The following is a 144,179-nucleotide window of genomic DNA, read 5'->3' as shown; positions in this document are numbered from 1 at the left end:
GCCAAAGTGAAGAAGGGTTCCATGTGAACAGCAGTTGAAAATGGGTCAGATGGCCCTGAGTGATAGGCGAGCACCATTCTGAAGGGACAGATGATGGCCTCTGTTGTCCTCAGCCAATTGAAAGGGAGTCAGTTTCAGATCCCCAAATCTGGAGCTGTGGAGACAAGCACCTCATGGAGTCCAGTGCAGTGACATAAACATTCCTGGAGAAGCTGGCGGGGGAGCCTGGGAGAGTTCTCGTTTTTTTTCTAAAGGACAGGGTGCCCTGGAATGGGTTCAACCTGAGAGAGGGGCGCACGCCTGTAAAGCATTGTGGGTCTGGTGGCGTCAGTTGAGCTCTCACCGACCCTTGAAAATCTGGTGGAGAGGGTGTACATTTCACACCAGGCCATACCCATATCTGCAGCAGGTCTCCAAGATGAACAGCCTCTGACATGTTAGAATAATGTAGGTAAGGGATAAGGATTGGCTCTAAGGGTTGGGTAGGTCAGGCTCGAGTATGAAGTGGGGCTGGGCATACACCGCAGTTGGATGAGGCATCTCCTCTCACCACAGCCCCCCTCTTGTAGGGGCTAGGGGATGGCGGTGGTGAGTCTGGATGCATGCTGGACCCTTCCTGTGGATTTCCTCAGCTCTGGTGGGCACTGATCCAGACCAGCATCCCACATCATCCTGCAGCTAGCAGCTGACTTAGAACTGGTGCAGACTGGGGAATCCAACTGTTTAATTAAAAAAAGCATTGCAAAGGCCTGAGATGGGTGTTGACATGATATGATTTCTGCCCAGGGCTTTGAATGTCAAAGTGAAGAAATTCAATGCAGCATGGGTAAACAGCAGGAGTAACTATGACTATCTTAAGTAGCCAAATGCCTCAACATCTAATTAGTTATGTACATGAATGGATGAACAAGATTCCCACATCCCTACTTACTATCTACCAAAACCACAGCCAAGGGAATGGGCTTGGCAGAATCAGCAGGGAAAGAAGACCCTGTTGAGCTAGTCTGTCCCCTTTTGTCAGTTCCCTAGTGATGTACCACCAACCCTGGAACAGAAGGCATAAGACATGCAAAAGCCAACTTTGTGCCCAGGTTTCCAATCAAGCCATCTACATGGAAAATGGTATGTGAAACCTATAGAGCTTTTCATGATGTGGGATAGCTATGTGCATGAACAAACAGACTGTGTTCTGCTTGTCATCATGGGCTTCATAGTAATATTTTTCATATTGTGACAGAAAACAGAAAGCATGGTATCCTATGTGAGAGTGGTGTCGGTGAGACCAGTAGCAGTTGTTGCCAGGCACCAGTAATTTTGTGGACTGCCATGCTTAACCCAGTCTTTACAATGTCCTTGTGTCCTTCCAGTACATACCACTTGGGTAGTGTCCAACAGCAGAATACCTGTGTAAAACCCCGACCTTATCTTCACAGGGTATTCATATTACACTTCCCTAACGTGTTTGTCTGTACTCTGTACAGACACCTTGGATGACTCTGTTCTTGGAACATGTTGCAAGAAACTGCAATACTTAGTTGCACAAAGGGCAACTAGCATGTAGTGCCAAGCAGTGTCCCCAGATCTCTGAGTCATGTGACATGAAATGCCATGAAAGGAGTTAGCATGAATATGAGCAGTAACACTGTCATACACCTAATGACACTGGATCACACACTGTTATGTTCTAGGCCAAATCATGCCTACTGACTCTAACTGGTGGACCCCATTGAATGTTACACTATACAGTCAATGACGGGAATATTACTCACTCTATTTACCATGACCTGACAAGGTGTTTGATAATATTAGGCCAGCAGGCCTTACTGGAAACTGTGCAGGTTATCTACAGAGTGTTATGACAGTGGATAGGCAAGTGTCTGACAGTCATAATCTGGGAAGATACCATTGGGAGATCAATGCTGCAATGATGCCAGTCACTAGTGGATTTCCCCTGATAACATTAATGGTGTACCCCTTCTAGCCATTAACTTTCTGCAGTCACAGCCACTGTCAGTGCCCTCTGACTGACTACATTAGCAGGTGATTGCATATCAGGAGCTGTCACTGAATCCCACACAGAGCCAACAGTTATCCGGGATGGCCTAAAACACATGTTCAGTCATTGTCTGAGCCACTGAAAAATACTAAATGCAAAGACCACAATGGCTGACAGTATTCAATGCTTGATCACACATGTCATATTTCACAGTGTGTAAACATACTACATATGTGAATACAACTACGATACTAGTGATAGTCAGCTATTCCCATGTGTGCCATGACAGATACTGCTGTATGATCATACACCCAACGCTGGAGTCTATTGTAGTGTGTCACCTAGGGGCAACCCCCTGGATAATATGTCAAAACAACAGTGCCAAACAAATAGCAGTATGCCATTACAACCACTATAAAGAGACAGTCCCATGATGTGCCACATTGACAACAAACATTCCATGATGTATTGTCCATCCTCTGTAGGTGTAACAAATCTGGAGATCAATGACATGTCATTATCACAATTCTAAGAAAGGCTTAATGCTGTAATTCTTATTCCCTGTAAGTATTTCACACATCTGCATCCTGTTTTAAACAAAAAGGTTACATACCTACTGGAATGCAAAACTCCTCTGTTCATATGTGGTGATATTTAAGTTTTTGCAAATCCATGTTCTGTGTGCAGAAAGTCTCATACAGAATGGTTACCCAGGCTGAACAAGGAGAAAATTACAGTCAGCTGCCTGTTGGGGGCCAGGATCTGCCACATAACACATGCACTCAGGTCACTCCACAACAAGTACAAATATGAATATGTCATTGTCCATGTTGGAGTGAAAGACTTGAGACATACCTCCCTGGACTTCATAAAAAGAGACATGGAAGAGCTCTCGGATCATGTGGCCCAGGCAGGGATGACCCTAGCCCTGCCTTCGCCCAGAATGATACCACAGTGTAAGCACAAAATTATTGAATTCAACAATTGGCTAAGCTTCTGGTGTCATTCAAAGGGGATCTAGTATCTGTCTGCCTGGGACGACATGGTCGACAGACCACAATGCTTTGTCAGAGATGGTCTGCACCTGTTGCCCCTGGGATTCAGATTACTGGCTAAGGCTCTTGCCACCCCTATAGTGCCTTTTTTAGGCAAAGTTCAAAGGGCAAAACTACCACCATAACAGATACAAACATGCAAAATCTGAAGGTAATGCTACTGAATGCTAGAAGCCTAAACCTCAAATTGGATTGCATTGCATAAGTGGAAATTCCTTAAGATTCCAAGAGCTGAACTGCACTTCTGAAATGCTTATAATTGTGCTATACAGTGGATCTACTATATTTTGCATTGTTATAAAGCTTTTTTATTGTTTCACTGCATTTATGTACTGTTTTATACTGTTTTAACATTACTTAACTGTAAACTGCTTTTTCATACTGAGAGTTGTATTTTCTGTTTGTGAGTGCTCTATCCGAGCTTTTCTGTGCATGTTTGTCTGTTTACAGTTAAAAGCATTCTCGAGTCTGCTCCTTGATCTGTTTAAAACTTTCATTTAGTGGCTACAGCTAGGAACTGTAATAGTGTGCATTACTATAATTGCATTTTTTATTTAAATTACTAAATTGTAAACTGCTTTTTCATACTGAGGCTTGTATTTTCTCTTTGTGGGTGTTCTTTCTATGCTTTTAAAGTGAGGTTTCTGTGTTCTGCTCAGGTGGCATAATCTTGATAGAGGCCTGTTGTCTAGGCTGGTAGTTTTGTTTGAGTTTCCTGTGTTTCTGGCAGCCATTTTCTGCCGATTGTCTTCATTATTATTGAGAGTAACAAGGCCTCCTGACCTTCTGTAGTACGAGTGATTGGGTAATAGCAGGGGCTGAGTAGTAATCTGATCTTCCAACTCTTCCATTCTTACTGCTATATAAACACTGTGTCTTATAAAGGTTCTGCTTGTATTGTCAGGCTCTGGATTGCATTGCATAAGTGGAAATTCCTTAAGATTCCAAGAGCAGGATTAGTTATTTCTTACACTTATTTCACTGAACTGCACTTCTGAAATGCTTATAATTGTGCTATACAGTTGATCTACTATATTTGCACTGTTATAAAGCTTTTTATTGTTTCACTGCATTTATGTACTGTTTTATACTGGTTTAACATTACTTAACTGTAAACTGCTTTTTCATACTGAGAGTTGTATTTTTTTCTTTGTGAGTGCTCTATCTGAGCTTTTCTGTGCATTTTTGTCTGTTTACAGTTAAAAGCATTCTCAAGTCTGCTCCTTGATCTGTTTAAAACTTTCATTTAGTGTCTACAGCTAGGAACTGTAATTTTTCTCACCCACCCTCCCTAGTGTTGTGTGTTCTTATACTTGGTGGCTTTGCAGTTGCCCGCCCATACTGTATATTTGATCTGTGACACTCCTCCCAGTCTAGTGTCATTAGTTCACTCAATCTAATAGAGAACATTTGTGAAGGCCAACCCACTCAGATTCTTAACGTTGAATTAACTTCTGTTCCAGCTTTCTCCATTTCCACTTTACTGGAAAATAAATTCTAAGCTTGCTTTCACCCTTTCCTATGGCAGGTCAGATATGGATTTGCTGTGTCCAGGACTGTTTGTGAGCTCCTAAGCTCCCCCCCCCCCACTTAACTGGAGTTAAACTATTCCTGGTGCCATAAAGTCTGTTCTTCAAAATTTCCCTTGCAACTAGCCAGCTTTTTAGTTTTAGCACTTATCTGTTCCTTTGATCTCACCACTTGTTCAGAACTCATTGTAAGCACTAAATAAGTTACAAATTACTACAGCACTCAACATTCCTCACTTGTCTAGAGGAAAACAGTTTTTAGTACTTAATAAATAAACACCTATTCAGGCATGTCTAAAGGTCATCTCCCAGTGTTTTCTCCTGTCTAGCTGATGAATCTGGGCATCTTGGGACAATGCAGCAATTGCCTCATGTACACAGACAACCCTCTCCTCCTACCACCCAACACTACGACCTGTGAAAGATGCACTTATATAGCCAAACTGGAAGCATAGCTCTCTTCACCAAAGACTGGCCTAGACAGTCAAGAAGAGAAGGTAAACACTTGCACCACACCACACTCATCACATAGTCCCTCAAAACCTACACCACCAAAACACACACACAGAAGCACAAAACACACACCTACATTTGCGGAGGCTCTCAGTACAAATCTGCCCAAACAACAGAGACCTCCAAAGCAGAAATGTAAGTAACCTCCACCCCCCAACACAACCCAAATGACACATAGCCCACATACTTAGTGTGCCACTCAACTACAGCCCATAAGGCATAACGTACCCAACACTCTAGTCATAGGTGACTCTATAGTCAGGCACACTGATGTTCCACTCACCAGGCTAAACAAGGAAAAAGTTACTGTCAGCTGCCTGTCAGGTGCAAGGATCCACCACATAATGCATGCCCTCAGGTCATGCCACAATAAGTACAAATATGACTCTGTCATTGTCCATGTTGGTGTGAATGACCTGAGACGTACCTCCCTGGACTACATGAAAAGAGACATGGAGGAGCTCTCCAATCTTGTATCCCAGGCCGGTATGATCCTAACCCTGAGTAGCAACCTGCCATCACCCAGAATGACACCACAGTACAAGGACAAAATGATTGACTTTAACAATTGGCTAAGCTTCTGGTGTAATTCTAAGGGAATCCAGTATCTGTCTGCCTGGGATGACATATTCGACAGACCACACTGCTTTGCCAGCGATGGCCTGCACCTGTCACCCTTGGGATTCCTGATACTGGCAAAGGCTCTTGTCACCCCTATAGTGACTTTTTTAGGCAAGGTTCAAATGACAAATTCACCACTGTAACAGGTACAAGCAAGCAAAATCTAAGAGTAATGCTACTCAATGCTAGAAGTCTAAACCTCAAAATGCACTTACTCGAGGCACTCCTTAAAATGGAAAACATTGACATCTGTGCAGTGACAGAGACCTGGTTCAAAGCTCCAGAGAGCACCCCTGAATTACCAGGCTATAATTCATACCAAACCTTTCAGCCACCAAACCCAGACTGAAACACTAAAGGTGGAGGCGTGTCCATATTCATTAAGGATATCCAGACCTCCAAGCTAGTTGCTCAGCATGATGCATCCGAGATTATCCAAGTTCAACTAACTCTGGGCAAAACCGCAATCCAGATTGTAGCTTGCTACAGACTCCCCACCATGCCCCAGAATTCTCACTCTTCTTTTCTTGATACACTGGAAAATATTAAGGTACAACCCAATACTCTAATAGTGGGTGATTTCAGCTACCCTACCATTAACTGGGAAAACTACTCATGTACCAACTCTTTTGCTCAACGGTTTCTGGAAATTATCAATTCCAACGCCTTAGATCAACTTATCCACACCCCCACCAAGGGCAGCAATATCCTAGACCTGGTCATCACCAACATGGGTGACAGGTGTTCCACACCAGAGGTCAGCTCCTCATTAGTCAGATCCGACCACAAGCTAATCACCCTAGACATCCACATCACGCTCCCACCCCCCACCCCCATTAGGAAAACAACTGTAAAAAATTACACTTTAATGCACTTTATAAGCACTTACACAAGTGCATGGATCGTGCTATCCCTAACAGAACCAAGATGCTATCCTCCAAAAAAAGGAAGCCAATCTGGTGGTCTTTTGCCATAAACAAACTCTACAACAGAAGAAAGAAACTGTTGCAAAAAAGAGTAAAATTCCACGATTGGAGGAACTCCCCGGTCAGCCTCAGTAAGAAGCTGAGATCCCTCATAAAATTCTCCAAAGCTAGTTATGAAAACAAAATTGCCACTGATTCTAAAGACAACCACAAAGCATTCTATAGCTATGTCAAAAATCTCAATGGCAACACTCAGATCTGCTCTGAGTTACAGCTCAATGACACTAAATATACAGAACCAACTGATATTGCCAACATCCTGGCAGATAGGTTCAGTGCTAAATTTACCCCCCTCTCACCCCCTAAAGGGCCCATCTTTATACCGGAAGAATGAAAATTTCCTATAATCACGGCTGCACAGGTAAAAACCTCACTCTCCAAAGCCAAGAACCCAGCATCCATGGTACCTGACAACATCCCAGGCTGCTTTCTACATGAACTACAGAATGAACTGGCACCCCACCTAAGTACCATGTTCAATCATAGCCTCATCTCAGGCTTTGTGCCCATTGAATGGTGCACCGTGACAGTAATCCCACTCCACAAAGGGGGGGCCACAACAGACCCCAGGAACTACCGTCCCATTAGCCTGATGAGCCTCATCTGCAAGGCCATGGAATGTATCATCATGGAACTCATAAACAAAAACATTGGAGATCTCCAAACTCTGGACCCCACACAGTTTGGGTTTGTAAAAGGTAGATCATGTCTCTTAAACCTGATAGATGTCTTTGAAGTAGTCACCAAAGCCATAGATGAGGATAAGGTGGTTCACACAGCTTATCTAGATCTCGCCAAGGCGTTCAACATCATCCCCCACTCTGGAATTATAGATAAACTCACTAAACTAAGTATAAATCCCTATGTCACAAGATAGGTTGCCAACTGGCTTACTGACAGAACCCACAATGTGAAAGTAGCAGACTCCAAATCAGACTTCAGACCAGTGACAAGTGGAGTACCACAGGGTTCAGTCCTGGGTCCTCTCCTGTTTGGTATCTACATCTCTGAAGTACAGGCTAACACAGAAGGTCTTTGGCTAACTAAATTTGCAGATGACTGCAAACTAGGAGCCATAATTAAAACTCCTAATGATGTGGACATTCTACAAAAGGGAATCACTGAGACAGATGCCCGGTGTCAAAGACATGGTCTCAAGCTCAATGCCAAAAAGTGCATTCTCATCCCCTTTGGTAAAAACTCTGTACCCATGGACTACCACATAGGCGGTAGTCTACTTAACACTGAAAGTGTGATAAGAGACCTTGGGACACAAGTGGACAGTAGTCTCTCCTTTGATAATCACATCACCACAGTGGTCAGGAAATCCTTCTACGTGGCACACCTCATGACAAAAGGTTTCTCATCCAGAGAAAAAGAGGTCATTGTTCCCCTCTACTCATCACTCATTAGACCCATTATAGGGTACAATGCCCCTTTTGGTATGTACCTCACAAGACATCTACAACAACTGGAAAGGCCGCAAAAATACCTTACAAAGAGGATTACCGGCCTCAAACAGATGCCTTACGCAGACTGTCTCAAAAAACTCCAGCTTTACTCCATCGCATATCGCCTACTCAGAGGTGATCTCTGCCTAACATACAAAGCTATGTCAAAACCAGAGCTGTTGGACATGCTCCACTTAAAGAAATCCCAATCCCTCTGAGCTACACGCTCTAGGGACCTAAATCTTGTCACCACAATAAACAGAACATGCTGGAGGGATAGATTCCTGTCCCAGAGACTTCCCATACTCTGGAACAGACTACCTATCTATGTCAAACAGAGCTCCTCAATAGCACTCTTCAAGAAAAATCTTGATAACTGGATGGGTAATAGGAACTTCACCCCGGGGATCACTTCTGTGGTTCTGCTTGACAGGGGCACAGGAAAATAATTTTCTTGGGTGGCAAAAGCCAGGGTACCTTTTTGGCTAGGCTTGTATAGTCCCTAGGGCCAATAGCCTAGTACCTACCTATGAACCTATGAACCTATGAAAATGCACTCTCTCAAGGCACTCCTAAAAATGGAGAACATCGATATCTGTGCAGTAGCTGAGACCTGGTTCAAGGCTCCAGAGAGCACCGCTGCAATACCAGGCTACAACTCTTTCCACACTTTTTGGCCACCAAACCAGGAACAAAACACTAAAGGTAGAGGGATGTCCATATTTACCAAGGATATTCACACTACCAAGCTAGTTGCCCAACACAATGCATCTGAAATTCTCCAGGAGCAACTAACACTAGGTAAGACTGCAATCCATATTGTATACAGATCCCCCACCATGCCCCAAGATTCTCACTACACCTTTCTAAACATACTGGAAAATATTAAGATACAACCAAACACCTTAATACTGGGTGATTTCAACTCTCCTGCCATTAACTTGGAAAACTACTCATGTACCAACACCTTTGCCCAACGGTTCTTGGAATTCATAAATTTCAATGCCCTGGATCAACCAATCCATAGTCCCACCAGGGGTTCCAATATCCTAGACCTGGTCATTACCAACATGTGAAATCGATTCTCCACACCTATGGTCACCCCTATGTTGGTCAGGTATGACCATAAGCTAATCACCCTTGACATCCACATCCCACCCCCACCCCCCAGTAAGGAAACCTCCATAAAAAACTTCTCCAAAGCCAACTTCAAGTCAGAAGTGATAAACTTCATGACACCCATGCAGATGGGAACTGGAATTTCAACTGATCAATCCTACACTAAGGCATGTACGAGCACATCCACTTGTGTATGAATTGTGCCATCCCAAATAGAACCAAGACACTCTCCTCCAAAATGAGGAAGCCAATCTGGTGGTCCCCTGTCATAAACAAACTTTACAACAAAAGGAAGAAACTGTTGCAGAAAAGAGGAAAATCCCAGGATGTAAAAAACTCCCTTACCAGCCTCAGTAAAAAGCTGAGATCCCTCATAAAATCCTCCAAAGCTAGTTATGAAAATAAAATTGCCAAAGATTCCAAAGACAACAACAAGACATTCTATAACTATGTCAAGGATCTAAATGGCAATGCCCAGATCTGCTCTGAACTACAACAGAATGGCATTAAATATACCAATCCCAAGGATATTGCCAATATCCTGGCAGATTGATTCAGTGCAACTTCACCCCCTCTCATCCCCTAAAGGGCCTATCTCAATACTGAAAGATTGCCAAATTTCGGTAATAACGGCCACACAGGTAAAAACCACACTCTCCAAAGCTAAGAATACAGCATCTATGGGACCAGATGACATCCCGGGCTGTGTACAACATGAACTACAAAATGACCTGGCACCACACCTAAGTGTCATGTTTAATCATAGCTTCACCTCAGGCTTTGTGCCCACTGAGTGGTGCACAGCTACAGTTATCCCACTCCACAAGGGGGGTCAACCTTGGACAAGGTTAAGGCGGTCAACACAGCCTATCTGGACCTCACCAAGGCCTTCGACACCATCCCTCACTCTGGAATCATAGATAAACTTATTAAGCTGGGCATTAATCCCTACGTCACTCGATGGGTTGCCAACTGGCTTACTGACAGAACCCACACTGTAAAAGTAGCTGACTCCAAATCCAGCTCCAGACAAGTGACAAGTGGAGTACCTCAGGGTTCAGTCCTGGGACCGCTCTTGTTTGGCATCTACTTCTCTGAAGTACAGGCCAAAACTAAGGGACTCTGGCTAACAAAGTTTGCAGATGACTGCAAACTGGGAACCATTATTGAATCCCCAAATGATGTGGATATTCTACAAAAGGGCCTTACAGAAACAGATGCTTGATGCCAGAGCCATGGGCTCAAGTTCAGTGCCAAGAAATGCATAGTTATCCCCTTTGGGAAAAAACGTAACCGTGAATTACCACATAGGTTGCAGTACACTAAACACCGAAAGTGTGATAAGAGACTTAGGGACACAGGTGGACAGTTGTCTCACCTTTGATAACCACATTGCCACAACAGTCAGGAAAACCTTCTATGTGGTACACCTCATCACTAAGGCCTTTTCATCCAGAAAAAATGAGGTAATTGTTTCACTGTACTCATCCCTCATTAGACCTGTTATAGAATACAATGCCCCGTATGGTATGGACCTCTCAAGACATCTGCAACAACTGGAAAGGCCACAGAAATACCTCACTTAAAGAATCACAGACCTAAAGTAGATGCCCTCTGCTGACCATCTAAAAAAACACCAGGTATACTCTGTCGCATATCGTCTACTCAGAGGCGATCTCTGCTTAACATACAAGGCCATGTCAAACCCAGACCTGTTGGACATGCTACACTTAAAGAAATCCCAATCCCTCAGAGCCACACACTCCAGGGATCTGAACCTTGTCATCACAATGAACAAAACATGCTGGAGGGGTAGGTTCCTGACCCAGAGACTCTCCAGACTCTGGAATTGACTGCCCATACATGTCAAGTAGAGCACCTCTTTGGCCCTCTTCAAAAGGAACCTTGACAATTGGATGGGAGATAGGAAATTCACCCCCGGCATCATGTCAGTCACCCTGTTAGACAGGGGTCCAGGGAAGTAAATATTGTAGGAATAAATAACCGGAGAATTGTTATGGATAGCCTTGTATAGGCCCTATGGATGATAGCCTAGTACCAACCTATGAACCTATAGCCAGCAAGTTTGCCTTTTAGCATGCTTCTCATTATCAGGTGATTGCTTCTTAACCAATCTGTGGTTCTGAAATGTTAATTGCAGCCAACATAGCTGAGTTGCACTATCATCAGCCAATAACATGCAACCACTGTACAAGATATAAGGCCTTCATGTAGATTAGAAGCCCTTTCTGATGTATTTTGCTAGACATTACTGGGGTAAGGAGACTATGTCATCACAGAGGGAGGTCAGTAGTACCTACTGTTACATAGAGATGTGTGTGCAACAGGTTGCAGCTGCATCTGCACTTAATAGGCCTAGGCAGAGACTGTGAACACTTTGGAGGACAACAAGCTGTAGGAGTAACTGTGGGAGCTGTGTGATCCTTGTAGTAGAAGCAGAGACAGAGTGAGGGTACCCATTCCACTCCAATTAAGACATGCAATTAAGGTTAGTATGTTAGGCAATAGCATCATTAACAGTGTACTAGGCAACATGTTTGTTGTGTTCTTGAGCAACATAAGAGATAAATATAACATTATTTCCACCATTTGGGCAACTGTCAGGCCATGTGTTACAGTCTGGCACTCATTTGGACCATGTATGCTAGTAGTCCTTTTTACAAGTGGGGACTTCATATAAGTATGTTAGTTGTGTAGCTGTGCTTATCTGCACTGTGACCTTGAAAAGATTGTGTATTAGTGGGCCTCATTTGCATTATCTGAGTTAAAATCCTCTGTGAATTCATATTAATGCATGACATGACACTTTATGCCCTCATAGTTTTGCTATAAAGATATGTGAAGTGTGTTCCTATCTGCATGCCTGTGACTTCCATCAGTGACAAACAGACATTTCATTTGAAATGCATTGTGTGATAAAGAGTACATGACTCAGTCATTAATTGCTGGCTTCACAATAATGTCATTTAAATGCTACATACCACTGGATTTGAACCCAGAACTGTGTGTGGCAAAATGTACTGTTTGCAAGGCATTTAACATAGAGAGCTACTGATTCACCACTACAGCAGGTGTATTTGCAAGATATAAGTACACACATACAGGCTGTGACATACTTTTCTTTACAGCCATCATTATGTGCATGGATTTATATGATGCATTTCTGTACCTGGGTCCCATTTGAACATGTATTTTGCCAGTAATGCCTTAGCAGGTGTATTTGTAAATGTTGCTGATAAAGGGGACATTTACCTGTTATTACATACTTCACTTACATCCATTATTCTGTGTTTGGCTTTCTAGTGGTGTAGCCTAGCAACAGACTACAAGGTGCACTCTCAATTTTTCCATTTATCTTTAAGTAATTTTGCACAATGAGGTGTGATGTGCAGCTCCGCATAAAAATGCTTAATGACTGTAACTTGCAATTACTATGCTTTGCTTCAACTACCTGTCTTAATTGACAGCTTTGTGGTGTGGTATGTTAATGCAGTGGTCTACAGGTGTGATGGTCTTGGGTTTGAAATAAGGGACAGGTATTTATTTTGTACATGTTTATTATCATTTAAAACACATATATCAATATAGCTCCTATCAGCTGAGCTAAGCAAAGCTGCATGAAGTGGCACTTCATGCAGTGTCACGCAAAAAATATATAAAGAAAAGGAAAATGGGGAGATAGGAAAGTGGTGAAATGGGGGTGCAAGCAGGGGCAAACATAGTGAAAGGCATGTAGGTGTGCGCAGGAAGGGTGTAAGAAAGAACCATAGCTATCCATTTCTTGTACAGCAACAACTGTGCACTTTGACAGAATTTGTAGATGTCTTTGGACCCTCACCCCCATTGAGAGGGGTGAGGACAATATAATTGTGTTGTTAAGCCAAATTATGTGTGACCAGTGGACACATGTGCAAAATGGAGAGTTATGTATGGGACAATATTTGTTTTTGGGACAGGTGCCCATTTTGTTTCTAAGGTGAGAGTGGAATCTTGGGGAAGGGACATAGGTACATGTGGGGAGGTAAGTTGTGTAGGTGAAGAAGCTTTTGCAGACAGACAAGATAGCAGACAGGGGTGGTGTGTGACACAAGAGGGATGTAAGCACCTTGGATGGGGAGGGTGTTGTGGAATCTCAGTCCAATGTGCCTCCACAAGGTAGCAGCATGACTCACATCCCCATGCATGGGACAGCTGGCACTGCTCCGTCACTGCCCTGAGGGTGGCAGTGGTGGAGGCTGGGCTTCAAGGTGAACCTGACCCACTAGGGTGGCCAACATGCTCTCTGTCTGAAGCAGGCATCGTCCAAGCCCACAGTAGAAGATCCTGTGCACCAAACCTGGCAGTTCATCACGGGTGACAACTCCCTCTCCACCACCACTCCCAGAAGGGTGCCTGGCCTCGTCCCATAGGGAGGTACTACCCAATGCCACAGGTAGTATGGGGCAGCAGAGGGGGCACAACCTGGCTGTGTTCCAGACAAGCTGGGACCCAGTGCCATGGCTAGAGGAGGCAAGGTACACAGATCATGAGGAACCATTCAAACTTGACATGCTGTAGAATAGTGGTTATAACAATAAGTTAAGATTAGTCATAACCAAGATCCAATGCTAGTGTTAACAGAATGGAACATAATATTTATTAAACCAAATATATATTAAGGTATATTATGTGTAACATATCATTAAGTAACATAACAGTAAGTATGTTAACAGCAAATCAGTATGAATTAAACCATAAGGCCAATAAAACAGTTTAACAAAATATGTTAATATTAAATCATAACAATAAATAACAATAATAAATTAAAGAAGATTAGGGATGGGGAGAGAGAGAAAAATATACCATTAGTTACCTCACAGATAATATTACTACATAGAGTATTAATACATACCTCCCAAGCTGTTAGCATGGGATAGTATGGGCCAAGGAATAACAAATGCAGTTACATAACTACACAGAACAATTTCACATAATATGGATTTACATAACTACCAAGGTGTTCTCTAAATGGATTTGAAAATATATTGCATTCCATGAAATTATTTATGTGGTAATCATGGAACAGACAGGTTAGGCAGTTGTAATTACATTACAAAACATTGTTTCAGTTGAGAGGTATGTTTGTGTACATTAAGTAAACCAGACAGCAATCATGCCTTAGTTGTCAGGCATGGAAGTAGAACCCAAAAGCTGTGACTGCAGGGGGCATCTGCAAATAATGTAACAAATGACTGCAGCAACTTAGAACAGGCATGCAATGAATACCGCCCTAATGCAAATATTAAGACAGATTTATTTAGGAAAATACAGTGCTGGTTAACACTTTATTGCTGCTGATGTTTATTATCTGTGAAGTCTACACACAATATCTGCCCATAATGTGGGTTACCTCACCCATATACCTTTTGTTCCTGGAGTGGGAGGAAAAGAGAGCTATGTGACTGAAATTGGCCTGGAGACAGCCTTGAACCATAGTATGAGTTGAGCAATACATTATTCAGGCCATTAGTTTTTCATTCTACAGCTATTACAGTTTTATACTTGACTGCAGTGACATTAGAACAGACATGCAATTAATGCAGCCCTAATGCAAATATTAAGACAGATTTACTAAGGAAAACACAATGCTGCTTAACACTTTATTGGTACTGCTGTTTATCTGTGAAGTCTACACACAATATCTGCCCATGAAGTGGGCTACATCTCCCATATACCTTTTATTCCTGGAATGGGAGGAAAAGACAGCATCATGTTACTGTAATTGGCCTGGAGACAACCTTTGACTGTACTATGAGTTGAGCAATACATTATTCAGGCCATACAGTTATTACAGTTTTATACTTGACTGCAGCAACCTTATCATAAACATACAAAGCAGAGAGTTCCAATGCAATTATGTTATGACACTACAATCCTGCTGTTCACCTTTTTGCTTACTGTTACTGGTATTGTTTAGTTTTTATTGCAATACAGTTGTTATTGTTCATTTATTGCACTACAATTGTAATTGGCCATTTATTGCACTACAGTTTGTATTGTTTATTCTTTACTGCAGTACATTTTTTATTTTTTTATTGTTTATTACAATACAGTTAGCATAATATATCTGTACTTACCACACTCATGGCACAACCTGGCCAGGTGGCTGGCATGGGACTGGACATTGTGAGCACTTTCAGATGCAGCTGTTGGGAGAGAAGCTTACCATTATACATACCAGTTTTGCAAAGATTCAGCTTGCATTTTAGTAAACTACTGGAAGAAATACTTACATATGTCTGGGGCATGCCTAGCCCTTGCCTCTTGGACCCAGGTGTCCAAAGTTCCCCTCTTTCTATGCTTCAAGTCATCATAGTGATGACTACACTTCTCACCAGTGTGGGGCATACCAGTAGCACTGATATGGTCCCTGGCCAGCCAATCCCAGGCCTCAACCTTGCATTCTGAGCCCTGGCAATTGCCCTGAATCAGCCTAGGTTCATAACTGCATATCAGGAGCCCAACAAAAATCCTGTACTCCTATACACCCCATCTCTGTGCCAAAAGAGTGCACCCTCTCCAACACTGCCTGGCATACTGCCAATTAGATGGACTCCAACAAATACAGAATTCCCACCTATTGCCTTTAATATAGGCTGTTTTTCCCACCCTTACACATCATTCAGCAACATTTAAAAAAACTTAGCATTGCACAAATCAGCTAAGCAGAGTTGAATATCATGAAAACTCACACAACTGAGGTTTTAGCAAAGCTTAGCAATGAGCAAACAAAAGTGGCCATTAATCATGCTTAAGCGATGCTAAGCACCACTCAGCTCTTCCAAACGTAAAACTTATGTTTTTAAATTAAACAAAAATTTAGATTACATTAAATAAATGGTAAATCTGCTAGGGACTCAAACCCAGGGCCTATGATTCATCACTCTACCCATTTAGCCACTTGGATAGTATACAAATGACTATACCTTCACATATACTACCAAGCTACCTGCTAAGTACCACTCAGCGCTGCACAAATGGGCTTAAACAGAACCACAAATAAATAATTAATTACATCCAGTTTCTATTTTTAAATGTCTAGCAGGTGTCTGCTGTCTATGTGTAAGCACAGCTTCACATTGCTGTGCTCCACGCCATGCCATACAAATAGACATAAAAAAATTTTAAAAAAAGAAAGAAAAAACAGATATCATAATTAATTACACCCAGTTTCTATTTTTAGATCTCTGGCAGGTGTCAGCTGCCTATGTGTGAGCACTGCTTGGCATTGCTGTGCTCTGTGCCATGCAAACAGACAAATAAAAAAAACAATAATAATTCAACAAAAATTAGACATTTAAAACACAAACTATTAACTCACAGCACATTTCAACTGCAGCAGGGAACATCACAGGGATCTTTACCATGTACATAACATCTGACCAGCCTCAACACTTCTGCCTACATGGATTCAATATCACTGTTACTATGCTATTCCACAGCAGCGCACCATGATTAATATGCATGGCGCACTACCAAGGGGGAACCATGGCCATGTACATGGGTACATTCTGTATTGGCTCTACACAGAGCCTACACAGATTTTATTGAATCCCAGGGAGTGTAATTTTGGCTGCATCCTGATTTGTATCCAAACTACTCATCTCCCATCTTACATTCTACTACTCCATGTATTAATTTAGTAATCACCCTCTCCAGCACTTTCATGCATGTGAAAGGAGTTTGTTACCTCTACAGTTGTGACTGTCCCATTTGTTCTTGTATACTTGCACTTGCACTACTTGCACTAGCATGCTTATTCTCTGATCATCCATTCTGGGATTCACCTTTCTCTCCATACTTCTATGCATATCCTTAGCAGCCATTTTCCCCTAACCAACCAATATCCTGATCACATCTGATGTGCCCTCATCTGAGTCTACTGAGTTCCCTGACTTCATTTTACACAGTACCGTTCTTAATTTTTATAGGATGGGCTTTTCATCCTCTTTCTTTGCGGGCTGTATATGAGATAGTACAGTTTCAGTAGGGATGTCTCCATTCTGTAGCTGCTGAAAGTACTCATACCATCTGTCTCTGATGATTCTGTGGCCTGGTGAGCAGGTTGTTATTGACATCCCAGTGTCTTTGCCTTCCAACCTGATAACAGTCTTTGTTCCACCTGCTGAGTCACTTTCCAAGTTTTAGAATGATGAACACAATGTAATGAAATCAACTCTAATGTCACTGTATGTGATCTGGTCACATTGTGTTAGAAGTGGATGTCATTCCAAAAGAGAAAGGAGCTGCAATGTTACAGAAAAACAGATTACTTGCCTGTGAGTCGAGTGTTTACAGAAGCACAAAACAGATGTGCTGATAAAGATAAAGAGTTATTAACAATAACATACAGCTGCCAGGAGTTACATGGATATATTTATAGAACAGAGGTACAATTGGTGAGAGATCATAAATCATCACAAAGTATATTTTAGTAAGCCTTTGAGATTACAGGGGACTTTGCTTTATCTGCAAAAGTATGACCTAAAAAGAAAATGTAGACCACACAGACTGGCAACAGAAACTACAGATGGAGGATATGTTGACTATAATATATTTGCAAGATCAGAATTAAAATTTACTAGAAGAATAATTAGATATTCTTTGGGTGATGCCATGGTTATCAGTAACAGATGTAAAAGTGAAAGAATTTTAGAAATGCACCAATACTGACTTGGAAAAGTTATGCTGTATATTTGTTTTTGTTATCCTCATCATGTTTTCTTTTTGTTTTGTTACTTTAAGGGGGAGGTATGTGTACTGGAGACAATATTGGTGGCTGTGAGACTGCTGAGTTATATACACAATAGCTCAGCAAGTGGCTGTGAGGCAGTTCTGCTGTGCATTTGTTATTAGCCTTGTTGCACCTTCTTTTTGTTTTGCTACTTTAAGGGGAGGATGTGTACTGTAAAAGTGGCTGTGGGACTGCTGAGCTATTTAAACAGTAGCCGAGACAGTGGCCATGCATTACTCAGGTGATGGGAAGACTTTAAGACATGACTGACAGGCACAGGAGGTGCAGCGGTGCAGAAAAGAATTTGGATTATTAAGCGTAAGTTTAACTACTTTGTTTTCAAATGGATAGGCTTACTAACTTGCGGCTGACCTTTCTGCGACAGGAAAAAGCACTTTTACAGTGCTATTGTTGTCATGTGTATAGTGTAACAGTGCAGAATGTGGTAGACTTAGAAATCAATAAAAGTGCAAAATGTATAGAGCTAAAGGACCTGGCTGTTGAGGTGGAACATTTAAGAAGAGAGATTTCAGGTTCAGATGAAGACTTTAATTTTTTTGATACTGTTAGATCCAAGTATAGAGGTTTTATTGAACTCAAAGGAAACAGCAGTGAGGTCTATTTGATCACTGTAGGCACTCAAACTGATATTAATATTTTCAGTGTGGAGGACAGCTGCGCACATTATAAACTGACTGGAAGTAATGCATGTTCATTTAATAAATTACTAACAAAAGATGCTGCAGTTCAAACTGAATTCATATCATGTTTGGATGTACTTATGATGGACCTTGTGTGCAGATGACTATAGACAGAAAAGCAATAGTAAGTGAATTTAATGAGAAGAAGAGAAGGAGAGAGGATAGCGACTGAGGTATTCTGTTAGTTTAAACCTGTTTTGAATAAACATACCAAGAGAAGAGCTTTAGGTGCAAAATTTAGAGTAATACTGGAGAATAATAGAACTGTGGCTAATCAGTCAGCTAGTGTACTAGTCTTGGTGGATTCAATGATTGGTAAAAGTAATAAACCACTTTGTAGTATCGGCAGAGAAAAAGTCACAGTTTCTAGTCTATGAGGTAGTAAACTGCAAGACATATATAATGGTCTAGCAAAATTGCTAGTTAAGAGCTCCATTTACAACTCAGTTATAATACACACAGGTGTTAATGATTTGATAAAGACTCCATTATTTCATATGTATAGTACAGTTAAGAGTATAGCAGAGATATGTTTTAAAAACAATGTCAATGTCTGCTTTTCAAAAGGCCTTCCCTCCTCAGCTCCCTCAGACTACCAACTTACTAAAGCTTTACTATTTAATAAATATTTAATTAACTTTTGCATTCAAAAGGATATTGATTTTTATTGGTTCTTGGGTACAGCTTAAGAATAATGAACATTTATTTATGGATGATAGGTTAATTTCTCATGGGGCAAGTTTATGAGTAGCAAATTAGCTGCTACAGTAAAACATTTTTGGACGTTACTAAAGTTTTAAGGTTAGTGACAACCATGGGAGGACTGATATCATCAAAAAAGGTATATTACACTAATGCAAGAAGTTTACACAAAAGAGATAAATGAATTATAATTGAAACATTCAGGATGCCATTATGATTTGCTGGTTATTAGTGAAGCATGGAATAGTGAAGGTTCACAATTACCTGGATGTCAGTCCTTTGTGTGTCTCAACAACAATAGATCTGGTGAAGGTGTGGTGATATTTGTTTTACATTGGATGAACATTAAGAAGATCAACCTTGACCACACTTTGGGACTATTATTTCTGGAGGTGCTAGATGATGGAACTGGTCCTCTACATTTGTTAGTCAGTCAGTTAGTTAGTTAGCTACAAATGTCCCTCCTTGACCAATGCAGAGCAGTTTTAGTATCTTGGTAGCTTAAGTAAGTTCATGACACTTGACAACATGATCAGTTTTGATGATTTTAATTTCCTCTTTTTCAGTTGGATTGCTCAAACAACTGCATCTGTATTAGAAGATCTATGTTTTGCATGCAGCTCAAAGATTACTTTTTCTTGTAGAGTGAACAATACTCTTGATCTTTTACTAAATAATATCTCATACAGGATACTTGAGATGCACCAGCTCTGTCCACTGGGTAATTCTGACCATGTAGCTTTTGATTTTAAAATATTAACTAAAAGTATTTGAAAGCAACAGAAAAAGATTATTTTTTAATAAGTCTAAGACTTTTGATTTGAACATAATTTTAGGTGATCTCACAAATCTTAACTCAACACTTCTGACCAAACTTGAATCTACCTACAACAAGGTAGCTAGATTTGCTGCCCAACAAACCTACAAATCCCATCACTGTCTCTCTCTAAAACACCTAAACTGGCTTCAATTACCCTACCAGCTTCTTCACTCTCAGCTCCAGATCATTCATTCTATCCTATACCAGCCTTCCTACTGCAGAGCACTATCCCCTCTCATCTCCCATTATTCTCCTTCCAGACCTCTCCGAAGCTCTAGCCAAGACCTATTACAAATCTACAAACCCAAGTCTAAATTTGGATGCAACATATGAAGCTATCACCCCACTATTGCCTGGAATAGGCTCCCACTAGAAATCAGGACCCTGACACATCCTAAACAATTTAAGACAGCCACCAAAGGTTACTTTAAATGTCACTGGTCCTGCCACTGCACTCTCCCTCCTTAAACATCACCTACTTCTCATACCTTAATCTACTTTCTGCCATTAACTCTTTCTTCTCACTAGCTCTCTCTAATCTTCCTTGACTACTCTTTCTACTGTCTTCTAAAATTTGTTAAGCAAATTGCCTCAGAGAAACATTCTATTGTAATTGTCTTGCCTTCATGCAACTATATCATGATAAAACTGGGTTTTTGTAACCACTTACCCCAAAAACTATACTCATCGTAATGACATATTTCTTTTTATACATCTTGAAATAGTTATGCTATACTCCTGATTATTGATACTGTATAACATTGTATTGCTACTTAATGCCTAATCCTGTAACATTGCTGTTTAATGCTAATTTATAATGAAAACTGTATAATATGTTGGAGCTTTTCTCCTTGGGCCTCTGCTGAAAAAGGGCTCTTCAGCTCAGTTGGACTATCCCGGTCAACAAATGTAAAATAAATAAATAAAATAAAATACGTTTTAATTTCCCTACAATCAGTTTGGATTCTCCAACAACAGAATATATATTGGAAGATGTGTTTTATGATTTACATGTTTCACAATTTAACTTAAATGATTAGATCAAACAATGCTCTTGATCTTTTACGAACTAACATCCCACATAGGATGCTTGAGGTGCACCAGCTCTGTCCACTGGGTGATTCAGACCATCTACCTTTGTTTTCTAAAATAATAACTAAAGTGCTTGTAAGCAACATAAAAAGGCTATTTTTGATAAGTCTAAGACTTTTTGATTTGAACATAATTAATAGTAGTAATTCTATAAGAATTAATTCATTTGAGGATACTAACCTTCTAAATAATTGGCAGGACTTTGAGAATATTTGTAGTGTCTAGCTAAGTAGGTGTAGGAAAGTTATAACCAATAGTTTATTGAGGTATACTCCTCCATGGTGGAATGTAAGGCAAACCAATTTTTTTAAACAAGAAGGAAAATAATTGGTCTTTGGAAGTACAAGAGCAATAGTACCAAAAGAGCTTACACATTAGTGAATAGAAGACTGAAAGCCTCATTGCATCAATTTAAATGTAAATTTGAATGAAATTTACTGAATGAATCTTCTATCAAGAAAACGTACTTATATTTTGGACACTCAGACAAAAAGGATAAAGCTTTTGGACTTATAACTATCAATGGTATAGTCATGTATACTGGAGTGGAACTGGAAAATTTGTTCAAGACAAATTTTTCAGCAGGTGAAGCTAATTTATGTGATCATTTTTTAGTAGGGACATTAGCAGACATAGACCATGAGTGTCCTCTTTTTAATTTGGATATGGTGAGAATCTCACTGGGTCATATTGATTGGGGCAGTGGTATGGGACCAGATAATATCCCTAGGTGTTTTGGAGCTTCTTGTGACAAATTTATATCGGCCAGTATTACACTTCACTTTAACAACTTGTTGCATTCTGGCATGGTTCCAAAAAGCTGGAAACTCACTGATGCTGTCCCAGTTCATAAAGCAGGGTCACAGGACAACATCAGCAACTATAGACCTATCTGTTTAACCTCATTGGTTGGGAAACATTTTGAAAAGTGTTTACTTCCTATCCTAAATCGAGACATTCAGGGATGCTTCATGGATCGTATTCAGCATGATTTCACCAAAACTACTACAAGGTCTACTTTTACCAATCTTATAGAATTTTATAATTCGGTGTCAGAAGCACTAGACAAGGACATGTCTGTTATTGTATTGTATCTGGATCTCTCAAAAACTTTTGATAGAATACCTCATTCTGCTATTCTAGATGCTATGCATATATACATGGTCAACTCCTTTATTATTCACTGGGTAACTAATTGGTTGAGTGGAAGGCAGCAAAGAGTTGAAATACTTCAGTCTGGGTAGGAATTAATAAAAGTGTTCCACAGGGTTCATTGGGTTATACGAAGTAGTTTCGTTTGGCCTTTTCATTTAGTCCAACTACACCCAAAGCCTGGAAGGCCAAATACACAAGTGACATTAAAACAGGATTTATCATTACTAACCTAGATGATGTGGTTTACTTTGATGAATATTTGTGTGATGTGTACTCATGGTTTAATCAAACTGATATGAGACTTAGCAAGGATAAGTGTGCTGTCCTTTATTTCAGTATATCTATAGCAGAATTAAATGTAAATTTTGGACCATTCAGGTTGCAAACTTGTTAGAATATCTGGACTTGCAAAACACTATTTGAAATAAACTTACAATTAGATCTAATGCGCAAAAAAAGCCAAAGCACTGAAAGTATCTGGGTTAATCCTTAAGAATTTCTCTACAGATCCAGAAGAATTTATTGTGAGGCTGATTACATCAAATGTCTGTCCCATTATGAAGTATAACATGTTGTTTTGTATTTATAATAAGGGAGATCTCCTTTTATTGAAGAGTATACACTGAACATTTTCCAGAAGAATTAATGGATATAGAGATAGTTTGCATCAAGACTAAAGCACATGGGTCTTTATGTAATTAGTTGCAGGTACCTGAGGGCAAAATTATGTTTGGCATTTCACAGGCTATGTAACGAAGAATATCACATTTTATTAAATGTTTTAGCTATTGAACCCAAGTAAAGTAACTAGATGAGTGGGTTATGCCGATAAATATATGCAGAGAATGGAGACAGGAGAAATAATTCAGGAACTATAGCAGTAAGAGTTATTGGGCAGTTCAGAAAATATCTTGTGTTGTCTGAAGAGCAAATGTTATTTGTATGAGAGAATCAGAAGACATCTTCTGAGAACAAGAATGGCTAATCAAGGTGAGCTGATGGCTTGGAAAGTATCACGGTGCAACAAATATACACAAGACGCATGGGGGAAATCAGTCTTGCAAGAAAAGTGTACTCAGCAGAAAATATCTGTTCAGAAGGAAATATATTTACAACCTCAAAAATAGCACCAATCATCATATAAAGAGACAAGAAAAGAATGTAAATTGAATACCAGTAGTCTATGTAAGCCACTACATATGGATAAGGTAAAAAATAGTTAGATATATGGGCATATAGGTTTCTAACTTGAGTCATTGACTCACAATAGCTGGATGCATGTTTGTTGATTTCTTTAAATCAAAAAAACATTCGTTGAAAGCCAGGAAGCAATATCAAAATGAATGTTTTTGCAGGGACAAACCTCCTGCACCCCCATAAGTGAAACTGGGCCCCATCCCTCCTCCTTTCATATGTAAACTAAGTCCATGGCCTCACAATTGTCAGGGTAAGGAGAAAGCCCTATTAGAGTACATAGCAGTCTCACATAAACCTCTCCTTACCTCCATTCTTATCTCTCCTCTAATTGGAAATGCAACTGCATGCTCCCCACCTAGCCTACTTTTACTTCACTCTATCTTGAATTTCTAAATACCTTAGCTCCCTCTGAATGTTTGGTAATCTAACGATACTGCTATCAATGTATATATTGTAAATAGTTTTTTCTGTTTTCTCTTTTCTCTTTGAAATGAACATATTAGTGACCTCCTCAAGATTTATATGCTATGTAACCACTGTACAATATATGTCTCCAACTTGAACTGTATTTGTATTTTGTAACTGTTTTTACTATACTTTGCTGTATCTTTAACTATACTATGTATTGTGGAGCTTTTCTCCCCGGGCCTTCACTGAAAACGTGCTCCCCGAGCCCAGTGGACCTCCCCAGTCATCAAACTGGAAATAAATAAATAAAATAAATAAATAAACAGGGACACTAATCCAGTTTAGAATAAAAACTTTAAGTGGATCCTATGCCAGTTTGTACAACACTCCTGCTGCAAACAAAAACAAAACTACACTTAAATATATATAATAAAAAACATTAAAACATCTGTCCAGGAAACCTACAGTTAAAAAAAAAAGTTTCTCAAAAGACAAAAAAAGAAAAAAACTTCACATTGACAAAAAGCAATCATAAAAACAACATGAATAAATGCACACTCCTCAACACAGTGTAGGTAACATCTAATTTATAAGTGTTCCAATCAACTAAAGACTAAAATACTTGATAAATAATTTATTTTAAAGTATTAGGGCTCATTATAATATAATATCAGACCAGTAACATGTTAGCCTAGAAATAAAGAATAAAGATGTTTTAAATATGGAGTCTTTATTCTTTTGTATAAAAGAACAGGGATGTAGCATAAAATACAATAAGTTGAAGGAATGATGAATGCTGTTATGTTGCATGCATGTGATGTCATCCTTCTAATTTGTTCAGTCATACTAAAGAGCTTATGAAAACTGGTAATGTCATCAAGTTACCCATGTCATTATATAGACACACACACACACACACACACACACACACACACACACACACACACACACACACATATATATATATATATATATATATATATATATATATATATATATATATATATATATAAATATACACATATGAACAGAGAAAATAATGAAGAGTCAGTTTAAAAACACCTGTACATCTGATCAAGAATCACTGGCTTTTTCATTGACAGATCATGCAATAGTGTGGATTATGGAGATTGTACTTTCCTCACTGTTCCTCAGTGTTGTGCAATGTCAGACTTCATGTATAAATTGCAGGAGTATACAGGGAGGCTTGTTCCTCTGCAAAAAAAAAAAAAAAACAAAACTAAATGTTTGTTATGTTTTTTCAATCATCAGTGTATTAGTATGTAGTAGTGTGGATCAGTGATGACACTCACATATATATGGAACTGTTCTGCAAGGGGAGTTTAGTGATGTAATGTGTAGGGTTAGGGTCTGAATGTATGAGTAAGATGAACAGGGGGACCCTGTCCTTAACCCTGACTCTACACATTATGTTACTAAAAACCTTTCCCTAATGCAACAAGAAATCTACCCCCCTTAACTACCCCAGCTCTTACCTTAACCTGTGAACACTCACACATGTACACTACCCTCTACAACACAATCTTGCACATTCTCACAAATCCCACATTTTCAGTCAGACATTCATTTTTCTGCACATTCCTACATTCCAACACAATAAAAAGCTTGATTTTAACCAAATGTGAAGTCAACCGTATGTCACTTAATTTTTGTCAATTGTGTGTTGATCATTTCAGCTATATATATATATATATATATATATATATATATATATATATATATATATATAAAATATGTATGTACAAGTATGAGCAGTGTTTGAGGGGTTCCCAGTTGGGAGTGGGTATTTTTCTGTGCCGCAAGATTCAGTTCTAAGACTGTTGTTCATACTGGTGATGAACTACATAAGCAATCAAGTCAGAGGGGACAGGTCAACAAAGCTGCTGTATGCAGACAATTTGACATTACAAGCAGGCTCTTAGTAAGAATTTCAGCAAATAACATGAGAATAGAATGCAAAACTGAAGGTACGTGGGATGAAACTGAGTACAGACAAGACAGTTGCCATGGTAGCAAATGGGGAAATCAGAACGCTATGAAAAGTAAGACAGAAGGGGAAATATGGAACAGATAAACAGCTTCAACTATCAGAGACAGGTGGTTGAAGTGAATGGGAGTCTAGATGAGGAGGTCAAAGCTAGAATTAGAGGAGGTGCAATAGACTGGCACAGAGAGTCAGGGATAATGTGTGACAGAAAAATGGCAAAGAAGTTGAAAATTAAGGTATAAAACACAGTGATGTGACCAGTACTTCAATATGCTACAAATAACTGGGCAATGAAGGCAGAACAACTGAGAAAGCCAGAGGTGATGAAGTGCCTTAGATGGGTGGTAGGATGCCCACTCTGGACAGATGAAGAAAGGAGGACACCACAGCAGAAAACAAAGTAGCTCCAATTGAAGAGAAGGTAGATGAAAACAGATTACAGTGTTTTGCACACGTGTAGGAAAGCAGAAGACAGTCAGATAAAAAATGATTTGGGAGAAACAGGAAGAAGGCAAGATGAAATGAGGACCTCCAGCAAAGTGATGGTTTGATTGGGGCAGACACAACTATCGAAAAAGGTAGGAGAGTGCCCTAACCCTATATCTATATCTACATATATATATATATATATATATATATATCTATCTATATATATATGTACAAAAAATAAATATATATATATATATATATATATATATATATATATATATATATATATATACACACACACACACACACACACACACACACACACACATATATATATATATATATATATATATATATATATATATAGGTCTACTTCAAATCCTCGAAGTTGCAGAACATCGAACCACACATCATGGAGGACAAGATGATCGATGTTCTACAACACTGAACATGAAAGCAGACTAAATTAAAAAAGATAAAAACTCTGCTTGTAAGTTTTTGCAGGGGGCAAGCCCCACTGCACCCCCACATATCCTGCTACTTAAATATACCAACTCTGAGATTGCACTACAGTGAAGAGAATGGTAAATTTACGATTCTGTGCCATTCTCTTCATTGTAGTGCAGTCTTGGAGTTGGCATATTTTAATAGCAGGGGGTGTGAAGGGTGCAGAGGGGGCAAGCCCTCCTACAATAATGTGAAATAAGAAGTTTTCACGTTTTAGTTTTTTTTTTTTTTTTTTGAGTTCGATATTGCCAAATTTTGATGCTCTGGTTCTCAATGATCAGAGGTTTGATGTTCTGCAATTTTGATACTGTGAAGGGGACATATATATATATATATATATATATATATATATATATATATATATATATATATACTTCATAGAGTTTGCACCTCTGCACCCCCCTGCAAATTATATATACCAATTCCAGGACTGCACTATACTGGGGGAAAGGGTAAATTCCCCTTTGAAACAGTTCTGTATAAATCATGGTACAGTGAGGATCTGGGAATTTGCCCTTTTCCCCACTGTACTGCGATCTTAGAATTAGTATATATAATTTGCTGGGGGGTGTAGAGGGTACAGTGGGCTTGCTCCCTGCAAAAACATAGATTTTTTTTTCTCTACCATATGAATTTCGTGTATCTCCCTATAGATAGATAGATAGATAGATAGATAGATAGATACAGATATAGTTATATAGTGAGATAGTTAAATGGCGAGAGAGAGAGAAAGTAGCATAACATGGCAGATCTCACTAAAGACAGTCTCTGCATGAATGAAAATATATCAAGGTCAACAGAAGAGTTTCACCAAGAACTAGAAGAAGTTCTGTATAAGCCAGAAAAGTGTTACTTTCACTTTAAATGAGAATGTTATTTTAAGACCAGAGTGAAACATTACTGCATTAGCAGGTTTTGTTTCATAAAACAATTAATGCTGTATAAATAGAGAGGTAATGTGAGCCTGCCCAGAGAGTGTTTATAGACCCTCCTTGGAGGTGGAACAATGACTGCTAAAGGTATAAAGCAAAGTGAATGAAGACCCGATTGAAGACACCAGAAGAAGGCTGTAGATTGTTTCTGTTACAGGAATCGGTAAGAGATGGATACTGAGAAGCTGAGACAGAGAGATGTACTAAAACAGACTTTATCCCAGTTACATGAGACTGTACAGAAGGTACTTGCAGGAAACATTTGTTAAGCCATAAGACTTTTGTTCTGGGAGGAGCTTGCCTCTTTATGTTTTTGTAAAATGAACTACATTGTTTTTCTAAGACTCTGATTTTTCTGCTGCCTTTAATACAGGAGGAGGAGGTAAGGTAAAGGAGAATGACAGAGGGGAACATGAGTGGCAACTCAAAAGGAGACAATTCTAAAATGGCTTAAGGCAACATTACTTCACAGAATCAGTGGCCAGAATAAAGTAAGACTCATTGGAAGGGATTCAAGGTTGCTTGTGAGAGACATTTAAAATAATGCTGGGTAAAGATAGTAGAGGTATAGGTAACTGTATTGAAGATGGATGCAGGATGCAGGTGGGCATAGATCATTAAGTTTACTTTAATTAAGATTATTATACGTTTGAATGATGGCTCCTGCAGTATATATTGTCCCTTTAACTATGAACGGTAATTAATTTCAAAATTAAAAACTGCACACAGGCATCAGAAGTAAAATGTCTTCATACACAGTTAATGAACTACACTGACATTGCTGAGTGCCACATAATTAGGCAGTATTAATGAGCTAGGCTGTAGCTTCTTTTCACTAAAGTCTAGTCTTCCATATGTCAGCTGCCAGAACTGATAGCTGCAGATGTCATTTAGATATCTGGCCAAACTCGTTGCTCTGAGCACTGCATCGCTCAAGGAATACTGTCAGAATTATGTGCAGGGCTGAAAGGTCTCCACATAGTATTTGGACCATATCACTGCACTCCATTAAATATCAGAACTAGTTATATATAAAGTGACTCATGTTCAGGGAGTTAAAATTCTCTTCTCCCTGCAGCTAAGTAGCTCAGAAAGGCTTCTGCTGTTCTCAGTCACACCAGCTGCTGCACCGTGAATGGCAACATCTTCATAAAAATGGAACAGTGAGCTTTTTAAAAGTAACAAACTATAAAGAATCCAGATAATATTCTATATGAAAGCATCTACAACTTCTGATTGTTAGTAATGCTTTTTGTAATGTGATACTACAGTAAACAAAGGCTAATGTGTGGAAACATAAATAGAAATAACAAATTGCCATTGAACAGACATCCCTGCTGGGAAAACATATATCAAACATGAATATGTTCCAGTACTTGTACAAACTGCAAAGTCTGGTGGTTAAACGCAATTGTTCCAAAACAGAAGTCGAGAGTATGAATATCAATGGCTCCAGCTGCATATGATGTCATCCTGAACAGGAAGTTTTAAAATTATTTTCCTCCTGGAGTTTTCCTACAAAAGGGATTTCTAATCTTTTAAGGTTTATGGGTAAACATATTAAAAAAATAAATAAAAATACATCTGCACTAATTTACTGTCAACAGTTATTTATCCGATGTCAGAGTTTGGGTTTTTAAAGTGCAATTAAAATGAAAGATATGGATCCATTATTAATATAGTTATAGTTGCATTTAACAAGATTAATCAAAGATGTTGAAATATTAATTAACATTACATTTTAAATTATCTTATATCTCATGGATAAAGGTAGAGCTATTGGTACAATTTGCACATAGTAGAATGCTATAGTTGTTTGACACTAAGCAATCACAAACCTATGTTAATAACACCTTAAGATGCTGCAATGGCCTTCGAAGATGTACATGCAGTTATTTGCTGCTTTCTTTTTGAACTTAGTAAGTCTCAGAACCAAACCCTGCCCTTACCCTGACACCATCTGCAATCAAGAGTAGCCCAAGGTTCATTTATTGGCCCACTTCTCTGTAATTCTGCTGACAGCACCTTCATGCTGTACAGTCCCACCTGTTTTGCCTTCCTTTATAAAGGCAACTTAAAACTAACTTGATCAGGTCACTCATTTATACTGCTTGAATCAACTCTTGGAGACAACATCACACACAGCTGGGTTCTCCATTAAAAAAAAAATTGATCATAAAATTTACAAGTTGAAATGACAATATTCAGAACTGAAGGGAGTTGTCAGGTGAAATGGGGAGTAAAGAAGAATCTGGGTGAGATGTAATGGAAGAGCATTTATCAGGAAGCGCATCTGGAGGAATATTAACAATATCCTCGTGGTATCAAAAAGGTACCATTGAAGGTAAGCTCACACAGAATTGCTGTCTACTTCTAACCTTCCTAATCAAGGACATCAGGAGGCATACTCACTTTATGCACTTCAGTACAGTGTTTGTGTGGAGAGGGTAGCACAAGGCAATCACTAGGATCCAGGGGAGAAAAACAAAGCAAGTGCACAAAAACATAGGTTGCGGGGGAGCACCCTCTCACTTTTACAGCTGCAACTTCACCAACAATTAAAAAAAGTACTTCTCCCCCTGGTGGTGATGTATTCTCCTTTAAGGAGGACCTTGCAGGCATCACGTGCATGCTAATGCAGATGTAAACCTATTTCACACTCACCTACGGAATTTAAAATAGCTGTTCTGTTGAAAGATAAGGTAAGTAGGTAAGTGGTGTGGGTTTGTGTGTGTGTGTGTGTGTGTGTGTGTGTGTGTGTGTGTGTGTGTGTGTGTGTGTGTGTGTGTGTGTTTGTGTGTGCAGTTCCATTCATTTCTGTATGAGAGAGAAAGTATGTGTGTATATGTATGTGTATATAATTTGCACTAGCCATTCTGTCTGTATGAGAGATAAAGTGTGTGTGTGTGTGTGTGTGTGTGTGTGTGTGTGTGTGTGTGTGTGTGTGTGTGTGTGTGTGTGTGTGTGTGTGTGTTTAACATACATCTCAAATGTCCAAATTTAGCCTCATAGTTTTGGTCTGTTTCTCATAAAATTTGTGGTTTTCTGGCAAATCATAGAGGTCCGAAGTCACTAAATAATGACATATATATGAGTTTTAGACTTCATATCCTTCAGAAAACACATGCCAACACAAATCCTGTTATTCTAGCAACTTTCTATGTTAAAAAGAGCAATATTTAAAATCTTTCCCTATTTTGGGCCATTGTATCTCCATTACTTTAGGCTTTGGCCAGATTTCTTGCATTAAAAGATTGAGAGATATGCATACCTGTCTACTGTCCAGATTTTTGCAGAATGTCCTTATTTTTGCCTCATATATTTGGCCTATTCCTCAATATTTGTGGTTTTCTGACAAATCACTGAGGATTGAAATAACTAAATTTTTTTATTTTATTTTATTTATTTTACATTTGTTGACCGGGCTAGTCCAACTGGATATATTTCCATTTTCAGCAGAGGCCCGGGGAGAAAAGCTCCACATTTAAACAAAAAGGAAATACATTTTAAGCACAAAAAAATAAATCATAATACACATTATTACCTATTTCTAAAACAAGAGTAGTAAGAGTAAGAGCAGGGTAAGAGAAATGAGAGAAAGTTGTCAAAAGAAAGAAGAGGAAGTTGACAATCTAGGGAAAAAGTAACATCCAGATGAACATACTAACATGTTTTAATACCAAGAAGAGAGATCAAAGATCAAGGAGAGAGAAGCAGCAAAAGGAGAGAGCAAGAATAAAGAGAAATACTAGTGTGGAAGAGATTTGTAGCCATAAGGAGGAAAGATGAAGAGGAGGAGTTTAAAGAGGTAGTGATAGAAAAAAAGAGAGGAAGCAGGATGTAGAGAAAAGTAGGGAGAGAAAGATGGATTAGATGAAGCAAATTACTTTAGTCAGGATTAGAGCAGGGACACATCCAGTGGCTTTTAAGGTAAATTCTGAGTTTTTGTTTAAACAGAACAGTAGATGCAATGGAAGTAAGTTCAGTAGGTAATTGATTCCAGTGTTTTCCAATAGTGTTAGAGAAAAGGGAATCACCTGCTAGGTTATTGGATTTGGTTAAGGTAACTAGCAGCTTACTTGATGAACGAAGGGAGTTCAGATTAGAGTAGGGGGTTATGAGGTTGGAGAGGATAGGTGTGTTTTGAGGTTGGTAGAATGCTTTATGGACAAATGTCAGTTGGGACTGAAGCAACGTGTTTGACAATTCAAGCCAGTTAAGTTGCTGCAGATTCAGACAGTGGTGAGTTCTGAAGGGTTGACCAGTGACAAATCTAGTTATATTATTGTACGTGGAAGATAATTTTGAGAGATTATTTTTCTTAAGGTTCGTATAGATTGGTGAGGCATAGAGAAGAGTCGAGATAAGATGAGAGTGGGCAAGAGTAGCTTTGGCTTGGGAGGTTAAGAAAGTTTTAATTCTATAAAGAGAGCCGAGTTTCCTGTTTACAGATTTAATGGTGTTGTTGATATGACAATCAAAGGTAAGGTTGTTGTCAATCGTGACACCTAGCAGTTTGGTATCGGGGTCAGGTGATATAATGGTTCCATTGTTAGATAGGATAGTAAAGTCTAATAGAGGGATCTGGTACTGGGCTTAAAGAGTAGGAGTTTGGTTTTAGCGTTTAGGAGTAGGCAGCGTTTTGAGAACCAAGTTTCAACTTTAGAGAAAACAGCTTGAGTAATAGTTTGAAGTTCAGAGATGGATTTAGCAGAGCAAATTAATGTGGAATCATCCGCATATTGTATACAAGTAGCTTGGGGGATAGCTGTTTGTAAGTCATTTATGAAGAGGGAGAAAAGAAGTGGTCCAAGAATGGAGCCTTGGGGGACACCAAGTGAAATTGGGAGAAGGGATGAGAGTTTATTATCCCAGAGAACAGCTTGTTTCCTGTTTGTAAGATAGGAACAAAACCATTGGACAGTCTTAGATTCTAAGGAGATAGATTCAAGAATTTTTAAGAGAATAGAGTGGTTGACCATATCGAAGGCTTTAGATAGGTCAATGAAGAGAGCTGAAGACAGGGTGCAATTATTTCGGTTCTTGTTAATAAGGTCTGTAAAGGTGAGGAGAGCGGTGGTTGTGCTATGAAAAGGCCTAAAGCCATGTTGACAGGGAGTGAGAATGTAGTTTAATATTAGGTGGTCCATTAACTGATAATGGACACATTTTTCCATGATTTTTGCTAGTGGGGACAAGAGAGCAATGGGCCTATAATTAGAGTATTCATAGGAGTTACCTCCTTTGTGTAAGGTATGATGTGAGATTTTCCAGATGTCAGGTATGGTTTCTTCATTTATGGTTCTGTTAATAAGAATAGATATGGGGTAGGCAATTTCGAGGCTGATTTTGAAGGAATTCAGATGGGAGTTGGTCTGCTGAGGGGGTGCATGGTTTGAGTTTGTGAATACATTTTTGTATAATGGCAGTGGAGATGGGTTGTAGCCTAAAGGCTGGTAGTTTGGAGGTGGCGGGATCGGGGATACTAGTGTTGTCGCTAGAGAGGTGTGAGGCCAAAGAGTTAATAGTATCAATAAAGAAAGAGTTGTAAGTGTTGGCAGTATCAAGGGTGGAATTTAAACTAGCCATTTGTTGATGTATGATAGAGAGGGTGAGTGTTGCTATGTGAGAGAAGGTGGTGGTGTGTGTGTGTGTGTGTGTGTGTGTGTGTGTGTGTGTGTGTGTGTGTGTGTGTGTGTGTGTGTGTGTGTGTGTGTAATTTAAACTACCTTTTCATTGTTGTGTGAAAGATAGAATTTAAACTAGCCATTTGTTGATGTATGATAGAGAGGGTGAGTGTGTTGCTATGTGAGAGAAGGTAGGTAATTGTGTGTGTGTGTGTGTGTGTGTGTGTGTGTGTGTGTGTGTGTGTGTGTGTGTGTGTGTGTGTGTGTGTTTAACATACATCTCAAATGTCCAAATTTAGCCTAATAGTTTTGGTCTGTTTCTCATAAAATTTGTGGTTTTCTGGCAAATCATAGAGGTCCGAAGTCACTAAATAATGACATATATATGTGTTTTAGACTTCATATCCTTCAGAAAACACATGCCAACACAAATCCTGTTATTCTAGCTACTTTATATGTTAAAAAGTGCAATATTTAAAATCTTTCCCTATTTTGGGCCATTGTATCTCCATTACTTTAGGCTTTGGCCAAATTTCTTGCATTAAAAGATTGAGAGATATGCATACCTGTCTACTGTCCAGATTTTTGCAGAATGTCCTTATTTTTGCCTCATATATTTGGTCTATTCCTCAATATTTGTGGTTTTCTGACAAATCACTGAGGATTGAAATAACTAAATAATGTCATACATTTCAGTTTCGGACTTCATTTCCTTCAGAAAATGCATACTAAGACAAATCTTATTCTAGCAACTTTCTAAGTCTGCAAGAGGAATATTTAAAATCTGTCACTATTTTGAGACCTTTGTCCTCCATTATTTTAGGCTTTGCCCAGATTTCTTATGCAAGAGGTTGGTGGGAAGGGCAGGTTAGTCAATTAACTTGATCAGACTTGACCCTGTAACTTGGTTGCAGGAGACAAAAGCCTGAATCCTCTATACCAACCACGAGACTGCTGAAGAAATTGTGAGCTCCAGTGGAGACAAGAGCCAGAATCCACCACACCAGCCACCAGACTGCAGATGGAAGTGTGAGTCTGAGTTTCAGTACATTTTCAGGGAAAAAGAAGTTATGTACTCACCATAACATTCCATCTGAGTAGTTATACTTTATTTTTCTGCAACCTATGGGTATTCAGATCCATATCGGATCTGAGCCTGCAACTTTTTTTCTAGTATCTGCTACGAGCTACGAGCTCCTCCCCCTACCCATAATACACCACCATCTCCTATCTTCCCTCAGATCAAGTTTGCTGCAATCATACACTTTAGCAACTCAAACTAAATAAACCTAGCATGTTTATTCACATGAAAACGTCAGGGGGTGGAGGGTGGGAAGGTTGCAGAAAAATGAAGTATAACTACTCAGATGGAACATTATGGTGAGTACATAACTTCTTTATCTGAAGTAGTTAACTTCATTTTATCTGCAACCTGTGGGACAGAGTCCCCAGCTACTCAAAAATCCTGGGATGCCCTCATGGAAGGATATTTCTGAGCACCGCAGAGCCAAAGGATGCTCTCCCTCTGGAAATCAGATCTAATTTGTAATGAGAGATGAAAGTATGTGAATTTTCCCAAGTTGCTGCTGCACAAATGTCATCCAAAGGAACCTTAGATCAAAAAGCAGCAGAAGTCACCATGGACCTGGTAGAGTGAGCTTTAACCAGACCAGGAGGAGATAAACCTTTGGCTTTGTAAATATGTAAAATGCAAAGAGTGATCTATCTGGCTAAATAAACCTTGGAAATGGCCTTTCCCAAACAAGGTTTAGAAAATGAGACGAATAATTGATTGGACTTACGGAAGGGTTGTGTTCTATGAAGATAGAAACAAAGTTGTCTATGAACATCTAACAAATGAAATTTCTATTCACCATTGTTCTGAAAATTTGGAAAGAAAAACAGGTAAATTAATTGTTTGGTTTATGTTTGATTGATGTGCCACTTTTGGTAGAAAAGAAGGATTTATATGGAGAGAGACCCTGTCCTTATGGAAGACCAAATAAGGAGGCATGGTAGACAAAGTCTGAAGCTCAGAAACCCTCCTAGCCGACATAATAGCCACTAGGAAGGCTGTCTTCCAAGATAAAAACTTTAAATCCACTGATGCTGCAGGTTCAAAAGGAGGAGTTACTAATGACTGGAGAACCAAAGTGAGGTCCCAAGGAGGAACTGAATCTTTGATAGGAGGACACAAAAGAAAAGTGCCTTTTAAAAAGGCTTTACAAAGCCTAGAGGAGGCCAGGGTGATCTTATTTTCACCAACATGAAAGTTAGAAATGGCTGCCAGTTGTACTTTCACCGTGGAGGAACTAGCTCCTTGCTGAAAAATACTAGTCATGAAATCCAACACTGCTGGAACAGGGGCTGTAAAAGGATCCTTGTTTCTCTGAGAGGCCCACATAGAGAAACATCTCCATTTACTGTAATAAACTTTCCTAGTGGAATCTTTAAGAGAAGACACTAGTATAAATTTAACAGGATGAAAGACTGGGAGTCCTGGCAATCAAGGGAACTGGAACAGCCAAGCTGTCAGTTTGAGACTGTCCAGATTGGGAGGGTAGGCACCCAAAGGATGTGAGATTCAAACTGAGCCAGGATCCAGAATCCACAGAGGAGCTAGAAGATGAGACCAAAGGAAGGGAAACCAAACTTGACGGGACCAGAATGGGGCAATGAGGATCACTTTGCTCCCCAGTTGGCAAGCTTTCTGAAGAAACTTCAGAATGAGTGGTAATGGTGGGTAAGCATACAGTAACCCAGGGGAGTCAAACATGGACTAGAGCACCTCTGGGGCATCCCCAGATGAGGGAATCAGAGCGAAGAACTCGCTGCACTTTGCGTTGGAAGGAGATGCGAAAAGATTGCAGCAAGGCTGTCCCCATGCAAGGAATATCTCCTCCGCTACTGACTGTTTCAGAGACCACTCGTACGGCATCAGAATAGCCCGACTCAATCTGTCCGCTAAAATGTTGGAGCATCCCAGGATATGCGTTGTGATCAGAAACCGACCAGTGGAAATCTCCCACTTCCACACTCTCATGGCCTCGCGACACAGAGGGTTAGATCTGGTTCCCCCCTGCTTGTTGATGTACCAGACCACCGACATGTTGTCTGACTTAATTGCAATCGTACCCGGAGGGAGGACATTGTGGAAGGCTTTCAACACTAAAAGCACTGCATTCATCTCCAGAACATTTATGTGCAACCAGGTCTCTACCTGGGACCACGTGCCTTGGACCGTCCTTCCTGAACAATGTCCCCCCCACCTGAGTTGGGAGGTGTCTGTGGTCACTTTGGCTTGGGCTGGAGATGGCATGAAAAGGCGTCCCACTGCAACTTCTGGTGAATGGAGCCACCAAAGAAGAGACATCCTGCAGTTGTATCTAATCCTTATTGGAAAATCCATGGGAAGGTCTAGCCAAGAGCATTGAAAAGCTAGAGTCCATTGCAGAACCCGCATGTGAAGGCATGCACAGGGGGAGGATAGAGATCATGGCAGCCATAGAGCCCAGAGCTTGGAGAACATCACTCACCTTTGGAAATCTGACGTCCATGATTAGAGCAATGTGGTACCTGAGGTTTAAGATCCTGTCTGATGTTAAGAACACTTTTAGTTGCAAAGTGTCTAGCCATGCCCTGATAAAATCTAAGACTTGTACAGGTTGCAAAAGGGATTTGGGAACATTGACTGTAATCCCCAGCTGATCTGCCAAGAGAAGGAAGTAGTCTCGGGCCAGACAAAGAAGACGTTTGGTGGACGTGGCAAAGAGCCAGTCATCCATGTAAGAAAATACCTGAATTCCGTGAAGCCTCAGGTGAGCTGCTACTACTGCCATTACCTTGGTTAACACCCTGGGGCTGTGGTGAGACTGAAGGGTAGTGCTCTGAACTGGACATGACTGGCTTCCAGCTGGAAGCAAAGAAACCCCCCGGAGCTTCTGTGGATCCTGATATGGTAGTAAGCATCCTGGAGGTCTAATGAGAACATCCAGTCACACTCTCAGAGATAAGGTAGAATGGGCTGTAGGGTGACCATCCGGAACTTTTGTTTGGCGACAGACAGGTTCAAGGTTGACAGGTCTAGAATGGGCCTGAGGTCCCCCATCTTTTTTGGTACTAAAAAGAACTTGGAGTAAATGCCTAATCCGGACTGGGCGAGGGGGACCAGTTCGATGGCTCATTTGTGAAGCAGCTTTGAAACCTCTAGAGCTGTGGCCTCCCTGTTTGAAACCTCTAGAGCTGTGGCCTCCCTTTGAGCAGGTGGGACATCTGGGAGGCATCTTGTAGCACTTAGAGGGGCAACAAATGGGATAGTGTAACCTCTGGATATTATTTGTAGCACCCAGCGACCTGCAGTTATGGACTCACATGCCACTGGGTGCAAGAACAATCTCCCCCAACTACCTCCAGAGTAGGACAGTCGGGCAACCCCTCAGGGCTGCTGCATGGGCCTGTCAGAAAAAGGTTCCCTAGACCCAAAATTCCTGGGACCACCTCTACCTCTAGGTCGGTGTTGATCCTGTCCCCCTCTGACTCTGGGGGATGAGTTGTCCTGAAACTCCTGGGAAAACTGTGATTTCTGGAACCACATCTTCTTTTGCCCTCTTTGGTTCCTAGAAAAGGACTGATGAGGGTTAGAGAAGTGGATCCCAATGGCAGACAAAGTCTTCCTATCTTTTTCGCTCTGGACAAGAGTGTCACGTACTGTCTTCCCGAAAAGGGAAGAACCATCATAGGGTGCATTGGTAAATGATGCCTTGAAAGGGTCTGCAAACTGACACAACCTGAGCCAGGCATGTCGCCTAATGGCTATTCCTGTCCCAGCTGCCCTAGCTGCTCCTTCTGTGGTGTGGGAAAGGAGGTGCATGGATGTGTTTTATACAGATTTCAGAGTCAACATCTTCGCGGAGAACAGTTGTTTGTCCTGCTGCAATAAAGACTCTGGGGGAGACTCAGCGAATTCCAAGACAAGGTCTCTCTGCAGCCATATAACATGTGCAAATAGTTTAGAGCATGGATGGAAAAGGTCGCTGATGAATAAACACACTTCCCAAACCTATCCACCAACCTGGACTCCTTGTCCGGAGTGTGGACTGAAGAACTCTCTTGCACCAGTTCCTTCTTGGTGGCTGCTGCGACCACCATAGCATCAATGGGGGCTCCTTTAGACCAAGGTTTTCTGATTGTGGGAGGAGAAAGAATCTTGTCAGGGCATTTGGGGATCGGCTCTATGGTGTCAGGCTCCTTCCATGCCCGTGTGGTGATAAGATCCACCAAGGGGTTGGCTGGCGGAGACACCCAGGAAGTAGATGGGCCCATGCCAAAAGCCTCCAGGAACATGGACTCATCTGTAGAAGGTTTTGGGTGTGACCAACCTCCCCTCTGGCAGAGGATCTCCATGATGCCTCTGAAGGAGACATCCTCTGGAGGTGACCTGGGGGGACCTTCTCCTTCATCTAAATCTGTGTCCATAGTGAGGGACTCAAGGGAGTCCAAGTGCCTCCTTTTGCACCTGTGCTTATGGGGGCCTTCTTCAGTGGGACTGTCTGAAGAGGACTTGTGAGCTGCAGGGGATTCCTCAAGGGAAATAACCTGGGACTCCTCTGGCACGGGCTGTCCCTGAGACAGGTTGAAGGGAGTCATCGCCAAATCCAGTGGAGTCTGGGTGGAATCTGAGGAGATGGGCTGAAGTCTCAATCCTTGGGAGAGAACCCTCTCCACCATTTCAAATGCCAAAGGAGAGCGCACCTCCTTAGCACCCAGCAAGGAAGAAGCTCTCCCCGGGTCTGAAGTGGGGATCAGAGCTGAAGCAAGGGTAGCCTGAACTCCAAGGGAATGGTTTGGATCCGATAAGGTTGGAGCTGAAGAAGGATCCATTCCCTTTGGCCCGACTCCATGTCCACGGCTCCGAGAGTCACTCAGATCCGAACTGGCTGGATCCGAGGAACTCAAGGTAACAGCCTGAGTCGAGATTGGGGAAATTGTCCGCGCCGAGCTACCAGCTCCAAAGAGTCTTGGATCCAAATACCCTGAAGCAGCTGCACAGATCGGGGAAGGAGAAATAGGATGGAAGAAGGGCATGGAGGTCCCCCCTCTAGAGGGAGAGGGGCCTGGCAAGACTCCCATCTGTATTTGGGTCTGAATGAATCTCCACATCATCCTGTCCATATCCAAGTCTGATAGGCTCTGAGTCAAATGCAAAGAGGCGACCGACTCAGATCTGGCTGGTCTGCGAAGCAAAGGTGAGGAAGGCCTTGGATCTGAAGGCTCCATCGTCTCCGGTGAGAAACGTGGTGAGCGGAGCTGATTAGAAGCTGGTCTCAGAGTCTTTGATGGTGGACAAGGGAAGGATTCCCTATCTGAAGACCTCTTGCGAGACCTATCCCTCTTCCTCTCTTTGTCTTCCTTGCGTCTTTCTTTATCCTTGTGTTTTTTTTCTCTGTCTTTTTCTTTGTATTTATCCTTATTCTCCCCTACACCAGCACAGGTGGGAGTTTGAGTCCCTGCCTGAGGGGGGGGGGGGTTTGGCGGGAGTACTAGAAACCGAGGCCATGGCAGAATCCAGCATAGAGGCAGGGAGAAGACCCTTGGCAACCAACTTGACCTTCCTATCCCTGAGGACCCTAGGGTTAAAACTGGCACAAATTGCACACTGAATAGACAAATGAGGCACTCCCAAACAGATTACACACAGAGTGTAACCATCGGCTGGTGAGATCTTATGGCCACACTCTGTGCATTTTTTAAAAACTGACTTAGGCTGATCAGCCATAACCCAAAAATAACTGCCACTCCGAAAAGAGAAAGCACACAACACTAGAGAACACACACTGAAGGGAAGTGGGCTTAGAGACTACTGTAATGAGAAAACCCTTTTTTTTTTGAACTAGAACCGATGAACAGCGTACAACAATGGGGAGGAAGGGAAGACTAACGACCACTTTCACCCAGAAAAGATTGAAGTAAAGACACTTACAATCCCTGAAGCTCAGAGCAATGGAGACCATGATGCTCACAACGGAGTGGCAAACGAGATCTGAGGGAAGATAGGAGATGGTGGTGTATTATGGGTAGGGGAGGAGCTCGGAGCTTGGGAGCAGATGCTAGAAAAAAAGTTGCCGGCTCAGATCCGATATGGATCCGAATACCCAATGGTTGCAGATAAAATGAAGTTAACTACTTCAGATTTATGAGTTTCAGAGCATTTTCAAGGGATTAAGTTTCATTTCATTTTCATGGAATCATGAGTTTCAGGGGAAGATAAGTTTACTGATGCTCATGTAAAGTCTTTTTTCAATATGCAACTAAGTGTTTTGTTTATCAAATGACAGTCACTGTGTTGTAGAATTTGAAAGCAGTGTTAGTAACTCTGAACAGAGTAAATGAAGTTCTCTGCCTTACATGGTGTGAAAGACTGCTCAGTAGGAATGGTATTCTCTGTGATAAATACCCATCCATATAGGTTTACTCCTAATTTCATGATTTTGTTTACAATTCCTGACTGGAGAATGGCATTGAATGATTTGATCAGGTGAACATAGGCAGTGTGTACCATTTTGCCCTCATCCATAGCTTTTGTCACTTTCTCAAAAAATAAAAAATCCATCAGGCTGATTACACACGATTTGTCTTTGATAAAACCAAATCACCCTGGATCCACAGTATGAAGATTTCCTATATGTCTTTATTTAAAATATCCATGATAATTCTTTCCATGGCTTTACATACAAGACTAGTCAGACTTATGGGTCTGTAGTTATCCAGGTCAGTACTTGTGCTGAAGATTGCATCTATATCACTTTATTGAAAGTTTACTTGATCGAATCAATAAAGGTCGAACTTTATTGATCGATTAAGTAAAACATTAAATAATGTAAAAAAAAAACTAATTAAAAAAGCTAAATGAGGCAGGGCAAGCCCCTGCACCCCGACATCCACCCTATTTAAATATACCAACTCTGAGACTGCACTACATTGAGGTAAATGGATATCTCCACTTATGGAGATTTCCGTTTACTTGCACAATGTTTTTCACTTTCGATATTGTCGTGCCGACAATATCAAACCCGATATTGACAACTTATGACAATGTGAAGTAGACCGCTGAGGATTAACTGTTGCAATCTTCCATTCACTAGGCATAAAGCCAGTTAATGTTGAACAGTGATTTTAGATGCTTAATAGCTCATGTTTCATGCTATTCAAGAGACATCCCAGTATATTATCAGAGCCCATTGATGCATTATTCTTTGCCTTGGAGAGTACACTGAAGACTTGTTCACCAGTGATAGCCAGGGGGAATTACAGTTAAGGGTATCTCTTGAAAGGTATTGGGGGAAGAAGGGGTAAAATTGGGACTAAATTTATCAGCCAGTAGGTTTGCTATATCCCCTGATTCTTTCTAGGTGGTTCGATTTACAATTAGTTCAGCACACTGTTGTGTGTTACCTTTCAGGTTGCAGACAAAGCTGATGAAGGCCTTGTGGTTATCCTTTGCCTTTGCGGGTATTTTTATCTCAAATTTGGTTTTGCTGGACTTGATAAGTTTTCTGAGTTGCTTATTTAGTTTGAGGGTTTTCTTACCTTGCTGGGTATTGCACTTTCTAGTTTTGGCCGTGATTTTCTTCCTTTTGTTATGCAACTTGTTGATATTGGGATTCCACCAGGGTGGCTAGTTGTTTGAGTTAGCTCTCTGCTTATGCCTTGTGGGTACAACTGCCTCAGTGCTGCTGTTTACGTGATGGTATATGGTTTGTGTGAACAATTCCAGATTGGTAGCAGAGTTCCCATGGTTTGGGGGATGGAAATGTTGTCATGGTATATCTCAGTAGTAGGAGGTTTGCTTTGGAATAATCCCTAAATGCTTGAGGGTTAGATGGCATCCACTTGTGACAAGTATTTGGACAGGTACATACAAAAACAGGCATTATGCTTATTGTTTTGCCTAATGAGTGCCAAGTAAAGTGGAACAATTGTGCCTGGATGTGGGTGATATATCTTTAAAGCTGTACAATGAAAAATGATTTCCTTACAATAGCGAATATGTGGTGATCAACGGACAGTCCATTGTTGACATAGGTTCCTAGATGAGACTGGTTAGGCTTGTGTGTCTTTAATTGCCTTGGCCCATTGAAGTCCCACTTCCAAGCAAGGGAATGTCTTTTGCAGTCTTTTATTCATCCAGTACAAACCTATTTTGAAAATGGTATTGAATAGGCTTTGTAGGGGGTGCGACAAAGGTAGTGACTTGAGAAATTGTTGAGAGATTTGAAAGGGTTATAGATGCAGGTATTTGATCTGAGAATAATCCACAAACAGCCACAGTAGAAAAGGTTTAATATAAAACAGCACCTGAGACACTCTAGCGCCTTGGCTCACGGCCTTCCAGGAGTAATATACACACTGCAAAAATCACACAGCTTATATAATGAATTAATTAAAACCAATAAATCAATTACATGACAATTAAATGGCAGCAGCACACCACTGTGTGAGTGAATGGGTTTCTATTCTTTTAGAGAGGGACATGCTTAAACATACTAAATTAAAAGAAGACATTAAGAGTACCTTCTCTGATTTGTTCCCTCTGCTTGTTTCCACTCAGGTAGATCAAGTTATGAGTAGATTAGATAGCAAATTGAAAGAACTTGAATCTCTCATTATTGGAGAAAGAAAAACAAAATTAAGAGAGACTCTCGCGATTATGAGCACAAACGAGCTTTCCTGTGGAAAGTCAATGATAAGGCAGAAAAGAATAGCTTCTGTACACGTCAGAATGGAAGTTTTAAACATACACATGCAGTTTCATTTGCTTCCTCAGAGGGATTCACAAGTGAGGGAGAAAGTGGTGACTCTGTGTATCCCATGCTTCCTAAAGTCCAACATCCAGAAGCCATGCAGCAGTTTCGGAGACAAGGAAATGACCAGTCATATAAACAAAATAGAAAGAGGAATGGAAACTTTCAGGGACAATATAACTATACTGAAGGAAATGCTAGACCTCATTTCAAGTGAGGTAGATGGAATTAATGTTTCCTCAGCAAGTGTTGTAAACGTACCCTTTGAATCTTTTATTGTGAATTTATCTAAATGTGACTTGAGTGATAGTGAATGTAATGTATTGAAATTAGGTTTGAAATTTGTACCAACAGTCATTCCAAGTTTGCATATTCTAAAACAAAATATTTTTTGTTTAGTAAGGAAGTTACATTTAAAGTACTTCTTTGGTTAAAGGGAAAGTTTACAATATCCTACAACTGTAGGGGATGTGAGTTTATCAGAAGATGACATTTCTGGGGATGAAAGTTTTATTTCTTGTATTTCTGACATAGACAATGTGAATGCTTACTGTTTATTGAATACACAAGCTATTACGGGCAGCATTTATTTCATTCCACCATATACTAATGAAATAATTAAACAATTTTCTTCTATGTTTAATTTTCAAGTTATGCAATTGTATCACAGTTTTGATAAACATAGTAATGTCATATATAATTTGACCAAGTCTGAATGGGAAGCTCTCATTGGTTTAAGTAAAAGAAAAGATATTGTAATTAAGCCCTCAGATAAAGGGAATAAGATAGTTATTTTACATCATACACAATACTCTGCCATGTGCTATGAACATCTTAATAATAATGACATTTATGGTAAATGTGATGTAAATATTTATGATAATGCAGGGACACAATATAAAATGTTGTTACAGAAGGGTATTAGGTTAGGTTATTTAACCAAGGGGGATGTTGACAAAAATTTGTGGTTTAATGGTTGTAAAATACCTGCCTTTTACTGTTTGCCCAAATTGCATAAAAGTTTGGAGAATCCTCCAGGTCACCCAATTGTGAGACCGTCTAAGTATTTTTTGAATAACATAGGTTTACTTATACATGAATATTTGAAACCATTTGTAATGAAGTTAAAATCTTACATTAGGGATTCTTTTGAGTTTTTTGAACAAAATACTGAGTGTAATTTGGGGTAAAGACATGTATTGGTTAACTGTAGATGTAAAAAGTCTTTATACCAGTATTCAGCATCGACATGGTATTAAAGCTCTGTGTTATTTTTTGGGAGAGTCTCCTTTATCTAATTATGTTGTAGAGCTCACAACACACTTCTGTTTATTGAACAATTATTTTACATTTGATGGGTCTCTTTATCATCAGTTGCAAGGAACGGTTCTGGGGGCTTCTTTTGCCTCCATGTATGCCAATTTATTCATGGCACTTTTTGAGTTGGAGTATTTGTATAAACATCAGTTTTTCAAGAACCATGTTATTTCATATTATAGGTACATAGATGACTTGATCTTTATATGTAGAGGGGGAAGAAATAGTATTGAAAGCTTCCATTGTGATTTGAAACAGAATATTTATGGTTTAAGTTTTGATGGTATACAATGTGGTACTAAGGTGAATTTTTTGGATTTAATGTTGGAAGGAATGGACTGTGGAGGCATTCAAACTTCTGTCCATAGGAAATTTGTAGACAATGCCCATTTTTTACATGGGGCTAGATTCCATCCCCAACATTTCCTGGAATCTCTTCCTTACGGAGAATTTCTCCATACACATTAAAGTAAGAATACAAGAACAGATTAGGGACATAAAAAGGAATAAGGTTGAAAGTAATATTGCCATGCATTGTAAAGCAAGACATAATGGTGTTTATTTTCTACTGCATGGTTGTGTTTTGGAACAAGTTTCTGTGCAGGTAGGAGAAATGTGTAATATTCAGGACAAACTGCTTTATAAAGAATCCATTTACATTTTTAAATTTAATACAATGTTACCTGTGGGTTTAAATTTGGAAATTAATTGGAAACAATTATTATGTAATTTATTTATTGGTTTTAATTAATGCATTATATAAGCTGTGTGATTTTTGTAGTGTGTATATTACTCCTGGAAAGCTGTGAGTCAAGTCACTAGAGTGTCTTAGGTGCTGGTTTATATTAAACCTTTTTTACTGTGGCCGGTTATGGATTATTTGCTTGTTTCCAAGTTGTTTCCAATTTGATCTGAGAATATTGGGTGATGGGGTGAGGGCAACATTCGAGCTGAATTAGCTGGCCAGTAGATTGGCTGTGTCCTCTGGTCTAAGTATGTTTCTAAGATTTCTAACAGTTAAAAATGCTTTGTGACTATCTTTCACCTGGGTTTATATTTTTACCTCATATCCGGCTTTGGTTGATTTAACCACAATCCAGCGTTCCTTGTTTAATTTAGCAAGACTGTTTTGGCTTTTTGAGAGTTAGATTTATTTTTGCATGTAATGAGTATTTTTTCTTTTATTATGCTGCCTATGGGGGTTATTTTTTAATTTGGAGTTGTATTTATTTATGAAAGGGGCAAATGTGTCTCTGCAACTATTTACATACACATAGAGTTTGGAAGTAAATTATTCTGTACAGTGGAAGTTTGAAACAGGTTTAGTAGAGGAAGCATGTCGTCAATTAATTCCCTGTACTCAACATAGTCAGAAACCAGCACCACTCAGATATGTGCACACAAGATCACTTATACTAGCTTACAAGGGACTGAGAAGAGTGTGGTAATTATTTTGTTAACATTTTTGACAATCAAACCTATGAGTATCTTCATTTGTTCTTTCAGCATGTAACAGCATAGCGGTATACATAAGGTGACTATGTTTTCATTTTATGGGAGAGTATGGAGGCAGGCTGAATTTTCAGATATGCTTTGTCTTTACAAGCAGTTGTCTTCTCAGTATATTGGGTAGTATTGTGTCAGCTTTGAACATTAAGCCTTGGGCAAAACTTATTTCTTCCTTGGAAAAAAGTATAAAACTGAATTTCTTTTCTTTCCTTTCCAATAATTTTGTTCAGACTATCACTGAATCATAAGACTGGAAAAAGCCCCCCAAAAAAGCACCTTAGGGCATGTACAGTCCCATTGGTTCTGAGGCTTAGTCCAGTTATCTTGCTTTAACCAATTTCCTTTCACAAAAACTTGAGATTCACAGAATGTAAGTAAGGCAGTGAAACTTTCAACAGCTTCAGTTTTTGCTTGATTGACTCCCATGGTACACTTCTTCATTTATTGTCAATAGTAGTATGACTGAGCACAGCTAAAATATATATTTTTTTGTGGGAATGTAAGCTTTACCATTCCAAAAGGCTTAGTGAGAGTGTAGGCCATAGCAGTGAGCAGACATTGCCATTTCACCCATGTGGGTGGAAGGGAGGTAGTTGTGGCTCACAGCTTGGTTGTTACCTAGGGGGCAGCACTATATGTTGTACCTACAGACCACAAGACCACAACACTGCGGAGCATGTGCTGCCTAGATCCTGCCAGTCCTTTTATTCAGTAGCACTATTGGAGCCATAATGAGCTACCATGGGGGGGGGGGGTTAGGAGCTGCAAAGGAGAAGAATAATAATCTTGGGGTGCAAATTGGTTGATCTACCCAAGTGTAAATTGAAAGGTATTTTGTTTTTTGACTCAAGGAAGATGCACTTTTGGAATGAAATGTTCATTCTGCTTCATCATGTTATTAGTTACTACCCTGGCTTATACTTGCCAGTGACCTATTCAGAGATCAGCAATATGAAGGGGCCATGGCTTGGTCAAAAGTGTTAATGTGGATGTGGCTTGTTGGGCAGCAGTCTGGGAGCTATGAGTACAAATTTGAAAATCCTGGCTACACCCCTGTTTCTAATATAGCCGAAGAAGGCATTATGGTTGTCATTTGAATTGGTTGCACCCTAAATTTCATAGTCAGCCTGCATATCAAAATGGTAAACCTGAGGGCTTCTCTTATCAATTTTAAATCCCTTTTACAATAATAAAGTGGAAGTCCTCCGTAGATTGTCTTAATTTTTATAGAGTTTGTTGATGTGGGAATTCAGCCATATGGTTTTACCTTTAAATTTACCATTATGATTGCACCACATGTATATGGATATAAATGTCTCAATTCATTTATCTATGAGGAAATAAAATTCAAAGGAGTAAGCCACAGCTGCATTGGTGCATGGTTTGCTGTAAAGATATATCATTTGTCATTCTCAATAAAAGTAGTAAATACTGAGTAATAGACTTTGGAGTATCCAGGAATGCAGAGGAGTCAGCAGGCATATTGCAGATATCCAAGGAGAAGGTCACATTGAGATTTAGTTTATTTACTTTATTTATTTAGACTTTGTTGACCAATTAATCCCACTAGGATTGTTCCCTCTTTTCAGTGTGCCTTTAATTATCCTAGGAGAAATTTGGCCTTGGTATCTGGAAACTTCCTCTACTCTTTTTGCATAGAGGGACTCCTTGGGGTGTGGCACTTCCTGTTTTCCATTCCAGGGGTGAAGGTGGCCCAGAAAAGCAGGAAGTTAGTGAAGTGCAAATAGAGACAGAGAAGGAATTCAAATATGATGCTGATGTTTCTGGTGCTGTCAGTCAAGAAGTAGATGCATTTTTTTGTGTCGAGAGTGAGGAGGTGGTCAAGAATAACAATGGAGCAATGGAGAGGACAGAAAAGGATGCTGAGTCTTTGCAGAAGCAGTTGCAAGGGATGGGTGCATCTGTCCTGGATTCAGAAGATGTGTTTCAGCAAAAACTCTTTGAGTCCAAGAGTATAACATAAGAGTGTGTTGTTACAACCCTCCATTTGGGAAGGTTGCAGGATGATATATTGCTAGGCAAGGTCAATGAAAGTGAGCCAGAAGATGGTAAGGACATGTTATGGGGAGAGATGAAGGACAGAATACAGAATGACAAAATGCAGAAGAAAGTAAGCATGGAGGTTGAAAAGAAATCTTATGCAGAAATGGTAAAAGAGGGGATGCATGGTAAAAAAGAAGAGAAAGAAATGTTTAAAGAAAAAGAGATTGTTCAAAGTATGAATCTAACAGAAGGAAGATACAGAAATGGACAGATATAATGTATGGGGCAAAGTTATTAAGATGCTTGGGTTTAAAACTAATGAGGTAAGTGCACTATTCATATCAGTAAGGAGACTTTTTGTAACATTATTTTTGAAACTGGGTAGATAATGGAAAGATTTATAAGAATATGAAAAAAAGAAAAGCTGCACACCATAAAACTCATATGTATTTAAGCCCTCTTTTAGGGAAACTAAAAATAATAATATTTAATTCAGAACTGAAGTGGAAAAAGAGACTTTTCAAAAGCATGTATTATATGTATATAATGATGTATTGAATTTATCAAAAGTGTATGACAATAGAGGCCTATGGACTGGGGCATGAGATTGCAATGTGGTATTGAAACTAGAAGATGATAATATTATGCATATTCCAAGTGTTATTAATGTCAAAAGTGAAAGAGACCTAGTTAGATATTGGGGGACAGCCAAAAATGTATCTTTTCTGTGGAAAAACAGATAATTTACTCAACAAATGTGAAAAAAGACAATGTCTTTCATGTGGGGGCATAGGACATGAAGAAAAAATATTGTAAACCAAAATGTTATAAATGTAAAAAAAGCGGGACATTTGGGGAGAGGGGAGTGTGAAGAAAAAGAAAATGAAGCAGTGCAGGACATAACAGAAGAAGAGCAACAATGATGTAAAAAGGACAAAGTTATAGAAAAGAAATTAGAAGTGGAAAAAATGGGAAAAAGATAGTAGTGTTACTGATGAAAAACAAATGATACAAAAAGATAACATAAAGGAAGATTTAAATATAGAAAATATTGAAGAAGTAGACTTAAATTTAAGTGAGAATGATGATGCTAAATGGAATATAGTTAAACAAAAGAGAAACTGAACTGGTAAAATAGTGAGAGAAAGGAAAAGGAAGAATACAGAAGATTTAAAAAAAGAAAAAAGAAAAGGATGGATACTCATTTTTTAAAGCAGAAGTACATGTAAAGTAGCGCCATTAAATGTAATTAGTTTTAAGAAGTTGAAAGGAAGGATAATGATTTTGGAGTGGTGTAAACTGTTAGATACTGATGTTATTATACTAAAAGGCACTAGATTTTTGTCAAAGTCAGAAAGAATTCAAACCAAAGTGTGGTGGGGAAGAAATGTGATATGGAATTTTGGGAAAGAGACCCGCTCATTAATACTTTTATTATATAAAGATACAATTAAAGTATTAGATATCACCTTTGTCATAGCAGGTAGGATTTCTATTATTGATATAAGATGGAGAGAATACATTATGACAATTATTACAATATATGCGTATGTAATAAAAAAGGAGAGGGAAGAGATGTTTAGAAAGATAATACAATATGTAGCAGTTAACACAGAGATAATTGTAGTAGTAGACTTTAATTGCAATCTAAGATAGCAAAACAAGAAGGCTTATGATGTAAAAATAGTAAAGGACATTATGAAATATGAACAGTTAAAAATATGGAATTTGGAGACTTAGACATATAGAAGAGGGGAAAAAGAAAAGAAATAGATTATTTTTATTGACAACAGCTTAACAATAGATAAACAAGGAGTGTTATTGACAGATTTTTCACACCATAGGGCAATTTGGATTATGGTAAAGGGAAATGATGAGTATATAAAAATAGGGAAAGTTATAAAAAGAATAAATAAAGTGAAAAGGGATGATAAAGGGAGAAAAGAGGTTATGAAATTATGTCAAGATCATGTGGAAAGCAGAGAATTTTATAAAGATTGGTCAGAATTGTGGTTAATTTTTAAACTGAAATTTAAAAAAAGAAGAAGAAATTGTACCATATTTAAGTAAAATAAAGAGAATAACAGTGTAATGAGGAAATGAAATATTCTTCTGATAAAATGCACAGTACACAAGGGAAGGCTATGAATGTAGTAAAACAAATATATTAAGACATAGAATAAAAACATGGAAAGAATGGAAGGCAAGTTCATTTTCTGACATGGAGAATAAGGATTTAGAAAATGATAAAGAAAATACAAGTAATACATTTAGATTCTGGAGAAGGTCCTGACAGAATAAAACATAAGATGTACAAAAACATGACTATAGAGCAAAAGAAATGGTTTATAAAGGTATTAAATTAATGGTTAGAAGAAGGTTTCAGGTATAAAGAGCTATGTAGATATATGATTAGATTTATATGGTAAAAAAGGGGAGAAGGAAGATACACAGAATTGGAGACTAATTGTATTAAATAATACAGACTATAAGATTTTTATGAAAATATTGGGAAAAAGGATGGAAGAAAAAGTAGATAACGTAAATGAATATGTGTTTGGCATAAAAGGAAAAAAGTTAAAGATTTATTGTTAATAATTAGGGAAATAGATGATATAGTAGTTAGAAATGTTAAGGCAAAAGTAATGGTCGGAAATTTGAATAAAACTTTTGATTTTGATTCATCACTCAGTATTATGGGATATGTTTGATGTATATAAGTAAGAGGATAAAAATGTGTGCTTGCCTACATATAAGTATAACATAGTAAAGACTGTGATAAATGGATGATTGAGTGAAGATATAAAGGTAGAGACAGGTATTAAACAAGGCTGTCCATTGACTGGTACATTATTTGTAGTAATGAATGCAATATTTGCACATATGAATAAGGAGATGGATATTATGAGCAACATTTCAAATGAAGGAATAAAAATGACCATTTTGTTAAATTATGCAGATGATATTATTATAACAAAGAATGAAGAAACTATGGATGCAGAGATAAAACAAATGTAAGCAATTATTCAGGTTATTGGTTTTGTATTAAAGACAAAAGCCAAGGTTTAGGTTTTGAGGGAAGGATTAGTGGTATAAATTTTAATAAGGATAAAAGTAAGATCATTGGGATAAACTTCAGGAAACAAGAAATTGTAAATTCTATATGGAAAGTGAAAATAGAGGAAATACAACATATGTATGTTTTCTGGAATCATTTAGGCTTTCCTTTAAAAAGAAAGTCTATTTGATAAATTCTGTACTGCAAGCAAATATTGCTTATCTAGCTAGCATTTATAGTCTTCCTTTAAACTTAGAAAAAGATGTATATAACATATTTTCTTTTATCTGGGAATTGAGGTTGAACCCTCTGAAAAGAGGGCACTGTATGTGAAAAGTGAAAAACGAGGTCTGGGGTTAATATAACCTAGAGTGCATATGTCCTCATTAAACTTATATGCAGTAATGAAATGTTTGAAGGAAAATGAAGGTTCATTTTTAATGAAGATATTATGTTTAAAATATAAAACAGAATGGTTGATTTTTCCTAGTTCAATAAAAAGGAGGGTTTGTTGTAAAAAAGAAATGGAAAATTATCAAGACAAGATTATATTGTAGAAAATAAACGTGAATGAAATTGATAATAAGAGAAAAAAATGGTATGAAAAAATGATGGAAAAATATTATAGGATATATTATTGGAAGGAATTAAACACTGAAAAAGGAATGCCATCACTGCAAGAAAGAAAAGATGTAAACGACATACAGAAAGTCAAAAGGCTGTCCATTGACTGGTACATTATTTGTAGTAATGAATGCAATATCTGCACATATGAATAAGGAGATGGATATTATGAGCTACATTTCAAATGAAGGAATAAAAATGACCATTTTGTTAAATTATGCAGATGATATTATTATTATAACAAAGAATGAAGAAACTATGGATACAGAGATAAAACAAATGTAAGAGATTATTCGGGTTATTGGTTTTGTATTAAATAAAGACAAAAGTCAAGGTTTAGGTTTTGAGGGAAGGATTAGTGGTATAAATTTTAATAAGGATAAAAGTAAGATCCTTGGGATAAACTTCAGGAAACAAGAAATTGTAAATTCCATATGGAAAGCGAAAATAGAGGAAATACAACATATGTATGTTTTCTGGAATCATTTAGGCTTTCCTTTAAAAAGAAAGTCTATTTGATAAATTCTGTGCTGCAAGCAAATATTGCTTATCTAGCTAGCATTTATAGTCTTCCTTTAAACTTAGAGAAAGATGTATATAACATATTTTCTTTTATCTGGGGATTGAGGTTGAACCCTCTGAAAAGCGGGCACTGAATGTGAAAAGTGAAAAACGAGGTTTGGGGTTAATAGAACCTGGAGTGCATATGTCCTCATTAAACTTATATGCAGTAATGAAATGTTTGAAGGAAAATGAAGGTTCATTTTTAATGAAGATATTATGTTTAAAATATAAAACAGAATGGTTGATTTTTCCTAGTTCAATAAAAAGGAGGGTTTGCTGTAAAAAAGAAATGGAAAATTATCAAGACAAGATTATATTGTGGAAAATAAATGTGAATGAAATTGATAAGAGAAAAGAATGGTATGAAAAGATTATGGAAAAATATTATAGGATATATCATTGGAAGGAATTAAACACTGAAAAAGGAATGCCATTGTTGCAAGAAAGAAAAGATGTAAACGACACACAGAAAGTCAACTTTTTTTATGGAGACTGTCTATACAAAAATTACCAGTAAAAGCAAATATGCCATATAAAGTATAAACTATAGAGTATGTTTATATTGTGGGGAATTTGAAACTTGTGAACATGTTTTTGTAATGTAATAGATAAAAAATGTTAAGGAGAAAAATTATAGAAATTAAATATGTGAATGAATTTAAAGTTGTGAATAATTTAAATATGGATATAATTGAATTGGGATATTATAGAAACAAAGAAAAGCAAGAGATCAAAGTCTTGATAAAAAAATTGTTATATTATGGCAGATATGGAATCAAAGGGTTAAGGAAAATTTGTTTAACAAAAAATGGGACTTGGCAATGATGTTGAAAAAATAAGGTATTGGTTGTGGAAATTAGAGTGGCAATTTAAAAATTAAAATGAATCCCCAGGATTTAATAAACTCTGTGTAGGCAGTGTAGAGCCTACATGGAATGTTACCATGTCTGTATACATGGTTCCCCCTCGGCATGCATATTAATCAAGGTGCATTGTCGAGGGAGAGATGCGGGACACAGTTATTGAATCAGTGTAGGGAGTATAGTGCCAACTGTGTCTGTAGATAAGTAAGACACTCTCTGCACTGTCCAATTGTATAATGTCAATTGTTTATTTTATTGTATTGTGTTTATTTGTTTTTTGTTTGTTTTATTTTTAAAAAGGAAGTTTGCGCAGAGTGTATTAATGTTAAGTGGCACCGAGACACTTGCCAGACATCTAAAAATAGAAACTGGATGCAATTAATTATTTATTTAAAGGTGATGTTTAAGCATAGCTGAGTGGGTTTGTGTGGCATGGCACGATGCTCAGCAGTGCTTATAGGCAGCTGAGAGGTATATGTAAAGGTGTAGCTACATTCCACATGTCTTTGTAGCCAAATGGGTAGAGATATGGCCTCATAAGCAGTAGGTGCAATGTTTGAATACATGCAAGTGAAAATAAGCATTTATTTCTGAAAAACAAATTATGCCAATTTTATTTAAATTCTGGCCTGCTGTGCTCTGCTAAGCTCTGTTAAGACCAACTAAGCCCTACTAAGCACTGCATAAACACAATAATAGCTAAAACTTTTTATGCACTGGTTGACTCTGCTTGGCTGGTTTATGTACCACTAAGCACTGCTAAGCATGCGGGTCTTCGGGTTTTCGCATCGCTCAGCTTAGCTGTGCTGGTTTGCATGCTGTTAAATGATGTCCTGCATTTTTAAATATTGCCCAATGGCATGTAAGGGTAGGAAAACAGGCTATATTAAGCCCAATAGGCGGGAATGCAGCATAATCTTTTGGAGTTCTGTCTCTGAGGGATACTACAGCAGACGCTGGTGAGGGTTCATGCTTTCAGGCACAGAGTTAGGGCATCCTGGAGTCCAGGGTCATGGTTGGACTCCTTGTAAAAAAAACATGAAGATTGGCTTCTGCAGGGAGGTTACCAGGGTTCAGATTACAAGGCAGAGGCCTGGGACTGGCTGGCAAGGGAACTCACCAGTGCAACTGGTATCCCCCATACAGGTGAGCAATGTCATCACCACCATGATGACCTGAAGAGACATAAGGGGGATCTCTTGAACACCTGGGCCCAAGAATTTCAGTCATGGGATGTCCCACATGTATGTAAGAACTTTTACCTCTGTACCATCAATATCTAATCTGAATGTCTGCTAATCTGGTATGTGTAATAGTTAGCTTCTCTCCCAACAGCTACAGAAGAGAGGGCTCGCAACCTCGAGACGCATGTCAGTGTGGTAGTATGGATGCATTTTGCTAACTGTAGTGAAATAAGCAAGAAAGAGTAAAGCATTACCTGCAATAAAGTATGTAAATTAAATGTGTATTGCAATAAAGTGGGCTTACAGCTGTAGTGCAATAAATGAATAATAGTCTCCAAAGAAAAAACTTGAAAACAGTATTACCACAGAGTTCCAATAAGTGCTCCAACACCACTCTAATATGCTGTCACTAGTTCCGTTGTAAAGCCAAACAATAACTTGCAGAAACAGCTCCAATATCCACTGTAAAATACTGTTGCTAATTCTGAAGTAAAGCCAAACAGCTGTTTGCAGAATAATCTTCAATATGCGTCCTAAGCAACACGCCAGCCACGAATGTTAAAATAACTGGTTTATTGACAATAACACTCAAGAAATGCTAAATAATACAACTGCATATTCGTACCTAATATAAAACAAGCAGAACGCTTGAAGCATAATACAATAAAATGCGATAAAAACTTTAACTGTTAAATACTGCGGACTTTGAACTGGTTAAGCGCTTTCACCCATAACATATGGGCTTCTTCAGAACACCATCAAATTAAACTATCCACCTTTTAAAACTTCAAAGGTGCCAAATTGAAATAGAACTGTTCAAACATTTAAAGTAACAGTACTTAATGTATCAAATTCAATACAAAATGCAATACTAAGCTGATTATTAAGTTGAACTACCCAAAACAATATTTCAAACTGCTTTGTTACCATTACGAGAAAATGAAATATATAATATACAATACTTCTATGAATTATATCATATGAGAACTATGCATAAATACTCAATTATTTCACAACATTACTAACACAAAATATAATAATAAAAAATAAAAAAATAATAAAAAATAGCCATCAACTACTGAATGTCCACATATTATACTAAAAAGCTACCCATCATATTTATTCTGTCACTAAATGTGCCTGAAATGTATATATATTAAAACAATTGTATAAAATAATGTAATATAATATAAAATATAATATAAAATAAAATAGCGGGTTGCAGTACAACAACCTAACTGTGAATAATGAACGATATAAGCTACACAAATTGGCACAAATATAACGCTGCTATAACTACCATTATGTTATATTTCAAGCAAATTATTGTGTTATCACAAAATTATGAAGCATACCTCTAACAAGAATGCTTACATATTAAAAATTATAAACCAAAAACAATATAATTACTTATAATAAACTGTGAATGCTGAAATGGTATGAACTGATAAATGGAATATACCCTTCCATACTACTGATCACAGTAGGACTAGAAAGCTAATATGTGAGATAAAAGAATCAAAATAATTTCTTCCAAAATCATAAGTGAATAAATAACTATATAGTGTGTTGTGTTTAAACTACATGTTAACCTCAAGAATAGCCTTCAAAGAAATGCTATCATTGAGACCCGGAGGTGTAGTGGTATCTGTAAATAACTGCCACCATACTTCACGATAGCTTAAAAGTTTTTTATTATCTCTATCTCTGGGATCGATCCTGACAATATCTAATATAGCAAATTTAAAATGATGTTTTGGACCTTTTTGTTCAATGTGCTTAAATAAAGCACTTTTGTGGTCCATCTTTCTTATGTTATAAATATGTTCATGGATACGTTTTTTTAGGCTTCTTTCTGTTTTTCCCACATAGTAGCTTGAACACTCTTGACAGACAGCAATATAAACAACCATCTTGGAGTTACAATTCCCCTTAATCGACCTGATTTTTGGTCTGAATATATTGTTTGAAACAATTTCCTTTTTACCAAAAATATAACAACATTGACTACACGATCCACATTTGGTAGTGTGTTGTTCGGTATCCTTCACTTTTCCTCTCTTTCTCTACTTCCTTTCTCCAAATATCTTTTGATGTTAGCTCCTATCTTATATACTATTCCTGGTTTTTCTCCTATTATATTCCTTACTGTCTCATCACTGGACAATATAAACCAATAATGTTTTATAATTTGTATCACATCCTCTGTTCTAGGACTATATAACATAATTAGAGCTCTTTGTTTATGTCCTTCCAAATTACCTTTTACCAGCAATTTCCCATTAAATCCATTGACTTGGTTGACATCATTACCTAAACCTAACAAGGGTTTGTATGTAGTACCCCATAAACCTAATATGTATGTATCCACTTCATCCAATAATTTCTGGGGATAACCCCTTTCATAAAACATAGTATGGATATATCCTATTTCTTCCAGTAATGTTTCATACTCAGAAGTCATTCTCAGAGCCCTTATACATTGGCCCTTATATATATTCTGCTTTAGCTTCTTAGGATGACAACTTCCATAAGTCAAGTAATCATTGGAAAAGGTTTCTTTTCTATAAATTTTTGACTGTAATACACCCTTTTGTGAATAAACTAAAGTATCAAGGTAAGCCATACCACCCTTGTTATATGAATACATAAATTTCAAATAATCACTGCTTGTATTTAGGAACTGGATAAACTCTAATAATCTTTCCTCACTGGAATTCCATATTATATAAATATCGTCCAAGAATCTCACATAGTGGACAATATACTGAAAAAAGTTACTGGGAAAAATAACAGTTTCTTCCCAATCTAGCATGACCAGGTTGCCAAATACAGGAGCACAAGCGGCTCCCATAGCTACCCCCCTGGTCTGCCTGAAATGTTCCCCTTCATAATATATAAAATTATTGTCCAAAACTATGTCTAACATTTCCAAGAATAAATTAACCTCATCCCATTCTATACCTGCATGCTTTCTAATGCTATTACCAAAAGCCTCAAGACCTGTTGTTTTGGGAATACAAGAAAAAAGGTCTATGACATCAATTGTTACAAACATGTATCCCTCATTCCATACTCGTATAGGGAAATTTCTCAAGAATTCCCAAGAATCTTTGACAAGGTGGAAAATATTTTTATATACATGTTTCAATTTAACATCAATGTATTTGTCCAAGGGAAATGTTTTAGACTTACTACTAGAAATAATAGGTCGAAAGGGGGGATCTAATATATTTTTATGAATTTTCGGAATACCTACCATGGCAGCCAATCTAGGACACTTCACCTTCAAAAATTTATAAGTGTCTTTATCAATCCTACCATCAATCAAGAATTCTTCTATATAACTATCTATTCTCTGATATGCAATATTGATTTCATTCAACGATGTAGGTTCATAATTCCCTGATCCATATAAGATGTTATGTATCTTATTGATGTACTCAAAATTATCATATAATACTACCCCTCCACCTTTGTCTGGTTTCATTACCCTTATACTATCACTTTCCTGCAAATTTCTGAGTAAGTCTCTTTCCTCTTTGGTCATATTACTATTGATGTGCAAATGTTTATGTTCTTTATACATCTTATAAATGTCCCTAGACACAATTTTTTCATATATCTCAATGGTAGGGTGATATACAGGTACAAATGTACTCGGAACCTTACATCCAGAATGTCTATTTGGTTCAATCTCATTTCCTCCCTTATTATCTGTATTATTAAACATAATAGCAATATTCATCTTCCTTGTGAATTTCTTTAGTTCCACTAAACAATCTACCAAATTGAAATTGGGAGTGGGAATGAACTTCATTCCTTTCTACTGGAGAGAAAAATGTTCCTGACTAATCTTTATATTGGCATGATTGTATATATTGAAACCATTCCAGGTGTGTATTAACCCAGTGACAGTGATAGCCTTACTTTCAGGTGTATAACTATATGTATCACCGTACTTTTCCTTCACCATCTGCAATTTTCCCAGTACTTCTGTTTGTATTTGTCTTTCTGATAAATGTTCTTCCCTTGATACTTGTATGGTTCACCCTGATGTGCCTGTTCCCTCCAAAAATGTGAATTATTGCTTCCTTGTTGATTGCAAACTCCATCATTACTTTGTTCTTTCCTATTGCTCACATCTGATTCCTGATAATTCTCATTCTTCCTACCCCAAAAATATAATTTCCCTTGTTTGTAATGTTCAACATCCCTATTTATCTTTTTTGCTTATTTTCACTTAAAGTGTGTATCAATTTCTCAGCTAAATAAAATTGTTGTACATTCTTTCCCACTCTATAAATAGTAGATCAGTAGTAATTTTCATATTAAGGTCTTCAGTTTCTTGTATAAGTCTACCTAATTTTTCATCGTTATGTTTAATGATCAATCGCATGAATTTCGTTCCACATTCATCAAAAAACTAATTGAATTCATTAATAATCTTATTTAACATTAAACCCATGGGTTGCTTAAAAAAACCTTAACCCTTTGGGGACAATTTTCATAGATATGCATTTTTGCAGGTAAGCATTGCCTATCTTAATACTATTGATGTTTTTCAATTTTTTCCCCAACAAAAACAACATATCCTTTAATGTCCCTAATGATTCACATCTGTTAGGGTTAGTACCAGACTGCATATCATTAATATTCAAGTTACAATCAATTTTCATTAATCTATTAAATTTATTGAAACCAGTACCATTCTTATGTCCAACATTACTGGTTAAATGTGATTGATGATTGGTTGTGGATACAGTACCTTTTGTGGTATATTCCTGTTTTCCCACTACATTAGAATATGTCTTTATAGGAATAGTACTCTTTGGTTTTGTACCCACCCGCTAGAATTCTTCTTCTACATCATAAATAGAATAATCGAATGTAAAATTGGAGCCATTGTGTTTGCTACTATGTAAAGGCTCCGTTATGTTAAAAACATGATCAATGTCTATTGGACAGTCTTTGTCCATATTTCCTTGCCCATTTGGAATAGGAAAATTGTCCAATAGTGAATCAATACTCTCTTCAGTCCTTTGTACTTTCTGGGTAGCCTTGGGTAATTTATTGGAAAAAACATAAAGTCGCTCATCTTTCTGTGTGTTAGTCACTGTTTGCTGCTGTTTCTGCAAACCAATAGCATTTGAGCTACTGGTTGACATCTTTTCGTTCATTTTAACAGTGTTGTCAATACTTGTCTGCAAAAGTTCCATAAGTTTCGCCGTATCCCCATTTAATCTCATCATCTCCTCTTTCAGGAACTGGATATCTTTCGTCTGATCCTCTACCAAATCGGGTGTTTTGTCACCATCGTCAAAAACAACTTAGTAATAGTCTCCTGTCGAAAGGAATGAAGTTCATTCTCACTCCCAATTTCAATTTGGTAGATTGTTTAGTGGAACTAAAGAAATTCACAAGGAAGATGAATATAGCTATTATGTTTAATAATACAGATAATAAGGGTGGAAATGAGATTGAACAAAATAGAGATTCTGGATGTAAGGTTCCGAGTACATTTGTGCCTGTATATCACCCTACCATTGAGATATATGAAAAAATTGTGTCTAGGGACATTTATAAGATGTATAAAGAACATAAACATTTGCACATCAATAGTAATATGACCAAAGAGGAAAGAGACTTACTCAGAAATTTGCAGAAAAGTGATAGTATAAGGGTAATGAAACCAGACAAAGGTGGAGGGGTAGTATTATATGATAATTTTGAGTACATCAATAAGATACATAACATCTTATATGGATCAGGGAATTATGAACCTACATCGTTGAATGAAATCAATATTGCATATCAGAGAATAGATAGTTATATAGAAGAATTCTTGATTGATGGTAGGATTGATAAAGACACTTATAATTTTTTGAAGGTGAAGTATCCTAGATTGGCTACCATGGTAGGTATTCCGAAAATTCATAAAAATATATTAGATCCCCCCTTTCGACCTATTATTTCTGGTAGTAAGTCTAAAACATTTCCCTTGGGCAAATACATTGATGTTAAATTGAAACATGTATATAAAAATATTTTCCACCTTGTCAAAGATTCTTGGGAATTCTTGAGAAATTTCCCTATACAAGTATAGAATGAGGGATACATGTTTGTAACAACTGATGTCATAGACCTTTTTTCTTCTATTCCCAAAACAACAGGTCTTGAGGATTTGGTAATAGCATTAGAAAGCATGCAGGTATAGAATGGGATGAGGTTAGTTTATTCTTGGAAATGTTAGACATAGTTTTGGACAATAATTTTATATATTATGAAGGGGAATATTTCAGGCAGACCAGGGGGGTAGCTATGGGAGCCGCTTGTGCTCCTATATATGCCAACCTGGTCATGCTAGATTGGGAAGAAACTGTTATTTTCCCCAGTAACTTTTTTCAGTATATTATCCACTATGTGAGATTCTTGGATGATATTTATATAATATGGAATTCCAGTGAGCAAAGATTATTAGAGTTTATCCAGTTCCTAAATGCAAGCAGTGATTATTTGAAATTTACGTATTCATATAACAAGGGTGGTATGGCTTAACTTGATACTTTAGTTTATTCACAAAAGGGTGTATTACAGTCAAAAATTTATAGAAAAGAAACATTTTCCAATGATTACTTGACTTATGGAAGTTGTCATCCTAAGAAGTTAAAGCAGAATATATATAAGGGCCAATGTATAAGGGCTCTGAGAATGACTTCTGAGTATGAAACATTACTGGAAGAAATAGGATATATCCACACTATGTTTTATGAAAGGGGTTATCCCCAGAAATTATTGGATGAAGTGGATACATACGTATTAGGTTTATGGGGTACTACATACAAACACTTGTTAGGTTTAGGTAATGATGTCAACCAAGTCAATGGATTTAATGGGAAATTGCTGGTAAAAGGTAATTTGGAAGGACATAAACAAAGAGCTCTAATTATGTTATATAGTCCTAGAACAGAGGATGTGATACAAATTATAAAACCTTATTGGTTTATATTGTCCAGTGATGAGACAGTAAGGAATATAATAGGAGAAAAAACAGGAATAGTATATAAGATGGGAGCTAACATCAAAAGATATTTGGAGAAAGGAAGTAGACAAAGAGAGGAAAAGTGAAGGATACCGAACAACGAACTACCAAACGTGGATCATGTAGCCAATGTTGTTATATTTTTGATAAAAAGGAAATTGTTTTAAACAATATATTCAGACCAAAAATCAGGTCGATTAAGGGGAATTGTAACTCCAAGATGGTTGTTTATATTGCTATCTGTCAAGAGTGTTCAAGCTACTATGTGGGAAAAACAGAAAGAAGCCTAAAAAAATGTATCTATGAACATATTTATAACATAAGAAAGATGGACCACAAAAGTGCTTTATTTAAGCACATTGAACAAAAAGGTCCAAAACATAATTTTAAATTTGCTATATTAGATATTGTCAGGATCGATCCCAGAGGTAGAGATAATAAAAAAAACTTTTAAGCTAGTGTGAAGTATGGTGGCAGTTATTTACAGACACCACTACACCTCCGGGTCTCAATTATAGCATTTCTTTGAAGGCTATTCTTGAGGTTAACGTAGTTTAAACACAACACACTATATAGTTATTTATTCACTTATGATTTTGGAAGAAATTATTCCGATTATTTTATCTCACATATTAGCTTTCCAGTCCTACTGTGATCAGTAGTATGGAAGGGTATATTCCATTTATCAGTTCATACCATTTCAGCATTCACAGTTTATTATAAATAATTATATTGTTTTTGGTTTATAACTTTTAATAAGTAAGCATTCTTGTTAGAGGTATGCTTCATAATTTTGTGATAACACAATAATTTGCTTGAAATATAAGATAATGGTAGTTATAGCAGCATTATATTTGTGCCAATTTTTGTAGCTTATATTGTTCATTATTCACAGTTAGGTTGTTGTACTGCAACCCGCTATTTTATTTTATTTTATTTTATATTATATTTTATATTATATTACATTATTTTATACAATTGTTTTAATATATATATACATTCCAGGCACATATATTGACAGAATAACTATAATGGGTAGCTTTTTAGTATAATATGTGGACATTCAGTAGTTGATGGCTATTTTTTATTTTTTTTTATTTTTTATTGTTATATTTTGTGTTAGTAATGTTGTGAAATAATTGAGTATTTATGCATAGTTCTCATATGATATAATTCATAGAAGTATTGTATATTATATGTTTCATTTTATCGTAATGGTAACAAAGCAGTTTGAAATATTGTTTCGGGTAGTTCAACTTAATAATCAGCTTAGTATTGCATTTTGTATTGAATTTGATACATAAGTACTGTTACTTTAAATGTTTGAACAGTTCTATTTCAATTTGGCGCCTTTGAAGTTTTAAAAGGCGAATAGTTTAATTTGATGGTGTTCTGAAGAAGCCCATATGTTATGGGTGAAAGCGCTTAACCAGTTCAAACAAAGTCCACAGTATTTAACAGTTAACGTCTTTATCACATTTTATTGTATTATGCTTCAAGCATTCTGCTTGTTTTATATTAGGTACGAATATGCAGTAGTAACATTTAGCGTTTCTTGAGTGTTATTGTCAATAAACCAGTTATTTTAACATTCGTGGCTGGCGTGTTGCTTAGGACGCATATTTGAAGATTATTCTGCAAACAGCTGTTTGGCTTTACTTCGGAATTAGCGACAGTTTTTTACAGTGGATATTGGAGCTGTTTCTGCAAGTTATTGTTTGGCTTTACAACGGAACTAGTGACAGCATATTACAGTGGTGTTGGAGCACTTATTGGAACTCTGTGGTAATACTGTTTTCAATAAATGAATAATGACAACTGTAGTGCAATAAAAACATGAATGTATAGCATTACCTGCAGTAAAGTATATACAATAAAGTCTGTAGTGTAATAACTGTGGAAGTAGAGCTGTATTGCAAAACCTGAATAATGACAACCGTTGTAAAATAAAAACTCGAAACAGTACCAGAAAATGCATGAAAGTATATACAATAAAGTCTGTAGTGCAATAAGTGTGGAATTACAGCTGTTTGTCAAGAAATTAATAATGCCAACTGTTCTGCAATAACACATGAACCAATACCAGTAACTTCAAGGTAAATTGTGTACATCAGGTTTGTCTTGATTTAACCATTGCAGTACAACTGTATGCATTCAGGCTGTAAGGTAAGGTGCTGTGGTCAAGTAAAACACTGTAATAGCTACAGCATGCAAATATAATGGCAGCCAAATGTCTTATTTAACACATACAGTACCATTTAAGGCTGTTTCTAGGCCAATATTGTCCAGATAATGCTTTGTCATCCACAAACAGCAGGTAAGCAAGGTAAATGTGTGAGTCAGCCCACTCCCTTCTTCTCTTTTGGCTGTCCCCATTAGGGGTCGCCACAGCAGATCATCTTTTTCCATTTCTTCCTGTCCTCTGCATATTGCTCTGCCATACCAACCGCCTGAATATCCTCTCTCACCATGTCCATAAACCTTATCTTAGGCCTTCCTCTTTTCCTCTTACCCGGCAGCTCCATCCTTAGCATCCTTTCCCAATATACCCATCATCCCTCCTCAGCACATGTCCAAACCAATGCAACCTTACCTCCCTGACTTTGTCTTCAAACCGTCCAAACTGAGCTGACCCACTAATATATTGATTCCTAATCCTGTCTATACTTGTCACACCCAGTGCAAATCTTAACATCTTTAACTCTGCCACTTCCAGCTCTGACTCCTGCCTTTTTGTCAATGCCACCGTCTCCAACTCATACAACATAGCTGGTCTCATTACCCTCTTGTAGACCTTCCCTTTCACTCTTACTGGTACCCGTCTGTCAGAAATCACTCTTGCCTGTACTATTTTCTTCACCTCTCTCTCACACTCACCATTACTCTGAATTGTTGATCCCAAGTACTTAAACTCATCCACCTTCACCAACTCTACTCCCTGTATCCTCACCATTCCTCTATCCTCCCTCTCATTCACACACACATATTCTGTCTTAGCCCCGCTGACCTTCATTCCTCTCCTCTCCTCTCTAGAGCATATCTTCACCTCTCCAGGTTCTCCTCAACCTGATCCCTACTCTCACTACAGATCACAATGTCATCTTCAAACATCATAGTCCATGGGGCCTCCTGCCTGATCTCGTCTGTCAACCTGTCCATCACCATTGCAAATAAGAATGGGCTCAAAGCTGATCCTTGATGTAGTCCCACCTCCACCTTAAATGGATCTGTCACTCCCAATGCAGACTTCACCACTGTCACACTAGCCTCGTACATATCCTATACCATTCATACATATTTCTCTGCCACTCCTGACTTCCTCATACAATACCACAACTCCTCTCTAGGTACCTTATCATATGCTTTCTCCAAGTCCACAAAGACACAATGCAACTCCTTCTGACCTTCCCTATATTTCTCCATCAACAGTCTCAGAGCAAACATCACATCTGTAGTGCTCTTTCCCAGCATGAAACCATACTGCTGATCGCTAATCATCACCTCCCTTCTTAACCTAACTTCCACTACTCTTTCCCATAACTTCAAGCTGTGACTGATCAGTTTTATCCCTCTGTAATTACTACAACTCTGCACATCACCCTTATTCTTAAAAATAGGTACCAAAACACTTTTTCTTCACTCTTCAGGCATCCTCTGACTTTTCAAAATTTGAGTAAACAATCTGGTTAAGAACTCCACTGCCATTTCTCCTAAGCACCTCCATGCTTCCACTGGTATGTCATCTGGACCAACAGCCTTTCCATTCTTCATCCTCTTCATAGCTGTCCATACTTCCTCCTTGCTAATCTGTTTCACTTCCTGATTCACTATCCCCACATCATCCAACCTTCTCTTTCTCTCATTCTCTTCATTCATCAGCCCCTCAAAGTACTCTTTCTATCTGCTCAACACACTCTCCTCGCTTGTGAGTATATTTCCCTCACTGTCCTTTATCACCCTTACCTGCTGCACATCTTTCCCAGCTCGGTCCCTCTGTCTAGCCAATCGGTACAGGTCCTTTTCTCCCTCTTTAGTGTCCAACCTTTCATACAACTCTCCATATGCCTTATCCTTAGCCTTCACCACCTCTCTCTTTGCCATGCTCCTCATCTCCTTATACTCCTGTCTACTTTCTTCATCTCTCTGACAATCCCACTTCTTCTTCACCAGCCTCTTGCTCTGTACACTCTCCTGTACTTCCTCATTCCACCACCAGGTCTCCTTGTCCTCCTTCCTCTGTCCAGATGTCACACCAAGCACCTTTCTAGCTGTCTCCCTTACCATCTCTGCTGTAGTTACCCAGCTATTCAGTAACTCTCCACTGCTCCCCAGTGCCTGTTTTAACTCTTCCCCGAACTCCACCTCACAATGCCCCTTTTTCAACTTCCACCATTTGATCCTTGGCACTGCTCTCACATTTGTCCTCCTCTTCTTTATCACCAACATTATCCTACAGACCACCATTCTATGCTGCCTAACTACACTTTCTCCTGTCACCACTTTACAGTCTCCAATCTCCTTCAGACTGGCCCTCCTGCATAGGATATAATCCACCTGTGCGCATCTTCCTCCACTCTTGTATATCACCCTGTGCTCCCCCCACTTCTTAAAATACGTATTCACCACAGTCATGTCCATCCTTTTCACAAAATCCACTACCATCTGACCTTCTGCATTCCTCTCCTTAACACCATACCTGCCCATCACTTCCTCATCCCCTGTGTTGCCTTCACCAACATGCCCATTGAAATCCGTTCCAATCACCAGTCTCTCACCCTTGGGTACGCTCACCACCACTTCATCCATCTCACTCCAAAATGTTTCTTTCCCATCCATCGCACACCCAATTTGCGGAGCGTATGCACTAACAACATTCATCATTACACCATCAATTTCCAGCTTCATAAACATCACTCTATCTGACACTTTTTTCACCTCCAAAACACTCTTGGCTTACTGTTCCTTCAGGATAATCCCTACCCCATTTCTCCTCCCATTCACACCACAATAGAACAATTTGAACCCACCTCCTATACACCTGGCCTTACTCCCCTTCTATCTGGTCTCTTGCACACACACAATATATCAACCTTCCTTCTCTCCATCATATCAGCCAGCTCTCTCCCTATACCAGTCATACTGCCAACATTGAAAGTTCCTACCCTCACTACTACACTCCTAACCTTCCTCCTCTCTTTCTGCTTTCGGGAATGCCTTCCCAATCTTCTTCTCCTTCTCCTCCTTCAGCCAACAGTAGCCCAATTTCTGCCAGCACCCTGTTGGCTAACAGTACTGGTGGAGGTCGTTGTTAACCCGGGCCTCGACCGATCTGGTATGGAAATCTGTATTGTTGTCCGTATATGTTATTTGGCAGAGGTTTTACACCGGATGCCCTTCCTGATGTAACCCTCCTCATTTATCCCAGCTTGGGACCGAAAAAATGCACTGGAAGAAATGAGTCAGCCCACTCCATGATCTGATATTGTTTGTTGACTTCACAGATATTTTAAACCAATTACAATATATTGTGTACACCTGCATTCTATGTATTAATGTATATATTACCTACTATATCTGTCATGCTTGTATTTCATGCATGTGTGTTCTACTGTCACTGCAGTCTAGTATACAACTGTAGTAGTACTACCAAGTAATATATTGGTTCCTGGTGACCTCTAGGCAAATGTCAGTCAGGTAGTAGTCAGCAGTGACTCAATAGCTCAGTTTGTTAAATGCTCTGTCTGTAGTGCATTTTGTCACACACAGACCAGGGTTTGAATCCAGTGCTGTGTAGCACTAAATATTCCAGTATCAGTCACATAATGTTTACAGATTCTTTCTTCACAGGAACTACAGGTAAATGCATTTTACCTTCTCCAGGGATGATGCCATAATACAAACAAAAGATGATTGACTTTAATAATTGGCTTAGTTTCTGGTGACATTCCAAGGGGGTACAATATTTGTCAGCATAGAAGGAGATGGTCAACAGACCACACTGCTTTGCCAGGGATGGTCTGCACCTCTCCCCTCTAGGCTTTTGAATATTAGCTAAAACATTGTCTTCCCCCATAGTGCCTTTTTTTAGGCAATGCCAAACTGAATGTAATTCTGACATAGCAAATCAAAACCAAGAAAATCTAAAGGTATTACTGCTCAATGCTAGGAGTCTAAACAAAAAAAATTCACTCCCCAGTAGCTTTCTTTATTCTAGAGAATGCTGATGTCTGTTCGGTCACTGAGACATGGTTTAAAGCCACAGACAGCACACCAACGGTGCAAGGTTATAATGCCTTCCACACATTTAGGCCAGCTACTTCACAGGCAGGGACTAAAGGTGGTGGTGTCTCTATTTACATCAAAAATAAATATACGTCAAGACTGATCAAACAAGACAATGCACTTGAGCTAATCCATGTTCAGATCACCATAGGTAAAATCCAATACCATTTCCTTGCAAGCTATAGGTCCCCCTCTATGACCCACGAAACCCATACCATGTATTTAAACTTATTAGAAACACTAACCATCCAACCCAATACCATATTCATGGGTGACTTTAATTACCCCACTCTTACCTGGGAATCCTAGATCACACCAAACACACATGCACATAGATTCCTGGATTTTGTAAGCACAAACGCCCTGGACCATATAGTCAATATACCAACCAGAGGTGCAACTATACTGGATATGGTCCTCAGCAATATGGGAGACTGCTGCACACCCCCTACTGTAATGCATTTCCTGGTAAGGTCAGACAACAAAATGGTCTCCTTTGAAGTAAAAATAAAACATTGACCCCCCAGCTAAACCTGGAATATTCAGGATCCTCCTGCTATTAAGTGAGAAACAATGTCAAGCCCCCATAAACCCTGAGAACACTTCTGCCTATGCAGAACTGTTCACATAAACCCTGTACTAGCATGTTAATAGCAGCTGTAGCCACCAGGAAGAAGTACACAACTAACTAAAAAAACAAGCCACCCAGGTAGAATCACAAAATCAATCATCTGTATAGCAGGATGAAGAAAATCATGGCAAAAAGTAGGAGTTGCAGCACCCAGCAGGATAAAAGCACTTTCCAAACTAAACAAGCAACTCAGAGGACAAATACAATCTACCAACGCCAAGTTTCAGGTAAGTTTGGCCTCCCAGCCAAGGAGAATCACAATGCATTCTTTAGCTATGTCCACAGCTTCAAAGACAATGCACAACTGTGTGCAGAGCTCATTGTAAATGGAGTCACCTATACTGAGCCAGAAGATATAGCAAACCTCCTGGTTGATAAATTCAGCTCCAACTTTACCCCTCTCTCTCCCCTCAACCTTCCCTCAGGAAATATAATCAAATATAACTCCCCCTACTATCACTAAGGAAGAGGTCCTTAATGTTCTCTAAGACCAAGAATATTGCATCAGTGGGCCCAGACAGTATCCCAGAATGCCTTCTAAATACTATAAAACATGACCCATCAGGACCTCTGGAATTACAATTTAATCCTAGCCTCCAAATAGGCTGCATGCCTCATGAATGGAGAAAGGCAACAGTCATCCCTCTGCACAAAGGTGGGCCATCTACAGAGCCTGGAAACTACAGACCCATAAGTCTCGCTAGTCTTATATGTAAAGCCATGAAAAAAATTATCATGGAGATGATTAATAGAGATGTAGTAAACCTCCAGGCACTGGACCCAACCCAGTTTGGTTTTGTCAAGGGCAGATCATGCCAACTCAACCTGGTGGACTTCTTCGAGAAGGTCATCAAAGCAATGGATGAGGGCAAAGTTGTTCACACTGCCTACCTTGACCTGGCTAAGGCATTTGACACAATACCCCACTGGGGTATTGTTGACAAACTGAAGAGATTAGGTACAAACCCATATGTCACATGGTGGATAGCCAACTAGCTCACAGACAGGACCCAGGAAGTTAGAATTGGGGAGTCCACCTCTACAAAGAGGCCAGTCACAAGTGGAGTCCCTCAGGGATCAGTCTTGGACCACTCCTTTTTGGCATTTAAATTCAGAAGTCAAGGCCAATATCAGTGGTCTATGGCTGACTAAATTTGCAGATGACTGCTGATTAGGAGCTGTCATTGAATTTCACACTAACACAAATGTTCTCCAGGAGGGGCTGACACAGACAAACAATTGGCGTCAGAGCCATGGACTAAAACTAAATCCCCAAAAATGCATAATAATATTCTTTGGGAAGTCATCCATCCCTGGTAACTATCATATTGACAACACACCCCTTAGAGTTGACCCAGTAGTCAGGAACCTAGGGGCACACATAGATATTAATCTAGCCTTTGATCATCATGTGTCTATAGTGGTGAGGAAATAATTCTATGTTGCACAACTTATAAACAAAGGTAAGGCATCTAAGTCCATTGAAGTCATTGTTGAACTGTATTTGGCATTCATCAGATCTATCATTGAGTACAATGTCCCATTTGGTATGTACCAAACTGGGCATATCCAACAACTGGAACATCCACAGACATTCCTCACTAAAAGAATATAGTGTGTAAGTAACATCTCCTATGCAGACAGCCTCAAGGCCCTATCTATGTATTCTTTCTCCTCCAGGCTTTTGAGGGGAGATCTATGCCTGGCAGACAGGGCATTGTCAGACCCCACTCTGACGGACCTCCTGCATATCCACAAAACAAACAGCACCAGAATTACCCATTATAAAGTCTTAAACCTTGCCTGTGCTATAAATAGGACCTGCTTGAGAGACAGGTATGTATCTCAGAGACTACCCCATCTATGGAACAGGCTCCCCATCCATGTGAAGCAGAGTTCCTCCCTAACCCAATTAAAGTAATACTTGGACACTTGGATGGGAAACCAGAAATGTATCCCTGGTTTGGCACCTATGTCTCTAATTGACACAGGTAACCTGTAAGTGGTTCATCTCCCAGGCCCATGCTTACACTTATCAAGGGTATCAGAACTTGTCAGAGATTTGAGATGCATGCCTAGGTTTCAAAAGGCCCTTGTGGTCATTATCCTAGTAAACACTTATGAACCTATAAACCTATGAACCTATGGGTGAGGTAGCCCATATTATGAGTAAATAATCATGTGTTTAGATGTATCAGACTGTTAAAATCATTAGCAAGAATGTGAAAGTACCATAGCATAAAGAAAATAAATATAATAATTAAAACATATAATGAAATAAATAACTTGTGTAATCTTGTTATGGCTGTATGCCTGGAGTGTCTGTTCAAAGTTGCTGCAGCCAATTCATACATTCCATACAGATGTCTTCTGCAGTCTCTGCTGTTGGGTTCTATCCCCATGACTGACAAGCAAGGCATGATAGTTGTTTAGGTTCTGTCCTTTGCACATACATATCTCTCAAGTATCACACTGTCGTGTAATGTAATTAGTAGTGCATAATCTGACTGTCACAGGATTACCATTGACATGATTACCTAAAGTACAAAGTACCACTACATCAGCCTACAGTACACCTTGGTTGTTATATACTGTAGGTCCACATGATGTGTCACTGTTCTGTGTAGTAGTGTACCTGCAGTTGCTTTGCTTGTCCCATACTGTCCCATGTGAATACTTGGGAGATATGTACATGCTACAGCAGCTATTAGGGACTTGTACACATAAATATAGGACAGACCCGTAGAGTAGATAGTAGTACGGTTGTCAAGTAAATAGCCTATAATGGTACTAATGGACTGTTTTTCTCTCTCTCTCCCCACTCCTTATCTTCATTTCATTGTTATTGTTATCCATTGGTTATGGTTTACTATTCACATATCTTGCTAAATTACCTGTATTTTGGGCATGTGTATTATTATTGTTATTTATTATAATGGTTGCATATTAATATATCTTGTTGAATTACCTATTTTGTTGGCCTTATGCTGTAACTGTTACTGGCATGCTGTTAACATACTGACTGTTCTGTCATGTATTGTTGTTTCACATAATATGCATTGACTTGTAATTGGGTTATGTCCACTGTTCTGGCATGCTGTTATTACTAACTATGTTTTATTCATGACTAACCTGTACTTATTGTTATACCTCCATCACCACAGCACATCATGGTAGGCTAGTACTGGGTGTTCTGCCTACCTTGCCTCAACTGACCATGGCACCGGGTCCTAGCACATCTGGGTCCCAGGCAGGTGGTGCCCCCTCCCTGCCCCTGCACCACCTGTGGTGTCAGGTGGAACAGCATCAGGGGATAGGGTCTGGCCTCCCCCTGGGACTGGTGGCAGAGGGGGCTGCAGTCACACAAGAAGAACTGCCAGTCATGGTGTGCAGGATCATTCATCAGACCTATGAATGTTGCCTGCACCAGATTGAGGGCACGCTGGCCTCGAGCACAGCCACCTTCAGTGCAGTGAAGGAGCAGTGTCTACTGCTCAATGGTGGGGATGTCAGTCATGCTGCTGCTTTCTGGTGGTGCAAGTGACTCCAATTCCACAACACCCTCCCCATCCAAGTTGTTGACCCCCCCATGTGTCACACACTGCCTCAGTCTGCTGTCTTGTCTGTTTTGTCTGTCTGCTATTGCATCCTTTCATACCCAACTTACCTCCCCACATGTACTTCTGTCCCTTCCCCAACATTTCACTCTCTTCTTAAAAAAATGGACACCTGTCCCACAAAAAAATATCGCTCCATACATAGCTCTCCATTGCACACACATGTCCACTAGACACAACTAATTTGCTCCAATTGGCTTAACAACACATTTGTGTTGTCCTCACCCCTCTCCATGAGGTTTGAGAGTCCAAATTCATCTACAAAACCTGCCACAATGCACAGCTGTTGCTGTACAAGAAATGGATAGCTATGGTTCTTCCCTACATCCATTCTGCACATCCCTACCTGCTTTTCACATTGTTTTTTTCCCAGCTTGACCCCATTTCACCACTTTCCTATCACCCCCTTTTTCTTTATATATTTTTTTAACGCAGGTTTGCTTGGATTTGCACTCACCAAACCGCTTAGCTTAGCTCAGCTTAAATGAGCTTTAAAGACCTTTACTGTCTATATTTGTCTAGGACAGTGTTACTCACATGTAGAAAATAAATACCTCTGCCAAGTGTCAAACCCAAGCCTCTCTCAGCTATAGTACACTGCATTACCCCACCACACTACACAGGCTTTAGATTAAATTGGTGTTTTCAGTAGCTGCTTGCTACTTACAGACATTACACATGCAACTGAAATAAAAAAAAAATAATGTGAAAACTGGGAGTGTACCATGGACTCTGGTACAATAATAAATAATAATGAAGGCATCCTAATGGATGTAAGTGAGGCCTGTCATAGTAGGTATATGTGCCCTTTTATCAGCAACTTGTGGAAATACACCTGCTAACACAGCAATGGCAAAGTACATGTACAATTGGGAGCCTGGTGCAGAAATACAATCATATAAACCCACACACAAACTCATGGATGTGGAAATGTTTTTCACAGCCTGTTTATGCTACATACTACATATAAAGCCTATATACTTTTTCACAGTCTCAGTAGCTCAGTCTGTTAATTGTTTTGTATGTAGTACATTTTGCCACACACAATCCTGGGTTCAAATCCAGTGTTGTGCCGCACTTTAATTACATTATTGTGAAGACAGCAAGTAATGACTGAGTCATGCAATCTTACACCCCACAGGTTACTGCTACTTTGTTAACTGATTCCCAGTTTTGCAAGGCACAATGCAGATATCCATATAGCCTAACTATATGTCACCTACTACTCTGTTAGTTGCACTGTTACATAACAGACATACCATAAGCACAAGCCCCGATTTCACTCTATAGAATACCCTTGCCTGGCTCTGCCATATTGACAGACCTGGAACAGCTGACACAGTTACATGTGCAGCTTGTTGTCCATCAAAATGTTCACACTCCCCTCTATGTGTTGTAGGCTGTAGCAGCAGCCACAGCCTGTAGCATACACAGCTGTATGTAAAGGTAGCTGCTACAAACCTACCATACCTCCCAACCCCTAGAACAAGGGATCCAGACACAGCCATATTTAATGGGGGGGCAAAGGCCCACAGATAGGGACACATGTAACAGTTTGCCCTTACAAAGATACTAATTTGATAGAATAACAGCTATTACTTCTTCTCCTCATATTCTCCTTCTCATCTGATCCTTCTCCTTATATTCTTTCTTTTGTTTTTTGGCACATTTTCAGGTGCTGTCTGATTTTTGTCTACTTCTGGTTTGATTTCCATTCACTCTTGACACCAGAATGATTCTGATAGATAAAACACAGCAGAGATGACATCTTAAACTTTTTCTCCTTATGTTTTAACATTTTCACCATGTTTTGATATGATGAGATCAGCAGATATGTAAGCAGTGCCACAACTGCAGATCTATACATGTAATCAATTTTGAGGATGCCCATAGCTCCTTTAGAGACAGAGAGGAAAATATAATCTTGGTACACACTGATTTTTATTTATCATTTGATAAGCATGAAACATTTTTCTTGTTTTTATCTCCAACTGGTCCAATACCTTTTATGGGCAGCCAGTCACACCAAAACTGTAAGTAAGAAAAGGAAGAGCAAATTGGTTTATAGCTTGGACTTTATTGCTAAATGTCAAGACTGTTTTCAATATTAATTTTAGTCTTTTGAAATATTCCTTACTGCATTTTATTTGTATTTGTTCATGTTTTATTGCCAGGCCCTTCATCGTTTACCAAATATTTATACACTCCCTCCTGCTCATGTTCCTTTATATCATATTCCTGTTTCAGATTGGTATTTTCTTGATACTGTAACTTTCCTGCTTTAAACGTTGCCATTGCACATTTATCAAGACCAAATTACATTCTTATATCATCCAAGAAAGTCTTATCCACTTGCAGTTGTGCTTTCAACTCCTCATCTGATGAGCTATACAGTTTAAAGTAATCCACAAAAAGGAGATGAGACTTCTGTAAGCAAGGTTGTTTTCTGGGAGCCAAATTGTAACCATGACATAATCTTTTAAATAAATATCTTAACGAGTTAAAGGCAACACAAAACAACAGTGGTGACAAAGAATCTCCCTGTAATATACACCTTTGTATTTTTATCCCTGAGATGATAATTTGCTCTTTGTTATGGCTCAACTGCAAATTGGTTTGCCAGTATTTCATGGTCACTGGAATGTAACTGATCAATGAAAGGTGTGTCTAATACATCTGTAAGCACTCCTTTATGCATGAATGTGGGATGCTGTCAAATGTTTTTGTAATTTATTTATGTCTTACTTGGATATTCTCCTCCTTACAATTCTGTGTTAAGGCTTTATTTAGCAACAAATTATCCTTTGTTCTGTATGACTTTCATTTGTTCCCCTTTTATTCTATTGCCATGATTGATTGTTTATAAATAACTATAAACTCTAAATATATCACTTTCAATATATAGTTTGTTATCATGAGAAGGCAAGTTACTGGTCCATGGTTATTAGGATGGCCTACAGGTTCACTCTTATGGAGGAGTAACTTTTTTCCTACTGTTAACCAGGTTGATGTCTGCTCGGGATGCACAAATAATTCTTACTCAGGGCTACATCTTGCTGTAAAGATGTTAATACTTTTTAGCCAGAAGGAAAGTACTGTGTCTGGACCTGAGGTTTTCAAATTTAAAGCTCTGCTTAATTTTGTTTCAATTTCTCTGGCCATTACTTTATCACATTTCATATCCTGTATATTTTAACTCTTTACTGTTTTTTTCCCATTTTTTCATCCATTCAGCATTTTTTTAGGTTCCACGTGGGCTTAATAAATATTTCTCCATGTGTTGATTTCTTCCCTTTTTTGTGCTGTTTCTATTCCTTTTTCATTGTATCACAGTTCTCTTTAAAACATTTTTTGGGGCATCAATGAATTTCTTATTTTGTACCTTTCTTTTATATTTATCTGCATATCTTCTGAGTTTTTCTGCCTGTGCTGATATCTTTGGTTTATTAATTGCAATAGTGTATGATATATCCTGGTCTGTTCTGATACTGTGTGTTGCTTTTACCACATCTGTCTTTTTAAGTATTTTTGTTGATCTGTTCTCTCTTCAATATTCTTCTAACAGTGACACACCTCTTATCATAATTGCTTTATACTGTTCTCTATTTGATGTTTCCATGATGGCATTTTATTTATTCCCTTCCTTTCCCTTATTTCTCTGGGGTTTTTTTGGTGAAACTTTATATGTTATTAATGTATCTGCACAGTACTATAGCCTATTACTTCTATCACCTGAATGTCTGTTAATAGTCTTGATTGCAGTGCTCATCTGTTTTATCAGACTTCTAACATTTTCGGTCTTATTTACTTTCTGTCTTCTATTCCTTTCATTGATCTTAATTAAATCAAGCAACTCTTCCCTTAGATCATTTTTTTCTAAACTGAGAGCACATTTTTTCATCTCTCTTTCCTGTGGGCATTCTACAGACAGTACCTGAACATCTCCCTTTGACATATCCTCTTCAGTTGCATCCTGCATCATCTGCTGCTATGTCATATGGGAACTCATTGGCCCATCATCCCACAACATTGCATGTGTCAGAGTTTTTTGTTCCTTCCCTTGTTGTACAGCTCCAACTGAACCTTGTACTGGTTTGCTATTGAAGGCTCTAGAGCATCATCATGTGGCAAGTCATCAGATGCCTCCCCTTCCACCTGTTTCTCCTTAGTTTGGTCACTCGTTCCATCATTCACTAACATTATGTGTGTTGAATTTTTTACATTAATTCATTCACTTTTCAGGAAATTCATAACTTCAGTTTCTACTTATTTAACTTCTCCATTGCTAAGCCATATTTTATAATCCCCCTTTCTTTTCTTTTTTTCTGTATTATGCAATTTTCCATATCTGGATGACTTTGCCTGTATTTCCCTTCAAATATATTTGGTGTTGCTTTTTTGTATTGATTAGTGTTGCTTTCTCCATTACATTGATATTGCACCATATCAAATCACTTTTTCTTTCCCATTTCCATATTTATTCTTCAGATGTCTCCATCTCCTCATGTTTCTTATTAATTTGGAGAATTATTGTTCCATCATGCTGTGACATTACCTGTGATGGATTTTCAACACTAAATCCTTCACTTCACATGTATTCCATAAATTCAGTTTATATTTATTTAACTTCTTCCTTACTAATCCTCTGTTCTACATTCCCCCTTTATTTTCTTATTTTTGTATCGTGAAATTTTCTATGTATGGGTGCCTTTGCCTGTATTTCTCTTCAAATGTCTTAGGAGCTGCTTTTTTGTATTGATAAGTCTGGCTTCCTCCTTTAAATATGGTACCATGTCAGATCTTTTTTTTTTCTTTCTCATGTACATGTTTCTTTTTTATAGATTCCTATGTGTTTACTAGGATAATGACCACAGGAGCCTTTTTAAGCCAAGCCATGCATCCCAAATCTCTAACAAGTTTTGGTACCCTTGATAAGTGTAAGCAGGGGCCTGGAAGATTAACCATTTCCAGAGGAGCTCTGCTTCACATGGATGGGGAGCCTGTTCCAAAGATGGGGTAGTCTCTGGGATGCATACCTGTCTCTTAAGAAGGTCCTATTTATATCACAGACAAGTTTTAAGTCTTTAAAATGGGTAATTCTTGTGCTGTTTGTTTTACTGATATGCATGAGGTCCATCACAGTGGGGTCTGACAATGCCCTGTATGCCAGGCATAGGTCTCTCCTCAACAGCCTGTAGCAGACAGCATAGAGAGATAGGCCTTGAGACGGTCTGCATAGAGCATTCTACTTATGCCCTGTATTCTTTTAGTGAAAAACATCTGTGGATGTTCCATTTGTTGGATATGCCTGGTTAGGTACATACCAAATGGGGCACTGTACTCAACAATAGGTCTGATGAATGCAGAATACAGTGGAACGATGACTTCCTTGGACCTGAATGCCATACCTATGTTTATAAGTTGCGCAACATAGAATGATTTCCTCACTGCTGTAGACATGTGATGTTCAAAGGCTAGATTACTGTCTATGTGCATCCCCAAATCCCTAACTACTGGGTCACCTCTAATGGGTGTGTTGTCAATATGATAGTTACCAGGGGTGGATGACTTTGTGAAAGATATTATTATGCATTTTTTGGCATTTAGTTTTAGTCCATGTCTCTGACACCAGTTGTTTGTCTGTGTCAGCCCTCCTGGAGAACATTTGTGTTGGTGTGGGATTCAAAGACAGCTGATTTATAGCTTTCAAAAATTTCTAGGTCTTGTTCACTATATTTTTGGAGTTCCTGTGTTGATTCCTTTTCTATGCAGCCCAAAGTTTCTTCATCTATGTAATGTTTTTCTTGGATATGTTATATTAATGAATACAAATTTGCATTGGAAGCTTTTGACAGTTTTCCTTGTGATAAGTGTTTTTCTTTCCTCTAATTTTCAAAGGTTCATAGGTTCATAGATGTGTACTAGGCTAATGGCCCTGGAGCCTTTACAAGCCAAGCCCATAGGATTACCCTGGCATCGTGCCACCCGACCATAGCTCCCAGTGCCTCTGTTGAGTAGAGCCACTGGAGTGATCCCCGGGGTGAATTTTCTATTTCCCATCCACTCATCAAGATTTCTCTTGAAGTGGGCCAGTGAGGTGCTCTGCTTGACATGTATGGGAAATCTATTCCATAGCATGGGCAGTCCCTGGGTTATGAGCCTGTCCCTCCAGCATGTTCTGTTGATTGTGGTAATGAGGTTGAGGTCTCTGGAGCATGTGGTGCAGAGGGATTGGGATTTTTTTATATGTAGCATTTCTAACAGAGCTGGGTCAGACATGGCTTTGTAAGTCAAGTAGAGATCTCTCTTAATCTTTCCGAATATTTTCTAGCTAGGAATTCTTGGTTTTGTGCATAATAGTAAAAATACATAATGTCTTCCTTATCCTAAATAGTCCATTCTGTCATCTTTTTGGCTGTTTCTGGCCTGTTAGTTTTTGTGTTTATTGTGGGCTACTACTTCTTTCTACAATGGGGAGGGCATCCTCCCCTAAGCGTGACTTAACCCCATCGTAGGAATGTTTCTGTATCTTGAGGATTCTACGCTGCCATATTTTTCCAGTCCTGGCACCAGTGTGCACACCAGGATTTGGCATGTTTTTATCCTGGGACTTGTGCATCCATCTGTCATTTTTATTTTTAACCTAGCTTTCTCTATGATATATGCTATGTAAGATACAGTCTATATAGCAATGTTGTCCTGTTGAGCTGGCATGAGCGCTTCATCAAAAGTTAAGTACATAATTTATTTTAAATTGACTAAAAAAGAAATCTTGAAAAATGCCAGTTTGGAATAAAATGCAATTCATACTACACCTCAGAGACAGATGTGTGTGTGTGTGTGTGTGTGTGTGTGTGTGTGTGTGTGTGTGTGTGTGTGTGTGTGTGTGTGTGTGTGAAAGAGTGAGAGAGATCAAAGTTTTGCATGATAATTAGAGTTAATGTTCATTTAACAGAGAAGAGAACATTCAAAAGAGACACTACTCTGACTTTTAATGTTCCAAGAAGGCCAGTATTCATAGTCTGGGGCTTTGCATTTTCAAAGTGGTAATCCACGAAGAGCGACAGTATGTGGTTATGCAAATCACAGACTTTCAAGATGACTACATAAATGTGGAGACCTTTTTTTAAACATGCCTCCCTTTTGCAAAAGCGTGATAGACAACGCATAAGTGATAGAGGGCAGCTGATATGCAAATAAGGGGCATTACACATTTGCACATCAGTAGGATTCATAGGAATTAATCCATAATGAGCTCATTTGCATACCAATGTGAAAATGGTCATTAACATATGCTGTAAGCAGCAATTTAACAGGAGAATATGGAGTTGCAAGGAGAAGGGAAACTCATTTGGAGTCAGTGAAGTGTTTGTGTATACACAGGAAGACTACTGAAGGGTTGTTGGGAAAATGTTTCATTGGTGTCAATGAAATCCTTCTGCATATATGGGCAGACTACTGAAGGAACTGTTGGAGTTAATGTTTCATTTGGTGTCAGGAAAGTGTTTATGCATACATGGATAGACTACTGAAGAGGTTGTTACACAAATGTTTCATTTGGAGTCAGTGAAGTGCTTGTACATACAAGGACATACTACTGAAGGGGTTGTTGTGGGAAATGTTTCATTTGGTGTCAGGGACATGCTTGAGCGTATATGGGAAGACTACAGAAAGAGTTGATGGGGTAAATGTTTCATTTGGTGTCAGAGATGTGCTTGTGCATACATGGACAAACTGCTGAAGGGATTGATTCTGGAAATGTTTCATTTTGGTGCTTGTGCATACCTGGACATAAGCTGAAGGGATCAGTGGGGAAATGTTTAATTTTGGTGTTTGTGCATACTTGGACAAACTGCTGAAGTGATTGCTGGGCAGGGCAAAATAGTTTATTTTTGTGATTTTTAATACTTTTGAATATTCAGACATGCTTCTGAAGGGGTTGCTAGCAGGAAGACTTAATTTGTGTGTCACTGAAGTACTTTTGCAGACATGGACAAACTACTGAAGGGATGGTTGGGGGCAAGTTTGTGGTTTGCAATTCAGGTATGAATGGTGAAGCATTACATTTAACAAGTAATGTGTGCACTATGCAGATACTAGCCTATAAATTATAAAAACACTTAATTAGCATACACATGACCTCTTGAAAGATCCTGTCCAGAAATTCCAGGGGGTACCCTCTGTTTAGAAGCATATCCTTTAATATTTCACCATCAGCAACAAAGGTTGATGCCACCAAAACTATTCTCTCTAGCCGCACCAGGTGTTGTTTGAAAAGGGCTTTTTTTGGTGAAGAGTGTGTCAGCTATCAAAATGAAGCAGAGAATTAGAATATGTAGGTTTCCTATGCAGACTGGATGTGAAACATCTATTGGTATGATCAATATTTAACTGCACATCCAAATAGTTGATAACATCACAGGATTTTGTCATGGTAAATTTCAGGAAATGGGTGGCATTATTTATATAAGAAAAAAAACTTGTCAAGTTTAGTCTCAGTGTCCTGCTAAAAAAAGTGACAATATCATCATGAATGCACCCATAGAGGCTCCAACACTTGGAGGTACATACAGACCCCATTGAATTACATTTTACCTGTTTGTAAATAGATCCTTCAAACCAAATTAAATTGTTATTAAGAACAATTTCCATAAGACTGGATAAATAATTTACTAGTCTGTTACTCAAGCTAGTATACTGGGTTAGGTACAAACTAAACCAATCAAGACCAGTGTCATGGGTTATTACAGAAAATAGGTCTTTGTGTCAATTGTGGCCAAAATTAACTTCTCATCAGCTATTTCCTTATGAATCTTTTTAAGAAAATACAATGAATCCTTATAAATATGTGTCTCATTATCCAGGATATGTTTCAGTTTTGTATCAATAAACTTGGCCATACTGTGCATTTTGGAGCCCTTAGCATCTATTATCGGGCAGATGGGGGAATTACACAAATCTTTGTATATTTTAGGGATCCAGAAAATTGAAGAGATCCATGGAAAATCATTCTTAATAAAAGTAAAATTAATATGTTGTCTCTAGTAGAACTCTGTCACAGGGGTGCCTCCCTTTATACTGACATGGCTTTTCTCTTGGTAGCTGTATTGTTCTGTCTACAGGTCTGTCAAACCCCTGGCAGAGTGACTTTGAGCAAGCATGGCATCTTTCAGCTGTGTCAACTATATGTCTCTTTCTGCCTCACTAGAACTAATGTGATGATATCAAAGTGATTGGGCTGTAAATAACTGACTTATTTTGTGGCTGAGGTAATTACAGCTTCCGTGCAGATACACCTGTCTGTCAGTTGGTTTCCTATAGACATGTCTATAATGCCTCATTTTGTATAGTAACCTTAGTATCAAGGAAGGTTACACTTCATGTTGAGTACTCCAAGGCCAGTTTAGACGTTGTAAGGATTCTGTTGAGTCCTTGGTGAAATTCCTTGAGGAAATTCATGCTATGTGTCCATAGCACAAATAAGTTATCAATAAGATGGAAATACGCAGTGGCCTATGTGTATGGTGCTGTAGAAATTCCTCTTTTAGGTTTACCGTGAATAAGTTTGCATATTGTGGAGCCATTCTCGTGCCCATTGTAGTGCCCACAGTCTAAACACAGTGTTCCCCATTAAAGGACAAACTATCTGTCCCAATAACTTCTATAAGTTGTCCCACTATATCCAGAGTAATGTTGCAATGATCTGTTTTCTCTTGTAAGTACTTGAGATGGGTAGCAATGCCATCTTCATGAGGGATGTTTGTATAGAATGATGTAACATCCAATGTGGTTAAAACAGTGTTAGGTGGTAGGTCATGATAACTTTTCAGAATGTGAAGAAAATGAGTGGTGACTTAAATATAGCTGTCTCTCTCATTGACTAGTGGTTTCAGAATTTTCTCCACAAACCCAGAAATTCCTTCTGTCTGTGTTCCTTTGCCTGATGCTATTTCTCTGTCTGGATTTCCTGACTTATGGAGCTTTGGTAGCATGTAGAAAACTCCTAGCATAGGCTGATTTGGAATGAGATCAGTTAGTTTGTCCTGGATAAAATATAGGAAGAATTTAATAAGATTATTTAGTTCTTTTGTGCATTATTAAGCTGGAACCTCAGTCAGATGTCTGTAGTAAATGTGATCAGAAAGCTGTCGATTGGCCTCAACAATATAGTCAACACAGTTCTGGACAACCACACAAAGCTGGAAAATTACTATAAATACCTTAAATGATTATAAATTATCTTACAGCCAGGAACTATTGTAATTTGATGGTTTTCTGACATTCATGCTGTACTGCAAGTTAAGTTTTATTAATTGACGCCAACTCAAAACTAAGTTAAATTTATTTCTTATGTGCTAATAAATTCTATTTTTATAAAAGAATTCAACTTGGTGCATGTTAGCTGTTTTAATTTTGGCTTATATGTAACCTAGAATAAGAGCTGAAATAGTTCCACGTTCTTTAACCACACTCTGTTTGCGTGATCCACAAAACTGATCATGATTCCTTGCACTTTTGATACTGGCTTCGCATACAGGCTGAAGTCCAATTTAGTTGCAGGGCAGGCTGGTAAAATGCCCTTGCCTGCCAGACTCCACTTTCCCTCGCAGAGAATTTGGATTTGCCAGTCCCTGAGTTGACAATGCAATATCACAGTCTCTGTTTCCTTTTCCAGAGTGTAGAAAGCTATGACAGTCCTTCAGCAGGGCCATTTTAGTGTATGTCTGTCTGCAAAAGCAGTCAAGTATGACTGGAGCAAGAAGATGAATATATGAAAGTCTGAAGTCTCTGACTTGACTAACAAAGCCTGACAACAGAATGACTGACCAAAATGATTGACTGAGTTCAGTTTCACTGCAGTATATAGCTTATCAGGACAGAGGGGGCTTGGAATTTTCTTTGTTCTGTCTCTGCAGCTGATGACGTCCAGCCTTTGCCTTGGCTATTTATGTTACCAGAGTACATTATCTCTTTAATTAACACCACATCTTGAAAGAGGAGGAAATTGCAGAGATCACTTTATATACATCCTGTGAGTTTATCACTCCTTTCTGAACTGTTGCCACCTTCATGTCCAAGAAGCAGAATGGTATACAGTTTCATGTATCATTTAATATATGTCTATGACATGTATGAGCTGCCTTTTATCCAAACTACCATTTTTCAAGATTTCATTTTTAACCAATTGGAAATAAATGATGCAATCCTGTTTATAGGCACAGGTGACTATCTAAGCACTATATTTAACATCAGAAACATAATAACTGTCATGCTAGTTTGTAAGTTCGAGTAATTGCAGCACCTATGTTTGTCCAATAAAAGGTATTACATCACACATGTGTTCCAATGTCTTTGTGCTGACTGTCCTGTAGTTTTTGCTTAAGAGAATGAAATCTCTCCTAGTTTCTCCAACATAAGTACTGGAACACTTCATGCAAATCATATAATAAGTTCTTAGGATATTAATATGCTAATGACCATTAGGATCCTTACAAGTCTAGCCACAAGCCCTAAACCATTTTGGGTAATCAGGTATCATAAGCATTTATATAAGAGGACATGTTATTAGGAAGGGAAATAAGAATTTGGGGGGGGGGGGTTAGTTAGGATAAAACGTTTCTTACTGATGGCCTCTGTCCATAAGGGACATGGGGGCCAGAATGGGGGTACATTTACAATTTCCCATCCAATTTTCAAGGTTTCATTTAAATAGGGTCAGGGATGAACTCTGTTTTACATGGATGGGGAGCCTTTTCCATAGTGTGCAGATCTTATGGGACAAATCTGTCCCTCCAGAACATTCTGTTGATATCACAAGCAAAGTTCAGATCCCTGGATCTAGTGTTTCTGGTGCTGTTTGTTTTGTGCATGTGCAACAGATCCATCATGGCTGGATTTGAGGAAGCCCTGTAAGGTAAGTAAAGATCCCTTCAGCAGCCTGTAGGAGACTGAGTACAGAGTCAGAGTCTTTAGGTGATCAGTGCGGGACAGGATATTCATACCGTGAATTCACCTGGTGAAAACCTTTGTGGGCATTCCAGCTGTTGCAAGTGTCTGGTTAGATACATGCCAAAGGGGGGGGGGTACTGTATTCAATAATAGGTTAGATAAGGGTTGAGTAGAGTGGTACTATAATTTCCTTGGACCTGGAAGCCATACTCTTACCTATAAGTTGGGTGATATAGAATGATTTTCTTATTATCTTAGCTACATGTTGATCAAAAGTTAGATTGCTGTCAACATATGTTTCCAGATCCCTTACTACTGGGTCAGCTCTTAGGGGTGTTTTATTGATGGAGTAATTAACTTGGGTTGACAATTTCCCAAAAGACATTATAATGCATTTTAGCATTGAGTTTTAGGCCATGGCTTTGGCACCAGTTATTTGTCTGTGTTAAACCCTCTTTCAAGATGTTGGTGTCTTAGGGGAAATCTATAATAGCTCACAATTTATAGTCATCTGTGAACTTGGTGACACAGAGGCCTTGAACATTAGACTTGACTTACGAGAAGTAGATGCCAAACAGGAGTAGGCCCAGCCTGGAGCCCTGGGGTATTCTGCTGGTGACAGATCTCTTAGTGGAGGTGGTTTCACAAATCCTGACTTCTTGGTTCCTGTCTATGAGCCAGCCAGCAGTCCATTGAATTAATAAGAGATTAATGGCTAGCTCAGAGAGCTTGTCAACAATGTCTGAGTGGGGTATTGTATTTCATGCCATGTCCAGGTCAAGATAAGCAGTATGCACTGTTTTACCCTCATCCATTGCCTTGGTGACCCTCTCAAAGTAGCTAACCAGGTTAAGTAGGTATGACCTGCCCTTAACAAAGCCAAACTAGGATGGGTCCAGTGTCTGCAGGATTTCAGTGTCCTTGTTTATCAATTCCATGATAATTCATTCCATGGCATTGCATATTACATTTGTTAGGCTGATGGGAGTGTAGTTCCTGGGGTCAGGTGATGGTCCAACTCTTATGGAAAGGAATGACTGTTGCAGTCCTCCATTTATTTGGAACATAGTCTTTTTCAAGGCTACAGTTCAAGAGTGCCTCAAGTGGTCCTGATAGGTCATATTTTTGACTGTCTAAGAGGCAACTGTGGATGTTGTCAGGCCCACTGAGGCAATGTTCTTACTTTAGCAAGCGCCACCAGCATCTGGTCCCTGCTAATGGTTGGGGGAAGTATGTTAGAGGGGACTTCACCTGGTGGAGTTGAGCGGAGTGGATGACGAAGTTTGAGCTAAATTTATCAGCCAGTAGATTTGCTATGTCGCCCTGATTGGTGAAGGTAGTACCATTCACCACCAGTACAGCACACCGCTGTGTGTTGCCTTTAAGGTTCTAGACATAGCTGAAGAAGGCCTTGTGATTGGTCCTTAGCCTACTAGGCTATCCTGACCTAATATCTGAACTTGCTCGACTTAATTAAACCTCTTAGTTTCTTGTTCAGTTATAAAAGAGAGCATTTGTCTTTAAAGAAGTTGCTCTTCCTGAAATTGACCATGATTTTTCTTCTCTTATCCTGTTTAAGTGAGAATTCCACCAGAGTAGTTTGCTTTTAGTGTTTTATTTAGGCTTATTTCTGGTAGGTATTCCAGCCTCTATGTAGCCTTTTATATGCTTAATTCTGCATAGGTAGCTGTGGTCTCGGGGTTAAGGGAGCCTTGAACTGTCACTTAATAAGATGTAGTTTGCCTTAGAATAGTTCCAAACTGTTACTGGTTTAGCTGGGTTTCCTGGGTTGGTTTTGACTTTGGGGGGGGGGATGCTCTCCCATGTTATTGAGTACCAGATCCAGTATGCTTGAGCCTCTTGTTAGCATGTGCACTACTTGTTCCTGGGTGTTTATGTTAATAAAGTCAATGAGGTGTTGTGTTTGCGAATTTGAGTCAGTGTACACTTCCCAGTCTATAGAGGGGTAGTTAAAGTCACCCATGATTAGGGTGTTTGGTTAGATGGTGAACTGTACCTGGCCATGATATGATGAGGGACCTTATCTATGGTGACTTACACGTGGATGAGCTCCATAGTATCATCCTGTCTAACCAAGCTGTTGGATGTCATTTGCTAACATAGAGCAAGAGATCTTCATCTTTGGCTCCAGTCTGTGCTGTTGTTAGTCTAAATGTGTGGAAGGGACTGTAGCCTTGCACTGTCAGAGTATTTTCTATGGCTTTGAACCAAGTCTCACTCATGGCACAGATGTATATATTGTCCAAAGTGAGGAGGGCTTGAAGGGCGTGGAGTTTTTTGGTTTAGGTTTATAGCATTGACTTTTTCACTATAATATATTTCATTCCTAAAAAGATATGAACATTCCTTAGCAATATGAAGAGCAGCAATAACTAGGGTGGGGTAATGTTGTTAGGGGACATGACCTGCAGGTGTCACTGGGTGTGAGTGCAGTACTGGCTTCATAAATGACTTAGGGTACCACATTCACAGTTCCAGCTAAAGCTCAGAGTGTGTGGTAGTTGTAACTGAATAATATGAGAAATAAACTTATAGTAAAGTCTCCTGTAAGTTTATTGCCACTTTGGGAGAACTTTTTGAAGATACTCTGGATGTTTATCACTAGGATATTTTTCAGACTATGTGGATGACAGCAAAATCTGGTGGGTGACAGAAAGAAGGAACATCTGATATCAGGGACTGACTGTAAAATAAGAAAGTTAGTCATGATGGATCTGTACAGTGTTAACATTATGTAGTTAAATGGTAACACAAGTGTAATGATTTTTGTTGGTTTTTGATGTGTGACATTTCCTTCATTTGGATTTCAAGGCTGTGAGGCATGTTTTTGACTCATAGGGTTGCTCAGTCCACTGTGCTTTGGGGAGACCGTCTACTGATACAAAATCTATGCATGAGTTGTACCTGTTCCCTAAAATTGTCATCTTCACTGCATAACCTACAGAGTCAAAGGAAATGTGAGCATGGCAAAATATTCTTTGCATGCTGGGGATGATAAGAGTTGCAGAGAAAATGCCTGACATGTATACCCATTAGCAGTCTTATTTAACTTTGAAGTCATTAGAAATTTCAGTGCAGCTAGTGAAAAATACTTAAGATAACACATGGTATCCAGGACAACAGGTGTAGAAAATAGAGAGCCAGGGATTCATAAACATAGTACACTGATGTGGACAAGCATCATGCACACCATGTCTACTGTATCACTGTGAACTAATGCAATTCATAGACATGAATCACTGCTGTCCACAGCAGCTTGCAACATGCAGCTTATTTTCTGTATGGTGCACTCTAGCACTTAGAACACTATTGTGTACATCATGTCAGTGCTACACAACATAGCTGTGGCAGGCAGGTTGCTACCTGGAGATAATTACTAAGGTTTAGTATACCTTAGTAAGCTACTTTTCATTGCTGCACTGTGGTTTCCCATCATGCCTAGAAATGATTCATCATAAGTGTCATTTTGTTGGCACTACAGTGGACCAGGAGTCAGTGCTATAATACTATAATGAAGGGCTCTGTTAATGTGTGGCCTCCCATTGACAGAAGCTTGCCAGCATCACTGAGTTGGGGGCAGGACCAACTTGTGTGTGGTAGCAGCTTTATATATACCACAGGGGGCTATAAAGGGAGTTTTGCACCATGCAACTCAGTGTTTGGGATTTTATATTATACAGCAGTATCATGTTTCTCAGCACTGTATGCTAGGCAGCATATTATCTGGATGGGGGGTATATGCTGACAAACATAGCTCTGTTATACACTATCAGAGACAGTCAACGTGGAAGGCCATAAGGGGAGTTTAGTGTGCTGCATTAGTTCAAGAATCTCCTTCTTTAGTATACTTATTCTGTGTTGTGAATAGTGATAATTCACTTAGGAACTAGTTCTGACAGTGGTTTGCAAAGGCAGAGATATGAGTTCAAGTCCTGGTGCTGTATGTACCAGTGAATGTGGCCATGTTTTGTTTATTTAATTTTGGGTAGACTTTTTTAGTGGCTATTGGCAAGGTGGTTAAGGTCCATGGACTCCCTCTGCCTCCTAAATGCCATTAATCTGTCAACCTAAGTGGTTGCTGTCCTATAGAGGTTACCATGTCAGAAAAGGTTAGTGCTCTCTTGGTGCCACTTTCTTGGATTACATAAAATGAGGAGGGGGTTACTTTGTGTGTCTACTCCATGCATGCTTACACACATATTACACAATGGAGCAAGACTATTGTGAACAGATTTTTATCAGACATTCAGAGTTTTGGTACTGAGGTATACTGTATACCATCCCTGCACCACTGTACATTAATGTTTAGGAATCTCAGTCAGGTACAGCAACCTGTCGAAAACAGGGAATGTAAAAAGCATGTCACAGACTGTGTATGTAAGAGAGAACAGAGTGTCAATATACAGAAATTGTGGAGATTTTTATGTATCTATATCTATCTATCTATCTGTCTATCTATCTATCTATCTATCTATCTATCTATCTATCTATTTATTTCAGTTTGGCAAATGGTTACGTGAACAGTTTAACAGACCCTTTTCAGCCACGACTTGGGCCCAGAGGACAATGAACATTATAGTAGAAAATATTGTACAGACAACATTACTTACTTAACATTGACTTTAAAGAAAGAAACATTTAACATACAGTGAATAGGTTTTTAAAGGTATTAACTTATAATATGTACAATTCCAGCACAGAGAAAAGTATATATAGCCAAGGTAGGGAAAATGGAGTATAAGAGCCATCAGGAAGACAAAATGTAAGACTGTGTTATGATCACACGGAAAACTGTGAGAATGATGATCGGACTGACTATACACAGAAGAAGGACTGATCTGCAAATTGTACAACGTGTGAATGGGAAAAGTTCTGAATATGTATGTCCCAATAATGTCTACACCAGTTACCAAATTAGGACAGACACTTCAAAGTAAAAATGATGTTAGGTAGGCAGAATACCAAAATGAGGAACTTTCAGAATAAAAGGATTTACAGTGTGACCGAGCAGTTATACTCAGGTACTGAAAGTAAAAACTCACAAACATATAATATAATGTACACTGTGTTCATTGATATGAAGAAAAGAAGCAGGTGACCAGATCAGTAGCGTAACAGGTTCATAGGTGTCTGGACTCGTATTAAGTTTGTGGCCAAGGAGACCATTGAGAAGTTCAGCCACATCTCTCAGTACTCATGGGAGGCTAACACTATCCACAATTAAGCAGATTTTCTAAATATGTCCTCCTATCCAGGTTGCTACAAAAACACTTAGCTTGATATGTAAAGGCAGTCTGCTGAACAAACAGTGATCACATTGGTTTGGGTTAGGTACCTGTCACCTCATTTGCTGATGTTAATGTGGTGGCATAGTTTAAGTCTCTAAAGTGGGTGTTTGGTTTACAGCTGGTGTTGTTTATTTGAACAAATTCAAAGAATGATGGTTCATTCATAGCACAGAAAAGTAAGCAGGGATTATCCCTCAGGAATCTATATGATACTGAGTAGATGGACATGTTTTAATCTAACAGAGTAGCTAAGGATAATGAGACTGGAAATCTTTTTGGGTGAATAAAAATTAAGGCCTGTTGAATTGGTTTACGTGCTTAGTAGGGTACATGCCAGTGGGGTATTATGCTCAATAAGGGTCCTAATAAGGGAGGAAGAAAGTAGGACTATAACTTTTTTTGGACCTTGAGAAAATAACGCAAAGTATATGTTGTGTAAAGTAGGAGAGTTTTGTAACCATTGAAGGGACATGTCGACAAAGTAATACCAAGTAGTTGTTGACAGTGTCAGAATTAAGGGGGACATTATCACTATGGTAAGTGGAAGTAACGCCAGATTTACCAAAAAAAAATAGCTACATTTCTTGATATTGAGGGTAAGATATGGTTAACACACAAAGCATTCATTTGGTCTAGTCCTTGGTGAAAAATGTGAATATCAGAATGGAATTTGATAACTTCCCCCAGTTTGCAATCAGCAAATGTGATTAGCCATAATCCACTGATATCAGCTTTCATGTCAGAGAAGTATTACCAAAGAGAAGGAAACTCAGGACAGCGCCTTTTGTGGCAACACTGGCAATTCCTTTCTGTCTAGCACAAACATCCCTAACTTTAATGATATTGGTTCTGTCAGATAGCCAGTTATCTTTCAAACTATGTACAAGTTAAAATTGAGTTGGGAGAATTTGTCAATAAACCCAGCATTACAGATAGTGCCAAAGGCCTTCATAATGTCCAGGTAAGCAGTGTAGATTGTGTGCCCCCTTATCAATGGCTTCAGAAACCTTCTCACAAAGCTCAATCAGGTTAAGTAGGCATGATCTGACTTTTATACAACCCGACTGGTATAGATCTAGGAATATAAGGTCACCTTTATCAGTATTTATTAGTTCAACTATAATACTTTCCATGACCTTGCAAATAATACTAGTGAGACAATAGGCCTTAATTACAAGGGTCAGTAGGTGTATCACCTTTATGAAAGAACACTACAACAGCAGTTCTCCACACATTCAGGATGAGGTGATATAGGTGTTTTGTCAGGATCCATGTTACCGATATATTTTTTTTAATTTTTGAAAGTGACGAAGGACTTGGTCCAAAGTGATTTCAGGATGGGAGCTATGACATGGAATTGGGTGGACAGATGGGAAGGTGGGAGAGACAAAATTTTGCCCACAAAATATTAACAATGTCTTTGGGACTACAGAAGGTGACACCATTAGAGAAAAGATCAGTACAGAATTGTTGGTTACTTCTAAGTTTTTTTAATACAGCTGAAGGAGGTCTTATTAAAATAATTGTGCTTATAAACTCAGCTATTTCAGTTAGCATGGTGGTTGAGAGTCTATATCCTATTAAAAGCAAGTCTTAAGTTAGTATGTATGACCACAAAGGCAAAATCCTAAGGTTCTATAATAGCATTACTTATGTACGGACACTTCCAAAAAGGTATTTCAAATAAAAATTCTGTCTGAAACAAATATCACTACAAGCAGAATATAGTCTGGACAAGCATCCATGTTCTGAAAGGTAAAATTTCTTGTCTAATCAGCTAGCTGGCAAATAGTAAAAGTTTGAGGACTTATATACTAAGTACAATTCAAAAGGTAACTTCAAAAAGCATCAGACCATGCAGCTTAGTGGCACAAAAAACAAGACAGTGTGATGAGCTGGCAGAAAATGCAGTCCTTAGAGTGATTTTGGTGGCAGTAATGTAGGAGGGAAAATCTTCAGCTATGAGAAATGAAGCAATTTGTTGTCATTAATGCCTCAAGCAAAACAGATATGAGTGATTAAAATGTTCCTAAGCTTAAGAGGTATGACTGTTGTAAACTTGATATCACCATTCCAATATCAGGAAATATATTGTCAAAGACACGGGGATGATAATTCCTGCTTTTTTACAAAAGACCAAATAACAGAGCTCACAGTGCTCATCTAGGTGTTGCAAAACTTAAGCACTTATAAAGGAAAACATCTGTGTACATAAGATGGACAGCAAGATAGAAGGTATGCTGAATACTTATTTAATGTACCAGGGAAAACAGTCAGCAATGTCAATGCACCAGCTCAGATATCAGAACTGCATTAGATGATTAGACAGCTATTACCACTGATTTACATGAACCCAGCTAACAATATTAAATGTCTTCTGTGACTGATTAATAGTATTGATACTTCACAATGGCACCAGTACTGCCCACTTGGCATAAAAGTAATAGAAAAAAAATTTCTCATAGACAGGCATTTGAAGGTCTATCAGATCAAGAAACATACCACATTAAATAACATCTACATCAAGCATTTCTGCTGTAGTATGCTTATTTATAAGAGAAAAAACAATTCCACTATAATCATGGGTTAATGGCATTTGATAATGGTACATGGCCAACATAGGGCAATCAGAAGTGAAAGCATTAATGACATTTCCTGGAAACAACACGCAAATGTACAGCATGCTGAGTAAATATATACATGTGATTATTTCTACAAAGGGAGGCTTACCAACATATCTTATATTTATTTACATCTACAGTCTCAGGTTGCCTTCAGTATTCCAGTCCAAATCTAGACAAGATGAACTAATGAGACAGAGACACTCATAGTTAAAAGAGAAAACAAAGTCCTATACAGATCCCATGAGAAAGACCAAGATATAATAGTAGTCTTCATATTTTAAACATATGGGAAAGGACAATCCCCCAGACAATAAATTCTGTTTAGGCATAGTGTAGAGCCTACACGGAAGTTACCATGTCCGTGTATGCAGATCCCCCTCGTTAGCGTGCCATGTATGTTAATGATGACGAGTTGCTGAAGGAGAACAGTAGAACACAGATATTGAATCAGTGTAGGGAGTGTGTTACTAAGGTGACTGCAGATGAGTAACACATACCCCTGTACTGTCCAAGTGCATGATATCAATGTATTTAATTTCCTTTTTATTATTTTTTTTAAAGTTTGTGCAGTGTGGCGCACAGCAATTGACACGTCAGACATCTAAAAATAGAAACCGGATTCATTCAATTTTTGACTCAAAGGTCAAGTTTAAGCATTACTTAGCAGGCTTGTGCGGCATGGTACAGTGCTTAGCAGTGCTTAAACATTGCTCAGAGGTATATGTAAAAGTATAGCAGCATTCCAGATATCCACGTAGCCATGTGGATAGAGTTACGGCCTTATGTGCAGTAAATGTGGAGTGTGAATACATGGATTGAAATAAAGCAATTATTTTTGAAATATAAATTATGCCAATTATTTTTAAATCATGATCTGCTGCACTCAGCTAAGCTCTGATAAGACTTGCTAAGCCATGATAAGCACTGCTTAAACTACCTCTGTTTAGGCACTGCTTGGCAGTGCTTGGCACCGCTTGGCTGTGCTTAGCTGGTTTGGCACTGCTAAGCATTGCCAATTTAAGCACTGCTCAGCTCAGTATAGGTCTATATTACATCGTTGAAGGGGCTGTTCATCAAACGCCCTTTCATTGACACATAATAATCAAAATACCAAAACCCCTGAATGGCCACATAAGTGAATTTTTTCCAGGGGAAAAAATCGCTTGGCCAACTCAAAAAAACACAAATTTGCAGACTCTACTAAGTGGGGGGGTTTCACCCCCTAACTAAATATACCAACTCCAAGATTGCACTACAGTGAAGGAAAGAGCAAATCCCTGATGACCAAGAGATTTTTTCCCCTGGAAAAAAATTCACTTATGTCGCTGTTCTGGGTTTTGGTATTTCGATTATTGTGTCGATGAAAGGACTTTCAATGAACAGCACCTTCAACAATGTAATATATTCACTGGTTTGTATGGGTCAGAAAACAGGCTATATTAAGCACAACAGGTAGGAATATAGTATAACCAGTTGGAGTTTTAACTGTGCAGGAACTATGGCAGGCATTGGTGATGGTGTGAGCTTCTGGGCACAGCGGTGGGGCATTCAGGAGTCCAGGGTCATGGTTGGCCTCCTGGTAAAAGACCACAAAGACTGCATGATGCAGGGACAGTTCCAGGGCTCAGAGTGCAAGGCAGAGACCTGGGACTGGCTGGCACATGATTTCACCAGTGCAACAGGTATTCCTCACAGGTCAGCAGGTCTGTCATCAATATGATGACCTGAAGTTTTGGAAGGTAGATCTTCTGGACACCTGGGTCCAGGAAGCTCGGGCTGAGAATACCCCACAAGTTTGTAAGTACTGTTAGCATTGTTTTACTAATACCTAATCTGCATGTTTGATAGACAGGTATGCATAATGGTGTGCTTCTCTGTCTACAGCTGCAGAGGAGAGAGTGCACAACCTACAGGCACATGCAGGGTGCTTGGCCAGGTTGCGCAGTGAGTGTAGTGAGCACAGATTAATTTGCAATATATAGTCAAATAAGCAAGAAAGAGTAAAGCATTAACAGCCAATAGGTACATACAGTAAATTTGTGTATTGCAATGAATGTGGACGAAGGTCTGTACTGCAATAAGTGACTACTGCCAACTGTAGTGCAATCAACAGTGAAGACTAAAACATTAAACCTAATAATGTAAACGAAATAAAGTGTTTACTGCAATAATTGTGGAATTACAGCTCTATTGCAACACCTGCATTATATCAACTGTTGTGCAATAAAGACTCAAAACTATACCATGAACTGCATGAAGGCACCCCAATAAAGCTGTGTTGTGCCATATGTATGGAATGAGGGCTGTGTTGCATGAAATTGATTATGACAACTGCTCTGACACAAAAACACAAAAGAATGCCACTACCTGCCTCAAGGTATAGCTAATAAAGAGTGTTATGCAATAGCTGTAAATTCAGAGCTGTAATACAAGAAATGCATTATGACACCTGTTCTGCAGTAACATCTGAAGCAATACCATTAACACCCAAGGTGTATTGTATATATCAGGATTTTCTTGCGTTAACCATTGCATTTCAGCTATATGCACTCATGCTCAGAGGTGTGGTGCTGCAAGCAAGTATGACAGTATAATAGCTGTAGACTGCAAATATACTATCTGCAACTGTATATGGGTGACCTAGCCAACCCAATAATCTGATATGGTTTGTAGACTTCACAGATATTTCCACCCACTAACAGTATATTGTGTACACCTGCATTCTGTGTAGTAATGTATAGATTACCTAGTATCTCTGTCATGCATGAATCTCATGCATGTGTGTACAACTGTCATTGCAGTCTAGTATAAAACTGTAGTACTATTATCAGGTCATATTTTGTTTCCAAGTGAGCTCTAGGCAAATATCAGTCAGTGAGTAGTCAGCATTGGCTCAGTAGCTCAGTTTGTTAAATGCTCTGTCTCAAGTACATTCTGCCACACACAGACCAGGGTTTGAAAGCAGTGTCATGTAATAAATATTACTAAATCAGTTTTGTATTGATGACAGATGTTCTCGCTGCAGAAAAACAAGTAAATGTGTGTAGTAGCCCTTATTATGAGTAAATAGTGTGTGTGTTTAGAAGTAACAGACTGTTAAGAGCATTGACCAGGAATGTGATAAGACTTCATAAAATAAAGGCAAAACATACAATAGTAATAAAATAAAATAAATAAAAAGTATAATCTTGGTATTGCTGTATGCCTGGAGTGTCTCTGAAATTTTTCTGAAGTTCTATCCCCATGGCTGCCAAGCATGGCATGATAGTTGTTTACACTCTGTACTGTACACATGCATGTCTCTCAAGTGCCACACTGTCACAGACTGTAATTAGTGTTGTGCAATCCCTCTGTTACAGATGTATCCTTAACATGATTATGTCAATAGCACAGCCACACTACATCAGTCCACAGTACACCTTGGTAGTTATATAGGTCCACCTGATGTGTAAGTGTTCTCTGTAGATGTGTACCTGCAGATGCTACTGCTTGGCCCATACTGTCCCATGCAGATAGCTTAAGAAGTATGTACATGCTACAGCAGCTATAGGATACTGTTAAGCATAAAGGAAGGACAGACCTGTAGAGTATATAGCAGTACTGTTGTAAACTATAAACCCTATACTAGTATTAATGCACTGTATTTCCTCCTCTCCCCACCCTTTATCTTCATCTAAATCTATTATTCTTATACATTGCTTATGGTTTACTATTAACATATGTTGTTCTCTAAATTTATTTTGGGACATGTGTTTTATTATTGTTATGTATTACAATGGTTGCATATTAACATATCTTGTTGAATTACTGATGTTGTTGGCCTTATGCCATAACTGTTACTGGCATGATCTTAATATACTGACTGTTATGTTATTTATTGTTGTATTCCATATAATATGCATTGATATGTTAATGGGTTATTTCCAGTATTTTCGCATGCTGTTATAACTAACAAAATATTTTGTTCCTAACTAATCTATATGTTTTTCTATACCTCTATCACCACAGTATGTTAGGGTAGGCCATTTCCTGTTGATCAACCTACCCTGCCTCAGCCGGCCATGGCACTGGGTCCTAGCACATCTGGGACCCAAGCTGGTGGTGCCCTATCCATTGACCCTGTACCATCTTTGGGTGAAACCACCTCAAGGGATGGGGCCTGTCCCCCACAGGAGCAGAGGCGGAGGGGTGGTAGTTACCCAGGATCAACTACTGGCCATGGTACACAGGATTGTGCATAGGAGTTATGAACAATTACTGCACCGGATTGAGAGAAGACTCAACAACCTGGTGTGGCCTGGTGGCCCTGGCTCCCAGCCTCCAGCACAGCCACTTTTGGGGCAGTGAAGCAGCAGTGTTGACTGACAATGGGTAGAGAGCTCAGTCATGCTGTTGCCATCTGGGGGCACATGCATCTCTGATTCCACAACACCTTCGCTGTCCAAGGTGTTTACCCCCGCATGTGTCACACACTGCCCCTGAATGCTGTCTTGCCTGTCTGCAAATGAAACCTCTGCTACCCAACTTACCTCTCCACATGTACCTACATCCCTTCTCCAGCATTCCACTCTCTCCTAAAAAAAAAAAAAAAAGTGGGCACTTGTCCCACAAAAAATATCCCCTCATACATAGCTCTCCATTTCACACGTGTTCACTGGATACAACTAATTAGCTCCAATTGGCATGACAACACATTTATGTTGTCCTCACCCCTCTCTCTGGGGTTTGATGGTCCAAATTCAGGTAAAAAGTCTATAAAAACTGCACATCTGTTGCTGTACAAGAAATGGAAAGCCATGGTCCTTTCCTATATCCTTCCTGCACAACCCTACCTGCCTTTCAGTATGTTTTTTCCCCTGCTTGCTCCCATTTCACCATTGTCCTGTCAGCCTCTTTTTCTGTTCTTTATTAATTTTTAGTGTGGGTTTGCAGGGAGCTAAGCAGTGCACTGTGATGTGGCGCATCATGCAAACCAAGCAAACCCACTTAAATGTGCTTAAACGTGCATTAATGATCTTAAGTTTTTCTCACAGTGTTAGACACATCTGCAAAATGACTACCCCTGCCATGGCTCAAACCCAGGCCCTTGTCAACTACAGCATAGGGCATTAGCCCACTAGGCCACTCAGCTGTAAAGCAGAATATGTGTTTCCAGTAAAATATACTGATTGCCAATTATGCACTGCAAGTACCTATAATAGGAAAAATGGGAGTGTACCTGGGAGTTTGATGCACACACTACACCAGTACACAGCTAAATAAATAATAATGGATGTATGTGAAGCCTGGGATAGCAGGCATACCTGTCAACTGTACAGATTGTTGCAGACTGTTCAGAGTTTTGCCCCCTATTTTTGGCCCGTTTTTTGTAAAATCATATTTGTCTGGCAAAGCAGTGGCAAGTTATTAAAAATTGAGGTTAGAAAGTCATGACAGACATTTCAGTCTCATACTTCATACCCTTCAGAAAACACATGCTAATGCAAAACATGTTAATATATCAATATTCTAAGTTTGTAAGAGCAACATTTATAGATTGTCCCTATTTATAGGCCTTTATCCCACTTTTAGTTAGGGTTTTGTCCATATTTCCTGCTCTAAAAGGTTGAGAGGTATGATAGCAGGTAATTGTTCCCTTTTATCAGCAACATCTTTAAACACACCTGCTAAGGCAGCACTGGCAAAATACAGGTGTACAACTGGGACCCTGCTGCACAACAACTGCCTTTGAAAGCCATGCACATAATGATGAATACAGAGAAGGTGTGTCACAGACTGTATGTATGTACATATATCTTGCAAATACAGTTGTGACAGCACTGACTCAGTCGCTCAGTCTATTAAATGCCTTGCATGCAGCATATTTTGCCACCCACAGTCCTGGGTTCAAATCCGGTGTGTTGCACATCAATTACATTCTTGTGAACACAGCAAGTAATGACTGAGTCAAGCAATTTTAACCCACACAGGTTGCTGCTACTAAATTAACTGCTACCCATATTTGCAAGTCAAAGGCCTGAAGGTAGGAACACACTGCAAATATTTGTATAGCCAAACTATATGCCACCTCCTACTCTGTAATTGGCACTGTTATGTAACAGATGTATCTAATGCACATGCCTCGACTGGACTGTAAAGAGTGCCCTTACCCTGACTGTGCTGTGATGACACAGCTGACACTGCTGCCTCAGTTACTCATACAGCTTCCTGTCCTGCAAAGAGGTTGCATGCCCCCATATGTTCCCTAGGCTGCAGCAGCAGCTCAGCCTGGAACATATGTAGCTGTATGTTAAGCTAGCTGTTACAGACCTACTATACCTCACAACCCCCTAGAACAAGGGATACAGACACAACCATACATAAAAGGTGGGGGGGGGCAAATGTCTAGCAACAGGGACATGTTTCACAGTTTGCCCCTGCAAAGATTGTGAGCTGATAGAATAGCAGCTATTGCATCAGCATGCATAGTCTGATGGGTATGATGTCTGAAATTCACATGCCTCCCTCTCCTTACTGACCTCAACCCACAATGGTTACCACTGAATTGCAGGATAATCACAATGTCATGGGACAATGGCCAAACATATCATCCAAAACTGTGGACATACCTCAGAAATCTCAACAGAGTACAGTATTTGTACCTACCGTCTGTGATACTGTAGTCTTCACACCTCACTAATGTCCAGCTCAAAGACTAATTAAGGGACCAAGGCCTACATGAAGGCCTTAAATATTGCACTGTGGTTCCATGTCATTGGCTAATGAAAGTTCAACCCAGCTGTTTTGGATGCAATTAACAAGTCTAAGCCACAGACTGGTGTACAAGCAATTACCTGTTAATAAGCAGTACCTACAAAAGGCAATCAACTGCCTATAGTGAACAGGTCTCTATGTGGTTTTGCTCACATAGACAATGGATTTGTAAGGTATTTTCAGAGGAAACTTCAACAAAGGAGTACTTCACTCTACCAGGTATGTAATAGATGTCCCCATATAATAGGATGCATATGGTAGGATGGTGGTGTGGGGAATAGGGATTACAACAGTATTCCTGTCATACATCTATGGTTTTGACATGTTGGTGATACTCCACTGTCCAACAGCTACAGGCATGCCTCTAAACTGTCCCTGCTTTGAGTCAAATCCCAGCTCTGCCCCTGTTAGTCCCTCCTACAATGATCGTCTGTTGTAGGAAAGCTAGTGGAAACTGTGTTAGACATAGTGGCAATATGTAAGGGTGTACACTCTTGTAACATAAAATGATGTGCTGTCATTCACAACCTCTCAGTCTGTGATTGCCACACATAAATAGAGCTGGCATTCTACAAGTGTTCCTGACTGTCCCTGATCTACCCTGGTTAGGTCACTGTTTTGTTGATATTCATCCCTCATTGGTTGAGAGTTGGCTAACATACCTGTTAACCCCCTACAGCAGAGATTCAGCCATAGCCATAAATAAAGGGGGGGGGGCACAGGCCCAAACTCAGTGACAGGGGATGCATATTGGCCATACAATGTAAAACTATGAATCTGCTAACAGATATTACTGTAGCATATGTGTTTTCCAAGGGGTCTGGTGTGTCACAGCCAGATTCCATATTATCCATCAACAACCATCAATGAATGGCCAACCATTTGTCAGACATCCACATGTTTGTGCCAAAAGGAACACATTCATGAGGCACACATTCACAGTCCACAAATATCTGTGTAGTGGGGAGGTGGGATGCCTACAGGGAGCATATATAACAGCAGGTTTACATTGCTGTCTGTCATTGTGGCACACTGCTGTTGCTGGACTGTCTCCATATAGTTGTTGTAATATCACACAGCTATTTGTCCAACAGTGGCTGTATGACATACTAGTGGGAACTTACCCATAGGGGACACACCACAGTAGACTGCAGTGATGGGTGCAGAGACACAGAGCAGAATGTGTCATGACACACAGGGATATACCCAGTATCGCCACTATCTTGGTGATAGCCACACATGTAGTGTGTTGATAGACTTGGGGTATGATGTGTGAGGGAGCAGTGGATAGTGCAGGCCGTATTAGTTATGCAGGGTCTGTACATAGTGGATGTCCATGTATCCGGTCCTGTAATGTGTCTCCCTCTTGTTGACTTTCAGGAACACTGTATCACAGTAGGCATCCCCATTCACAGCTGCTGAAAATGCTGTTATTATGGATGGCTTCAGACTGCATCATCACATTCTGCTTTCAAGGGGTCACAAAAAACATGACCAGCATGCAGCATTGTGGGGTGACCTTTTCAGGGAGGTTAACCAAAGTGGACATCAGGACAGGACCTACGAGCAGGTCCAACACAGGGCCACAGATATGCTCAATGCTGCATGTCAAAGGGCAGCTGCTGTGGCCAGGGATCATGCTATCTGTAACAGAAGGGCCTGTAACAAAACAACCACTCACAGTCATGGAGGAATTCCTGGCAAACCTAGAATCAACTACCAGCTCCCAGGCATCCATCACCCCATATATCCTGGAGGTGAGTGCCACAGCATCCACATCAGAGGAGCGTCCAGGTAAGCTTACTTTGTTCACCAGTGTAATACTGTATCAGTCACTGTGGAAGGCTCTGCATACCCGTACATGGGTGTCAGGTCTATCTGCATTGGGGGGGGGGGTTCTTTTAATGCACAGTTGTGCACACATACTTAGAATTTCAGCAAAGTAGGCAGCATCACATTATCTGCTGTACATGTGGATATATGCACATATTATCCTCTAACAGTGTAACATTTGGTATTGCTGACATTCCCTCTGCCTCACATTTTCATAGGTACATCAGGTGTGGCCAGAGTCTGTAGTCCTGTACCTGGTAAGTGTGATACCATTGTTTTATGGCTTATATATATGATATGAACATTAAGAACTGCAATTTATCCCAAGGCACAACTGTTATACTTAGCCAGAGTGGAATAGTTGTATATTACATATCGGAGCAGTTGACTACTGTGCATACAATGGATAATCACATAATCAGCTGTGCATTTGTACAAACACTTACATGTTTGCAGTTATAGTCATGAAGAAGTATGCAGCCTGCTATACAGGAGGCAATGACTCCAGGATGCCTGCTCACTCACTATAGGGAGATGGTACATACCTGTGTCAGTGATACTACAGCAGGCATATAACTCTTAGGATAGGTGTACTGGGTATTATGTGTAGTTCTATCACGTACACTGTCATATTGTGTACCCCACAGGTGTAGTGTACTGGCAACATTCACTGGATGTAGTTGAAGTGCATGTTAGAAAGGGCCTATCTTGCCTGTGTATGTTGTGTGTTTGTGTGTTGTGCATGAGATCAGTGATGGAAAGATGTGTGACTGGTAATGCAATTGGGGCTTCTCATCTGTCTGAGTCTGTGTGGATTACCATACATAATAGTGCAAGTAATAATGTACTGATTTTGTCTTCCTCCTCACAGGTGAACAGGGGAGTAGGAGTCCGTCCCCCTCACAATCTGATGTCAGTGTCCATCAGGCTCTCATGATGATGGTGGCCATAGTGAGGCCCAGGTGGGGTTGTCAGGAGCTGAAGCTGTCCCAGAGATTGACATCCCTCTTCTCCCCCATTGTCCCTGCACAAAATCAATATGCCACACATACCCAGTCCCCAGAGGCCACAGATATTGGACAGTCACATGGTGTTGACATTGAACAGGACAGTATGACAACTATGGCATCAGTGAGTGTAGACATTGGCCATAGCCAGATGGCTGTCGAGGTCCCACACAGGCAGATTGAGAGGGGTGTTTGAAGGGGGACTCTTGTTCATCCACCTCCTGTCTCAGGTGTCACATCATGGGTCACTCGCTGCATGTTTCAGGCCATCATGGAGGCACAGACACATACTGAATATAGCACCAGATGGATGGTCAGAGTCATGGATGCAGCATGGCCTGACATCCATGACTGCCTCCATCACATTGTGACACCATGGATCGTTTCACTGATGTAGTGGACAGACAGTGGGCTGAGACAGTGTCTGTCTTTGCCTGTACATTGTCTGTGTTGGAACATCTGGTTGGGGTAGGGCATTGAGCACATGGACGTAGGTCAGCAACACCATCTGCTGAGAGACCATGTGTCTGTGCACACTCACAGTCCCTTAGTGGCAGTACCTCCAGTGCTACAGAGGGAAGTGTGCTGTCTACACCACAACATGGCAGGCCATGGGCACTTGATCCTGGGTGCTCCTGTTGGGACATGGGCCTAGCAGACAGCAGTCATCATCAGGTACTAGCACCACATCTGACCTTGGACATGGTGGTGCCAGTGCCACACCTGACAGAGCAAGTTCCTGTGCTCATAGCCAGAGATGGTGAACTGTCCACTATGCCATGTATGGTGCACAGCTGTCCAACATACACACATGTAGGGCTAGCACTGGGCTTGACTGTGTACACTCACACCCGCAAACATCACTGTCACATGCAGGTCACCAACAGACACACATGACACCTCTGCATGGCACATCTGACCAGCACTCCTTCCTGACTCAGACACATGCTGCCAACTGTATGGCACAGCCTAGGCCTCTGGAACTTCCACACCACACCCTGTGCATGTGATGATACCTGTACCACATCCCTGCCATCCATGCCATTGATACAGGGACATGCAAATATGTGTCTGATGCATAGGGTGACAATATTACTTTCAATGTAGTTGTGTAGTGTAATATTGTTATGTCATTGCAGGTGTTGTGGACCATGGCAGCTACAATGTGCTGGCACGTCTCATGACTAAACAGCAAACCTTGTGTATCTTAGATACATGTTAGACTGGTGCTAGTGTGATAGAATGACAGGTGCATCATGGACCTGTGTATGTTTCTGTTCCAGGGGTTTGAGTGGTTATTCTATGGACACATGGTGGAAGTACAATTACACAGGATAGCATGGCAGCACAGCAGAAATATGATGTCAGCAAGGTATAGCAGTATTTGTGCAAGGTTCCCTAGATGCATATGTGTAGAAGCTCATGTCTGGGACAATGGTAGCAGCTGGCATAATTCTACATTCATACTTTGTGAGAAGGTCTGCTACCCTTTATACATTTCACATGGGTTTTCTGATCGTACAAACCTAGATGGTGGGAGACATTAGTGATGCCTATATAGGACCTGGAGCTTGTCACAGGGCTGTAAAATGCATAACCATTGCATAAAATAGCCCATATGTTCATGTCTGCAGTGATACTAGGGGATATATCTGTAACCACACACATGGACATACATAGAGTTGGCTGGTGGAGACTAGAACCCCTTCCTATTTACTATTACACACTCTAGCTCACAGTAGTTATCGCATACATCCTGGAGTTTATCTGATTTTGGGCTGTCAGCTACTATTCTTAAGGTGGATGACATCAGCAGGCCTTGTAGGGGAGGGTAACAGCTAGTTGTAAGCCCATAAAATGCATAACCATTGCACAGAGATTGTCCATATGGGCTTGTTCATAGTGCCACAGATGGATACATATACACACACACACACACACACACACACACACACACACACACACACACACACACACACACACACACACACACACACACACACACACACAGTTGTTTGATGTGAGATTAGAACCCCTACCTATTTAGTAGTACACACTGCAACTTACAGTACTTACCACATTCGCCATGAAGACTACTTAAATTGCACTGTCAGCCAGTGCTATTAAGGTGGATGACATCAGCAAGCTTTGTAAAGGAGGCCACTGTTGAGGAAAGCAGCTAGTCACAGGACCATAAGATGAATAATCATTGCACAGACATAGGCCAGATGGGCATGTCTTTACTGCTGCAGGGGATATATATATATATATATATATATATATATATATATATACAGACACATAGTGAATTACCTGTTGTGAGATTAAAACTCCTACCCATCTAGTTGTACACACTATAACTCACAGTACTTATTGCATGTGCTAGAGGTTATGTCTGTTATATTTGTGGATGCAGCCACAGTACTTGTGGCTTATGCAAAGTGGCCTTGTATTACACAGCATGTGTGGCCAGCAGAGTGCTCCAGGGTGCTGCTGTTATTGTCTCTAGTGTCATAGGATACTTGTTAATATCCCTGCTATGTGTGTACAGTTCCCAGAATGGCCATGTCTGCCTGGTTGCAGTTTGGTAGGTGGACAATTGGCCATAGACAATATGGCCTGTCCAAGGCCTGCATTACAGCCATTGCACATTACACTACCTGCTCACTGTTGTCTATCTACAGGGTGACATTCCACAGTCACAGGGTTCTGTGTGTGTGTAGATTCTGTCCTTTTGCAGCCTTAGTCTGTTACCATCAGACAACCGTTGTGATATGTAGGTGCAGATAACCCCAGCATTCTGTGTGTAAGTTGGGGCATTCAAACACCCCCCCCCCGCACACACAAACACACATACATATATAGATATATATATATATGTGTGTGTGTGTGTGTGTGTGTGTGTGTGTGTGTGTGTGTGTGTGTGTATATATATATATGTGTATCAAAAAATATGTATAAAGAGGATACACCATGACAATCGAAGCCAACCAAATCACCAGCAAATATATTCCAACTGCAGAAATGTTCCAAAACGAAGTTTATTGAGGCAAAAAGAAGAGAGACAGTAAGCGCTTTCACGTCTGGCCGGCTTCATCAGACTTAATTAAGTCCCTGTATCAAACATCTTATATAATAATAAAAGAACTCCTATTGGGTAGCGACTATAAAAGTTCATACAATAAAAAGCTTAATAATTGGTTCACATGAAGGGAAGGAGGGAAAATTTCAACACTTCATACTCAATAACATTTTAAAATACATAATATTATAATATAAAATTTATATATATATATATATATATATATATATATATATATATATATATATATATATTTACAGAAATATCTATAAAAGTAATAATAATCTATATAAATTATCTAAATCCATCAACGTTTAAAAGGTTTGTCTATTAAAAATGGTCTCAAAGAAACTTTGTCATTAAGGCCATGGCCCCTATCTGCTGCTAACTTAATTATCCACTTTACTTCTTTCTTTTCTGTGCTATTACGCATGCATCCTAGCCTCTCTGTCCTATAAATATGTTCTAATACTATAAATTGAAAAACATGTGTACTATCTCTTTTAAGAACATGATTAGCCAAAGCATTGAGTTCTTTTTCCTTGTTAATAGCATATACATGTTCTCTAATACGTTCTCTCAAGGTTCTAGTGGTCATACCTACAAAAACTTTGGCATTTTGTACATTGACCTAGGTAAACATTCCTACTCTTGCAATCCGCATATTTATTGAACTCATATTTCTTCCGTCTGGATGTACAAATTCATTAGAGTTTTTAATATAGCTACATTGATTGCCAAGCATGTGTGCCTTTGCTTTGGGAGTGTATAGCATCTTGTCTTATATTATCATAACATAACAGTCTCTTTAAAGACTTAGTATTCTTGTAACTAAAAGATGGTTTGTCTCCTACTATTTGCTTAATATTGTCATCAAGCTGTAGAATGTTCCAATGTTTTTAATAGTATTAACTATAGAGGTGTTTATATTAGTATAAGGTATAGCTATCCTTTTTATTACTACCAATGGCTTTACTGTATGTATTTTCCGGTAAAGACCTAGTCATATGTAAATATGGCCTATCCTTTCCTTCTCGGTCTATCTTCTGTAGATTAATGAGTTCTCTTTTATGATAACCTCTGTCTATAAATTCAGCTTCTATGTTCTCAATAGCTTCAACAAACACCGAATCTTCACTAGTAATTCTAGAAACTGGCTGCTTGATTTTTGACAATATTTCTATATATGTGAGGAGGATGCATGCTATCTCTATGGAGTATAGCATTCCTTCTACAAGGTTTGTGAAAAACCTCTGTTGTAAGTGTCCCATTTGCTTTCTTAAGTAGAACATCTAAGAACTCAATTTTTATTTGTGAGGTAGTACTGGTCAGCTCTAAAAACGTAGTGGTACCATTTACATATGTAATAAATTTGTTAAGAGTAGTTAAATCCCCTCTCCAAACCAAAAAGACATCGTCCATAAACCTTCTATAACATCTAATATGCTGAGAATAGATATATTATATTATAATATTATGTATTTTAAAATGTTATTGAGTATGAAGTTTTGAAATTTTCCCTCCTTCCCTTCATGTGAACCAATTATTAAGCTTTTTATTGTATGAACTTTTATAGTCGTTACCCAATAGGAGTTCTTTTATTATTATATAAGATGTTTGGTGCAGGGACTTAATTAAGTCTGATGAAGCGTCCTGGTGACGTGAAAGCGCTTACTGTCTCTCTTCTTTTTGCCTCAATAAACTTCGTTTTGGAACATTTCTGCAGTTGGAATATATTTGCTGGTGATTTGGTTGGCTTCGATTGTCGTGGTGTATCCTCTTTATACATATTTTTTGGACTTATCTGTTTTTTTAGAGGATACTTTATCCTGGTTAGTATTTTATACGCTTTACATATATATATGTATGTATATATGGATCTAGGACTATTGAACAAAAGTTCAATAGTCCGAATCCACAATAACCAAACACACTTTAACGAAAGTCGTTAAAGTGCGTTCGAAAAAAAAACTATGTATGTTCGGTGATTTCTGCTTCGGCAGAAAGTGCTATCAAGGATCTGTACAGATGCCATATATATATATATATATATATATATATATATATATATATATATATATATATATATATATATATATACACACACACACACATGTGTACAACCGGGATGTCATCTTAACTTACTATGTGCATACGTTATGGAAATGTGTTATATAGATATGTTATTTAGCTATCTATCTATATAAATGTGTGTGTGTGTGTGTGTGTGTGTGTGTGTGTGTGTGTGTGTGTGTGTGTGTGTGTGTATATATATATATATATATATATATATATATATATATATATATATACACATATCTTGTTAACATGTATATATATGTGCCACATACTGATAGCTAGGGTAATTGTGTGAAGGGGATAGGGGGAGACATGCAAAGCTGTCTGTATGCACATACACATTTCCACATAGCTGTTCTTTGGGCGGAAGAGGCAAAAGACATGTGCTCAAGTTAGCTAAGTGTAGGAACATGCCCAGTGTGACTGTCAGTGCTTACAAAGTGACTCCAGGCCAGACCTACCTGTACTCCAGTCCGGGATTTTGTGTGCTGCAGACCATTGGCTGCTGCACCCTGTATCCACACTCCGGTGCCTCCCTGATATTTTGTCCAAGGCATTCCCTGGCTGTTTGCTAAACATAATATGTGACTCATAGTTATTAACTGTACAGATTTGCACAGAATGTCCAGATATTTGTTATCTTTGGTCCATGTTACATAACACTGTGGTTTTCTGGCACATTAGTGGCAAATCATTAAAGAGTGATGTTAGGAAATAATGACAGACATTTGAGATTCAGACTGTAGACACTTCAGGAGATTCATGGTAATGCAAGACCTGTTATTTTATCAATTCTTTACATTTGTAAGTGCAATATTTAACACTTGCCTCTATTTTGGGGCCTTTGTCCCACTAATATTCATGGCTTTGGCCAGATTTGTTGCTGTAAGACATTGAGAGGTTTGATGTGACTGGGATACATGCTGTAACACCACATACAGGGTGACAGTTTGCATACCTCTCCCTGTACATGTTTTTGCAGAATGTCCACCCTATTGCCCCATATGTCTGCTCTGTTCCTCATACTCTTGTGGTTTTCCAGTACTATACTGTAAAATTCAGGCAATTAAGTATTGTAACTACTGAGACATTTAAGTGATGGCCCTTGCATCCTGCAACTAATCTGACCTGTTGCAACCTGATGTTATACTAGCCATCTTCTATGTTACTCAGACCATGTATAATATCTGTCTGTAAGTTTGGCCCTCTGTCCCCTCATTTTCTCTGGCTTTGTCCAGCTGTCTTGCAGTAACAGATTTCAGTGTTATGAAAGTCTGTGGGACTTCAACCATACAAATAACTCACATGCAAAAGTTGTAAATGCTGCCAGCTTTGAGCCATCAACACCATCACCCATGCTACTATCCTTAGCTCAGTGAGCCACACTAACTGCCAGAGAGAGAGGTTTAATCCCTCACACTATTAACAGCATACAGACATACACCGACCCCTGCATTTTGTGGGAAAAACATGTGGCCAGGTTGTATGTTACAGCCTTGGAAATGTGTGGTCTGCTGATATATCCTTGCAAACATACTCTGTTACTGCAGTTGTATGGGATGTGTTGGGGGTAGGGGACTCTGGCATTGATGGTCATGCATCTGTCCTATGACTCCACTGTTTGGCATTTCCCTTGCATAATGAAGTGGGGTTTACAACCATGTAGCCTAATAAATATTATAGGGCACTCAGTATTGGACAGAGTACCAGTAGGTCACTCTATTCCCTTGCATACATCCAGCAGGTCCATACATATGCTATCATAATCTAGTACCCCGTACATGTATTGTATTAGATCAGTGACTTACCTTGCAAATGCAAGGGTTGAGAGACCTGTGTTTCAGGGCTGACTTTGTCTGATACACACAATACACAGCCAATATATGGTTAGGTACAGATTGTGTGGGTTGCCTGGCATCAATTTTAATATATGTATGCAAGTCAGAGTGAGGTGTCAGTCCCTAGAGGCCAAGGTTGTCAGAGCATGTGCTATGCGTTGCCTCTTGGCCAAAGCCAGGGCATACTGGGCAAGCCTATGTCTGCCTACAGGGACAGCCTCAAAGGGTTCCTCCTCCAAGTCACCCAGTGGGTGTGGCTGTGGGGACCTAGGCACTGGTGAGGGGCTGTGTGTCCCTTCCCTGTGATGATCCTGCCACAGCTGTTTCCACAGGATCATATTGTGTAGCATGGCACATACTGTGAACATCTATGCACATGTGGCTGAAGAGTACTGCAAGGCTCCACCAGCTATATTGAGGCACCAGAACCCTGACTTGAGCATCCCAAATACATGCTCTAGGATGTTCCTAGATTGCACATGTGCCTCATTATGGCATTCTTCGGTATGTGTGTGTGTGTGCATTTGTGATAGGTGTCATCATTCATGGTACCAGTAGGGTAGCCAACATCCCCCAGTAGATGGCAGTATGGAATGTTCCTCCTGGCAAACATCTGGTACAGCTGTGATGCATGCCAGATATGGGAATAGTGATAACTGCCAAGGCTGCCAGCACACACATTCGTGATAATGCCCTGGGCATTGCACATGACCTGGCAGTTGATGGAGTGATACCCCTTGTGGTTGACGTAGACTCTACCCTCCTCACTGGGCGGTGCTTTGATGTGGACATGAGTGCAGTCTATGGCACCCAGTATCTCATGGTAGTGTGCTACATGTTAGAAGAGATGCATACTGCTGGCCCTCTCATCAGGGGTGCAGGGTAAATAAATGTGCTCACTGGCATGTGTTTGAATGGCATCTAAGAACTGGTGGAGTGCTCTGGATGCTGATTCCTGTGAGACCTCATCATGTCCCCAGTTTGTCTTTGAAAAGTACCTGTAGCTAGTATCCTAAGGGCTACACATACATTTGTCTCCACTGGGATGGGTTCCCCTCTATTGGCTCTTGGTCTGAGTTGAAGGTGGCAGAGTTCAGTGAGTTCTTGTAGTATGTCCCTGTTCACCTTGTAGTGCTCTACAATCTCCAGCTCATGTAGCTCCTGGAAGGTTACCCTGGGTCTGAGCACTCTTCTCCTTCTCAGTCTAGGCCTATTGTCAGCAGCAGCAGCAGCACTGACTTCAGCATCTAGCACATACAGATATAGCAGAGCTGCAGCAGCTCCTAGCATTCTCTCAGTTAAAATTCTCAAGTCTGTATGCCAATGGTGCAGAATATGGGGGAAATCAGATTGCAAGGTGTATGCATACTTTATTGTGCTCTGCTGCAGATGCAGCCTGTGTGATTGGCTAACTATGATGCATTGCACCTGCCAAGTACATCATTGAGGGGTTAGAATGGCCCAGTTTAGTGGAACAGGGGTCATCAGTAATTTATATATGATTGACTTTCTCAGCCAATTTATTTTCTTTTTTTTTTCTTTTTTTGACAGCCTTCCTTGCTAAGCAGTGTGGCGTGGCATGCAAACCCCCTGTGCCACAGGTATAAACAATGCTCAGCAGTCAATAGACACACCTCCATGAATGGGCACGCTCAGCACAGCGCGCACCATACAAACATGCTCAAACCAGATTAAACATGCACATTGAAGCTAAACAAAGCTTAGTAGCACTGGACACACCCCTCTCTGCTCATCTCAGTGGTGCAATGTGCAAACAGACGCCACTGTGCTCTAATGTGCTTAAAGAAATAGACACACCCCTTTTTGATGTCAGCTACCTCTTCTGTGGACACCAACATGGTTCAGGGGCTACACATGTTTAATCTGTGAGCACAGATACCCATTTATGCTATTCAGTAACCCCAGCCCATTTGAGTACAGATCTGTGCACACAGCCTGGATACTACACTATTCCAGGACCTGCCTCCTTAGCAACCACAGACATCTACCATTGTACATACTCCATGCAAGGCCCTATAATGCATTACTGTCACATATTTTATTTTATTCATTTTTAACCTTTTAAATATTTTTTATTTTTTCATAACAGCATGTTTGCGCACTGCTGCATGCCATGCAAACATAATATGGGTATTAAACAAAAATTATTTTAAATTATTTCAAATTGTTTTACATTACTTTTTAGATACACAAGGCATAGTTTTGCACATATCTGTGTCTGATTTGCTATTTCTGACCTTCTAACTGGGCTTTTACAGCAGCTGTTCACTTTTTACTTTCATGTACGTATAATTTTTCTGTATACACTTCAGATGTCAACATGGGATCTGCACAACTACCTATCTGCTTGCTGGATTGGTCTACACCCTCATTTGCATGCAATTCACCTGCTTATGAGGTGATTTGCATGCCACAGACACTTAGCATGTGTTAGCATGCTTGTGCACGCCCCTCAGCTCTGTTTACTGGATCCCACGGCTGCTTAATTCCATGTAAGCTCTGTGCCACTATGCCTACATGGAAAATTAATCTGGGTAGGCTTTGTTAAATTCCCCCCAATATCTCTTCAGCATTCAGAGCCTTATAAGGTTATAAAGGTAAAGAGTCTTTTGGTCACCTTTACAAATAACAGAATACATTTTCAAGCCATCAGTGTTATCTGTGTGTTTAAATAAATGAGGCTGAAGTAAATAGTGCTAACATATATTTTAGAATTTTACACATATTAGATATCAATGTGACATGCCTTTAGTATTTGATTCCCCCTTATTTTAAAATATTTCAGACTAGTGTTTTAGCATCATATGATTACTATTGTATGGTTTAAATAGGGTTTATTATTAAAACTTCATTGCCTAATGAATGTCCTATGTTCAGTGTATTTGGGAATGAAATTTAAAGCCTAAGACAGGCTATTCAAGAATTTGCATCTAGTCAACCCAGGATTATATACCATATTATCAAACCGGGTGTCCAAATCTTTGGTAAATAATAATGTGTTCCACAACCCTCTTGTCCTAAAGTGAAAAAAGGAATGCTGAAATATTGATTTATGTAAAGGAAGATACACTAGTAAACTTTTGTTCTTTGTGTTTAACGTGCTTTTCATAAAAGAAGAGACACTAATAAACTTTTGTTCCTTGTGTTTAACACAGACAATGTCTAGGATATACCCAATGTCATAGCAAGAACTTAATCTTTTAGACATTTATTTAATATCACCCCTTATCAGTTTATACCCAAAGGAGTAAAGAAATAAGTGCCCCAGTCCTCTTTATACAACAAATGTCTATCGTATGTAATCTGCCTCATAAAATATCTCTTTCTAACCATTTCAGATGAGAGATATTGTATATGTAAAAGGACCCACAGTACCCGTCTTATTTCGGGTTTATAAATATGAACCAAGACCCTATTTGTCTTACTGATGATATATCTAAGATCATTCCTATGTGTTCAATATGATCTTATCATGTCATTTAAATGTTTGTTAAAAGATACTCTACCAGTGTGCCCATATCTCTAGTACATCCTGCCAGTATAACGTTCATTTGTTAGTTCCCCAATATAAACACTACAGCTCATTCAAATCAAAGAGAAACTGCGTTAGCTATTTATGCCTAGCACCATCTCATGATGCTTGTTCAATATATATTGACTATGGTAAGTAAAGAAGACAAATATTATTTTTATGGTCAATTTTAGAACACCCAACGGAATACTGATACTTTAACTAACTTGTTTTGTTTCCTGCATACTTACAGCTTTACACATTAATAAATCTATTTTCAATTATTATTTTTAAATACATGCTTTTTATTTACCACAGAGAATAAAGGTCAATATACACTAATGCTACCGGTTTATCTGACTTGGTCAATTGTACATCATTATATACACTTCTTATAATTTCTTCTATGATACACATGGGGTGTACCATGGAAGTAGACAAAATATTGTGAGCACTTGTTGAAAACTATACTCTTGGTTGCATTTACATTCATTATTTGTTCCCTTAAAGTTCCACAAAATAATAGCTTGTTTTCCTTTATTCTGCCCTAGTATCAGGGCAGTTCAATTTTTGATTCACTATCACATCCGTAAAGCACAACTTGGCTAATTTTCCTTTGCTTTTCCCTTTCAAAGGAAAAATCTCCACCCTCTAAAGAAAGGTACTATATTGCCAGCAAAATTTAATTTTACACTTTCAGGGCAGTAGGATTTCCTTCTTTACCTAGGGCTGAATGCTGTGGAATAGTTTCCGACACTGTCATCCTTCCATCAAAGACCATCAGAAAAGTGCCACTAATATCAAGGATTTAACTCTATAACCTACAAGTCTCATATCTGCATCATCACTCAGATGCTCATTGCTAAAACGTACCAGTAGGTTTCAACTTTCATCTTCATCTTTGGCAATAGTTATTGCATTTCTTTCTGTTAGTTCCTTACTTTTCTGGTACTTGCAATGTTGAGCACACAGCATACTTTGTTTATGGTCATTTAATGGTTGCTGATTTGTACAGCTTAGTGACCATTCATGGTGTAGTCTATACCATCTATTTAGCTAAACTGTAAAAAATTGCTTGCCAAAGCCCGTAAGAGGCATTTTATATTTTTTCATTTAAAAATGGTGAGGCTTCTTGGACTGATGCCTTCTACTGTAAAAAAAGTTAATTAGTATATACTATAAAACTTGTTAAAGTAATTAAGTACATTATTTAAAGGCCACATGGACACTAAGGATGAAAACGGTTTTATTTAATCATGACTGTGAAATAACTGACAGTATTACTGTAAGTTGTCTGACAGCCAGACTGTTGCTCCAAGAAAGCAGCTAGATTGTATAAAGTTCCTCAAGCATATAAGTTTGTATGCACTCACCCCTGATCAGGCTCAGCAGCTATTGCTTTTGTCAAACCAGCTGCTGCTAAACACCTGGTTAACACCAAATCCTCTCCTTCTAACAAGAATGGGAAAGTTTTGATCGATTTGTGAAAAAAGTACACTCTTCTGGAACACATTTTTAGAATTCTTAACTCTCAAGCTCATATGGTAAAGCTTATGCTTGTGTCTTTTGAGAACATGTGAAATATTGTGGCATCTCTTTCCACTTTTTTGTGTAATTTGATTGCTTCTGTGTCTCAAGTGGCTACTCACTGTTTGAAATGTGCATATAATTCTGCTGCTGCCACTGCCAGGGCTGGTGTCCCTGGAATTGTTATGAGAGGTTAGCATGGTTATTTTCTCAAAGCCTTCCAGAAGATGTAAAAGCAGAAATTTTGAATTCTCCCTTAGACAGACACTTAGGTTTTGTACCATATATTGCTGTCCTTAAAATGGTAATGAGAGGTGTAAGCTGAGTCAAGGAAGTTCTCAAAGCAAAATAAACAAACCCAGCAAGTTGCTAGTAAGCAAATGTTTAAAAAGCAATGGCAGAGGGGGTTCACAAAGAAAGGTGGGACCTCCCAGAACAAAGGACAGTCTAATTTAAAGTTTAATAAGTCTGAATGACTATCTGCAAGACTCCCCTCTCCCTTCCCATTGACAATCCCTTAGTCCTTCCAGAAACTCTGATCCTCTATTTCTCTCTTAGACAGCAGATTGCAGTTGGAGAATCTGAGTACTGTTTGAGGGTTTTCCCCTCATCTGCCAGACCAAACTTCTCTTTTCCCTCCTGTCAATCAGCTCCCTCCTTCTCAGTTAGGAGAAGGATTTTATTTAAGAATGCTACTGGTGCTAAAGAAAGAAGACTCATGGAGACCAATTCTGGATTTTTACTTGCTAAGCCTGTCTGAGATATTGCCTTTGTTAAAAATGCTATTCCTTCACAATTTGTTACCTCTTATTGTCATTTTAAGTTTTCTGGTGACCTTAAATTTAAAAGATATATATAATTATATTCATATATATTCACATTTCAAAAGTTTTTTTTAAGGTTTTATGAGTCTGGGTCACATTATCAGTTTCCTGCATACCCTTTGGTCTTTCTACTGCTCCAAGGATATTCCTGTGAGAGCCAACTGCAGAGTGAAAGGTATTCACATTTTCTTTATTTTAATGACTCGCTTATCCTTGCAGAGTCTTTTTCAGAGGGTCAGGAATATCCCACCTAGGTAAGGGATCTCCTACACAGACTGGGGCTCTAGAAGAACATACAAAAGTCTTGTTTTACTCTTTTTCAAGTGATTGTTTTCCTGGGATATCTATTAGATTCCTCAGTTCAAATAGCTTTTCTTCCACGGGAAAAGGTAGACCTGTATCTAAAGCTATTCCTGAGTTTTTCTACTCAGACTACTGTCTCAGCCAGGGAATGTCTCAGGATTTTGAGTGTCATGGCTTTTATGATTCTCAAGATACCCTCTTGCAAATCTCCACATGAGAAAAATCCACTGGTAGCTATCCCATGATATTCCAGATTCCACTTTTGGGGGTAGTAAATAGGGAGATTTTTTTGGTGGAAACATTTATCAGAATCCAGGTCACCCATTCTCCCTGCCAGCTCTGCCACATTCTGTAACAACAAATGCTTCGGATATGGCTCTGAGCAATGTTTATGGGTATAAAAGTGCAGGTGAGACAAAAGACAGACCAAAACACATAAACATAAAACAGATTTTGGAACTTTTGAATGTCCTCAACTCTCTGTCCTCTATGGTCATTGGGACCTCTTCAAGTATTTACAGACAATACCACAGTGATGTAGTAGGTAAACAACCGGGGGGATCAAGATCTGAACTTTTCTGTAGACTAGCCTTGGTAGTCTGGGATATAGCTTTTCAGTACAATCTCACTCTACAGGCATCTTGCATACCATCAGAGCAAAATTGTGTGGCCGACAATCTGAGCAGGACCAGAACAGACCCTCAGAAAAGTGAAATGAATCAAGGGGTCTTCCAGGAATTGATCCAGCTGTGAGGAACTCCTTAAATAAATCTTTTTCCCTCCATTCACAAGAATCAGTTGGCAAATTTCTGCTCAAGGACTTCATGCAGAACATCCTGGAGCACAAATGCTTTTTCTTATACTTGGACAAGAATGTTTCCATAATCCTTTCCACTGATATTCAGGGTAATTCTGAAAATTCAGAAGGACTCTCCAAAGACCATTGTGGTGACTTACTTCTGGTCCAGGCAACAATGGTTCTCCCTTCTTTTAGAAATGGCCAGGAGCAATTAGCACATGCTTCCTTACAGAATGGACCTACTCACGCAAGACAAGGGTGGTTTGATACATCCTGACCCAAAACAACTGCAACTTTCTGGCTGGAAAATAACATCTTAATACCTTTAGGCATATTTTTTTTTCTGAGAACATGCAACAGGTATTAAAAGAGACAACAAAACCTGCTACTAGAAAATCATCTCTTAGTAAATGGAAAAGGTTTTTTAGCTGGTGCCAAGAAAAGATTCAGGTTTAGTGTTTCTCTGGTTCTCCATTATTTGTGTGAGTAACTATCCACTGTCCTGTCTTACTCATCCATAAACCTTTTTTTTCTCAGCCGTTTTAGCATTTCTTCCCTTGGATCCCCCTCTTTCAATGCAATCTCATGTGAAAATGTTTTGAAATGGGGAAGTTGCACAGCAAGCCTCCTAGAAAGCAGATAGCTCCTCCTTGGGATTTTAATTTTGTGTTAATAAAACTAACTCTTGCTCCATTTCAACCAGCTCATCAGGCTGACTTCAAGTTCTTAACATGGAAAGCAGTATTGCTTATTGCTGACCTCAACAAGAAGAGTATCCAAGTTGCAGGCTGTTATGGTAGGTCACCCTTTTTAAAAAGTTATGGTTTCCATAAGAATGAATCATTCATTTATTCTTAAAGTAGTGTCTGAGTTTAACTTGAGCCAAGTTATCTATCTACCTACCTTCTTTCCAGAATCTAAAAATGAGGGAGAACGGATATGCCATACCTTGGATGTCCACATACACCTCAAATGCTAACTTGAAAGAAGAGAATCTTCCAGGACCAATGATCAGTTGTTCAGTCCTTGTGAAAGTAAGAAAAAAAAAAGAAGACTATTTCCAAATGGCTGATTCTTGCAAGTACTTTCTGTTATACCAACCACTACAAAACAATTCTAGTTAGGGTCAAAACTCATTCTACCAGAACCTTGGTTTCATCTGTAGCTTTTTGTAAAGGGTTGGATTCTAGAAGTATTCTACTAACAGCAATGTTGTACACTGTACGCTCTTTTAAAAAGCATTAGAAACTAGATTCCTTCGCATATTCTGGAACAGGCTTTGCTAAGACCATTCTCCAGAGGCTCCCGGGCACCATCTTTCCTCCTCCCAGTCAGTCTAAGCTGTGGTAATCTACCCATACAGCCAAGGCTAGTGGCTACTGCAGCAGTGATCTTTAAGATGTACATAGTAAAATGTGTAAGTTAACTTACCTAACAATAGATTTCCGAATGATCACTGCTGCAGTAGCCTCTTCATCTCTTGCTCCGATGCTCCACCTCCTTGTTATTGTATTCTTTTTTTTGTTTGTTTTGTTTTTGCCAGGACAAGGACTTTTATTTTTATTTTCCTAGCATAGTCCTTCTAAGGGTTTAGCCCCCCCCCCCCTACATTAGCATGAAAACTCAGAAGGGCTTGGCTCCTAACTAACAGTTTAGGTGTGTGTTAGGTGCCCTGAAGCTTTGGAAACTGGAGAGCTATTGCATTCTTTGCGGGATGTAACCTACATAGCTAAGGCTTCTTTAGCAGCGATAATTTTATCATCTACTGTTCTGCTAACTATCCTTACATAACTGTTCTTTCCACCACATTCATGCAGCATGTAAGTTTGAAACTTCAGCTATGCAGTACATGTAAGATAAAATGTCTTTGCTGGAAAAGTATAAATCCTAGCTAAGTTTATACAAGTAGAACAAAGCTTGAAAGATCAAAAATCATAAAAATATTGCTTTTTAGAGTTCTACTAGAAACACTCATGCAATTTCCATGGTACCAACACATTTGTAATAGGTTCAGATCAATCCAGAAAAGATGATTCCACTGAATTACAGCAGGGCAGGTTGCATGTTGATAAAGGATGCATGGTCAGGGACCAATACTGCGACGACCACTTTGTCTTGAGAGAATAAACTAAATGTATCTTTTTTCATGAAATACAATGAACTTGCAGTTGGTGGGCTGGGGATAGTAGTCATTTCCTGCTTGGGAGTTCTGAAAACAAAAACACCAAAAGAAAAAAACGTCTTTATTTTTCTCATTTCAAGGAAATACTCAGAAAAAATGGTCTTCATTGGGCTGGTCTTGGAAAATAAAGCTTTATCCATTATATGTATATTAATAGTATTTTCAATGCATAAAAGAGATTGAATGTATCAGTTAAAATTAAATTGAATGGACTTTGATGAATATATACATATTAAGATTTTACACATTGCTTAAATGTAACATGATTTTCATTTTGGAAAGTGTAAGTTTCAGATTACTCACAACATTTGTGTAATCTTGAGGAAGAAAACACTTTTAATACTCGTAAGTGATAAACTATTGCTAAATGCAGTAACTTCGTAAATGCACTGCTAGGAGAACTTTGGGAAAGGGAAGTACATCTCCATGGCACTGAATCTATGTTGTTATCTGTGATTACTTTAACTATCATTATTATTATTATTGTTATTATCATCATCATTATTACTCAGCTGTTAGACCAGAAATATCCTTTGGACACTAATGCATCTCTTCAGGGATAACTGGTCTGGTTAAATGACATGCTCAGAGTCATATAGTACACATATGAATGCAGGGGGGGTGATGCTCATTAGCAGCTCACATCTTTAACCCTCTTGCTTCGACTGGCACACTTGCTGCTACTGGAAGATGATAAAGATTAAAGATGTGTAACCTGCCTAACACCCGCTTTGTTTCTTTAGTCAAAAGCTATTCTGGACAAAATGTGAGTAATCAGAGCCCATATGTGCTTTCATTAATGGACATCATAGAAACCTCGACGATAAATTAGTTCTTTAACAGCTAAAGTAATATCTTCTTTGCAAATATGTGCAATGTCATAAAGGGAAGCTAATGATAATATAATTTTATTGAAGGATTTGGAGGCAGTCTCCTCCATTTCACAATGTGATAAAATGTCAGATAATATTTACTATCACTTCCTTTTCTCTTTTTTGTTCTTAAATGTGAGGAATCCCCATGAAATTGAAGTTTGTGGGACATTTTCATTATCATTCAAGTACTCCCCAATAAACGTGAGGTTTGTGGAACTATTTTGGTATCATTTGAGTACTAATACACTTATCCAAAGCAGATGTGTGCACGCTATATTTGTTTACATGGTATTGTCCAATACAGAGCTGTATCAAAAATCCCAATGCAGGTGAAATAAATATTTGGATAATTTCTACCAACATTGACTGCCACCATAAATATTTCATTCACGCTGCAGTGCAGCGATCTCCATTTTAATACATATGGCCATGGGGAAGGGTCTTTACACATACTTTTTGTATGCAATATGATGATTTACACTAGATAGTTTCAATGGCAGTTCTCTAACACTAGGACTTTTAATGCACCCCAGTCTCAGAGAACTCCAGGAAATGTCAATAGCAAATATCTCTTTCAACTCATTGCGCTAATTGCAGCAAATTCAAAACTCAACTATTGTCTTTCTATAAACAGAAGCAGTATGGTACAGGGTGTTTGGTGGATACCCCTACCAAAAATGTTTATATCGTGACTAATTTATTTTCCTCAGATTAATAGGTTTTGCTGTATTCTTTTACTGCACTACTAAAGATGAAAAGCCTGCAATTCTGGCAAAGTTATTAGTATTTTTTACATGAAAAGTGATTTTATTATACAATTATCATAAAATAATTCCAACATCAATGATCTATAATTCAGATATCAAGTATTTGGCCATATATTATTATTTCCTGAGTAAAATATTGTTTGAAATTGAGAATGCAGTCTTACCAGTCTGGTAAAATAAAAACAGAGTATTGAAAACAAACTAAAGACAGGAGATACAAGTCAACAAGGCCAAAGTTAAACTCAAACAAAAAGACTAAGAATTTATTTAGATTAATTGGATTTCTAACTCTGACTTGAGAACTTTGTTGATATGTGGTAAAAATAGCTCTCAATTTTTACCTTCAGCATTTGGAAAATATCACAAAATAATTAGGGAAAAGATCCCATATCAGGGACCCGTCTTAAATATCAGTACTATTAACTTAGAACTTCTCAAAATAGTTTCCAGTTTTAAGAAGGACAAGCAACATTTTGAAAAAAAACATTAGAAACATTCTAACAAAATAGGGACATTTGGTTGAAGACATTAGATGCTGTTGAAGAAAATTTAAAAGTGATTTAATTAGGTTATGTCATGTTTTAAAATATCCTATATAACATAAAAACGTTTAACTCAAATGTATTATTTCTCACTTTTTCATAACATACACCATCTTATTTGAAGACAAAACTCTAATCTGTATTTGAAGTAAATGGCTCTGTATCACAATTCAGCTTGTGTTAATGTCCTTTGCATACCTCTCAATTGTCCAGATTTTTGCAGAATGTCCAAAGTTTTGCCTTATATTTTTGGTCTGTTCCTCATAAAATTTGTGATGTTTCTTGATTTTTGTGGCAAATCAGAGAGGACTTAATTCGGTAAATAAAGACAGGCATTTGAGTTTCAGACTTCATATCCTTCAGAAAATGCATGCTAACACACAAACTTTTATTCTAGAAACTTTCTAAGTTTATAAGAGCAATACTTAAAACGTGTACTTTTTTGAGGGCTTTGCACTCCCATTATTTTTGGTTTTGTCCAGATTGTTTGTTCTAAGAGGTTGAGAGTTATGGTCCTTAGCTGCATTGTAGTGCCATTTAGTGACTCATATTCCTTTACATTCCTGAAGGTGTAACTTCTGATTAACTGAGAATTTGCATGAAAATGGATCTCTCTTTTGTGCAGCTAGAACAACTTCATAGTTGATCACCTGTCACCATTTCTACTATGTAGCACTGGCTAGATAGCTTAAGAAGGCCACATACAGGCACTGACCATCACTACCCAAGGGCACACACATGCATGTGCATAGACACACACACACACACACACACACACACACACACACACACACACACACACACACACACACACGCACATGCACACGCGCACACACACACACACACACACACACACACACACACACACACACTGAATCAGCGAATGTTTAAAAAAGTGAACACTGCTTCATCGACCCTATTTAACCGAAAGTTGACAATCCCGAACACCCGGAACAGCGATGTTTTTCCCAGGGAAAAAAATCGCTGAGCCGGTTTCGGGAGTTTGCCGTTTCCTCCACTGTGGTGCAATCTCGGAGTTGGTATATTTAAGTAGGGGGGGTGTGGGGAGCACAGCCCCCCACATTGTGGAGTCGCCCCCCACATTACATACTGTTTTAATTTTTTTTTTTTTTTTTTTTTTTGTGGAACAGCGATTTTTTTCCCTGGGAAGAAAAATTGCTGTGCCAAGTGTTCGGGATTGTCAGCTTTCGGTTAAATAGGGTCGATGAATTAGTGTTCGCTGTTTTAAGCATTCACTGATTCAATATAGACCCCCCCACACACACACAAACACACACACACACACACACACACACACACACATAATATAGCCATTCAAATACTGTCACTTGGACCAAGTCACACATTCTCCCAGTGCTCTCAGCCACACACAGTCACACAGACACACACACACACACACACACACACACACACACACACACACACACACACACACACACACACACACAATATAGCCATTCAAATACTGTCACTCTTGGACCAAGTCACACATTCTCCCAGTGCTCTCAGCCACACACAGTCACACAGACACACACACACACACACACACACACACACACACACACACACACACACACACACAGAGTTACATTCACAATAAGCATTCAGATACAGTCACTCTCAGATGCAGTCACTCACTCTGTCAGTGCTCCAAAACAAACCCTCCCGCCACACACACACACACACACACACACACACACACACACACACATATACACATACACAACTTGCCTATATCCGCAGTCTATGCAGCTGGAACAGCTCCATTTCAACATGCACAGAATCCCATTATTGAAACACATATGTATGTGTGCCACTAGAATGTCACATACACTAATGCACTTGGTCCCCTGCTTTGTCCAGCACATGTGTAGTTCAGACATTTATGAATCCAATTCCACTGATGTTCTCTAATGATGCAGCATGCTGCACAGGTCATTATCACAGACTCTTTCCCATGCATTAGTATGTGCTACTCTGTATATTGTTGGAAACTTTAAAAGATAATGATGAATACTGATCTCTGTCACAAAATTTGCAGATACCATCAGGTAATAAATTAAAGTCTCACCAAAGACATTGTATATAAACATATTTAATATATGAAGGCTTTTTAGGGTGTACTGCTTTTTCATTTTTTATTAGTTTAAATGTCAGTCCATTAGTGCAGTTCATTAGCAACTGAAGCATGTACTCATTTTTGAAAGTGAAAGCTCTTGCCAATTGACCTGTTATCTGGCATTTGAAAAGCATAACAATGAAAACCAAATACATTAGAAATTGGAGATGTGAAGGATTGTTTTAACAAAATCCAGCAGTGGTTTCTTAAGAAGAATCTTATACATGATAATTCAAGCAGATAATTATATATGAAAGTAATTGCTTCATACTTATCTTCCGTCTCCAGATACCATAATAAAGATCAAATAGCTACAGCACAGAGAAGCAAAGAATAAATAGATGCAAACATTATAAAGGATATTTGAAATGCTCCTGGATTTTATGCATTCACTGACAAAGGGCTGCAAAGTAGAAAAAAATAATGTTAAAGTATTAAACAGAGTATTTTACTAGGTAAAATATATGATGCACCCGTTTTCTTTCTTGCACGAACTTATGTTATATGGAGCCTCTGCACAGAATATGTAGAAAAGGTATCACTCGAACCTATGTTATATGGAGCCTCAGCACAGAATATGCAGAAAAGGCATCACTCGAACCTATGTTATATGGAGCATCATCACAGAATATGTAGAAAAGGTATCACTCGAACCTATGTTATATGGAGCCTCAGCACAGAATATGCAGAAAAAACCTATGTTATATGGAGCCTCAGCACAGAATATGCAGAAAAGGTACTTTCGAACCTATGTTATATGGAGCCTCAGCACAGAATATGCAGAACCTATGTTATATGGAGCCTCAGCACAGAATATGCAGAAAAACCTATGTTATATGGAGCATCATCACAGAATATGTAGAAAAGGTATCACTCGAACCTATGTTATATGGAGCCTCAGCACAGAATATGTAGAAAAGGTATCACTCGAACCTATGTTATATGGAGCCTCAGCACAGAATATGTAGAAAAGGTATCACTCAAACCTATGTTATATGGAACCTCAGTCTTTTCAATTTCCTGCCACTTTTGCTTCAGGTAGCTTATTACTAAAGCCATACACAGGTATGTACAATTGCTTTAAAAGATCAGAACTTCACATCTTTGCCTGAAAAAAGCATTAAGGCCACAGTACAGGATTAATGTACATTGCATGTGCTGTGTACGGTCTGTGTGCTTAAAATGCTCGAGAAATGTCTAGTCCTGCTTTATAAACAGCATTACAGAGGAATGCAGAAGCAATGCTACTGATGTCTAGTCTGAGAGATGGTGCTCTGTACTTTTGTAAATGGGAAATTCAGCTTGAATAACAAAAGTAAAACAATTTAGAATCAAGTAAACTGTGTTTCATTACCATGCAGTTACAGAGATGAGCAAACCAGAAAGGAATGACAGGAGCAGAGTTATCGGGCTACCACTGAGGTAGCAAGCTGTGTACCATCCAGGCTTCCAACACATGCAGACGCACGAGCGTTCACACACACACACACACACACACACACACACACACACACACACACACACACACACAGCAAAAAAAGCATTCTGTTTACCTGTGAGATAGTGTGTCTTTAGATTAACTATATTTAGTAGATGAGTGTGGAAACACAGGCCATACCAGTAGAATATAGGTTGGTGGAGACCCATGCAAAATGTTTATAGCATAACTAATTTACTTTTTTCAGCTTATTAATGTTCCTGTCCCTTTTAATGCAGAATTACACTATAATGTGGATCTGCATCTTTAAAAATGTATGTTGCTTACTACTGTTTGACAATAGTCTATGAATGGCTTTAAAAAATTAGATACAGAACTGCACTCACAATTGTCAATCACTCAGAGACATTCACAAACCCACTTGTACACTGTCACTGTACTTTCACACACAAAGTGACACACAGATGTACATACATGCACACACCACACACACACACACACACACACACACACACACACACACACACACACACTCCCATCTCCACACAGCGCTGTGTGCTAATTCAGCCATTTCCCTTAACTTTCTCACACTTATAGTCAAATACCTCCCATCATCCCTATACTCTCATCCTATACACCTCCAGTTAACTTCAGTACCATTAGAATTAAAAACTTCATTCCTTCAGCAGATTCTAACTAATAGCCCCATTTGTGCTGAAAATTTATTTTCTTGGTTTATTTCTCACTTTAGAGACTACATTTCAGTTCAGCTTCAACAGATATGCAGTCTATGTTTTTCCGAAACAGTATGCCAGTTATTTGGAAGACAGCCATAGTAAACCCATTATCCAAGCATACTAAACATTCCAAAGTCTCACACTAATGTTAATTTCTATACTTCCCACTATAGGTAAACTCCTCGAAAAATTATGTAAATATATATATATATATATAGACGCACACACAGATACACACACACACACACACACACACAAAATATATATATATATATATATATATATATATATATATATATATATATATATATACATATTTTTTATTATTATAAAACTCAGCTGTCACAATACAGAAGTAAATCCCACCTATTTTTCTCAAAACATCATGCTTTTTTCAACTGCTCAAAGCACTATAATACTACTCTAGACTCTAATGGATGAGACTCTAATTATGATAGCAAGCTCAGATGCTCATAAGCCTAGTACTTATTATACAGCAGGAACTTCTCATTGTTACATTTGTTAATGCCTGTTATGTACTTCACAGATAAAGATTCTAGTTGTCTACTGATGTACTATGTTCTTCATCTGTAAATATGTTGTAAGTAATTTCTATGTTAAATGGTTAATCACTATGTAATCCAATGTAACTACTGTCTGTTTATTTTACTGTGGAGCTTTTATCCCCGGGCCTCCGCTGAAAATGGACCCACATCCAGTCGGACACTCCCGGTCAACAAATTTAAATAAATAAATAAATAAATAATGAGACTCTCCAAGACATGGATAAAATGATTACAAGATCTATATTCATTGACCTAAAAAGAGCAATTGATTCTTGTTGACCACTCCATCCCTACTGATCATCTTTTAAAAATAGGAAATAGCTCTGCAGAGATTCACTGGTATGAAGATTATCTCACTAATAGGCACATGTTTGTCAAGACTGACTCCTCAGCGTCACATATGTTCACACTTTTAAAAGGTGTCCCTCACAGCTCCATTTTATTTTCCATCTTTATTAATATTCTCACCTTCCTCTCTTACTTTAAAATTATGACATGGTTCTTTTTCAGACTAATCTGTCCTTCTCAACACTACAACAAGGACAGCAATCTGTCTTCCAACCCCTTACTCAATGGATTAACAAAAAAACTTTGAATTAACTTCTCCAAAACAAAACCTATGCCCTTTTGACTAATCACAAGCTACGTAGAAGTCCCAACTCTTTGTTTATCTTGGACTACAAGTTTCCAATACAGAATACTGACTCATTTACATAACTTGTCTTAACACCTGTCTTAACTTTCATTTTCACTTAGAAAACACTAGAAAAAAAGATTAACTCAATCTTGCTCTGGAACAAGAAAATCCTATCTCTTGTCTCAGGAGTACCTAAAGATAAAGGCATCCTACTATAAAAACTGAATAGTGAAAGCATCTATAAGAAATGCTACAACCATTCAAACCATCTCCAAAAAGTATGTTGATTCATCACCCTCTCCCCAAGATATGAATACCAATGTAAGCCACTGAGGAAGCAAAACGGGTTTCTGTTAAAAACTCTTAGCTATTTAAACTCTTTAATGATCATGCTTTCTCACCTCTAGCCTCTAAACTCACAAGAAGGCTCCTTTCTTGCAGTCTTAGTCAAGACCACTCAGGCCCACTTCATCATACTCCCCCATCCAGACATCGCTCCACAGACCTTTCCTTTTCATTTGTAGGCCCATGTTAAAAATATCCCCTTATCCCAACTTTCAGACACAACTAAAATCTTATTTGCAAAGACAAGCTAAATGCAAATCCCCTCATTCAGGACATATAACCAGCCATGTCTTCCTCTTCTATAAACCCTTTACATCTTCCATTCTTTATACTCCCAAGGTACTCCTTCAAAGAAGTGAAGCAGTTTTAAATGTCTACATACTGGTATTACATGTATTATTATACAGTGATTGCATGTTTTTCTTTTATAGTACTACTTTGCTTGACTTATGCTTAAACTACTTTTTTTTTATGTATAACTTCAGGTTGAGATTGAAAGTGGTATTTTGTAACCAGTGATCGACCAGTCTGATTCACCCTGCACAGATTCTCACCATTGAAATGCAGAGGTGTGCACCACAAAAAATAACATGCACACATACCTTTGGAGCCATGCAGTAACCCCTACAAATCTCAGACATCGGTGAGTCATGAATGATGCAAGTACTGAAACTGGGCAGCATGCCTGGAAGGTCATTTTTATAGAACCGCCCACTAAATACTATATTTGCATGTGGCACTCTGACCATCTTTACCTGAAGGCACAGTGGCATTTCTAGGCAGCAAAGGTAGTTTATGAATCCAAACAGTATACAAAGAATGCAAGACAGCTTATGATTCTTTGCAAACTCACAATGACTATTTGTCTATGTCATAACACTTACAGCTTCATGGAATGTGTACACCTTACAAATAGTTTTAATTTACAAATTATATTTGCAGCTGAATGTCAGGTATAAAGATAGTGACTATAAAATTATGAGTTGTGAATCCGCAATACAGAGTGGTAGAAGAGGAACTGGAGCTTTCTGAATAAACTTAGTTCTGTACAAACCTGTGGACACATCTACATGAAGTAAATAACATATGGTTTGAGTTGTTAGTGCTGGTTGTCTATGAGGGGAAAAAAAATGTGAAAATAGATGAATGGACTGTGTATCCTCCACAGCTAGGACAAGTTTATTAAGAAAGTATTATTTGTCAGTGGTGTAACTGTGCAACTCGTTGAAATCACACCACTGCAAGACTTCTATCATGCAACTCACAAAAGTAACTTTCCACCTGTATTCACTGTTAATTAAGTATAACTCAAAAAACTAAAATGCGCATCCCATTATGCTATGCAAGCCCTATTCTTAGTTCAGAGAAAGGGTGGTGCTATGCAAGCCCTACTCCCAGTTCACAGAAACGGTGGTGCTATGCAAACCCTACCGCCAGTTCATAGAAAGGGTGGTGCTACGCAAGCCCTACTCCCAGTTCATAGAAAGGGTGGTGCTATGCAAACCCTACTCCCAGTTCATAGAAAAGGTGGTGCTACGCAAGCCCTACTCCCATTCATAGAAAGGGTGGTACTATGTAAGCCCTATTCCCAGTTCATAGAAAGCGTAAGACCAGAGACGTTGTACATTTTCCAGTTCAGCTTACCATTCAGCAATGTGACATGTGACCACAGCAAGCTCTGCAGGCCCTTTTTCTGGTCATTATCCTGTTTGTTACTCTTTTGGTGTCAAGTGGTAGAGAAAGAGGGTCATACCAACCTTCAAGTCCATTAGTTGCAATTGACCTTCTCAGCCCTATAGTTCTACTCCCATAAATCATTGCATGCAAGTGCATTATGCCAGGTGTACAATGTTTTGCAAACCCTGCAGCATATAAATTGCATGCATAAACAATATCTCTCAATCACAACAGGAGTACACAAGGCATACCCCAGGGGCATCAGTACTATGATTCATTGAGATATGTCAGGTAATGGTCTTCTTCCCCATTGATTCTACTGTAGGGTTGTTTTCTTTTATATATGCATTTTTTTAATGTATGCTGGGCTCAATGTTACAAGTTGGCAAATTACATGGTAAGCAGGTCTATGCCCTTCACTTTGCCCAATATGAAGTGTTCCTTGTACAGCAGAGTATTCTTTGGGGGATGACTATGAAACACTGATGTAAACAATAAAGGCAGAAAAAAAGACAATGATAAAAGCATTAAAATAAACACTTTGTACTGGCCATCAACATAAACAAAGAAGCAAAGCAGGAAAGGAAAAAAAAAAGATGAATGACGAAGAGAAAAGGAAGGTACTGTGCTTGTGTGTGTTTGTGTGTGTGTGTGTGTGTGTGTGTGTGTGTGTGTGTGTGTGTGTGTGTGTGTGTGTGTGTGTGTGTGTGTGTGTGTGTGTCTGCGCATGTGTGTCTGTGTGTCTGTGTGTTTTATATATGCATAAATGTATGTGTGTATATGTCTTTTGTCTATCTTTTGTTAGATCATTCTCAACTAAACCAAGAGAAAATATCGACTGGAAATAGTTATGTAAGGGTCAAAACAAAAATATTTTGTTTATTTGCTGCATCAGACAGTGGAAAAATGCAAAAGTAAAGACATTTGTGGGACTGATTTAGGTTATTGTAAAAACAAATGCACAGGTTATTCTTCTGGCACTTAATGTTGGGAGTAGTGCAACATGGGTGGGATGTCCTGTTGGACTGTATTGTATCATTTAACTTAGTCATTAGGAGGAATTTAATAAAGCCTACACAGTCTTTTTTACCATGTAGGCATTGTGGCATGCTGCTTACACGAAAGCAGATGTGCAATTCAGTAAATACAGCTGGATGGTATGCACACACATGCCAACACGGAAGTATCCATGGCATGCAAATCACCTCATAACTAGGTGAATTTCATGGAAATAAGGGAGGTAGTGTAATCCAGAAAGCAGATAGGCAGCCCCGCAGACTCCATGTGGGGGTCCATAGTGTACATGGAAAAATTCCTTGTACAAGATTTTAAACGGGCAACAGGGGGTGTAAAAACGCAGGTAGATTAACAGAAATGGCATAGCACATACATATATGAGCAAATCTGTCCACTATGTGTCTAAAAATGTAAGGGAAATAAGTTAAAATAATTTTATTTTTCTTAATGATCTGGGTAGGTTTGCGCAGCATGCCCCAGTGTGCAGACATGCTTTTATGAAAAAAAAAAAAGGTGGAAAAAACACATTTAATAGTATGTGACAGAAATGTATTATAGTACCCTGCTTGGAGTATCTGCAATGGTAGAATGGTGCTTCTGCTAATGAGGTAGGGACTGGAACCATGTAGTTTGCAGGTTGTGTGCACGGATCCCTGTGCAAATGGGGTGGGGTTACTGAATAGCACAAATGGGTATCCATGTCTGCATTTCCCTTCCATGTAGACACAGAACCATGCTGGTGTTCATAGAAGAGGTAGCTGACATCAAGAGGGGGTGTGTTTGAGGACAAGTAAGCTCATTGAAGCTCAGTTGCACCTGATTGCATGGTGCGTTTGTGCTTGTTTCCCACATTACTTGTAACTAGTCTAGTCCAGATACAGACTTGCTGTATCCAGGACAGTTTGTAAGCTTCTGAGTAGTGCCAAAGTCTGCTCTTTAATTTTTCCCTTAGATCTGCTAGTTCTCTCCTCTCCTGCACTTTTACTAGCTTATTAGTCTAGCACTTTACCAGACTTCTTGTAGCAATTATTGTAGCACACAAAAGTGCTACCAGCACTAAATGTTCTAAAAGGAAACAACTCCATTACTTATTATTGATGCCCACCCCTCCAGGCATGTCTAAAGGTCAGTTTCTTGTGCTTTCTCCTATTAACCTGGTGAACTTGGGCATCCTGAGGTAATGTAGCAACTGCCTCATGTGCACCGACAACCCTTTCTTCTTACCTCCCAACACTCAGACTTGCGAGAGATGCACTTATATATCCAAATTGGAAGCCTCGCACTCTCCAGCCTGCTATGGAATAGACTTCCCATACATGTCAAGCAGAGCACCTCGCTGTCCCTCTTCAAGAGAAATCTTGATGAGTGGATGGGAAATAGAAAATCCACCCAAGGGATAATTCCAGTGGCTCTACTCAACAGAGGCACTGGGAACAAAGGTTTGGTGGCATGATGCCAGGGTAATCCTATGGGCTAGGCTTGTAAAGGCCCCAGGACCATTAGCCTAGTACACATCTATGAACCAATGATGACATCCATCAGAAAGGCACACAAACCCACCAAAGAGCATCATAATGAGGCACATTCACAAACTAAGAACATCACAGAGAGTGTGTTTTGGCTGCTGAAGCCACGGTTCCAGTGCCTCAATATATCTGGTGGAGTCCTGTAATACTCTCTAGCCACATGTGCACATATGTTCACAGTATGTGCCATGCTACACAATATGATCCTGTGGAAACAGCTGCAGCAGGATCAGCAAAGGGAAGGAATACACAGCCCCCCACCAGTGCCTAGGTCACCATAGCCACACTCACAAGAGGACTTGGAGGAGAAGCCCCTTGATGATGTCCCTGTAAGCAGACATAGGCATCCCAGTATGCCCCGGCATTGGCTAAGAGACAATACATAGCACATTCACTTACAACCTAGGGACCTAGGGACTGACACCTTACTCCCACTCATATACATATAGTAAATGTGTTGGTACCAGGCAGCCCCCACAACCTGTACCTATCCATGTATTGGTTGTATACTGCTTGCACCATACAGAGTCAGCCCTGAACTACAGGTCTCTCAACTGCTGCATTCACGAGGTAAGTCTCTAAGCTACACATTAATTGTAAGGATTACTATAATATATCACATGCATGGATCTGCTGCTGTTATTCAAGGAAATATATTGGACTAATTGGGCAGATGTAACATCCACATGGGACTACAGATACCCAGTCCAATAGTATGTGTTCCTTAATAGTCACTAGACCTCATGGTTGACATATTCACTACATCAGTCAAGGGAGATGTTAAACAGTGGGCTCTCATGATATTTGGACTACTGTATATTCCAGCAGATCATGTGGTATTGTTCTCCCACCCCCAACACAGCAGTGTACTCATACAACTACTTTAACAGGAAAAATCACCTATGGTATATCAGTGGACCAGGCAATCTCAGGGCTGTAACGTAGATATTACTCACACCATTGTATGTCTCACCTCACCCAGAATAATAATGTGCATATTTATGCTGTTGATTGTGTGATAAATGACTCCTCTCTGTCTGGTGACCTGAGTGGCTTGGTGAACTAGGGAAGCTAGCATAGGTGATGGTGTTGATGGTTCTAATCTGGAATTACTCACATCTTTCCATGTGCGGTAGTACTATGTTGGTGTTTTCACAGACTGTCATACCTCTTAGTGCAAGAAATCTGGACAAAGCCAGTAAGACTAGGGGGACAAAGGCCCAAACATAGGGACAGATTTCAAATATTGTCGCCATAAACCTAGACTGTCACTGGAAGTAAAGGTGTTGCATTATTACATATGTTCTGAAGGATATAACATCTGAAACACAAATATGCAACAATTCACCAGAAGACCAAAAATGTATGAGGAACAGACCAAGCATATGAGGCAAAACTCTGGACAATCTGCGGAAGTCAGGACAGTTGAGAGGTATGCAGACTGTCAGTCTGTAGGTGGTGTAACATTACCAACCGCAGTCACAGATTAAGTGCAGCACACAGCTGGGGAATGCTGTGGACAGTTTGAGTGAAGTGCAGTACTGCAGAAACAGGAGCAGATGTTAATGTCTGTAAGATACAAAATCCCAGACTGGAGTGCAGATAGGTGTGGATTGGAGTCACCTTAGTACTGACAGTCCTACTGGGCATGCCGATACACTTAGTTAAAATGAGTGCAGTGCTGTTGCCACTTCATCAAAATGACCTGTTATGTATAAATGTCTATACATACAGATATACATACACATATCTCTCGCTCACATGCATAGTATATCCATCACTATGTAGTGTCAAATAGATATGTACAGATATATACAGCTCTCTCTCTCTCTCTCTCTCTATATATATATATATATATATATATATATTAAAATGATACATACACCCCCCCCAATATATCTACATAACACATATACATATAATACACACATGCAGCTACAGTTATATATACATCCCTGTTATATACAGGAATATGTGTGTGGATGTCTGTATTGTCTGACATACCCTAATATTATTGGTGAGTAAATCTCCACTATCACACAGCCATACTGTTGCTTAAAGGATCCAAGTTAAGGCTGCAACAGTAGAAATTCGACATACCCACAGACCCCTGTGCCTGCTGGATGTCACCATGTAGACAGACACAGGTGAGCAGATGCTGTAATGCATAATGTTGTCAACACATGTATGGACAGGGCAACTTGTTCCTGCCCACAGGTATGTCAATGTAACTGCAAGCAGCCACATATGACCATACTGGTAACTGTAGACAAATAGCTAGGATTCCCACTGCTAGGATACAAGATACAGATAACAGTATGAATCAATATCACACTGCAGGCCACAGATGCTGGTCAAGTGCTGTGCCTGTAATCACATATGCAACATACTTAATGAGTGGTGTGTTTGATGAGTACTGTGATCTGTAATGTATAAGGCTAGATAGATATGGGTTCTAATCTCACTCCAGACCATTTTCTCTGTGTGTGTGTGTGTGTGTGTGTGTGTGTGTGTGTGTGTGTGTGTGTGTGTGTGTATGTGTGTGCATGTGTATATATATATATATATATATATATATATATATATATATATATATATATATATTTTTTTTTTTTTTCCTACAAGTGAACAGACATGCCCTCATGGACTATCCCCCTGCAATGGTTATGCACTTTTTTGTCCTTTAACTTGCTGCTGGCTTCCACACTGCCCTCTTCTACAAGGCCTGATCATGTCAGCCACATTAAGACTACCAGCTGACAGTGCAATTTCAGATGTAAGCTGTGTCGCATGCGGTAAGTACCATGCTCTATAGTGTATAAAATTAGATAGGTAGGGGTTGTAATCTCACTCCAACCCACTTGGTGGGTATATGTGTATATATCCATATGGCATAACCTAGGCACAATTAGGATTTTGCAGTATTTTATTTGTAGCAGGTGATGTGCACCCCCCCAAAGACTGACCACAACAAGGTCTGTGTATGTCATCAAGCATACTATGTCCTAAAATGATAGTACCAGCAGACATGAGGTGTGTTGCATGCATCATGTACTGTGATCTGTAGCATGTACCATTACACTGGTAAGTACACACACCTGCATACAGCCAACCTGCACTACATGTGTGCCTTGGCATGTCCTGTGCGCACTGATTGGAAGTGGTGCTAGCCTCAATGTAGCCATGTGTTTGTGTGAGCCTGTTAGAGCATTTTACAATATGTTAGGGAACCATGGCATATATGAATTGAACACAGAGAGTACTGTAGCCTTTGACTGTCACTGTTCAGAAAGATGTGGATGTAGTCACTGTTGTACAATCTATACTGACAGGTTTGCGACATACATTCCAAACTGGCACTGGTATACTGAATGTGGCAGTCATTACAGCTATCATTGTGTGCAATGTTACCCTTGCCATGTCACTACACAGGCATATTGTACAAATGTAGCAGCCACACAGGTTCCAAGGTACACCAATACACAGTGTAGATAACATGTCCTATGGAGTCTGTGTTACAACTGTACATGTGTAGTCTGTCTACAAAATGCTTTGGAGGGGATGCTTATGGCTCCTTACAGAGAGGTGGCAGTTCCCACTGTGTACCTCCCATGTATCCATGACAGGACTAATACATGTGTCACCTTTGCTACACATTAACATCAATGTGGGATGCAGAACACAACAATTATAACTGTTGCTGGGCAACTGTTGGTACTGGACACAGGATATATGCATATGTTTCATCTCCATAAAAACACTGGTGGCACTTATGAAGGGTAGCACACCTTCTCACAGATTAGGGATGCATGAGTATGCTGAAGGCCAACATTGTCCTTGTTAACCTGTTATACACACATGAACCTATGGGGCCATGCAGTTATAGTGCTTACCTTGCTGATGACATACATCTGCTGTGCTGACATGCTATCCTGTATTGCTATATTTCCACTGTGTATCCATAGGTTACCCCAACAGACTCCTGTAACAGAAACAGGCCACGACACACCTGTCATTGTGTAAATATACAGCCAATTCAACAACATACAACATAAGGATCACATAAGGTGCACAAATGTATGTGGCATACACTTCACAAATGCCAACATACAGTATCTCTCATTAATCATTACCAGTGGCATGGTGAACCAACACTGCATTACACAAGTACATGTTAAGTAATATAGTCACCCTGTGCATCAGACCCATAGCTTCATTTCCCTGCATTGATGTCAAAGATGACAGGGATGTGGCACAGGTATCATCACTTGCACAGGGTATTGGGTGAGGCTGCAGGAGGCTTAGGCTGGCACAAACAGTAGGCAGCATGTGTGTGAGTTAGGGGGTAACACGTAAGATGGATGATGGGGAGGTGCTGTGTGTGTCTTTAGGTGACCTATATGTGACAGTGGTTTGTGACTGTCTGCATGTACACAGTCAAGCTTAGTGCTAGCTCTACATGTCTGTATGTTGGACAGCTTTGGACCATACATGGTAGAGTTGACAGTTAACCATTTCTGGCCCCAAACACAAGAACTGGCTCTGCCAGGAGGTGCACTGGCACCTCCATGCCCAAGGTCAGAAGCGGTGCTAGTACCTGACAAATGACTGCTGTCGACTGGGACCGTGTCCCCCACAGGGTCACCCAGGACCACTGGGACCATGTCCCCTCACAGGGCCACCCAGGACCATGAGCCCATGGCCTGCCATGTTGTGGAGTGAACAACACATTCCCCTCTGTAACACTGGATGTACTGCCACTACAGGAGCATGAGTGTGCATGGCCATGTGGACTCTCAGCAGATGGTGTTGCTGACCTATGTCCATGGGTCCAATATTCAACTCCAACCACACATTCCAGCACAGACAATGTGCAGTCCAATGCAGACACTGTCTCAGCCAGCTATCTGTCCACTGCATCAATGAACTGATCCAGGGTGTCCCCAGTGTGGTGGAGGCTGTCATGGATGTCGGACTGTGTGGCATCCATAACCTTAAGCATACACCTGGTGTTCCATTCAAAATCTCCCTGTGCCTCCATGATGGCCTGAAACATGCGACAGGTGACCCATGAAGTGACACCTGCAACAAGTGGTGGATGGACAGCAGGCCTCCTATAAGAACCCCTGTCAATCTGCCTGTGTGGGACCTCGCCAGCTCTCTGACTATGGACAGTGTCTACACTCACTGGAGCCATAGTTTTCACACTTTCCTGTTCAATGTCTCCACCTTCTGACTGTCCAATATCTGTGGCCTCCAGGGCTGGGGTATGTGCATCAATGCAGACTGTGTGCAGTGACAATGGGGGCAGAAGAGTGATGTCTACATCTGTGACAGATTCAGTCCCCAACACCCCCACCTGTGCCTTACTGTGGCCACCATCATCAGTGTCCGAGGAGACACTGACATCAGGTTGTTTAGGGGACAGACTCAACCCTCACGGTCACCTGCAATAAGAATGAAATAAGCAGAACATTAATATCTACAGTATTTTGTATGAAAAGCATCCAAGACTCATAATAATGAAGACCCACAACTGGATTAGCAGTTAAACAACTTCCTTCTCCCCCTTCATCCACAAAGGACTACCCCGGAAGACAATTCAAATTCAACTCAAGACCTTTATAACCATCACTTGAAGTAAATCAAGTCAAGCATGACCAGTAATACTTGCCTTTTACTTACTCAGTATGACACTATAATTGAAAAACAACACATAAAACCCAGTACAGCTCTCTTCACAATTATATGGAAATAAACATTTCATTGCCTAATGTATTTGTCTTCAACCTGTTGTATTTTAAAAGACATTTTAGATTCCTTGCCTCATTTAAACCAGGAGCCTTATCTGCTCTTACCTGTAATTTTCAAAGTGTATCTGTTTGTCACACTACACTCCTGTGACTACCTCTTCTCAAAACCTTAGGCACCCCTTCCATTCTGGCATTTAAAAACATCCTACACACATAAGTATGTGTATGTAAGACATTATTGTGGTCCTTAACCGTACTAGACTATAATTGTTCCTTAACAAAACAAGTGTCATACTTTCCAGGGGCAGGACCATGGTCTTGGCCAATACCTAACAGACCTGTGAAAAGTTGAGGGTGGAGTAATGTCAGTACTACTGCATGTTGCAGCACAACAAGGTTATACATCCATAGATCTCACATTTACAGTAGCTACTGTGTTATTTAGTATATTGGTCCCAATCTGCGTATGAGTGTATACCTGAGGTTACACCCCCACCTCAAGGAACAAAAACCTGACCCCCACATAAAAGTATCTACAACCTGACACACTGACTGTTACAGTAGTGCAATGCTGATCACAGTAAGCTTACCTGCATGCTCCTCAGTTGTGGAAGCTGTGGCACCCACCTCCATGATGTATGGTGTGATGGATGCATGACAGCTGTCACGTGTGCCTAGGTACACCAGGAATTCCTCAGTGGCTGAGAGTTGTTATTCTATTGCAAGCCCTCCACTGGTGCCATCATGATCCCTGGCTATATCCGCTGCCCATCAACGTGCAGCATTAATCATATTGGTTCCCTGGTGTCGGACCTGCTCATACTTCCTGCCCTGCTGGCCCATGACATTAATGTCATGGACAAAGTCTGACCACAATGCAGCCCACTGTTCCCTACTATGTCTCCACCTAGATAGCAGGTTGTCATGATGCTACCTTAGTCCTTGCAAGATTATCTCATTCTCTGCATCTGAGAAGGGTGGGTGTCATCTGTGGTACATAATTCCTGAAAGACAACACAAGGGAAACACATTACAGGATCAGATACGTAAACGTCCATTATGTACAGATATGGCAAGGGTGAAAAGGTAGGCACTATCCACTGCTTGCTCACACGTCATACCCCACAGTGTGAGAACATACAATGTGCGTGGCTCTAACAGAGATAGTATCAAATGTGAGGTATTTCCCTGTGTGCCATGAGAAATTCTATATGAACATACACCCAACACTCGAGTCTATGGTGTTGTGTCCACTAAAGCCAACCACCCAATAATGTCATAAGACTAGTGCCAGACAAACAGCAGTTTGCTATTATAACCACTAAGAAGGGCCCTTCCAACAACAGCAGTGTGCCACAATGACAAAAGACAATGCAACTTTGAAGTATTGTACATCTCCTGTAGGTGTAACACAGCAGGATATCAATAACATGTCGTTACCATGGGTGTAAGACAAGCTTACTGCTGTAATCCCTAGCCCCCATACCCATTTCCTCTTATCTGCATCTTGGTATACACAAAAAAAAGTTACATATTTATTTATTATTTATTTTACATTTGTTATCCGGGCTAGTCTAACTGGATACATGTCCATTTTAGTAGAGGCCCGGGGAGAAAAGCTCCAAGACACATACAAAATACAATATAGAATGTTGCAACAGTCCAAGCTTAAAACAACTGCTGTTAATAAAAAATACAATACCCGATGGAGTGCAGTATTCCTCTGTTGAAATGTGCTATTAGTAAAGTTTCACAAAGGTGTGCTCTGTGTAAGTAAGGTCTCATACAGAATGGGTCCCCACAGCCAGCTGCCTGCCTTTTAAACATGCTCCCTATCAGCAGGTGATTATCTCTAAACCAATCAGTGCTTGTGAAATGCTAACTGTAGCCAACACAGCTGAATTGCACTCTCGTTAGCCAATGACATGGAACCACTGTGCAATATATAAGACCTTCATGTAGACCTGGACCCCTTTCTTAGCTGTTGAGATGGACACTAGTGGGGTGAGGAGACTACATCATTGCAGAGGGTAGGTCTATAGCAGAAACCTTTACATAAAGCTGTGTGTACCACAGTCTGTAGCTGCTGCTGCAGGTAGTAGACATAGGCAAAGAGTGTGAACACTTTGGAGGACAATAAGCTGTAGGTGTATCTGTGTCAACTGTGTCAGCCTTGTAGTACTGCTATACAGATATGGGAAGTGTGTCCCTACCTGCAGGCCTGGGACTTCATGCACTGAAAAACAGTTATTCAATTTAAAATGCTTTGTGTGGATAAAGACTGTATTAGTGATCCATTAAATGCTGCCCTCGCAATAATGTAATTGGAATGTAGCACAACAATGGATTTGAACCCAGGACTGTGTGTTAAGGTTAGTAATAATCATACCAATGTTAATATTAACATAATGGAACATAATATTGATTCATCCAAATACATATTAAGGTATATTATGTGGAACACAACATTAAATAACATAACAGTAAGTATATTAACAGCAAGCCAGTACAAGATAACCCATAAGGCCAACAAAATAGTTTGTTTAAGAAAATATATTAATATTGTATCATAATGATAAATAACAATAATAAATTAAAGCAGATAAGGAGTGGGGAGAGAGAGAGAAACATACAATTAGTGACGCTGCAGTTGATATCCCTAAAAAGACTGCTAATACATAGTTCTACAGGTGTGCAGTGACTACAATTCCTCTATAGATGATGTAGCACATACATACCTCTCAAACTGTTAGCATGGGACAGTATGGACCAAGCTCTAGAAAATGCAGGTACACAACTACATGGAACTGTACACGTACATGACTATCAAGGTATTCTGTAAATGGGTTTGACAATACATTTCATTCTAGGTAATCATTTATCTGCTAATCATGGACCAGACAGATTGGGTAGCTGTAATTACATTACAAAAATTATAACAGTTGAGAGGTATGTTTGTGTACATTAAGTAGACTAGACAGCCACCATGTCTTGGTAGGAATTGGAGTAGAACCCAAAAGCTGTAAGTGCAGGGGACATCTCCAAATAATGTAACAATTGTCTGCAGCAACTTAAAACAGGCATGCAATGAATACAGCCATACTGCAAGTATTAAGACACATTTTGTTATATGAGACCACAATCCTGCTTCACACTTTATTGGTATTGCTGCTAAGTATCTCTGAAGTATACACACAATATCTGCCCGTAAAGTGGTCTACCTCACCCATATATTTTTGTTCCTGGAGTGGGAGGAAAAGAGAGCATCATGTGACTAAAAGTGGCCTGGAGACAGCCTTGAACTGTACTCTGGATTGTGCAATACATTTTTCAAGCAACTACTTTTGCATTCTAAAGTTATTACAGTTTTACAGTTGACTGTAGTGACATTAGAACAGACATGCAATGAATACAGCCCTACTGCAAGGATTTAGACACATTTTGTAATAAAACCACAACCCTGCTTTACTGGGATTGCTGCTAAGTATCTGTGATGTATACACAGGATATCTGCCAATAAAGTGGGCTACCTCACCCATATACTTTTTGTTCCTGGAGTGGGAGGAAAAGAGAGCATTATGTGACTGAAAGTGGCCTGGAGACAGCCTCGAACCATATTGTGGGTTGTGCAATACATTTCCCAAGCAATTACTTTTGCATTCCACAGTATTGCAGTTTTACAGTTGACTGCACCAACATTGCAAAAGACACGCAATGCATAAAGTTCTGCTGCAATTATGTTATGACACCACAATTTTGCTTTATATCTTATTGGTTATAGTTACTGGTATTATTTATTGGTTATTGCACTACAGTTTTTATTGTTTATTCTTTATTGCATTACAGTTTTTATTTTTTATTAGGTTCATAGGTAGGTACTTGGCTATTGGCCCTAGGGCCTATATAAGCCTAGCCAAAAAATGTACCCTGGCTTTCGCCACCCAAGAAAATTATTTTCCTGTGCCCCTGTCGAGCAAAGCCACAGAATGATCCCTGGGGTGAATTTCTCATTCCCCATCCAATCATCAAGATTTTTCTTGAAGCGTGCTAATGAGGAGCTCTGTTTGACATAGATAGATAGGTAGTCTGATCCAGAGTATGGGAAGTCTCTGGGACAGGAATCTATCCCTCCAGCATGTTCTGTTTATTGTGGTGACAAGGTTTAGGTCCCTAGAGCGTGTAGCTCAGAGGGATTGGGATTTCTTTAAGTGGAGCATGTCCAACAGCTCTGGGTTTGACATAGCTTTATATGTTAGGCAGAGATCGCTCCTGAGTAGGCGATATGTGATGGAGTAAAGCTGTAGTTTTTTGAGATGGTCTGCGTAGGGCATCTGTTTAAGGCCAGTAATCCTCTTTGTGAGGTATTTCTGTGGTCTTCCAGTTGTTGTAGATGTTTTGTAAGGTACATACCAAAAGGGGAATTGTACTCTATAATGGGTCTAATGAGTGATGAGTAGAGGGGAACAATGACCTCTTTTTTCTGATGAGAATCCTTTTGTGATGAGATGAGCCACGTAGAAGGATTTCCTGACCACTGTGGCGATGTGATTATCAAAGGAGAGACTACTGTCCACCTGTGTCCCAAGGTCTCTTATCACATTTTCGGCATTAAGTAGACTACCAGCTATGTGGTAGTTCATGGGTACAGAGTTTTTACCAAAGGGGATGACAATACACTTTTTGGAATTGAGCTTGAGGCCATGGCTTTGACACCAGGTATCTGTCTCAGTGAGGCCGTTTTGTAGTTTGTCCACATCATTAGGAGTTCTGATTATGGCTCCTAGTTTGCAGTCATCTGCAAACTTTCTTAGCCAAAGACCTTCTGTGTTAGCCTGCACTTCAGAGAAGTAGATACCAAACAGGAGAGGACCTAGGACTGAACCCTGTGGTACTCCACTTGTCACTGGTCTGAAGTCGGATTTGGAATCCGCTACTTTCACAGTGTGGGTTCTGTCCATGAGCCAGTTGGCAACCCATCTTGTGACATAGGGATTTATACCTAGTTTAGCAAGCTTATCTATAATTCCAGAGTGGGGGATGGTGTCAAAAGCCTTGGCAAGATCTAGATAAGCTGTGTGAACCATTTTACTCTCATCTATGGCTTTGGTGACTGCTTCAAACAAGTTAATCAGGTTTAGGAGACATGATCTGCCTTTTACAAATCCAAACTGGGTAGGGTCCAGAGTTTGGAAATTACCAATGTCTTTGTTTATGAGTTCCACAATGATACATTCCATGGCCTTGCAGACCAGGCTCGTCAGGCTAATGGGGTGGTAGTTCCCGGGGTCCGTCATGGCTCCCCCTTTGTGGAGTGGGATAACCGTCGCTGTGTGCCATTCAGTGGGTACAAAGCCAGAGGTGAGGCTATAATTGAACATGGTACTTAGGTAGTGTGCCAGTTCATTCTGTAGTTCATGTAGAACGCAGCCTGGGATATTGTCAGGTCCCATGGATGCTGTGTTCTTGGCTTTGGAGAGTGTGTTTTTTACCTGTGCAGCCGTGATTATAGGAACTTTGCATTCTTCTGATATAGAGATGGGCCCTCTAGGGGGTGAGAAGGGGGTAAAGTTAGCACTGAACCTATCTGCTAGGATGTTGGCAATATCATTTGGTTCTGTATATTTAGTGCCATTGTGCTGTAACCCAGAGCAGATCTGAGTGTTCCCATTGAGATTATTGACATAGCTATAGAATGCTTTGTGGTTGTCTTTAGAGTCAGTGGCAATTTTGTTTTCGTAACTAGCTTTGGAGGATTTTATGAGGGATCTCAGCTTCTTACTGAGGTTGACCAGGGAGTTCCTCCAGTCATGGGATTTTACTCTTTTTTGCAACAGTTTCTTTCTTCTGTTGTAGAGTTTGTTTATGACAGAGAATCATTAGATTGGCTACCTTTTTTTGGAAGATAACATCTTGGTTCTATTAGGGATAGCATGATCCATGCACTCGTGTAAGTGCTTATAAAGTGCATTTGTGTAGGATTCAGCAGTCATACCTCTATTGTCCATCTGCATGGGTGTCATGAAGTTTGCCACTTCTGTCTTAAGAAGTGTGAAGTTGGCTTTGGAGAAGTTTTTTACGATGGTTTCCCTAATTGGGGGTGGGATGTGGATGTCTAGGCTGATTAGCTTGTGGTCGGATCTGACCAATGAGGAATTGACCTCTGGTGTGGAACACTGGTTTCCCATGTTGGTAATGACCAGGTTTAGGATATTGCTGTCCCCGGTGGGGATGTGAATAAGTTGATCCAAGGCATTGGAATTTATGAATTCTAGAAAACGTTGAGCAAAAGAGTTGGTACATAGGTAGTTTTCCCAGTTAATGGTGGGTTTTATTGTTTATTGCACTACAGTTATCTTAATAAATCCATACTTAGCACACTCACAGTGCATCCTGGCCAGGTGCCCAGCATGGTATTTCAAGTTGCGAGCTCTCTCAGCTGCAGCTGTTGGAAGAGAAGGACACCATTATGCATATCAGTTTTGCACAGATTCAGCTTGTATTTGTCGCCTCACAGTTAGACGTTGCCTGTTCGATTCTCAGTTAGAGCGTCTTCTGTGTGGCAACATGCATGAACGGGCATTCATTCGTTGAAGGTTGTGCATTAGGCCCGGCAAGCCAGCACGCAAAAACTCTACTGCCAATTATTAGCGAACCGGAGTCCCGCTGTGGTGACCCCTAACCGGAAAAAGCCGAAAGACACAAACAAAGTGGCAGAAATACTTACATATGTCTGGAGTATGCCCATCCCTGGCCTCTTGGACTCAGGTGTCAAAAGTTTCCCTCTTTCTGTACTTCAGGTCATCATAGCAGTGACAACACTGCTCACCAGTTTGGGGGATACCTTTAGCACTGGTAAGTTCCCTGGCCAACTGAAAACTGGCCTCAGTCCTACATTCTGAGCCCTGATAACCACCTTGCAACAGTCTAGGCTTGTAATTGTGTACCAGGAGCCCAACAAACAGCCTGGACTCCAGTACAACCCATATCTGCTCCTGAAGGTGCACACCCTCTCCAGCACTACCTGGTATACCAAAAGTTAGACAGACTCCAAGAAATGGTGCAGAATTCATGCCTACTGGCCTTAGTATAGGCTGTTTCTGCCCTTATATGTCATACTGCAACATTAAAAAAGTGCCGTGTTTCTTAGCATTGCACACACCCACTTTGCAGAGCTGAGCATCACATAAACTCGCACAACCGTGTTTTAGTGAAGCATAGCAACACGCAAACAGTAGTAGCCATTAGCCATATTTAAGCAGTGCTTAGCACCATGCAGTTCTTGTAAATGCAACAATTTTGTTTTTAAATTAAACAAAAAATTTAATTGCATTAAAAAATGGTATGAATGCTAGGGATTTGAACCCAGGACTTACTAAGCTTTAAGATGTAACTATCCATTTAGCTACTTGGATAGTAAGTAAACTAGTATACCTACACATATACTACTAAGCTACCTGTTAGCATTGCTAAGCACCACACTGCACCATGCAAAATGGCTTAAACATAACTAGAAATAAATAATTTAATTACATCCAGTTTCTATTTTTAGATGTCTGGCAGGTGTCAATAGTGTATGTGTAACCACATCTCGGTTCTGCTGTGCTCCACACTGTGCAAACAGACAAAAAAAATGAATAAATAAAATAATGAATTACATCCGGTTTCTATTTTTAGATGTCTAGCAGGAGTCAGCTGTATATATATTTAAGTACAGCTTGGCAATCCTGCTCTCCATGCCTCACCACTCAAATGGACATTAAAAAATAAAAAAAAAAAAAATTGAAAACTAAAACACAATATATTAATTCACAGCATGTTTCAACAGTATCAGGGTACATTACATGGAGTTTCACCCTGTACATAACATCTGTCCAGGAATTCCCTGGACAATCCACAACCATGGGATAGCCTCTACACTTCTACCTACATGGATTCAATATCCCTGTTACTATGCCCTCCCTCAACAGCACACCATGATTAATATGTATGGCACACTGCTGAGGGAAAACCGAGGCTGTGTACATGGGTACATTCCATGTAGGCTCTACACAGAGCCTACATGGATTTTATTGAATCCTGGGGTATGTTTTTATTGACCTTTCTGTAGATGACATTCTGCTATTTACAGAATATCATCTTTCAGATGAGACATTAAACAGAGATCCCATCTGCTTGAGTTGGTGGTAGCTCATTTGGATGTTAATTTGGATGTAAATGATTTCATGACACCTGTAAAAAAAGTAGACGGATTTTATTTTTATACAAAAAGGAACTCTTATTTACAGCATATTTACCTATATCCAAATATTTACTAATGTATAAATATGTGAAAATAGAAATATATTTACATATATTCATAATTTTCCTTACAATCCTACTAA

Source organism: Protopterus annectens, chromosome 2.part1, assembly GCF_019279795.1.
Source record: "Protopterus annectens isolate FY-2018-M chromosome 2.part1, PAN1.0, whole genome shotgun sequence".
NCBI classification, from domain to species: Eukaryota; Metazoa; Chordata; order Ceratodontiformes; family Protopteridae; genus Protopterus; species Protopterus annectens.
Note: the sequence above shows the minus strand (reverse complement) of the source record.